Here is a 144,179-nt window from a genome sequence, read left to right on the forward strand (position 1 = left end):
TTCCATTCAGCACAAATCATCAATAATATAAAGACAGAAAATGTACACAAGTAGTATTGTGCAATATGAGTTCATGCAGGTATGCAAGATACACCAATACATACATAAGTGTGTATATATATATATATATATATATATATATATATATATATATATATATATATATATATATTTATCAATGCAGCCACTGGTTGCTCTGGAAACCTTAATCACGTGATCAAAAACATTGACGGCGTCAAAAGGGGGTTGGATTAACTTTGAAAATAACGCGCTAGATTGACAGCCCTAATATATATATATATATATATATATATATATATATATATATATATATATATATACATATACACACACATACATACATATTATTGATGCACTCAGTGAAATGGGCATAAAGCCAGTTTCCACAGTCAAAGGACGTTATTGAAACAACGAAGTAGATAATGATGGATTAGAACAGCGACAGGATCATTCTGTTCTAAATGAGGCTACTGCGCTTTCAAGAATGTGGATGGATGGATAGAATAGATGGATAGATACGTAGATATTCACTTTTGCACTAGTTGCCACAATGACAACACAACTATGGAAAGCAGGAATGCCAAAAATAGTTTAAAAATAATGATTGTTTCTAAATATCAAGTATATCAAGTGTTTTGCCCTGCGATTGGTTGGCAACCAATTCAGGGTGTCCCCCGCCTGCTGCCCAAAGACAGCTGGGATAGGCTCCAGCACTCCCCGCGACCCTTGTGAGGATAAGCGGCATAGGTAATGGATGGATGAATCAAGAGTTTTCCCCTTTTCCTCTTATCTACCTCCCATTTTTTCCCTTATCTTTTTTTTTTAAATACAGAAATAAAATTCACAATTCCCTGCAGGATTTCAATTAAGGCAGGCCTTATGGAGGGGCATAACAATAGGGATGGCAATACACTTAGGGCCATTGTATAATGAAAACTGATTGATGGGACAATAACTTGTAAGCACCACCAATCTTGTGAACAGCATGTCTTCGGAAAGAGATGAGACAGTGATATGTGGCAAACAAGATGGCTTTTTAAGAGGTAGTTATGCAAAACATCTAATACCAAGAAATATACCCCATGTTTACTCCCCACCTTATTACACACACACGCACAAACAAATACACTAGCAACCAGCCGAGTCATGGTATTGTCTCAGAGTGGAAAATCTTTTTCTGAGAGTAACTGTAGAGTGCTTTACTAAAGTGTAGGAATAAAATGCGCAGAAAAAAATAATGTAGTTTTGTAATGTATTATCTGGGGATTTAGTTTTTCATTACGTAATTAGATGGCTTCACTAGGATGAAAATGCTGTATGTAATGTTATTTATTAAACAGCTTTACAATGGACGATATAATGCATGCTGTGGCCTATGGTTGTTTGTATCAGTTTTTAAAATAAGATATAGTAGCATAAGTGTTTAACCAATAATTTAGTAACAGGGTGGTCATAAAACTGCATGTGCCTTATGATCGCTTTCAAGTTGATTTACTATAATTTGATTTCCATGTGAGGTATGAGTAAACTGAAAAGAGTTTATTTTGGCCAAGCTTTATGTTGGACGTGTTCACTATTTGTGGTCTCATCATATTAATAACGGATTCAGCAGCTCCCCTGAGTGTGTGCCAGTTTGTCTTCCTGACATTTAGCTGTGTCCTCTATTAGCCCCTCCATTTCTCCAGGGAATCCACTCACTTAATAGTCACGACTAGGCACACTGCACAAATCAATGTCCAAAGCTCTGCCAGCAGAGTTTTCAGACTCAAACAAGTTGTTTCTATTGTTGCTCTTTTTCCTTCAGACTAAAATAACTAGGCAATAGGAGGCAGAGGGGCTGGGAAAATATGGACACAGAGATAAAGTCTGACTGTTTTAGTTCAAGCAAGTATGTATACTATGAGCATTATTTTGGGCCTACCGCAGGGAAAGAACTATCACTAATTGCTGCAAAGCGGACACTGGCAATGCTTAGTGGTGCTAAGCAACCTATATTAATATTCCTCATACTTATTATGGCCGTTATGCTAACAGGGTCACCAGCTCGTGCAAGTCCAAAGCAGCCACTAAGACACTTCACTGCGTTTTACAAAAATGACTTATTAACAATGACTTGTTGTACCATCAATCTGTAGCTAATCTAACAAAAAGACTTTAGGATGGACCAAGGCAAAAAAAGGCAAAACAATTTTCACCAGGAAAAGTAAACAAACTGAAACCAAAACGCGATTTGCTTACTTTTCCTGCTAACATAAACAGGACAAAAAGGTTTTTTGTTTAGATTGTGTCTCCACCGTGTCTATGCTGCAGACCCGTGTCTATGCAACTTCCAGACCCTCATCCTCATATCGGGGGACCTCAGACCTCAGACCTCTCTCTCTGTCTGCCACTCTCTCAATTTCACACAGTGTGTGAATTGCCTCACAAGAGACTATAGCATACTGAACCTAATGTATGCTAATATCAGATATGCATGCACGTGCACTCCCCTTCCCACTCTTGGGCATTTCTGATCACAGCCTTGTCGGTCTGCAACCAATACCAAATGCATATGAAAAGGCTACCATGTTTTTGTGATATACAGAAAATATACTTGGACAAATAATTGAGTTATAATTTATCATTGCAAAACTTTTTTCCACCATGAATGTGACAGGCAGCAGCTCCAGCCTCCTGTTCCAACAGATTCTCCTGTTCCCTCTGATCTGGCTCATCTGTAAATAGAAATCAAAATAAAAACAGAGTGTGAGTGTGTGGTAATAAATAAAGTGTGTGTGTGGCACAGCGACCAACCTTTCCTCTCGTTTGATGAGGATGCCGGTGAGGTTCCCGCCACCCCGGGACCCTCCTCCTGCACCTCTGTACTCTGCGCTACTGTCTTCCTCGACCGCTCGCTCCATATTCCCACTTGTCTCTCTCGGGGACACGAAGGGGTCGAGAAAAAAGAGGACCGCAGAGTAATTCCATTTTTTCCCAGGGATTGCAGCCGCTCCAGTCCTTTTTCCATGTAGCTCTGTTCTTTTTTTTTTTTAGGTTGTGTTATACAGCTCGGGATGTTCCACAGGTGTCAACAATTATGCTCTGCTCCATTGTTCTGTCAAATCTCTCCACAAAAACCCGCCTCTACAGGACGCTGTATGTGACGTACTGCGTTCCCGAAGCTGATTGGCTGTCGTGAGGCGAAAAAGGTTTTTTTTTTATAAAACTTTAAAAAACATTCTAATCTAATGTATGTGTGTCTGTATATGCACAACAGCATTTAGAGACAGTAATCCATGCCTTCATTCTGCTCAACTAGATTACAGTAACACACTTTATGTTAGAGTCAGCCAGTCCTCCTTCAAGCGTCTCCAGTTGGTCCAAAACGCTGCTGCTTGCCTCCTAACTGGAGCTCGTATTTAGGAGCACATAACTCCAATTCTGGCCTCCTTTCGCTGGCTCCCTGCACATTTTACAGTTCGTTTTAAGATTCTTTTATGTCTCTTCAAGTCTTTAAATTCTCACCCCACTTTACCTGTCTGAGCTCCTTCACCTCTACGTACTTGCAAGAGTGCCTCAGGTCACTCTACCAGACGCTACTGGAGGTATACAAAGGACTAAGCAGCGGCTCAGAGAGGATCAATGGAAACCATTGCCAGTCCCTCCCTTTGAAATGGCTTCATAAGTTGACATACCCCCTACAAGGGTATGCCAACTTGTGATGTCTGATTTGTATGCAGCTATGGTTGTTTTTAAAGTGCTCTATAAACAAACTTGAGCGTAATAGAGTGCTTCGGTTGAGCACTCGAGACTCACCGCCTACATCCCTTTGTGTTGAAAGCAATAGTTCCTTTCATCACTTTGATGTTGCCATAGCAATTTCAATACGAGAGCAGCTGTGTGGATGGCAAGAGGTCTGTCTAAAAAGGAGCGGCAAATAATTCCTTCCGTCTAAAGCTCTACTGTTACGCCTCTGATGTGCCTGAGGAAGCTGTAGGGAGTTTGTTTTGTTGATAGCATATTGTAGGAAATGAAAACATAATAGCACCTGTCACACAGTATAATGATATTATTTGGAATTCAGGTTGACAGGCAGCTTAGCTGTTGTAAAATATGTGTGTGCGCTTTGGCTGTGACATGACAAACCACCTACTGTGCCTCCTTCAGCAGCTAAGATGCAAACTCTCTCTCATACCCACACGCACAGACGCAGCAACGCACACACGCATAGACAGGAGCATGCACACACACACACAGTCTTTCTCATCTCTATGCACCTGTGCAGGTCAGGCTGGAAAGAGAAAAAAGAGAAAGAGAAAGTTCGACCCACTGTGTGAAGTTCAGCAACAACGTAAATCAACGTAAGTCTTTTCCGCATTACAGAGGCTGTTCAGCTTTAGTTGCTTTTTTTTGTGATTGATGTTGGCTAGTCAGAGTCAGTGTAAAATAAGAATGCAAACACAATTCGGAACTGTGAATGAAAAGTGTAATCACTTATCTTAAATAGTCGAGGACATTAACACATTGACACCCTGATATTTTGGCACTGAGCACATAAAACAACCACTGCACAGTAAACGGCAGATAACAGTGGAGGCAGGAATAGATACAAAGCACATTTCAAAACATTGATAATCATACAGAAGATACACATCAGATTTCAGTTTCAAACAACAACAAATAAGTTATTACAGGAACTTGCTACATTGCTTTGATGACAAAAAGCATGACACAGACACAACGCAACAGTTGCAGCATCTGAGTGAGCATCTCAACATGCTTGGCTGCGTGTCTAACTCAGGGGTAGGCAACTCCGGTTCTCGAGCGCCGCCGCCCTGCCTGTTTTAGATGCGCTACTCCTCCAACACACCTGATTCAAATGATCAGGATCGTCACCAGGCTTCTACAGCGCTTGCCGATGAGCTGATCGTTTGAATCAGGTGTGCTGGAGGAGGAGAACTTCTAAAACAGGCTGGATAGGGGCCCTCGAGGACCCGAGCTGCCGAGCCCTGGTCTAACTGCACAGGCACGTTTCACATTTACTGCTCTGACACATGTAGAGTACATTGCACAGAATGCGGTCACCACTAAATTGTTCTGTCGAAATGTGTGAGCTCGCAGATTGAAAGGGGAAGTCAACCAAAACATTTTTTTCCAGAATATGCTCTATTCAGGCCCACTAGTTGAGGCATTCTGATCAGGGATAGACCGATTATGGGCCTGGCAGATTATCGGCTCCGATATTCCGTATTTTGATGAATAACAGCATCGGCCGTTTTTAAAAATCTGATGGCCGATAATAAATCAATTTAAAACTGTGTCAACGTCAAGGAATTATTTATTTAAATTTGCACAGTTAACTTTATAAGAGATTCTACTGGCCCTGCATGGGAACAATCTGAACTTTTGGGTTTTGTTTGAAATCAAAACAAAGATAAGTACAATTATAACATTTCATTTAGAAATGTTGGAGGACTTCATTTACTGTAGAAAACTGGAGCTATTGTTTAAGTTTTCATTGAACTTTTGAAGACATGCTGATGACCCTGGGAGCTCCCTGAACTTTTTGCTTGAATTTTACACCAAAGATTTATATTGGCAAACATTTATAACAATAATAACATCATCGCTGTCCTGTGAAAAACACTTATGTAATGTACGTTTTTTAAAATGTTTGTATTTTTACGTGAATGGGGTTTCTGCGGTACAGACATCCCATTAACATCCATCCATTATCAATACCGCTTGTCCTCACAAGGGTCCCGGGGCGTGCTGGAGCCTATCCCAGCTGTCTTCGGGCAATAGGCGGGCAACACCCTGAATTGGTTGCCAGCCAATCGCAGGGCACACAGAGACAAACATCCGCACTCACAATCACACCTAGGGGCAATTTAGAGAGTCCAATCAACTTACCATGCATGTTTTTGGAATGTGGGAGGAAACCGGAGTACCAGCCGGCCACCGTGCCGCCTCCCATTAACACGACAATTAATAATTAATTAATTAATTAAAATCTTCACAGGACAGTGGCGATATGCTTAAGGACGTTTCAACAAAGTTAAGAGTTTAATCTTTTTTTTTTTTTTTAGATTCTGATGCCAATATTTTCCTGAATATCAGAGCCTCATTGACTCCTAATAATCGGTATCGGCCCTAAAAAAAGAAACATTGGTCTAGCTGTAACTCTGATTAATATTGCATTTGTGGAATATGAGTTAAGCAGCAAAATGCACCCGCTTTTAGTCATGGAAAGGGGGCGGCCATTTTGTCACTTCTGTCGATTGGAAATGACATCACAGTTGCTTAGGGCTTAGATAACAACCAAACGTGGCTCAGCTTCATGAAACAGGTGGGATAGCTAAAAACGGGTGGATTTCTCATAATCCACAAACGCAATATTAATCACAATGCCTTGTTTCAACTAGTGGGCCTGCATTGAACCTATCCTGTAAAAAATATGTTAGGGTTGACTTCCGCTTTAAGGATAGAACACAGTTTTTAAAACAAGAGGGCTAGAGGGCTAATGGCCTAGGTGCAGGCCTGCACTGATTCCTAACAGCACCCTTTACACAGCAGCACTCGTAGAAGATGACAACACCTGCTCATATAGTCACATCATGCACACATAAAAATAATGCATCGTTTGTCACAAAAATGGCTTCACTTGAAAAATGATTAGATTTATTGTAAATACTGCTACCAAGCCAAAATATCATCTCCCAGAATGTCGCACATTTCAATTACTCTTGTGATTATGGAAAGAGTTATGATGGAAGATACCTATTCCCATGTCTTTATATACAGTAGACCCTATGCATTCTTACACCAAAGAAGTGTGATTTTCCTCTCAGGAATCAGTCAATAAGTATTCCGCACACCATAGATTAATTATCCATTGCAATACATTTACAGTATTTCTATTTCGAATATTTCAAAGTGAGTTCTCTCTACTGCACATGAGCAGCATTTCACATTCAAAGTAGATTCAGTTAAAGAAGTGAACACCGGGAAGCCGGGTATAATTTTGTGTTTTCACCTAGTGATACATTCATATTGCACGGACAGCCCCCCCCACACACACACAAACACACAACCTGGAGAATGCCCCCAAGCCACTGTGTGCATGCGTGTACATATCTACACGTGCGCTCTCCCTGCTTCTGGGCTTTAATTAGCATGATTGGATGGCGAGGGATGGATAGAAACACAGGACGATATGACGCTGATGAGACCATCCACCCTGCAGTGTAGGCTGCCTGGCGCCTTTCCGTAATAAACAACAACCTTTGGAGAGAGACAGCCTACCACAGGCTCATTTAGCCAGCACTCACAAAGTTGATTAAACATTCATTAGAGGCCCAGCATCTTTACCTGTATCACTTGACTTGGCCAAATGATATCAGGAGAACGTATGTATTGAATTGTTTTTCTTGTTTTTGTTTTGACAAGGCTAGAGACCACAGATGAATTATATGATTATTTGCTGATACTCGGCAGTGCTGTCTCAGCTGCTGCAACGCTACAATGGATGGACTTGCAGTACAGTATATCAAATTATACTGAAAATTTAGTCGGTGTGTCAGTGTGTTAGGATTCAAATGCAACTTTATCTGAAATCAGATCAAATTTGTTGGGGAACATTCCCTACTAATTACAGTAATCAGAATCAATAAGCATTTTCACTCCATATAACTTGATATATTGTCGCTGTCCTGTGAAAAACACGTATGTCCAATTTTGGAACTAAACAAACATTAATGTAGAAACACCATTCATGTAAAAATAACAAAAATGAAAAAAATTGACATAAGTGTTTTTCACAGGACAGCGACGATATGCAATCTTAACTCATTCACTGCCAAGGACATATTTATTTGTCTTTTCACAGTCCAGACATTCAATCCAAGGAACTTATTTTTTTTCAAAATTTTTCTAACGTTAGGGTAAAAGTGGGTCTGAAAATGTCTGGCAGTGGATGAGTTAAAAGGGAAGTCAACCTAAACCTAAACATAAAGAATATGTTCTATGCAGGCGCACTAGTTGAAACATGGCATTCTGATTAATATTGCGTTTGTGGAATAAGAGTTAATCCACCCGTTTTTAGCCATCTCAGGGGGCGGCCATTTTGTCACATCTATCGACTGAAAATGACATCACAGTTGCTCAGGGCTCAGGTAACGACCAATCTGGCGTCTGACCTGTTTTCTAAAGCTGAGCCGTGATTGGTCGTTACCTGAGCCCTGGGCAGTTGTGATGTCATTTTCATTCGACAGAAGTGACAAAATGGCCGCCCTGTGAGATGGCTAAAAAGGGGTGGATTTTGCTGCTTAACTCATATTCCACAAACACAATATTGCTTTCAACTCGTGGGCTTGCATTGAACATATTCTTGAAAAAAAAAAGACGTTTGCGTTGACTTCCCCTTGGTGGTGGTAGGCAATTTAGGTATAGAATATGACACAGTATTGTAACCTTTCTTTTCTGACAATAGGCAGCATCAGAACCAATCAAAGCGTGAGTGTCATTAACATGAAGGGAATGTGTTGACAGTGAAGAAACATTCGCCACTTTGAGCAATGATGCTCAATTTAGAGCCGAGAAGCCACTTGCGCCTACCATCTGCATAACGATCAACAAGGAAACAATTCTCATATTTAAGTGCTCATTTAAATGCAGCAACACATGCAGGCAGGAACACTACAATGCCTAACTGAGTCCAAATCCTCAAGAAAGGAGGCATCAAGGGGCAGGTTGGATTCCGAGTCTAATCAGATAACTCTAATTAGAACAACCCTTATGTATTTGTTCTCCCAGTTCCTTCTGTTTGGACTTGTCTGTTAGTCACAAGGCTTGCTTGCCAATCCAGTCATGCAAATGATGCCTTAATTTTGTCACTCAGCCTGATGTACTTCTTCCAACTAAATGCCAAACCAAAAATATCTGGAATGAATAAATTGCTGGCTACAGTTGTGGTTGAACAGGAAAGTTTAAGGGTCACAAAACACTTCAGTGTGTGAAGACTGTAATTACTGTATTGTGTATGTATTTTCTTCTATTTGTATTTTTGTAGCAATTCCTGCACAGCATGTACAAGTGGAAAGAGTGGCCGTATTAAACATGAGCTACACGGCAGAGCAGGAGACAGATGCAGATTTGCTAGTTTGGGACTCTCAGAAGCAGCTCACAAAACGTTAGAGATATTCAGCTCTCGTGAGGAATTTCTCAATAAAACTAAAATGCACTATAACACGTACAGGTCAAATTAATTTGACCTTCCTCTAACTTCTAATGCACATGTCCAACTGTTAAATGTTTCAGTGATTTTATAATATTACCAAAGGGTGTTTGATCCATGACTGACCCAGTAGACTTCCTGGTTCAATTAGAATTGGAATGTAGCCTAAACAGTCTTCTTCACTATGACATCATGAAACCAAGACATCACCCAAAATATATCAAAAAATGTTGGCCAATGAGAGGCATCCTTGAAAATGTAGTGGATTCATGAATCAATTTATGGACGATTTAAAAAAAAAAAAAACTTTCATGAATTTTGCTGTTTAGTTCCAAGAGCAAGTCGCACTACAACACTTCACAGTTGGACATGAACACTCAAAATGTTTCAAGAATGTCACATCTAGTTTAGGCCTACCTGTAAAGAGTGAAGTGTATTTGATGTTCATCCTGAAATTTGACCCAACAGACCTATCCCAAACTTTTTGTGCGTAGTGTATTTATACTGGAACACAGGTAAAAGTTCAGATTAAAGTCAACTTTTCAAATACTTTAGACTGCCGGTCTTAGGGTGCATGGATGTGTAATTGATGTGTAATTGATGCGAACAATATATATGGGACGTGAAGTAAATGTTAAGTTTTATGTTAGTTCTTTTTTTCAGGGTGAACATTAACTAGCCATCATGAAACCTTTTGTGTCGTAAATAACACAGTCAAACAAGAGCTTGCAGTGTACATTTTTAAAGACAAAAAAACCCCCAAAACAACTGGAAAGCCGATTTGGACATGGCACAGAAAAATCAAAGAGGAAGACAAAAAGAACGTTTCTTGTGTAACGTGGTGCGCATACTTAACATTTGTGAAAATTTGGGACATCTGATTGAAAATGCTCGGATAAACAAAAATACTCAGGTGTTCATGTTTCAAATTCCAAATAGTAAAACCTTTTGGAACACACTGTATATGGTGAACCCCTGTTCATCACAAGGGCGCACCCATGATAGGTGATAAGACACGATTAAGGAAAAACTTTTATTTTAAATCTCTTCCACGCGCTTTAAACACATTTAAATGGAAATTTGCAAGCATAAAACTTTATGCTGTAATCGAAAAAAGCCAAATCTACTTTCAAATAACCCGTATGTGATAACACTGTCCTTATTGTACAAAACAAACACCTGAAAACAACACGTATGTACACATGTCCAAAACGCAGGTAAACAGCTACTCTACATGCTGATACAAAAACTGACACGACTACACTGGGCTGTGACAACACAGAAGTAAGCAAACACAATATTTAGCTGAATACCGTTTAATTGGACCTGCTGAATAGCCAACATTACTCTACTTTTGACTGTGGCTGTGTTCTTTGGGTAGACATGTTTGTTTGTCACCTGGGACAAGGTATACCTAATTGAACTTGCCGGACATGAAGCCCAATTCGGATCTTTAAAAAAAAAAAAAATTTGTATGTAGTCGTTCATGTTATAAAAACAAAAGCGACTTCTAAAGTGAACTGAATGTGTCCGTCAAGTGAGACACATGAGCACAAAACACATCATATGGTGCAGTATTTACGGAAGTAAATATGGCCTCGTCCTCGCTCCTCTGTTTACATGCGAGCGCCTCCCACCAGAAATACCATCAAGGATTCAAACACCCTGGCAGAGGAGCGAGGCGGGAGGAGCTAGAAATGTTTTGGGGAAATGAGACAAATCATTACTCCATCTCCTCATTTCATGGCGACGTCTACTAAAGAGGACATCACGTCAATTTCACGCATGACAAATGAACTGTCTGCATGGCTGAATTATTCCTATCACCACAAATGTCCACTTTATGTTTTAACTATGATTAAATCAAGGTTAAATGAAAAATAACACTGTTATTCTTCCCAACAGATGCAAGGATGATCGTGAGTAGTGCATATTTGGCTTTCGATGACATGAGCGTCCATACTGCAGATGATAGAAGATTCCCAGGTTGAATTTGAAAAAAAAAAACGGAAGTGTACTGGTCACTGTGCATGATAAGATCAGATACAAGTTACATATGGGCAGAAAAATCAGAATTGACTTGCAGTGTGAACGTAACCTTACAGTGATGCCATCTAATTGTTAAATAAACAACTGGAAAGCGTATTCTGTAATAAACAAATATAATGAAGCATCACTATGTCATCAAAGTGATTCTACACGGCACCAACGACAGGTTTGCAATAGTAAAGTCTAAGTTGACATCTCACGACAGAAGGTCAGTCTAGCTGCAGTTCAACAATAACAACTGACTTATCCTATTCTGTTACCACGGAGTCGCAGACACGGTTGTGGGCAGCAGAGGTCATTAATTGTACCACTCGATGTGGTATGACTGAATGTCTTTGGCAGAAATTAAGAGTAAAGAAATGGTTTTAACAATATAAACACTTAACACCATCGTCAATATATGTGATACTGAGTGTTGCGATCAGCAGAGTGTGCAGGAACATCCCAGTTGAATAATGTTGCCATTAAGTAACACAACAAAGATCGTCATTCAGGAGTTGTGCCGATTTGCATCTGCTTCTCAGTTTCACATCAGATGACATTGGAATTTAAAACAGCAGCTTTTGTGTGCTGAGAATAGATCAGGAGGCGGACTAGAGGGAGAGCGGGGGGTAATGATGCATTTCAACAGGTGATACTGTAGCTGTATGTGTGTTTTTTGGGGGGGGCGGCTTGCCTAATATGACCAAGCAACAAGTCACAAACCCAAACATGTTGCTTGTTATACGCAAAAGAGGTTTATCAAGTGACAGTGTGTGTTCAGCATTGGTTGATGTGTGTGTCAACCCAGCAGGAATCCAATCTGTCAACTTCCATAAATCCCCCTTTGTATACAGTAAGTCAGCCTGGCGTCCATTAATTAACCTGATTTATGCCTAAAACGATATTTTAACAATGTTTCAGTTACACTTCTGCCAATTCATCAGCAAGATGAATTTGCATGACAAATATCTAGCTCATTTTACACAAGGGTTATACTGTATACCGTAGTGTGTGTGCGTGTGTGAATGTAAGACTGCAGGATGCTAAATTAGCCTGGTGGGCATCCGCAGCTGTCCTTTTCCCGGACTCCAGCAGAGCAAGCAGCCTCTGCTTCCCTTGTCCTTTTACAGTCATTATGCTAAGCAGCATGGCGCAACACGCTGTACATTAGAGCCTCAACTAGAAAAAGACGCACGAGCAAATATTCACAACATTTCTACATAGCTAGGCCAATATTGTCATTACTTTCAACATTGGATTACACACTGACTGAGCAGAAAAGTGAAAGATGCAAATACAGTAGTAAAGCAAAAATCAATAATGACCTAATCCTTCTGATGAATTAAAAAAAAAAAACACTTGTTAAGTCTATTATTTCTTTTTCGTTTCTTCATACATAATAATTAATAACATTTCTGTGACGGGTTTGTGAAAAAGTATAAAAATTATTGAACAGGTTGACTTAAAATTGATGTGCAAGAGCAAGAGGTGGTGTTGGCCCCTTGCAAGAAAATTCACTTTTTTTCCATGGGGGAATTATGTCAACAAGCACCGCATAAACTCATGATTTTATTTATTTCGACTGTCTGGCATGCACTAGCCACAACGTCATGACTATCACATATAACAACCTATTTTACCACACGCGACATGGCTCCTCCTCCTCCTCGCCAGGGGGACTTTTTTACTCGGACTTGCACTGTGTCAGCTGAGCAATTCATCCTCAGACTTGTCAATATTTTGAAGCAGATTTAACGCCTCCTCTACTCTATAAGATTTGTTTTTTTTTTTTTTTTTAATCGATCATGGTGTCCAGCAGCATTTCTCAATGCAACCGCTGGTTGCTATATAAACCTGGTGGCGCCGTCCCAGCGCAACGTGTGTTATATTAAGTAGAGCAGCCAAATTGACTGGCACGATGTAGTTAAAGAAGTAATGACTCATAATTATTTTCATATTGTTTAATACCATAAAATCGCACCGTAGTAATACCGAATTTGGTCAAGAGGCCAGGAGCATCGTATATCTATATAGGCGGAGTAATAACACATCAACATTTGAAAACAGTCAAAATGACTGCTGTCATACTCCTATTGTTAAATGTCAGCAGAGCACACGTATCAATCATTATTTTGTCTTGCATCACACATAACCAACCATCAATTTTCAATGGCGCTTGTCATTATTAGTCTTGAAACCCTGAATTGGTTTCCTGTCGATTCCAGCAAATATTCTGTGTAGGCAAACAACAATTAGGCTACAGCCTCACTCATGTTCACACCTATGTGTAATTTAGAGGTTTGAGCTAGTTTTGGGAATGTGTTAAATAGCCAAAGTAAACTAAAAACACATAGTGAGAGACGGTATCAAACAATAATGAAAGGTAGCGTCACCATCTCTTGGTAAAGAACATTTTTGTCTAATGATGAAACTGATAATCAACCTACAAAATTTGAACACAGGATTTTCCACTTTTATCATTGCCGATCCCATTGGGAAAGTGTCCAGGAATACAATACAAAACGACAAAGGAAATGCAAATAATAAGTAAGGAAGTTGAGGAAGAATTTAGCTCGATCGTGTCTTAGCACATTCGCCCACTAACCCCGTTTCTGGATTCTTGATTTGTAGCGTTTCGGACCTTATTTTCCTTGAGATTATAATTCTATTCCTGAGCTCTCCGGCCACCAAACAGTTTGCTTTTCAAGGGTCTAATGTAATGAAAGATGAGAGGTATGATGCAGTAGCTACGTAAACCTAGCATGCTATGACAAAGAGGAAATGTTACATGTGTAAAAATGTTTCCAGATTTATATGAACCGACTAACAATGCTGCCTACTCACCATAGGGAGAAGTGAAGCTAAAGGCGGCCATTTTACGTTGCCACGCTCCAAGCGCGCCTACCTTCAATATACTGATTTCTCTGCAGCGTTTTCATGTTATTTTCTGTCTCTGCTGCAAAAATGCCAGTGTATGGTGTACGGTTGTACCAATAAGTCTGGGAGAAGCACATTTCATCGGTAAGAATGATATTAGATATTTTCTCTTAAAAAGGTATATCCTCTTAGTGCTGCTCAAAAATTGGTCTGCATCCTCCTGTTGTCAGAACAACGAACAATTAAATGAAAGCAAAGACCATCAGGAAAAAAAAATCACTGCGAAATGTAAACCTAAACTCGGTAAGTCACAATTCATGACACTGAGATAATACAGCCTCCTCTGAATGGTCGATTTAAGCAATGACATTTGGGATCCTAGTGTAAAACACGCAGTGACATCAGTGTTTTCAGCTCAGCCAAAACTGAACAGAAATTGCCAGCAACAATGACAACATAAGATGGCTGTCCTCGGCTTCAGCCACGAGAGGCAGAGGTGGAAAATCCAGGTCCCGAAAGTAAAAACCCTACCACACTTTGTTTTTAGCCACAGTCGCTTCTACTTAACCGGCAGATAAACGAGCTCACTTACCTGCCGGTTGATAGAGGCACCTATGGCTTAAGACAAAGTGTGACAGGACTATTGCTTTCTGGATCTGGACTTGACATCTCTGGCGTGGGGCCAATCTGATGGGAAATGCATCATTTCTGTAACAGTAGTAGGAAACTTAAATATGCTTTCGGTATGAAATCAATGTTGGAGCTTCCCTCCGGTGATCAGTCTGCCCTGCACAGTTTCAAAACAGAAGCTCGTTTTGAGTTTGTTGTCTCTGCTCAAGGTTTGCCTCAGCCCATTTACAGTGTGGGGCGCAGCTCTATGATGTACAGAAGAAGCTGTTTCAAGTCACTGTTTTGCTTGTAAAAGATGAGTCCTGACAGTGCATCCGGTAATTGGCAGAACATTCAGCTGCTTGACCCCAAGACAAGTGTTCACTCTTCACATGGGAGAGTTAAGAAAATCTTGCTTGGCGAGATATTGGCAATTCGATCGGCAAGTTCAAAATACATTTTTGCTCACCAAAAGAATCCAAGTTCCTCCAGCTATGCTGCTTTGCAGACAATGCTGTGTGGTGGTCTCGTGTTTTAACTCAATGCCAAAATAGACAGTGTGAACTCAGAAAGCTAGAGGGAAGTGAGAATGTGTGAAGCTTCCATGCAAAATGAGAGAGGGCTGGTGTGCCACGCCGAAGCCGTGAAAAATCGAGGCGGTGCAACTGTGTCAGTGTACAGCTTTCAAAGTGGAATGCACTCATGTTGTGTTCAGCATTCCTTTTTGGCACTGAACAGTTTTGGCCTGTAACACGAGTCGCCACAAAAATTCTCAGGAAGTGAACAAGCGTTCTCAAATGTTCCACTGAAAATACTTGAGTAAAACCAATCATTCGCAGTCACTGGCACATTCAGACCAACACAAGTATTTTTTCTCACATTCTCTCCTGACTATCGGACAAAAAGCTGCTTGTGTTTAATGTCTGCTCCTGGAGGTTGTTATGAGAGAAGAAACTAGATGCCTCAGATACGGTTTTGGAGGCACTCCGGGACGACGAACCATTTGAAGTGAGGTCCAGCGAACAGTTTTGTGGTCCTGCCACGACAGCGGCCTCAACAGGCCCAGGACCGAGTGTCACTTTGGACTTGGACGGCTCCATTTCATCCCCCACCTGGACTACAGTTGACACAGTGGTCTCCATCCGGCTTGCCTTGAAAATACTTGTCTGAGTTTGAAAGTAGCGAGTAGACTTAAGTTCCAGGCCTTCGTAGGAGCTTTGAGGGACACACGGGCAGCAGCGGAAAGCTTGTTTAAAACCTGCGCGGAACCTGTGGGGGAAGTACACATTACTTAATTTGCTTATGCACCCGTATACACTGCCACAAATGTAACAGAAGCGACAAGATAGATAGTCCAAAGGTTTGGTTGTTAATGGATTAGAGAACATAACATAACATTTATTTTTACTTCCTGTTTCAATGTGTCCGACAGGACATCCCTTTCAAACTGAGAGTCATTTCGCTCTCTGACAATTAGTGAAATCCTCTTGTCTGAAATTTTCAAGCAACTACAGTGTACATACACATCACTGATAAAATGTTTGATTTTATCTAATGCTCTGAGAGAAAAAGATGCAATATTGAGTCGCTCTAGGAATTTGGCATGGAGCAATCATGTAATATGACTAAATATTTACTCTACATTTCTAATTAGATGATTGAACAATTAAAAAAAAAAAAAGCGGTTTTAGTCTGCTTTTTTTTTTCTATATGTATGTCTGTGATTATTATATTTTTTTTTGGGGGGGGTGATTTACTTTGTAATAATCAATAGCACAACTCGTGAACGGAATAGCGTTTGTAAAATGTGAAGTTTGACCAGAATATCCCTTAAAAATACATACCGGTACAAAAAAAACAAATTGCATGGTTCCTGGGTATTATCCTGTTTTTTTTTCTTGTGCTGTATGGTATTTTAGTCATTCTTGTAAGTTTTTATTTCTGTTCTTCGTTTTTACATATCTTTAGTTCTTCTGTCTTTAAATGCTTTTAATCGTGTAAAGCACATTGAGTGTCCTTGTGTAAAATTAGCTGCAAAAATAAAGCTGCATTGCTTTGCCTTAAAGTTGAAGTCAAAACCAAACTTTTTTTTTTCAAGAATATGTTCTATGCAAGCCCACTAGTTGAAACAGGGAATTCTTATTAATTTTGCGTTTGTGGAATATAAATTAAGCAGCAAAATGCACTTGTTTTTAGCCATCTTTGGGGGCGGCCATTTTGTCTTCTGTCGACCGAAAATGACATCACAACTGCTCACGACGACCAATCACGGCTGACCTGTTTTCTGAATCTGAGCCGTGACTGGTTGCTGTGAGCAGTTGTGATGTCATTTTCAGTCGACACAAGACAAAATGGCCACCCCAGAGATGGCTAAAAACGAGTGGATTAACACTTATTCCACAAAGACAATATTTATCAGAATGCCTTGTTTCAACTAGTGGGCTTGCATAGAACATATTTTTGAAAAAAATAATGTTTGCGTTGACTTCCGCTTTAATGGAAATGTACTGTGAAAGTTAGTGCTCAGTTCTACTGAACTTTATTCCAATTTTAATTTGATGTGGAAGGGACCTTCAATGAGACACTTAATTCAAGTGTTCATTTACATAGTATCTACAATAATGACAGAGTAAAAATACGAGTGGTGATAACAGAAATGATTGGGTACCCAGGATGAATACATCTTGCAAGGCTGGGTGAAATCACAAGTGGAGCAGAGAGAAGTGAATGAAGAGAAAAGGAAAATGTTCATTGAGTAGTAACGAGAAAAGACTTTGGGTGGCAGATGATGGAGAGAACCATCATAGCTCACATGAGTTTTTAATTATCTGAACCGGCAGAGACAAAAGTCGGTCACCGTCTTAAGAAGTATGACTAAATCTCAGCTCGCGTCATTACACTCACATATTTTGAAATGATTTCACACTAAATTCATTTAAGAAGTGAAAACAACCACGTGTGAAATCTAATTTTTCTGACAGCACAGAGACAATTAACATGTGGGAGACAGCTTTAGAGGATTGATTGAATCTAACACGCACCATCTGTCTTTGATTGTTTTACAAAATCCATGTGACAGGCGTCATGCGTTTTTGTCATGGTGTGAGACTCAGTGAGTGAGTGCGAGCACATTGTACTTTTTAGCCTAATGGGTCTGCTCTGATCTAATGTTCTAAAGCAAGTCCGATCCTCGAGAGCCCCTATCTAGCCTGTTTTAGATCTAAGTCTCCCACCTCCAACACACCTGATTCAAATGATCAGCTCATCAGCAAGCTTTGCCGTTGCATTGGCGGAAATCCAATAAACATCAGATGTTTATCCTCATATTTTTATTTTTACACAGCCATGACACATATTCCAATTGTGCTACTCAAAGGGGAAAAAAAGATTACATAGGTTCAGTAGTTTTGCTAGATATCTCAATAAAGATACAATAATGATATTACTATGGGTTCAGTGAAAACGAATAATTTTTTAAAAAGTGCAAGGCAAACGGAGGAGGAATGTTTATTTTATTATTAGAACTTACAGACAGCCCTCTACATTAACAAAGTGAGCAATAAATGAAAAATAATTAAATTCACACTGTAGCTGTGCTTTAATGATAATTAACACCTTTATGCTACAACAGAAGTGTTTGTTGTGTGTGCATGCATGCGTGTGTTAACTGCATCAATGTGTGTGTTATTGTGTACCAGTTTGTCCATGCACGGCTGAGGATAAGAGGTTCGGAAAATGGATGAGTAGGTTGTGTGGCTTGAAAAAAAAAAAACACACACACACACACACACATGACATTGGTTTTGTATGCATTGATGCATGACGTGGCGATGGAATGTGTGGACTCACAACGATATGAACTATGCCAGCCTGGATTGCGTTTTGAGGCTCCCCATACAATATGTCGCATTGTAGGCCTATGCGTTTTTTTTCCCCTCAAAAGTCAATGAAGATGCGCTTTACTATAAGAATAGGATGTGGGTGATAATCATGAGCAAAGTGTGGACATACTGAAAGGCAGAGGTGGGCATTCCGCCTAGCCCACTGACTGGTCTGTCTATTCGCCAGAGCAAGGCATTTTACTACAAATTGAGAGTCCGTTATTCATCATTCGTCTGCAGCTTGGGTACACTTCCGTCATCCGTCATTCGCCTTTTTGTCGGTGGTAAAAAAATAGTACCTATCAGTAGCACCCTCACCAACACCCACACCGGCCTCCCGCTGGATGACATTTGAACAGAAATAGTGACTAACAGCACTTTGGAAGCCTGTTCACAGCCTGGTCCCTCACTCAAATCTGTCCCCCAAGCAACAACTCAAATTTTCCTCCCCGCGCTCGCCGCGGCCATCGAACCCTCGCCGCGAAATATAGACTAATCACGGACTACTGACGAATGGAGGACTAAATAGAGGGGCTTCCGTCTATGCTTAGTCTGTCTACTTTTAAAATTCTCCCGTCACTCCTCAATCGTCAGCAAAACGGACTTCCGTCAGTGACGGATAGACGGATCGGTCCGTCTCATAGGCGGAGTGCCCAGCTCTACTATTCGCCTATGACGGCCGCCCATTTTGTAGGCGATAAAAGTTAAACGGGAAACTTAAAAAAACTACTAAGCATAGGCAGAAGTGCATTTTCGCCCATCTATGTAATCGTCTATCGCCTATAACCTGACGTTACTCTATTGTATTGTTTCGTTTGCTGCTTGATTCGTGGATTTTACATCGGGCCTGTTATTGGTCAGCTAATGGGTCCTAATTCACGTCATCCACGTTATTGGACAGCTACTGGGTCCTTAAAGAGGACGTATTTATTTAATTTCACAATTTCACATTTCACTCAGCTTGGCCTGGGGGGTGGGGGGGAGTTAATTTGGTCAACGGAAGCTCTAACGAAAGTGTGTTTGAAATGATAAATGGACCGACTGATAGGTGACTTCAAAGGCAATTGATTTCAAAGGCGGATAAATAGACAGCGGAAGGGTACCCTACTACCCGGGCTGCAGAGGGATGGCGATAAACGGACCGGCAAATTTGAGTAAAATGCCTACCTGTACTGAAAGTTGAGGCTCACTCCCATTCAACTGAATGGACCGGCAGAATGTTCTATATTTGTACCGTGTACAGTATACTTGACAGCACATGGTTCTCTCACCATTGTCGCTCACACGGGAGTGGATTCTCGCGTGTGCTATCCAGCAATGGCTGCTTACGTCTCCCTCCCTCCGCAAGATTACGGTCATTGGCTGGCATTAGCTGCCGATCAACGCCAAACTTGAAGGGATGAATGTGGGTGGTTGCATTGAGCTTTACACGTAACAAAAGCGTGGCAAGGTCACATGACTGATATCGTCCTAATATCAATGTTAACACCTTGAATGTTCATATCTGTAGCACACAGCGATGCAGCTGATCAAGATGCTCACCACAATGCAGCCAGAGAAGTCACTAAGGATCTTGGGATATAAACTTCTTCAGCCTCCTAATGAAGTATAGCTGCTGTTGGGCTTGCTTGATGGGGATGCGTTTGTGGAATATGAGTTAAGCAGCAAAATCCACCCCCTTTTAGCCATCTCTGGGGCGGCCATTTTGTCACTTCTGTCGACTGAAAATGACATCACAACTACTCAGCGCTCAGGTAACGACCAATCACAGATTATCTCCAGAAAACAGGTCAGCCGTGATTGGTCGTTAGCCAAGCTCTGAGTAGTTGTGATGTCATTTTCAGTCGACAGAAGTAACAAAATACATTCATTGGTGACAGTATTTTGACACCAGAAATGGCTAAAAACAGTGGATTAACTCTTATTCCACAAACACAATATTTATCAGAATGCCTTGTTTCAACTAGTGGGCTTGCATAGAACTTATTCTTGAAAAAAATATGTTTGGCTTAACTGACTGTGTAGTGCTTGGTGGCCAGGTGCGGTACACACTGATTAGGACGCACGGGTACGTAAAAGTGCCCTTTACACTTCAATTCACTAGATGTGAAGTATCTTATGAAGCATCCTCCTCTTCCTCATCTCCATTATCATCTTGTCTTACTTGTTTGAGGTTAACGTTATTGTCGTCCCACCATGACACCAGACTGGCCACCTCCATCCTGTAGGTTGCTTTGACCCCATCAGTAATGAGTCCTATTACTTTAGTGTCATGCGCTCACTTGAGGTTGATGTTGTCCTTGTGGGAGGTGACACAATCGTGTGTGAACAGGCTTAGGACGGATGTCTGTGTTGTGCTCGTATTTGTAGTGATGCTGGCTGAAGTTTTGTTAACGATCATGACAGACTGTGGCCCGCCAGTGAGAAGACTGAGGAGCCAGTCACAGAGAGTGGAGTTCAGGCCGAGTGTAGACAGTTTATGGATGGCTTTGAAGGACTAAGAGATGACAGTATAAAAGTAGAGTGGTGGTCAATGTAGAGCATACTGATGTAGGAGTCTGTGTTTTCCAGGTGGGAGAGGGAGTAGTGGAGTGTGACAGTGATGGCTTCTGAGGTGAGTGTATTGCAGGCTGTCCGGTAAGTGGATGTGGATGAGCGTACACCATTCTCTCGAAGCACTTCTATAGATTGGAGTGAGAGCCAGTGTTGCCATAATAAAATACATTGAAAAAGTAATGCAGTTACTTTAAAAGTAACTTAGCTACTTTACTGTCATGTGTCATCTTCCAAACTGCTTATCCTATACAGGGTCACGGGGAGGTGCTGGAGCCTATCCTAGCCATCAACAGGCGAAGGCAGACTACACCCCGAACTGGTCGCCAGCCAGTCACAGGGCACACAGAGACACCGCCACTGAGCGGGAATCGATCCCACGCTGCCCGCACACAACTCAGGCGTGTGTACCACTACACCATCAGTGACTTGCTACTTTACTGATTGCTTCATGTTAAAAGTAACTAAGTTAGATTACATGTTAGTTTATTAGTGACATTCAACAGATGCTGACAAACCTGCGTAACATAACATTGACAACCAGTTTGGTCAATCTTTACTTGGAAGTGCATTTTTAACAGTTACATTTAAGAATAATGCTTTTTTTTTAACTTCACAGATGATTTCACTTAACATAAACGGATTTGTAATAAAATAAAATAAAATAAAATAAAATAGTCTTTCTAGACTTTACTTAAAATTAATGTTTTTTGAGGCAGTCTGTTTTGGCCTGACATTCAACTTTTAATATTGCCATGGCAAAACTTAAAGTTGGAGGCAACCCAAAAATGTTCTTCTCAAGAATATGTTCGATGCGCCTCCACTAGTCTAAACACGGCATTCCAATTGATATTGCGTTTGCGGAATAAGCAGCAAAATCCACCCCTTTTTAGCCATCTCAGAGGGCGGCCATTTTGCTATGTGCTGTCAGCTGAAAATGACATCCCAGTTGCTCAGGGCTCAGGTAACCACCAATCATGGCTCAGCATCAGAAAACAGGTAATGTCAGTCAACAGAAGTGACAAAATGGCTGCTCTCTGAGATGTCTAAAAAAGTTTTCTTTTTTGCTGATAACTCATATAAATGCAATATTTATCAGAATGCTATGCTTAGACTAGTGAAGGCGCAGAGGACATATTGCAAAGAATTTTTGGGGGTTGTTGATTCACCCGTCAACATTTATAATCTACATTGTTTAATTATTGTGTGTGTGTGTGTATATATATATATATATATATATATATATATATATATATATATATAAAAATATATATATACACACACACACAAACACACAATAATTAAACAATATACACACACACACACAATAATATATATATATATATATATATATATATATATATGTATATATATATATATACGCCCTGCGATTGGCTGGCAACCAATTCAGGGTGTCCCCCGCCTACTGCCCAAAGACAGCTGGGATAGGCTCCAGCACGCCCCGCGACCCTTGTGAGGATAAGCGGTACAGATAATGGATGGATGGATATATATATATACACACACACACACACACACACACAATAATTAAACAATAAACACACACACACACAATAATTAAACAATACACACACACACACACAATAATTAAACAATTGTGTTCACACACAATAATTAAACAATGTAGATTATAAATGTTGACGGGTGACTCAACAACCCCCAAAAATTCTTTGCAATATATCCTCTAGAAAAACGGCGGCACGGTGGTCGACTGGTTAGCACGTCCGCCTCACAGTTCAGAGGTCGTGGGTTCGATCCCAGCTCCGGCCTCCCTGTATGGAGTTTGCATGTTCTCCCCGTGCCTGTGTGGGTTTCCTCCGGGTACTCCGGTTTCCTCCCACATTCCAAAAACATGCATGGTAAGTTGATTGGACTCTCTAAATTGCCCCTAGGTGTGATTGTGAGTGTGGATGTTTGTCTCTGTGTGCCCTGCGATTGGCTGGCAACCAATTCGGGGTGTCCCCCGCCTACTGCCCAAAGACAGCTGGGATAGGCTCCAGCACGCCCCGCGACCCTTGTGAGGATAAGCAGTATTGATAATGGATGGATGGATAAAATAAAAACAAAGAGTGCTGGCTGATGAGTCGGCACCCCTGGTTTTTAGCTCAGTGAGCTGCATGCTCTTCTTCCAAGATAGTGACGTGTTGGCGGTGTGGGTTTGACAGCCTGACATTAGTTGGCCATTATTTGAGGAACTGGCATTAAATCTATTCCACCATACACATCCATCCTAGCCGCTAATCCCTATAATTTAGCTCTTCAGTAGGTAACAAACGAATTAAACATGGTATGTTAGTTGAGAGTTGACATTCTTACCTGTCATTGAGGCAGCAGTAGATGATAGGGTTGTACATGGTGGAACTCATGGCCAACCACATTATGGCCAAATAGACCTGCTGGATGAATGTTTCCTCAAACATATCAGGAAAAAACTGGTGCAGCAGAAAGTAGACATGGTAGGGCAGCCAACAGATAGCAAAAGTACACACCACCACAATCATCATCTTCACCACCTGCAACACAGATCAGGCCTTCAATGTTCCTCCACAACAAAATCCACCAACATGATGTAAATTGACATTGCACTCTTTATGCAGTAGGGGACAGTCACACTGGAACAGAAAAGGATCGTTCGAAAACGATTCTCACAAAGATAAGTCACATCGAGTTGTTCAAAGTATCTACCGTAATTGCATGCGTGTGTGTGTGTCTGTGTGTGCGCACGCACATGTTTAGATAACTATAGTTGCTGTTAATTATTTAACAAGGGGAGAAGTGCTTTTTTTCTGACAGTGCCAGGTAGCTTTGTATAGTATGTTTCCTTAATAAATGAAATCAGGATTTCAAATCCGCATTTTGTCTGATATTTACATTTGTCAGACGATTTAAAATATGAATGTGGGGAAACTATGCAATAAAGAATTTAAGAAAAGGGCAAATACTTTTTCACAGCACTGTATATTTGCATTGTTATGCACACTCCAAACCCTTAAAAAATAAAAAATAAATAAAAATACAAAAAAAATAGATTATTGTGTACATTGTACTCCAAGAAATTAGGAAAAAGAAAAGGAAATCTGTAACCTAACAGATGCATTCAATTGATTCAACCTGCTTGTTGGTTACTTAATTAAGCTATTGACTGCATATTGATTGCATGTTGTGTAAAGTTTGTGAAAGAGCCTGTGCTTTGTTTGTTGATTGTGCTTACACACAATTAAAGGGATCATCCAGCTGGGATGGTCCATTTTTCAATAGCAAGCTCTATTTATTTACTATTTTTATTTTTTTTAATGTTTCAGAAATATGAGATTAGCTTGCATTTTCAATTTTCTCCACTTTTGGAGAAATCAATACAAAGCAAAGGAGTTTAAAAACGCCTCCTGGTAATGAGAAATAGCGCCACGCCCCCCTCCATGGGAGTCACGCCGGGGACCAATCATAATTTGTCCATTTAAAGTCATTGTAAATGCGTCGCTAATAATGTCAAAATAACAGGGACCAAAATGTATGTGGACATCTCTACTGAGGTCCATTTCAACCTCTGAAAATATCTCAAAACGATTCACCTTTCCATGGCTGACTTTTCATAAGGTTAGTTGTTTGTAGGTTGTAATACATTCGATTTGAATATCTGAATCCACAAATGTTAGCTTGACTCGCTTCTTTTAACTAAGGCCACTCAGGGGTACGCCTGCACCACTCATCCAAAAATGACGCGTTGAACACGGTATCACTCGGCTGTAGAGTCGGCCTCCTCGCGAGCTTTGGTGCTCAGAATTTTTCAAAGCCTGTCCATCCATCCATTTTCTGCACTGCATATCCTCACTAGGGTCGTGCGCAGGCGTATTGGATTTTTCACAGTCCAACTTTCATGCTCTCGAAGCGGCCCCTAAAAGCATATGTTGCACCGCGACGCAGAATGTTCAAAAATCCCACCTCCAGGGCTTTCGGTGAGCTGTTTATCTGAAATTGACGCCCACTCACACCGCGACGCTGACGGCTTCATGAACTGGCTACAAACGGTGGCGGTCGCAAATTTGACGGCACGGAGCTGCATGTCTCCACGGCAAGAAGCTGATTTTGTTCTGCTAAACTTGTCTGTTCAGCGGCCAAAAGCTAATTGCTGCCTTGAGCGGTGCTGTTACTTTAAACATCAACACAGCGGCTATTGTTAGCCGTGGGGGGGGGGAACATCCCTGCCTGGCTGCCGGCTGCCTCCTGAGATTTAACTAACTTTAGCGTAGCTAAATGTCCAAAAACGACAACCAGTTGCCACCGGGGTTCGTGTGTGCATTCATGCTCTTGTTTGCTTCAGCCTCTGGAAGTGAAGAATGCACCGGCACGTTTTTGGGGGGTGATCAAGGTTTTTGCACGTATGAGCTCATGTTTGAGCCACAACATTGAGGAGATCTAGAACGCTTTTATATTCTCACAGGTTGACATGAACAAGAGTAGTATGTGCATTTGAATTTTGGTGGCGATTGGTCGCCGTTTCAGAAAACAAAACTGACAAACCAAGCAATACCATAATGCTTGCCTCCCTGCTGTGACGGAGACAGCTGAGACCGGAAAAAACCAAGCCGAGCTCCAAAAGGGGGCGGGCCAATTTGTTGTAAAACTCATCCCAAAAAAGTCATTAAATCACGACAGATTCTTTTAAGGGGTTGAATTTTAGTGCTGATGTCATTTTTACATGCAGACCTATTATGTGCCAATGTTCAGCCCGTCCAAGTGCCCCTTTAAATAATGTCTGATTTGACATTATTTACTTGAATGTACAAGCATATATTCCTTATTTTGCATATTCCTTAGTGCAGATCTATTCTAAATTACGTCTGTAAGTTCTCATCATTAAATAAATACAATCAATTATGATGTATACATTCATTAAAGTTGTAAGCGATCACAGAGCTGCGGGAAGAAAAGCAAATGTCAACTTAATAAACATCACATGAGCCATGCACAGCAGGATCAACTTCATGAATTATTCATGATAAGTATAGCGAGGACAATGACATTAGAAATGAATAGTATAATATATGGCATTGTGTACAAGTACTTTTCTACATATTACATAAAGTGATGCCACTTGAACAATGAAGCTGCTATACTTGGCTCCACCAACATCCGTCAGTATATTTTATGGTTGTTCAAAGTAGGGATGTGCGTGACTAGTGGTTTAACCTTCTACGATTTATTAAACGTTTTGTATTTTACTAGTCGGTTAAACGCGGCATTAAGTATCACGCATCTTGTTCCACACGCCTCTGCCTCGGCCTCTGTAAACATGCTGAGCACCGAGAGAGAGAATCGCTCCCTCCCACCCTCTAACCGCCCCGCCCATGGGTACGTGGGCACTACAAAATAAAGTCGCCGCCTGTGTGCATGATAATGCAGCTAACATGGTGCTAGCGAATGAGACCCTGCTGGACTGGGAGTCGGTACAATTACTCATTTCATTATTCATAATAAATGCCACGCATTGCATTGGAAAATGTATCAGAAATAATTTACCTTTATTCAGTCAGTTGTTGTTACATCAATAGAATTTAAATTAACAAACTGTCCTGAATGTTTGGGCTAAATTAGCCCCTAAATACACACAACATTAGCATTTTAAACTTTGAATTCATTATGTATTAAAATTCAAATTTTCTTCCATATTGACTTTGAGACTAGTCGGCGGCCAAATTAGTCCAAATTCCCATCCCTAGTTCAAAGCCGTTATACTGGCATGAAATCAAGACATAAGAGAATCTTTATTAGGAACGTGTCAAATAAAAGAGATTAAATGGCTGCGGGTGTCTCAGGGGTAGCGTACCTTGCGTTTGGCAGTCAGCTGCTCCTTGTAGCGATCTGAAGAGTCTCCTGGGATTTCACTGGCCCACAGGCTCAGTCCCACCACTAGGTAGGCGCAACCCATCACCAACAAAGGAAGGAAGTAGATCAGGATGACCACACACACATAATACCTATAGAACACAAGAACACGAGTTAGAAGAGCAGCTTTAAGTGGAGATAGTTACTAGTCAGAAAGGTGAATCATTAAGATTGGCCTTCAATGACAAGCAAAATGAACATTGGGAAAAACATTACCAATGGACATAGAGAAGTTTCAAGGCGTTTTTTTGTTGAAACGGCAAGTAGCAGGATTCAGAAGGTTACAGAAGGACTTACTATGGACAAAAAAAAAGAACTGTTTACTTTATTTTTTAGATACAAATTCATTTTTTTGGGCTGAATGTTCATATGCATATGGTTTGTGCCAAGACTGGTAAAAACCATGAAATACACAACAGGCATGATTTTTCCTGCCGCATACAAGTTTTATTACTGGGCACGAGTGTGATGACGATCCCTGTACTATCTCAAGATGAAATAAAACCAAATAGAATATAAAACAAAACTAAAACAGAACACTTTTATGTCTTTATCATTTGAAGCTAAAACCTCTCTCATCCAGAAAGGGCATGGTACACCAAATGTGAAGCAAGGGAAGACAGACACAGACAGGTAGAAACATAAAAACTAGAATTTGAGTAACGATTTGTACTACACACATCAATTTTTGGTTGTGGGCCTTCCTGGGGTTTGCCTCAAAATGCTTTGTGAGACCTGCTATCATGAAGAAAGGTTAGACCGCGCCCCTGCAAAAAAGAGTTTGGTTTATGGCAACTAAACTTGACGGACATGTTAAGTTACCAGACTTTGTCATAGTCATGGCGGCATTAATAGAATCCGCCCCCTCCAAACACATACACACACACCAGAACGTCACCTCCCGTATGATCGGCATCTTCCACGAACCTGGGAGTACCCTGCAAATTTACAATCAGGTTGACAAAGAAAAACAAATACACTCCGCAAGAGTGACAATTTAGTCATTTGTTCAGTAAATTCTTCGTAGCATTGCAAAAACACCAAATCTAACTGTCACCCAAGACTAATATCATTCCTTTAATTATTGAAAATTATTTCAATTTTTCTTAGCTCGTTAATATACTAAACATTGAGGTATCATCTCAACCTCTCCTCTGGTAACTGTCGAGTGATTTTAAACTCTTTATGATATAATCAAATGTGACAGTTTCAGTGATTAGAATATTTTTCATGCATAATTTATCATGGACACAGGGTTTTAATTGTGTTAACATTGGGAAATGGGCATGTCTAATTAGGCATGTGTGTAAAAATGCGTTTGCATTTTGGCTATGCAAAAAAAGAAAAAGAAAAAAAACTGAAATCCTTAAGACAATGCATAAAATGTGTGTATCAACAGGTTGAAACAGTGACTTGGACTTTCACAGAGAAACAATCTGTTTGCTTGTCAGCAAATTCTGCAGAAGAGCCTCACAGCCCATTTCCGTCCGTGTCTATTAAGTACAATTATGTTAAAATCCACTGAAGCTCCCATTGGCTTTCATCAGGGTGAAAAAGACCATGCACGCACACATAAATGCACACTGCGCGGATGGGAGGTTACCAAACCAAAGGAGAACAATGTAGAAATGCCCCAACGTGGGCATCAGATTTAATCTGACTAAAGTGTTTACAACCCAGCAAAATGATTAAGGAAACAGCATAAAAGGCAGTAGCTGTTCACATGAATCATTTATGTTTATGGAATAAATACTGTGTGACAAAACCAAAGTGGGAGCATACATTTTTAAATGAATACATCTGTCTTTTATTTTATTTTATTTTATTCCAGGAAAAGAAACATAATACCGGCGTCAGGCCCAAACCTCCTATGTCAGAATTTGGTCAATTTCATATTTTTTCCCACAAAAATATACTATTGGTCACGCTACAAATGTGGGTATAATATTTATAAATTATTGACCAATGTAAAGTGTCATAAATGACTCTTTTTGATGATGCAATGTTAAATGTGCGTTTTTTGGGGTCTCCTGAAAAGTGATGATTCTGGAGAATTCTGCCCAATGCCAGCTTTAAGCATGCAAGTGCGATGGAAGTGATACACATTTTTTATTGAGTATCTGAGGTCAATTTTATCATACTTGTGATATTTGTTTGACGTGTCTAGACCCTGCATACTTTTTTCGTCCAAAAAAACCCACAAACTGTCAATTCATTCATTTTCGATGCTGCTTGTCCTCATTAGGGTCACGAGTGAGCTGAAGCCTCCTCTCAGCTAATGTTGGGCAAGAAGCAGGGTGAACACACACAAACTACTTCACGACAAACTATTTCTTGATTACAAAGGTAACCTCTCTCCGCACTGATGGGCCTTCTGTTTTTCGCATTTGTTTGCATAATGTAAAGATGGCTTGCATGGCGAATTTGCTTCTTGTCGTAAAACATCATCAACAACACCAAGTGGTGTCAGCTACAACTGGGAGAGACTGTGAAACACAAACATCACCAAGCTGTGTCTGAGCCAAAAGCAATGACAGATGACGTCATGTCCGGCGTGACATGGTTTTCAAATTCCCGAAGCACAATTCGCAGGCTGGGTCCTTCAATACCTTCAAAGGCTCCTCCTCATGTAGCCTCTCTGCACCGCATAAACGGCGGTGAGTTGCGCCGGAAATGACATCATGCGGCCAAAAATGTGGCCTTCGGAGGACCCAGTCTGTGAATTTGGACACGGCTAAAGTGATACATGTCGGCTCCATTGACACTAGGATGAGGCAGTCAGAGATTACAAACAAGAACATAGCTCCGATTTTTAATCTCACCAGATAAATGAGTCGACATTGAATAATTGTCCCTGGCCCCTTGCTTGCAAGAGGCAATGATGAGAAGTTTAACAGATTGTTATCACTTAACCTGTGGCTGGCTAGCTTTTTTTTTGTAGGCAGGGATCCAGCACTCTTTCAAAAGATATAGATTCGTGTTGGAGTCTTCCATGACAGTTCACATAAGAGCAGGCCGGGTTACAGGTGATTACCTGTAAAAATGGGTGTGGTGTCTGTAAGGCTAGCGTTAACTAGCGATATGCTAGACTCTTTGTTATGTCACGCCACGGCAAGGATTCCTGCCCCTCCTCCTCATCGCTGAGCCAGGCTTCTGCTTCAGCCAGCACAGGTGGGGAGAATTCTAATCAACCAGCTACAGCCGCCTTCTATCAAGACGGCTGCCTTCAAAAGCCAGCGGCCTTCAAAAGCTAGTGCTTGAACGTTGACCATTGTGGTTAGTTTGAAGCTGTCTCAAGTTTGAATCTCAAGTTTATGCTATTCAACTTCGTTATTCCTGCAGACCTCGTAATACTTGATCAACTATTAACCATTTCCTATCCTCTCACCCCTAGACTTCCTCCGTGCTACAACCAGTGTCTCCGGCCTCATCTTCGCTCCTTGTCTGCTCTCCAGTGGAACCACCCCTTGGACTTTATCTTGGCTCAAACCTCCTCCTCTGGACTCAGGACACTCATGCACTCAACTAGTATATGAATCCAGGTTCTCATTAAAATTTCTGTGGTGAACTCTTGGCCTTGTTTTTCACTGCTTCTGAGGTGCCCGGCACATTTGGCTATCTTTTTTTTTTTTTTTTTTTTTAAATCGCTGAAGCCTAACACTCTTACAACACACACAGCTTTCTATGTACCGTATTTATGGACTATAAGCCGCACCTTTATATAAGCCGCATCCACTCTATTTAAAAAAAAAATTATGAAAAAAAACACAAGGCGCACCGAAAAACAAAAATTTGTTATTTACTGCATTTACAGAACGATTTTGTACTGTAAATTTACATGTATGTACCTGAACAGATTATTTCCTAACAGTACCGTTTAACACGGCAGCAACTTTGCTAATTAAAACATAACAGAACAAAGGGCAAATAAACAGTACTCATCTTCATTTCACTCCCTGCTGCCACTCCAGTTTGTCAGTTAACGTCCACATTTTATTCCTGTACCTCCGCATACCACCTAATTCATAACCTAGTGCATAGCGCCCTCGCCTGTTGAACACATCCAACTACTGTCACATCTTGTTAATATGGCAACTGTGTTGTATTGTATTGTAATTCCAGTTAGACCGCCCCTAGCGGTGGAAGAAAAATCCACAGAATAGCCGCACCTTTATTTAAGATGCATGGTTCAAAACCTAGAAAAAAAGTAGCGGCTTATAGTTCGTAAAATACGGTAGACTAGAGCGTTGCACTTTACACACTGATTCACTACCTGCTGCTACATTGCATAATGACATGTTTTCTAGTGAGGTGGTGCTACAAGATGAGTTTAAGTATTCTTCCTTGGTGGATCTTATCAGTGACACGATGTTTGCTCCCAATAGTAGCATTCGCGAGCCGACCAATATCTATCAGATTCCTATGGTCCCGCCGCACTTCAGTCTGCTGAAGTACAATACGGGACACATGCAAAGCAATCTTATTAATATGACAAGGAATTATGTAATGGTGAGTAGCTCAGATCAGCCTACTTTACTGAAATCCGGTCTCCGTCCTTATTCATAAAAAAATAATCGTCCTCCGACCCTGTCCGTCCTTGTCCTTTTAAAGGGCTTTAAAAAAAGCGTCCGTGCATGACATTTATTTAGCTGGCTAATTTCCTATTCACATCCACTTAGCGGCTGGGAGTAACATGAGTGGATTTTTATTGTTTACAACTGTTTAAGTGTCACCCAGGATAGCATTTAGCCAAGGGACATCACAAGAATATTTAAGATTGCATTACAACATAATACTATTGCATTTTATTGCAAAACCTTTGCATCAAAAGCAAGATGTTCTCGGTTATAATTGCATTATTTTGCAATAAAAATAATTATTGCAAAATAACGCAATGTTATTTTAGGAGAAGATCGAAATACTTCCACTTCTGGGTTGTAGCTTTCAGTGTACGGTTGAGCTGGCATGAGCATGAACCGGCAGGTTTGGATAGATTTTTACACTCTAGAGATCTCCCAGACAAGGACATACAGGACTTTGCATGCAAACGGATAAGGTATGTACTAAATGCTAACACTTGCCAACACTGAGTTAACAAAACAAAATTGCTATCCACCTTTTTACTCGTCAGTGAAATGGGAGTCCACTAGAGGCCAGACTATGCCTGTGAGAGCAATACTGCATGGAACGCACATGAAAAAGAGTACTCGACAGGGTTGTGCAGACTGTAGGCCCTGGCTACGTGTTTGAAAACGCCGGATACAAGCCTGCAGTTAGCCCTATCATCCACACGTCCCCAGAGTTTTTTCAGTGAAAACGCAAAACTCCGGCCGCAGTGGAGATTTGCGGGTATCTCGGGTTTGCGTTTTGCTGTGGACGGTTACACCCGGAGATTTATGTCGTCACCGTGCGACAACAATGCTTTGACGTCATATACGGTTGTTAAAAAGCCCCGGCTACGTGTAGACAAGGCCTGTAGTCATAGCGGCTCTGTGGTATCGCAGAAGAGAACAGTGGTTTTTCTTTTTAAAAGAACCCTACACAACCGGGACAGCAAGTGCGTGAGTGTGTGTGTGTTTGTCTTGGATTGTGGCTGTCCCCGACTTGACTTGGGGACGGGTCTAGACAGGCATGTATGAGGGGGCAGCCACAAATCTAGAGGGGGCATTGTGCTCCAGCACCTTTTACCATGTCTAATTGACAACACTGGCTCATTTGCATACTGAAGGGTGATTAGAAGTTGGGTCTCCCTCACAGTGAGCCGCCAGCAGCCCGATACTCTGAGCAGAGTGAAAAGGGGAGCTGGAGCAGAGTTGAGAAACATGACATGAGAAACAACTTGATATATTTTATATTTATGGGGACAAGCAAGACATTAAGACAGTAAGAAGTGGAGCGAGGAGGAGAGAGGCATGAGATAATAAAAATATGTGGAATATAATATTTTTGGGGGCATTTAGTTTGGGGGGGGGCACAACATTTATTCGAGGTTGCTCTTGCCTAGATCCGTTCCTGAACACAACACGTCAGTCAGTACTTGACCCGGGATGTTTTTAAAAAAACTTCTCGTCCTCTGTCCTTCATCTCCAAAATGGACGCCCGTTGGACCGTTCCGTCCCTGGGAGAGGATGCCCATCTCTAAGCATCAAGGCTCCGTCCCCCTATCGGTTACGAGCGGACTGGTGAGGTGACGAGTGGACAGCACGAACACTGGACAACGCCGCGTCTGCTAGTAGGGGTGGCTTGGGCAGAGAGCAATGTTCGTGTGTGACAATTATTACACAACATGTGCTCGCCTTGCATTTCAGTCTTTTGGTCACATTTTTCTTTAGTGCTATGTCGACCACATGTGCCAAATAAACTTTTATATTTCTTTATATAAGGAGAATATGAAAATACAAAATATAAAGCACTGGTGTCAGGCCAAAACCTTGTACCTCCAAAGTGGTCACCCCAAAAATGCCAAGTTTGTTCAACCATTAGCAGTGCATGGTGAAATAGAGCAAGCTTTTTTCAACACTTTAGATTGTGTAAAAATAACACCGACGCCTGTGGACTGACCAGTAGTATAGATTTTTTAATAAAATATGAAATTCCTCAAAATTTGACTTAAGAGGTTTTGGCCCGAGGTTTTCTAACTCAGGTTAGAATTTTTCTATGCGCTGCAAACATTTGCTGTGAACTGAAAGGGTGAGAGCAGTGTGTGATTGCTCATGCGCGCATTTTACCTGGAACATTGGTGGGGAGCTGTGGTGAGATTATCTGAGCACCCCACACACATAATATGACCAAAAGTGTTAAATGACTATTTTTTTTTCATGGTTTTTTTTTGTGGCATCTGTGAAAAAATTTTTAAGATGCATGCGCAGAAGGTACTTTAATGGTCAGCGTAGTTGTCTGTCGTTGTGATGTATCTTTCCAGAGTGACGTGCCTACAGCTGGCCCGACGCCACAGGGGGTAAGCGTCGGTCACTGTTAGCCAACGTCGGATTGGTCTATCGAGGCCTTTAGGTGTAAATTTTGTGGGATTGTGGATTTTATACATCCATCTGAAAGTAAAATGTGTTACACTGCTTCTTTCATGTCTTAAAAATCTCATGATAACACCAATAATCCTAATCATTTTCGTCATGATGACTGGGCTATGAAAAAAAAGCAAAATTTCTACAAATATCAAGACTGACATATATTGTGAAGTATGTCCTTGGACAAAGAGAATGACAGAGTCATCTCCTCGGGGGGCCCTACAGGCCCTAATCTGACTGGTGGAGGAGGCATCACGACAGAAGAAGCTGCACAATGTCACCTTACTGTCACACACGAGTTGAATCAATAAAGCCTTGGCCAGCGCATACCACACAGCCACTGAAACAGACACTGAAAAATAACACACAGTGGGGCTGATGCTTTGTCTCTCATCCAAACATGAAAGCATGCTCCCCATGTTTGGCAACAAGTTAGTGCAGTAAAAGGCTGCCAAGATTAGTTGACTAATCACGACAACGTCGACGATCTAAATCGTCGACAATTAATTTAAATCATCGACGAGTCGTTTAACTTATATATTTATTTATTTGGCACATTGCTTTTCTCTTGAAACAGCCTCGTCTCGCGCTTTTTCCCGCTGGCTGGTTTCCTGCCAAGGGTAGGGGTGGGCGGATTGATCCAAATATCGATATTATCGATACTCAGCAAGTATTTGGATCGAATCGATACTATTGTCCTGTAATCGATACTTCGCTCCTCCACCAATTTCCTCAAAGCGCCGCTTCTCTGCGCAAATAGCGACCCCCCCTTCTCTTGCCTAGCGCCTCCTGCTACTCTCTGAGTCTATGCCTGAGTGAGTGACTCAGGCACACTTTTCGCCCCTTCCTGGCAGTAAAATGCATAATAAAGTGGAAAAAACATATATAAGTCGCACTGGAGTATAAGTCGCATTTTGGAAAGAAATTGTGCGCTTAGTACACATCATTTCCACCGAGCTACAATGCTACATGTAGCATACAAGAAAGTTACGGTAAGATAACTTTAAACTCACCAAAACGGTTGTAGATTGATTAAATAAGTCTTTTATTTATCCCCCACCATGTTGTATGTTTCCCAGTCTCCAAAAGTATTAATGCATTCGGTCGTAATTATGTTTTCGTCTTCTATGTGCTGAGTGTGCTCCTCCTTACGTGTGTGGCTGAATGATGCAATACCCCAGCCATAGGCAGGCAACTGCCTGTTTGTGGTTCAATCTTGTTCAACCATCGCCTGTAAATAACTTAGACAATTGTGTGTAATGAGCATGCAACATTTATGTAGGAGCTGAATTGTGGCTGATTGTACTGTGTTGTTGACTGAACATACTAATCGCTATTGCTAATGCTAATCGCGGTTGCTAATCGTTAGCATGTCTCCCTGTTTGTGGTTCATTCTTGTTCAATCATCGCCTGAAACTAACTTAGACAATTGTGTGTAATGACATTTATATACGAGCTGAATTGTGGGTGATTGTAGGTAATTGACTGAACATACTAATTGCTATCGCTAATGCTAACCGTGATCGCTAATCGTTAGCATAGGCTCATCTTGTTCATGTCTATGAAAATACATGTGTATGTAATGCATAGCTCGATAGTATTTTCTGTTACTTGTGCAGTTTCACAATATAAACAGGCAACTTTGCTGCACACCTAGTCTGTGGGGTTTGTTTGTGAATGTTTAGCTGTTTGGATAAGCTGGCTTCCTCGACTAGCAAGGCCTGTTAGTTTAACAAAACATTAGACTTTAACCGTTTAAATTATTCACGCATTTTAATAGCTTTTAAGATGTATCTTATATTTCTTTATGTTGGTTACAATAACATGTGAAATGATATAGAAGTAATTGTCATGGCTTGTTAGTGCTGACTTGTATTTATGATGTTTTGTCTCCCTCTGCAGGCGCTTTAGCGCTAAGTCACAAGTCAGCACTAACAATCCATGACAGTAATGTGTTAATATTTTCACACATAAGTCGCTCCAGAGTATAAGTCGCACCTCCAGCCAAACTATGGAAAAAAACCTGTGACTTATAGTCCAGAAAATACAGTACATAAAGAATCAAGCTGTAAAATAATTTTGGTTGTATAAGAGCAGCTGCTTGCTGGTGCGACACACCGCAATTTACATATGATCCAATTAGTTGACTAATCGCGACTACAGTTGGTGATTAGTCGACTACCAAAATAATCGTTTGTGGCAGCCCTAGTGCACTATATTTCACAATACGGACAAATATGCTCGGAGAACAAACTTGCGGTCAAGTTTATGTGTCTGTTGTATGAATGTTAAATGATGGGCAATGTGGGGGAAAATTGATATGTACATTTAGAATGCGTGTGACTGGTTAAACATTTTGTGATGAGATCATTTTACATAATTAATGAGTTTGTAAATTGGAAAGAGAGGCAGCTGCTCCGACCAAAAATAAGAAGAATAAATAAAACAGAACGCTTTCTGCTGCCTTACGTATTTTGCAGGTAGCCCAGTTTAATGGGGATAAATCGTACAGACCAAGGTGCTCAAGCTATGATTTCATCAGTGTGTCTATTAACTGTACAGTAGACAGCAAATGCACTTGCTGTACACACTGTCTTTCTTCAGCATGACACTGATTCATTTTGTTAGGTGTTCTTGTATTTCTTTTGACATGGCAGATGTTCAAAGCGGGTATAATCAGTCATCAGTAAAAGGGTATTATGGCTCACCCACTTTGGAGCAAGTCAAGGCAGAAATTCAGCAAGGGACCATTTGGCGTTGAGTGCTTAAGTGCACAAGCATGCTCGTTATTCCCTTCAGACTTGTGTATGAATTCATCCTATGGGGTCATTCAGCACCTGAATCTTGAAGAAAATAAAAATACTCAAATAACTCTGTGGTAATAGCCATACATATGCAGAGGCAGCTAATTTGCTCTCATAAACTAATTTTCACCATTTCAACAACAACATTTCAGTTCATATCTACTGTCAAATTGTGTGAGGTGTACAAAAATAATTGGAATCACATTTTGATCATTTCAGTGCTGAGGTGCCAAGCAGGACATAAAAATCCATACAGTAAATTGATTGACTGTTTCATAAAAATTCTGTTTGAATTTTCTAAAGCTAGCATATTTATGTACAGAATCAACAAGGCAGCAGCAATCAGCAGAGTGCACTCTTGATTCAGTCTCAGTTTGTTAGCTAGTTTGGGTGATATCTCACCCAAGACTCGGCAAATACTTGAAAAAGGTAGAGAATGTTTCCTTCCATCCAAGCATCCATCCATTATCTGCCGCTTATCCGGCGTCGGGTCACGGAGGCAGCAGCTTCAACGGGGAAGCCCAGACTTCCCTCTCCCCAGCCACGTCTTCCAAATCTTCCGGAGGATCACCAGGCGTTCCCAGGCAAGCCGGAAGACATAGTCTCTCCAGCGTGTCCTGGGTCGTCCTCGGGGCCTCCTGCCGGTGGGACATGCCCGGAACACCTCGCCGAGGAGGTGTCCAGGAGGCATCCTAATCAGATGCCCAAACCACCTCAGCTGGCTCCTCTCAACATGGAGGAGCAGCGGCTCGACTCTGAGTCCCACCCTCTCAACACCTCGGTTGTGCCTAGAAATTCTGTCCATAAAAGTCATGAACAGAATCGGTGACAAAGAGCAGCCTTGGCCTTGAACAGCCGTTATCAGGGGGGCTCAGTACCCCGTACTCCCGAAGCACCCCCCACAGAACTCCCCGAGGGACACGGTCGAACGCCTTCCCCAAGTCCACAAAACACATGTAGACTGGTTGGGAACTCCCACGCACCCTCGAGGACCCTGTTGAGGGTGTAGAGTTGGTCCACTGTTCCACGGCCGGGACGAAAATCATATTGCTCCTCCTGAATCTGAGATTCGACCTCCTGACGGACCCTCCTCTCCAGCACCCCTGAATAGACCTTCCCAGGGAGGCCGAGGAGTGTGATTCCTCTGTAAATGGAACACACCCTCCGGCCCCCTTTCTTAAAAAGGGGGACCACCACCCCGGTCTGCCAATTCAGAGGCACTATCCCCGATGTCCATGCGATGTTGTAGAGGCGTGTCAACCACAACAGCCCCACAACATGGAGAGCCTCAACTAACTCCGGGCGGATCTCATCCACCCCCGGATGGCACTGAGGGTGTTTTTAACTACCTCGGTTACTTCAAGCCCAGAGATAGGAGAGCCCACCTCGGAGTCTCCAGGCTTTGCTTCCTCAGTGGAAGGCGTGTCGGTGGAATTGATGAGGTCTTCGAAGTATTCTCCCCACCGCCCCACAACGTCCCGAGTCGAGGTCAGCAGCACCAGATCTTCACTATACACAGTGTTAATGGTGCACTGCTTTCCTCTCCTGAGACACTTCATGGTAGACCAGAATATCATCGAAGCCATCCGGAAGTCATTTTCCATGGCCGCACCTAACTCCTCCTACACCCGAGTTTTTGCCTCAGCAACCGCCGAAGCTGCATACCGCTTGGCCAGCCGGTACCTGTCAGCTGCCTCCGGAGTCCCGCAGGCCAAAAAGGTCCGATAGGACTCCTTCTTCAGCTGGACAGCATCCCTTACCGCTGGTGTCCACCAGCGGGTTAAGGGGTTGCTGCCATGACAGGCACCGACCACCTTGCGGCCACAGATCTGATCGTCCGCCTCAACAATGGAGGCACGAAACATGGTCCACTCTGACTCAATGTCTCCCCCGGGACGTGGGCAAAGGTCTGCCGGAGGTGGGAATTGAAACCCCTTCTGACAGGGGATTCTGCCAGACGTTCCCAGCAAACCCTCGCAATACGTTTGGGTCTGCCGTATCGGACCGGCATCTTCCCCCACCATCGGAGCCGACACACCACCCGATGGTGATCAGTTGACAGCTGCGCCTCTCTATTTACCCGAGTGTCCAAAACTTGCGGCCGCAAATCCAATGATACGACTACAAAGTCGATCATTGAACATCGGCCTAGGGTGTCCTGGTGCCAAGTGCACATATGGACACCCTTATGTTTGAACATGGTGTTTGTTATGGACAATTTGTGGCGAGCACAGAAGTCCAATAACAGAACACCACTCGGGTTCAGATCGTTGGGGCCGTTCCTCCCAAACACGCCCCTTCAGGTCTCACTGTCGTTTCCCACGTGAGCATTGAAGTACCCCAGCAGAACGATGGAGTCCCCAGGGGGGTGGCGCTCTACAGCACACCTTCCAAGGACTCCAAAAAGGGTGGGTACTCTGCACTGCTGGTTGGTGCATTGGCACAAACAACAGTCAGAACCCGTTACCCCACCCTAAGGCAGAGGGAGGCTACCCTCTCGTCCACCGGGGTAAACCACAATGTACAGGTGCCAAGCTGGGGGCCAATAAGTATGCCCACACCTGCTCGGCGCCTCTCTCCCTGGGCATCTCCATAGTGGAAGAGTATCCAACTCCTCTCGATAGGACTGGTACCAGAGCCCAAGCTGTGAGTGGAGGTGAACCCAACTATATCTAGCCGGAACTTCTCAGCCTCACACACAGGCTCGGGCTCATTCCCTGCCGGATCGGACCGCCAAGGTCCCTGCTTTTTACCGCTGCCCAGCTGACAGGGCACCCGACCTCTTTGGACCCTCCCACAGATAGTGAGCACATGGGAAGGGGGACCCAGGTTGCCTTTTTGGACTGAGCCCGGCTGGGCCCCATGGTTGCAGGCCCGGCCACCAGGTGCTCGCCAACGAGCCCCACCGCCAGGCCTGGCTCCAGAAGGGGGCTCCGGTGACCCGTGTCCGGGCGAGGGAAAACGAGGTAGCTTATTGACATTCATGATTAAGGGTCTGTGAGCCGTGCTTGGTCTGGTCCCTTACGTAGGACCTGTTTGCCATGGGTGACCCTGCCAGGAGCATGAAGCCCCAGACAACTTAGCTCCTAGGATCATTGGGACACGCAAACCCCTCCACCACGGTAAGGTGACGGCTCATGGAAAATGTTTGATTCGTCAAATTTTCTGCGGAATGTTGGCGAAAATCAGGGGGGGCGCCTCTCCTTAGCAACATTTAGAGACTTTTAGCAATGCTTATGCAATGTTCAGACCAAATGTGGTTTGAGCATTCAGCCTCGCTTTAAGGCCACATCTCACTGAGTGGCTAAGGTTTGCAAGTGTGTGCGCACCTAGGGAATGTTTTTTCGTCAGTGTTCATTCAAGGTTGCGAACAGTTGCAAGGACGTTCATCAACAAGTTTAATGGTGTCGAACAATTTTTCTTGTCGCAAACAAATTTTGAGCATGTTCAAAACTTGATAGTGAAAAGAAAAACAGTGTGCAACTGTTAAATCTGTTTGGGAATGTTTGGCGAACGTCTTTGCAACTGTTTGCAACATTGAAAGCACACTAATAACATTCGCGATGTGCGCACACACTTGCAAACCTTTTCTGCTCAGGGAGATGCAAGCTTTACTTGCTTCATTTGCATACACCGGAGAAGGGCAGGATCATCATTTGGAAGACGACTATTGTATATTAGGGGTGGAACGTTTTTCAAAAACCTACAAAACCGATCGATATGTACATACATATATATATATATATATATATATATATATATATATATATATATATATATATATATATATATATATATATATGTGTGTGTGTGTGTGTGTAGAGAGAGAGAGAATATTCCTCCTTGTTAAATTTGAAAGTGATTTTTCAGCTTTTTCCCTTCCAGCCTACACAGATCATTTGCAGCCCCTTCTCAAGATAACTCATTTTTTTCCTGGTGTTTTTTTTTTTTTCCTGGGGGGTCAAGATCAGGGGAGGTCATTAATATAAATTATCAGATGTAATTAATATTTGTCAACAGCATGTGAAGCCCTTTCAGACTTTTCTGTGATTAAGGGCCATATAATTCAATTTGATTTGGCTTGACTTAACTGATTTGTTCTTTTCTCAGGTCAGATGAATGCAGCCGCACACCTGTGCCACCAACACCCCAGCAAATTGTGACATGCAGGGTGGCGTTGATGGCGGAGCAAGGTGGGCTTCGTGGGTCTCAATGCGCAATGGCTACGATGTTGACGAAATAGCTATGTGAAACTGGTCTGTGGTGCAAAAAAAGATTGGAGGCCGGAACCGCTGCCCTAGTGAACTGCGCTGAAATAGCTGACCCCCTGGTCCCATATTGGATGTCATGGTTGGCAATTTATTTTTAGAAGGCCATGTGAGTAACTTGAACGGTTGTTGAGCCAGCTAACCTTAATTGTGTTAAATATGAATTTGATGTGGGCGGCACGGTAGTCGACTGGTTAGCACATCCGCCTCACAGTTCAGAGGTCGTGGGTTCGATCCCGGCCCCGGCCTCCTTGTGTGGAGTTTGCATGTTCTCCCCGTGCTTGCGTGGGTTTTCTCCGGGTACTCCGGTTTCCTCCCACATTCCAAAAACATGCATGGTAAGTTGATTGGACTCTCTAAATTGCTCCTAGGTGTGATTGTGAGTGTGGTTGTTTGTCTCTGTGTGCCCTGCGATTGTCTGGCAACCAATTCAGGGTGTCCCCCGCCTACTGCCCAAAGACAGCTGGGATAGGCTCCAGCATGCCCCTGCGGCCCTTGTGAGGAGAAGCGGTATAGATAATGGATGGATGGATGAATTTGATGTCTTTTTAGAAAGCAGTAAATTTACTACAGCTATCCGTGGAATATGTTATAATTAGGAAATTAAAAATACAACCCGAATTCCATTGAAGTTGGGACGTTGTGTAAACACATTACATTAATTTGCAAATCCTTTTCAAGTTATATTCAACTGAATACACGAGAAAGACAAGATATTCCATGTTCAAACTGATGAATGTTATTGCTCTTTTGCAAATATTCTTTTATTTTGAATTTGATATCTGCAACACGTTCCAAAAGAGATGGGACTGGGCAACAAAAGATTGGGAAAGTTGAGGAATACTTAAAAAAAAAATGTTTGGAACATTCCACATGTGAACAGGTTGTGAGGATTAGGTCTAAAAGGAGCATCACTGAAAGGATCAGTTGTTAAAAAGCAAAGATGGGGTGAGGTTCGTCACTTTGTGTACAACTGCTTGAACGAACAGTACAACAGATTAAGAACAATGTTTCACAATGTACAAGGAATGTACAAGGAATTGAATGATTTGATCATCTACATTCCATAATATCATCAAAGATTCTGAGAATCTGGAGGAATCTTTACCCACAAACGGCAACACCAAAAACCAACATTGAATGCCCATGACCTTTGATTCCTCAGGTTGCACTGCATTAAAAACTGGCATCATTGTGTAAAAGATTTTGTCATGTGGGCTCAGGAACACTTCAGAATACCGTTTTCAGTTAAAACAGTTGGTCTCTACATCTACAAATGCAAGTTAAAACGCTGCCATGCACAGCCAAAGTTACAACGTTGTAGCTACAACTGTAGCTACTTTGTTTTGTTTTGTTTGTTCTGCATTTGTTGATGTAGCGACGCTGTTTTAACTGACAATGGTTTTCTGAAGTGTTCCTGAGCCCACGTGACAACATCTTTTACACAATGATGCCAGTTTTGAATGCAGTTCCACCTGAGGGCTCAAAAGTCACAGCCATTCAATGTTGGTTTTTGGTCTTGCTGCTTATGTTTGAAGATTTCTCCAGATTCTCTGAATCTTTCAGAATGGAAACTTGTGAAACGTTGTTCTTGATCTGTTGTACTGTTTGTTCAAGCAGGCAGCCCGGGTGCTAAAGAGCCGTACACCTGCACGCCGATGCTCTGACTTAATCCGGGCAAAGAGCCGCATCCGGCTCGCGAGTCACGGGTTGGCCAGGCCTGATATAGCGCCCCCTTAGTGGCGAACTCTGCAATTGCAGTTAAAATACGTTGTGTCGCAGAGGGATGTCAATCGCGCTGTGTTGAGCAATAGCAATTGCTCTGGCTTGGGCGAGAGTATTCTCCGTACATTTTAATAGCGGTAAGTTTAGAATCTAACTTTCTCTATATGTGCATGCACTCTGTGAGTGAGGTAAAAGGAAAGAAGGAATGATCAACGATCACAACATCACGGACATTGTTAAAAAAGGAAAAATAAGTACGCGTTCGTTTGTGTCGCTTAAGTGGACGGTTCACAAGCAAACACACTGCATAAAATAGTTGCTAGAATGGTCGGAGAAGTCACTAAGTACAGCGACAATATCTCTATATTGGCAACACAGAAGAAAAGTCCCTGTTCTTGATCGCTTGCACTGCTTTATTTGACATTTTATTTTGACTTCATAATGACTGTGAGGGCCACTCAGAGAATGTAGACAGGTTGCATGTGGCCCGGGGCCCTACTTTGTCTCAATGTGCTGTAAGTCTTTAAAGAGGGAATCAACCCAAACATATTTTTTTCAAGAATATGTTGTATGTAGGCCTACTAGTTGAAACAAGGCATTCAGATTAATATTGCATTTGTAGAATATGAGTTAAGCAGCAAAATCCACCCATCTCAGGAGGCGACCAAAATTACATCAAAATTGCTCAGGGCTCAGATAATGACCAATCATGGCGCAGCTTCAGAAAACAGGTGATTGATTCGTTATCTGAGCAACTGTGATATCATTTTCACCCGACAGAAGTGACAAAATGGCCGCACCCAGAGATGGCTAAAAACGAGTGGATTAAACCCTTATTCCAAAAGGGGTGGATTTTGCTACTTAACTCATATTCCACATACGCAATATTAATCAGAATGCCTTGTTTCAACTAGTGGCCCTGCATTGAACAGATTCTTGAAAAAAGTATGTATGGGTTGACTTCTCTAAGTTCATCCATAAGCAGGGGTGCACATAACTGGTACGCAGGTACGCATGCGCAACAGAATTCACTGATGCGTACTGTCATTTGCGTCACGACGCGCATTTGCGTACCTGTCCACACTAGTGGTGCAGTGGAACGAATCATCTTTGATTAGTAAGGATCAAGCACCGGTTCAGGATGGGCTCGATCCACAAAATGGTTGGTGAACAAAACTGTGCGCGTTCACAATAAGGCAACGTGATTAGTCCGCATTCAGCAGAGGAAGTTGAATACCCAAGATCACGTAAGTCGCATGTACAAGAGCGTTTTGCAAACATACTCAACAAACACACCGCCTCCACTTCAAAATAAAGCTTACCAAATAATACATTGAGTCATTAATGCAAATGCAATAGCCTTAGTGAACTTTTACTTTGAAGTTGGCCCGCGTGGTGGCGTAACGGCTAACTTGACCTCCGTTTTCGACGTATAGGCAGTTTTAACGCTTGGTTACCAACACTAACACAACGCTGTCTCGAAATCATATTCAGTCGCTAATTCAGGACACGAACAAACCGCTGGTTGATTACGCTGTCATTGTATGATACGGCACAAGTCTCCGGCGTTAGTGGCTAGCAGCTGTTATTATTAGCGGGTAGTACAACAGCTGCCTCTAGGCTTCCTTTTTTTTTTTTAAACTTCTTTGTGGACCTAGATTACTTTGTAATGTGCTGTCTATGTTTTAAGAAAAGTGCCTCAAATTGCACTTCTTCTTGCAATTCATCTTTTTCATTCTGAAAAAAATAAAATAAAAATAAAACTTTGTCCCGCGACCCTTGTGAGGATAAGCGGTATGGATAATGAATGAATGAATGAATAAAACTTTGTCTTCATATAATTTATAACAGCATGTGTGCTTAATAATTGTAAGAAAACATTCAGCTCAAAATTTCTGGCAGGATTCCTTGAAATGTATACACTGTACCACTTAGAAAATTGCGTTAAATTGTGTTCTTAAATCCTAAACGGTCATATTAGACATTAGGAGTTGATTTTTTTAATAAAATAAATGAAGACAAAGTTGTATTTAGCTTTTTATTTATTTATGTATTTATGTATTTTTGCTCATACAAAAAAACAGTCCGATCCGTGACTCAAAATCCATGACAGATCCGAACCGTGCCTTATGTGATCCGTTGGACCACTGGTGAGTACCAAAGGCAATCTCCTGTGAGTGAGTACCGCATGAAAAAAAATATGTGCACCCCTGTCCATAAGGTCGTTGGTTAAAGCTGAAGTCAATCCAAACATATTTTTTTCAAGAATATGTTCCCAGCTGGCCCAATAGTTGAAACACGGCATTCTGATTAATTTTGCGTTTGTGGAATATAAGTTAAGCAGCAAAATGCACTCGTTTTTAGCCATCTCGGTCATGGGGGCGGCCATTTTGTCTTCAGTCGATTGAAAATGACATCACAACTGCTCACAACGACCAATCACGGCTGACCTGTTTTCTGAATCTGAGCCATGATTGGTCGTTGGGGGCAGTTGTCATGTCATTTTTAATCGACAGAAGACAAAACGGCCGCCGCCAGAGATGGCTAAAAACAAGTGAATTAACACTTATTCCACAAACGCAGTATTTATCAGAATGCCCTGTTTCAACTAGTGCGCTTCCATAGTACATATTCTTGAAAAAAAAATGTTTGCGTTGACTTCCCCTTTTAGGAAAAAAATTTGCACCAAACAAAGACCTGTGGTGCTCATTTGAGCATCACACCAAGATTGTTATGTGCACGCCTGTTAATAACATATCTGTGACATGGTTTTTCCCAAAATGAATTATAATCCACTATGCACTCCGATCCTGTTTTATGCCAGGAAACCAGCCCTCGTTCTGCCCCACACACTGCTCGGCAAATGGCGAGTGCCTTTCATTACCATGGTGACCGTTGGCAGAGCCAGAGCTGCATAGGTGTTTCGGGCTGCCGCTTGCCATTCTCGCTAGACAGCGTGCAGCTAACAGCAGGCTGGGTCTCACCGGCCAGGCTGGCGTTCATCCCGTAGCCAACGAGGGTGCGCTGTTGCCGATTGCTGTTGCCAAAATGCGAGCACCCACGTAGACAAATTGCATGGACGCACGACCAAACAAAAATATTTGATATTGGATGGATCTCCTGCCAATTTAGCTGAATAAACTCTGTGTCGGGCTGATTATTATGTAAATCAGCCCTACTGTTGGGTAACAGTGGGGTGAAAATGCAGAAGGTCTCACTGACAAGTCAATTTTCAGAAAGAGGCGGATAAGAATTATGTGGTTGTGTAATTTTGCACTTGAGCAGGCACTCCAGAGAACCAAATATTTGTATACAAGCAATTAAAATGTTATTTTCCAAAATATAACTACTTTAATGAAGACTGATTGGCAGTGCTACCAGCGCATGGTACTGTGATGTGTGTAATGTGAGACTTGGGCATGCGTCAGTTCGAATCAGCTCCACAGCAGATGATTACATTCCCGCTGAGCTTCTGTGTGCTACTGAATGGGTTTCATTTTTTTTTTTTAAAAAAGCAAGCGATTCCATCATGATCAATTGAACTTCTGTGACACGGTTTATTACAAACTATATTTCCATGGAGAAATTTAACAATCTGTAGAAAAGGAAGGCACCGGCTGGCTGGCTGCAGAGCTCAAGAAACACTGAGCTGAGAAGTTGCTGTGAGCAGAGCTGTGATGGGAGCGACACTGATTGCATGGCTGTGTGTTCTCTAATATTGGTATTTGTGTGAAAGTGCTCATGCTGATAGAGCACTACCCCCGCCCCCCTCCCGCTAGCTGAACCCCCCGCCCCATATTGTCTAGTGACAGCAATGGGATTAGAAAAATACAAATGAAAGAAACGCAAAGGTTATGGGGGCGGCACAACCTGTGAACAAATCACTTCCAAGCTTGCTGCATTCCTCCTGTTTTTCTAGAACAACCTACTGAAGTTCATCAATCAACAGCGTGTGTGCAAGCATGATTAACACCAACATTTGCACAACAATACATTTCCGCAAGCTTCGCGTTCAACATTACTCATGGTGAAAAGGTAAAGATGTAATTGGTGTGCTTCTGTGATTAATGACACATTTATTTGTTTTATCTTTTCTGTAAAACACACATGGTGGGCACCAAGTTTGACATAAGACCAATTGGTTCTATTTGTGGCAGTCTGTGGGCATCTGGAGTAAAGGTGACTAGGAAACCCTGACTGTCAGCAGTAGTGTCAAAGATTGACACTAAATCACTATTGTGCTTCAATAATGACATTTGCCAAAGAGGTTACCTTTCTGATGCTTACCGTTTTTTTGGTAAGTGAACAGGAATTGGCACAAAAGTGGTTGAACATGGGCCAAGGAATAACATATTCAATTCAATGTGACTGAATAAATAAATTAATATTTTAAAAAGTTGTAGCAAGAGATTCCTTTTTTAAATGAACATTATTTTTTTCTTTGACTGATTTAAAGAGGAAGTCAACCCAAACCTTTTTAGCAAGAAAATGTTCTATGCAAGCCCACAAGTTGAAACATAATTAATATTGTGTTTGTGGAATAAGAGTTAATCCACCCATTTTTAGCCATCTCAAGGGCGGCCGTTTTGTCACATTTATCGACTGAAAATGACATCACAGTTGCTCAGGGTTCAGGTAACGACCAATCATGGCTGACCTGTTTTCTGTTACCTGAGCCCTGGGCAGTTGAGTGACAGAAGTGACAAAATGGCCGCCCCGTGAGATGGCTAAAAAGTGGTAGATTTTGCTGCTTAACTCATATTCCACAAACGCAATATTGATCAGAATGCTGGGAACATATTCTTGATAAAAAATGTGGGGGTTGGGTTGGGTTGATTTCCTATTTAAGCCTGGTACAGACAGAATGATTTCCAATATCTTAACTGATTTGTAAAACGCAAAGAGACAAGGGAAAAATTGGCAAGTTGTGTTCGTCTTCTGTGTGGTATACTTGTGATCAGGGGCGACAAAGTCGGTTGGGGATCGGTTGTAGTAGTTAGTAGTAGTTTGCCATTGTTTTTCTTTACTTGGCAGAGGGCAGCGATACGGGCAGCAACCATACCACTCATCATCCCAGAATGCATTGCGCACATAAACGCAATAAATAAACTATGTAAATTGAATAAATTGAAAAAAATAACACTACATCCATCGGCTACACAATACTTATTACTAAGGACCAATTAGAACCCTGTTATAAACAACTAACAAACAATCCTCTCTAAAGCCTCCATGTTGTGCTTTATTAGCTTTGCAATTGGCATTTCACACGGGTCATGTTGTGTTTGGGTGTTACACAGGCAGGCCAAAACTGGCTGATTGCAGCCAGGCTGTGAGGCATCTTAACAGCTTGCTGAAAGGGAGATTAGAAGGAAGGCTCACATGATGAGCTAACATAAGTGTTAAAAGCAAAACTGTGTTGCCAGAGGAGAATGAATTTAGAAAAAGCTACAACTGACAGACAGAAGAAAAAAGGATAGCCATTATATTACCTTCATTTTGTGTTTTCAATGAGAACATTTTTGGTAAAGACGCTACAAATGCACAGCACGGTGGATTAGTGGTCAGCACGTAATCCTCCGCATTCTGAGTTGGTTGTCTACACAATTTTACAGATTTTTAAGCATATGCTGTTTTTGTTTTACTAAAGTGTCAGTGTAATATTCTATGAAATACTGTTATTTTATCATCAACAACTACAATATTAGCTTCTATAATAGTGGGATGTTTTTCCTTAACTGTGACTGTAATTAATTAATTGCAATTAATGCACTATTTTGAAACCCTTAAAAATAACACTTCTCCAAAGGTATTTTTTGGGGGGGGGGATTTATCAGTGTATGTTGTGATAACGTGAGCAGATGAAAAGTCCTGGAAAAACCCAGGAAAATAATTTCAAGAAACAAGGGGGAATACTGACACTGGATTTGGGGTAATTTTACATGATAAAATGCTGTTGTCATATTACTTATTTATTCATTAATTTTTCTAACCATATATCACATTTGACTGGTTCTACTGGTTCAAAGTCCACAATCGCATTGTCTATATCACTGCCGTTATTCATTTCAGAGATCCTGCGATCGACGGCGTCCGCCATTACTGCTCGAAAAAATTCAGGATATCCTCCAACGACTCACGACACCGTCACATGTCTATTCTGATGCATTTCATTGGTTAAGAGACCGAGGATTAAATAATAAACAGAAAATGACGTATACGCTCTCCTGGCTTTAAGGGTCGAAAGACGCAACAGCGCTCCCGACTCTCGTGGTAGAAACGCGGTTATGCGCTCCCGTCCTTAATGGGTTATAAGTTGTTATGTCTGTAGTGACGGCACATCCACTACAGCTCTCTGTCACTCAACAGTGGAGACATTTTGCAGTTCGATTTACATCACTGACATTTGAAATGACATCGAATCAGAGAAGTTAGTACCCCACCATGTGCCGAAATATAAAAGCACCACTAGATGCATTAACAAATGGGAAATTAATGTTGACAAAGGCTTCACTCATGTCTAATCATTGATCTTCTCTGCCCAACTGTGTATTTGAATCTCATTCCCAACACAAATCCACTGTGCTTTCAGTTAATAACTAGAAAGCACAACAAGCTTCAATGCTGCACTGTCTAATTTACTCTCAATATCAACCGTTTACTCCCACAGCTGTTCATTTCAATGCATTTTGTTGACTATTTGAAAAGCAGTTTTATGGACTCACATCTTTTTGAAGTCACATATTGTATATTCGGGCCAGTCAATGTAGCACACCACACGGCCGGGGAGCTGGTCTATGTTGGAGTAGTAATACTGCGGAAAGGCCAAGAGCAGCGCCAGGACCCAGATCACTCCTACCACTACCTTGGTCTCTGTGGATGACATCCGCTGCTGCAACGGGTGGATGATCGCCATGTACCTGCAATGGGAACATACAACAAGGCACTAATGAAGCTCCAAAGTGTTTTGACATTTGGGTTTACAGTTTAATATGGCAAACATTAATTTCCTTTAGTTTTACCTAACCACTTAATCTCCTGCACTGCTCTGAGCCCCTCAGTGGGATAGGAGCTTAACATCCGTATTTGGAACTATATTTGTTTATTTATTTCACACTTTTGAGTGCAAGGCAGTAAGCCCCCAGATTTTCGAACAATCAGCATTGAAAACTATAGATAACTAGAGCAGCGAGCAGCTCTAAACGGCCTTCGCAGCCTTGACCTCGTTGGGGTATTGGCACATTGGATTTTTTTTTTTAAATGCTACAATAAAATCTGTATCGTGTAATTTTTTGCCAAGCCTGATGCGTGTGCAAAGACAATTTACAATAGTGTTTGTTACCAGAATGACGCTCTATGTGTCCATGCATTTACAAGTACGATGTTGAGCTTGAAGTGTATTTGAAAATGCTGCAAGATTATTTTAGACCCATAAAAATGTAAAATGATACTACGGTTAGTAGTAATACAGAATATCATGTTTATATCGCTGACTGATTATGTGGGTCAATAACCTTGGAAAACACATGGCTTGATGAGAATCCAGAGCCTTCTTAAGAAGCTTAATGCAGATAGCTTTGTTGCCCCTCGAATTAAGAGAATATAAGATGCAGCAAGGAAGTAATAACTGTTAGTTTCATTGCAGCAGTTTCATCACAAACTAATTAATACTTAATAGAGAGGAGCAAATATTTGCACCATAGGCCTTTTTTGGGGTTAACTGATGGGAAGTCATATTTGCAGTCAGGGCATGTCTCCTTGTTGATCTGATGGGCCATTAATGAATAGGACAGACAGCATTTGGGCAATGTTCCAATTTTTAAGGGCCTGCTTTTATCCAAACAATTTTATTATCCGCTCTACCAGAAATGATTCATGAAAGAACCATTTATCCCTTTCATGAAACAATCCATCTGTTGTATCTGGTTGGCGATTCGAGGGGTTAAAGATCACATAGATTTAATCACTTGATTGTCATAAATATATGCTATTGATGACCCTGTCAAATTGCACATGTTGAAAGTGAAAATAATAGTGATGAAATTGAACATGGCCTTTTTTTCCCCAACACATCTAAGAATGCCAAGCTTGATTTACTGATCTCTGACTACATATTGGATTACTATACAGGATAATTGCCATGAAATTGACAGGAAACACGGCAAAAAGCATAGCATATTTTAATGTTTAATGATCATTTTAGCAAAACTGTCTATTGATTTCAGTTGTCATCATTCATCACTCAGTTCACATTTTTTATGTTGTCACTTAATTCTACGTTATCCTGTAACAACTCACCTCTCTTTAGCTACAAACACGTCAACTCCTGATTAATATAACTGCACACCAATCCCACTGACACACAGATGACACGATAGAACAAAATGAATGGAGTGTTTACTCACTAGTCATACACTGAAAACATATTTCTTTATCTTATCTTTATTTGATATATTAAACATCATAAAACATCCTGACTAGAATATCACTCGAGAGGAGCAGTATTCTGCCTTTTTGAATGATTGATTGATTTGAAGCCTGACAATTTACCTGATCATCTGATAAATAATTGTGCGTCATTATAAAGCTTCCTAGTCAGATGACAACCACTTAAAAAGACCTTGTACATTATTAATACTGCATCTCATTAGTTTAAATAAATTAGTTTGAAACATTTTTGCTGACATAATCGATTGCCATTTACTGGGACCAAAATAAATGAGGCTGTCTGGAGCATATGATTCATAGCTTCTTCCAAGCCAGGTTTTTATTTAATAACAGATTTTACTATCCCTGCTGTTGGGATTGCTCTTGTGTTGAAACACACTAGTGGTACATGTCAAGAAATATGAGCATTTGAAAACGCGTGTAGCAAGCTTAGACGGAATATTATAATGAACTGCATTGCATGCATCAGTGAATAATATGGTACAATGTGTTTTTTGAGGCATTCTAGATAACTTGAAAGGGTCTAATTAAAGGCTTGATCCCTCTAAAAGCCCAAATGAATCTGCAAATTGACTTCTCACACTAATTATTTCTAAGACAACAAGCCTTTGAAATCTGTCAGTGGCGTGGTTAAAAAAAAGGTGATTTACTTTGTCATGGCTTCAAACGGCTCTGGAAGCCATGTGGCTTTTCTTTGTGTCGACATTGAAGTTATGGATGTTAAAATCAAATACACACCTGGCAGACGTCCGACCTCTGCATTAAGTGTGTGCTTGTTTGCATTGTACTTTTGACTTGCGGCACTCGCTGGTGCTGCTTTAACAAGACTGTAGTAATCAATTAGAAGAATAGTCGGCGCGGGAAACATAGGCTAAGTGAAGATGAGAATGTTTTGGATTTCCAAGCGCACTGAGGAAAAGAAAACCAGTCAAGAGAGGGTGTCATTAAGGTTGGATAAATTGTTGACAAGATGATGTTTGAAGACACAATGAAAAGACACATCAGAGTAAGTGTCGTGGGGATGGCAAAAGGTTAAGCAGATGCCACTAGTTTACTAGCTGCCCTCAATTTTTGCTGTGACTAATCAAATAAATAAAAACACCAACCATGTTATCTTACTTTCCATGCATAGGACACTGAAAAAAGACACCACGCATCTTTTTTTGCTAGTTTTTTGCAACAAATGATATAGTTTGTAAAAAGAATGAGTTGCTAAATGATAACGCAAGGAAATTGGTTACCAACCCACCAAGGAAATTGGTTCCCAACCCACCAGTTGCAAATTATCTAGACATCTAGACCAGATTATACAAGCTTAGTGACGTTGTAGTCAAAAGACATCTGTTGATCAAAGATAATACCAAGCTTCTTAGCAAGTGTTATGATGTTTGAGGAAAGCAACCATCAGAATGATCACGAGAACAGGCAAAGCTCTTTCATTTTCTACTAGTGTTAAGCCTGTGTAGGGTCACAGGGAAGCAGCTAAACAATCAGGGAGGGATGTGAAATAGCTGATGTTATCAGGCTCATCATCAGGTTACTGGTCTCTGGAAAGTAGAATTGAATAATGTCAATCCAAGAGTGATATGACAGGTCATGAAAATGACTGAAAAAGTGAGCAAAGGGGGTAGCGGTACATAGAGGATTGTTCTGAGAACTGGCCCTTCAGTAATGATGGGCATAACAGTTCTTTTAAGTGAAATGAATCATTCGAATCAGTTCACCAAAAAGAATCGTTCAAAAGAATCTTTCAGCGAATCATTCAGCCCCGCAATGATTCGCGCAGCGACCTGTTCACTCACCGAATCGTTGGTGAACGGGAAATTGCATCACTGATTCATTCGTGAACGCCAATAGCGTGGCAGTATGTTCAGTAAATCCCGCTTACATCTGACGTTGGCTGCTGATTGGTCAATTGCTCAAATTAACTGAGAAAAGAACGAATCACTTCAAGAAGTGATCCATTCACTCACGTTCAAAGATTCATTCTTTTTGAACGAATCATTCGCGAACGACCCAACACTACCCTTCAGTGACAAGCTACAGAGGCATTCAAGTCTCTGTGAATGATAGCAGTCATTGCTGTACTAAAAATCTCAAGTTATGTGTTCTGCAGCTGTTCACGTTTAGTAAAATGAAGATTAAGGGCCTAATTTACGAAAGGATTGCATGTGCAAAAATGAGCGCAAACGTGATTCATCAAATAATGTTGAGCTGATCTAGGAACTGGGCACACCGAGGATTGCATCTGCCAAAAGCGAACATTTGCAGCATGTTTCATTGTGGCGATCTGCTACGCGTATATACCAATAGATGAATTTATCATGCGTTATGCGATTTGTCATACATGTGACGAATTGCGACGGCTGGTTTTGCATCTTCAAACACATTTGAAAGGCAGGTGCAGAGTATCGCAGGCAAACTGAGAAGCAGTGAGGTGAACTTTTCAGCTCATGTTAACATTTCTGAAATAGAAAAGATTTGTCTGTTCAGCAATGCAATCTTAGAGCAAGGGTGGCATTTCAGTGCATGCCTGTGACAACTCTTGTGCTGTCACAAGTTGTACATCCAAGTCCATGTTCTTGGGGATGGTTATAAACAAAACATGGATTGCCAACAGGGTGCACTGTCGAAGTGAGAAAAAGAACACAATGTAGATGCCATGACTGAAGTTTGTCGTAGCTCCTTCAATGTTAAGTTAATGGAAACTAATGGGCCGATTACCTATTTGGCAGTTTATCACGGTTTTAAAAATCTCAAGATAAATGAGCCGCCTCTTAGAAATTAACTCATTCAGTACCAGACATTTTCAGACCCGCTTTTACCCCAACGTTTGAAAAAAATAAAAAATAATAAAAAACAAAAAAAAGTTCCTGGGATTGAATGGCATACTTACACAGATGCTTTTTGCTGATATTAACGTGCATTGTCCAAAAAAAATTAAATAAAGGACATGGCGCAAGTGGGTACTACTTAGCCCCCAAGAACAACATGGTTAGCCCACAGGTCTGTTCTAAAAATTGCTGACCAGTGACAAGACACTGCGACTTACTAATGTAGTGATTGTTTAGTATTAAATATTAATTTAATAAATGGGCAGCGATTGGGTTAATGCCGGCACCAACTCTCGATCGCTGCTAGGGGGCACCACGCCCGTTTTGGGTTGATTCTTTGGACAAAACGCACGAAAAAGTCCTCGTAATTCAGTCTTAATATTTGAAGGGGCTACATTAAAAATCTGGAAGTCCGGTTAACTAGATCAGTGGTTGAAACTTTGACTCAAACACACACAATTCACACTAGATTTCTGTACTTGACAATGATTTATTTTCTACAGCTATTGAAATCCAAACGAAACACACTATAATGTTCTGAAGCAGAAAAAGAAACACAATAGAGAAATCCTATACTAAGGCAAGTCTAAATAAATGAAGAAAACGAATATCAAAGGTTTGAAAACGAATATCACAGGCTTGTGAAGAACGTGTAATGAGCTGTGAACTAGCGTACCAGGCTAAAATCAGCTGACTTATACCAAGCTCTACTTGATTACCAAGTTAATTATGCATCAATCGTATGGCCCATAGGAGATTGAAAGCTGCACTTGTTGGTGTTGGTTGCCGTCGCTCAACGGGGAAGGGGAGGAAGCGTTGCCGCGGAGAGTGACGTCACAGGGGAGCAAGAAGAAGAAGAAAATTCGAGTCCAAAAATGGAAAAAGTCACCCCGCTTTGAAGAAGGTGGCGCACTTTCTGGGGATGCGGCCGCGCTGTGCTGGCTGGGTGGCGATCAAACAAGAATTTGAAGTTCCCCGCGTGTGGTTGGTCGACGGGCGACTCAAAAGTAACAAAAGAAGAGCAAAGGTTCTGACCCGGGACGGATAAGAGGGTGGCTGTTGACAGCGAAGAGTTATAAGCCATGCAGAAAAAAGGTGTAAAAGGTTCACGAGAGGCTCTCAAGAGAGTGAGATTCAGAAGCGTTTTGCCAGTCTTAAAAAGAGTTTCCAAAAAATCAAAGAGATTCATTTTTTTTCAGGAGAGAGAGCGTCTTTTTTCCAGGAGGGAGAGAGAGAAATTCAGCATGGCTTTTTATAGAGGCGTGCGCATGTTAATGAAGCGGGCTGCGATCCCCCCCCCCCACGTCTGGGCGCTGGCTGAGGGAGCGATTTCCCATATTTGTGAAATAAATTTTTTTTAGAGCTTGGCACACGTGAGCAGAAAAGTTAAAATATCTGTTGTTGTGTTTTTCTTTATCACTGAACAGCAGGTCGGTCACATTCCGGGATGATGGAACGCATAATGAAGTTGTTCTGGGGTTTTTTCTTGCACAAGTGGTCAGAAATTGAACACAACTACACCTGCAATATAATTCAAACATCATGCATTGGGTGTTGTTTTCATTTCATATGTCCTGTGGAGGCAGATCAACACGAACACATTGGACGCAAATTAAAACATCATTTTAATTAGTTTTCAGTTGCAGGCGCGTGTCAATCCGTCTTCACACTCGCCACTAGGGGTGGCACGTGCCCTACCAATGTGCAGTTTGGTCGCTGAAATTTGTATTCCAGGTGGGTGGTGGCGCCAAAGGGGCGAGTCTTGTGGGTCTGATTTCTCGACCAGCTCCGCCAGAGACGGCTTGATTGAATGACGACCCAGGGGGTCCGGCGTCTTTATGCTGGTTTTGGCCTTTTAGTGTGACCTCCTGCTGAGATAGCACATCCATGCCATCTGGGGTTGAATTGGAAAGACCATGCATTGGTCTTCCTTCCTTTGGCTCCAGCAGGTCGCTCCAAAGGCTGGGTGCTAGCACTTTAAAAGGGCCAAGTATGTGTATTCCAGGTCTGACATCCATTTTCGTTACACTAAAAACATTAAAATCTATACTGGCAGTCCTCATAATACGACGTACACGACCTACGATGTTTCAATTCTAAGACGCCCGTGCCTCCTCCTCCATTTTGTCCAGCACCATAGTGACCACGTTTACATGCAGTCAATATTCAGGTTAAAATCAAAATTCCAATTTCTGAAACATTCCGAATAACACGTATCAAGGAATGAGCGGACAGTGTTGCTCCGGCATTTGAATAACCCACTGTGTACGGCGACACATGGCGTCATGACGTCATTTCTGCTTGTTACTTTCAACTGTCATTCATTCATTCATTATCCATACCGCTTATCCTCACAAGGGTCGCGGGCGTGCTGGAGCCTATTCCAGCTGTCTTTGGGCAGTAGGCGGGGGACACCCTGAATTGGTTGCCAGTCAATCGCAGGGCACAGAGAGACAAACATCCGCACTCACAATCACACCTAGGGGCAATTTAGACAGTCCAATCAACTTACCATGCATGTTTTTGGAATGTGGGAGGAAACCGGAGTACCCGGAGGAAACCCATGCAGGCACGGGGAGAACATGCAAACTCCACACAGGGAGGCCGGAGCCGGGATCGAACCCACGACCTCTGAACTGTGAGGCGGACGTGCTAACCAGTCGACCACCGTGCCGCCCTTTCAACTGTCAATAAAACATAATATTCATTTCACACATCACATGAATGAAGCAGCCGGTTTCCTCCTTGCTCTAAAAGTGTGCTTTTGTGCTGCGTCTCGGAGCTTGTTTACCTCTGCTTGTGTATTTGCGATGGGTTTCGCGTCAAACAACGTACTTCCGCATACAAGCACTTCCTGTACTACCAAGACCAGCATTCCTTGCAGAGTGTCTCGATCGTGTCTGTTTGTGCGCCGGCAGTATATCTTTTCCTTTTTCGCCCTCCTCTCCTCCTTCACCATCTACTTCTCAGCAGTAATGCTAAGTACAGCATCTTGCTTTTTATTTTAATGTATTTTCCTTTTATTATATAAAATTTTGACATAAATTTCGACTTTAACGGTGAAATCCGCCATACGGAGACATTCGTGTTACATCGGCAGTGTAGGAACGGAACTCATTCATAAAATGAGGACTCCCTGTATTTTGCAATAATTATTGATGGCACGCTGCGCCCAGCTAAGCTCATTTTTTAAAAGGGCTTCAGGAGCCGCATGAAACCTTCCAAAAAGCCGTGGGTTGGCCAGACCTGCTGTATTACTATTTTATTTATTTATCTATCTTGTTTTTTTTGGTTCTAGTTACATTTTTTAATTTAAGATTATATGCAATAAAATAATACAAATTCCGTATTTTCCGGGCTATAAGCCGCACCGTTATATAAGCCGCACCCACTCTATTTTCTAGAACATTTTGCAAAAAAAAAAAAAAAAAATTAAATAAGCCGCATCCTTATATAAGCTGCACCTATCTATGTTGAAAACTTTTATATTTACTGCATTTACAGAACAATTACGAACTGTAAATGTACCTGTGTGTACCTGAGCAGATTCTTTCCTAAGAGTGCCTTTTAACACTGCAGCAACGTTGCTGATTAAAACAGAAGAGAACCAAGAGAAAATAAACAGCACTTATTTTCTATCTATCTATCTATCTTCGGCCGACTGCCGCTCCAGTTTGTCAGCTAATGTCCACCAGACTCCAGCATCTACTGTTCTACTACATTCTACATATGCACCTGTCTTGTTTTATGTTAATAAAGTCAGCCAATCTAACACACGACGTGCTAAATCAACAATAGCTTTTCACATCGAAACAACAGAACAGACGTAACATCAGCCAAGCGCATTCATGTGCACTTTATGGACCTCTAGGAAAACATAAAATCAAAGCATTACAGCACCTAATGCAATAATCTAGTCTATGGCGCCCTCGCCTGTTGGACTTCTCCACCTGCAGTCACATCCAGTTAATGGGAAATGTATTGAAGTGAATTGTACTGTCATTCCGGTTAGAGCGCCCCGAGCGGAGGAAGAAAAATCCACAGAATAGCCGCACCGGACTATAAGCCGCACGGCTCAAAATATAGGGAAAAAGGCGTGGCTTATAGTCCAGAAAATACGGTAATATAATATATTGTGTTGGTGGCGGGGTGTGGTGTTAAGCCCTTTTTTTGTGGGGCTGGGGGTCAAGGGATGGTTCGCCTGGGGTGCAAATCTAGCCAGGACCACCTCTGACCATCATACATCAGTTTTCGATGTTGCTCTTCCCCAAAGCTTTTGTCTACCCACAAAGCAGCTGAGAGAATCATTTTGTGTAGAATGGCTGTTTAAAAGAAAGCTATTTTGTGTTCCTTTCATTCACATCTCACAAACACCATGGGGACTTTCGATTTCAAATACAGTGGTACTTCTACTTACGAATGTCTCTTCATACGAAATTTTCAAGTTACAAAACGCCTCAACAGGAAAATATTGCCTCTAGTTACGAAAGAAATTTCAGGATACAAAAGGTAAAAGTATGGGCTGATACTAGCAGTATGGGCTGCGACTCGCAGCTCCGGAGTTTCCTGAACGCAACATACTCATAGCTGCTCTGCCATTGGCTAGCCTAGCATGTTCCTGGCATCCCATTGGCTAAGAGGGACCTCTACCGTATGTGTCTATGTGTACAGGTAGACAGGTAGATAGATATGTGAGAGATATGTCTATAATGACGTCCTCGTCATTCGCCCCTCGGGTCTGCTCTCGCCAAAGAATATGACCATAATGTATCGACAGTCGCCACGTTATTAAATCAGTTCTTTACAAAACGCCAGGCAAAAAACACTTCTGAGAGAGAACATGAACCAAAGAGGGTAAAAAGCGATGAGGACAGCAATTAAAAGGTAAACAACCATAATTTTTATTGCGTACTCTATTCTTTATTTTTTTACATTATGCACAACTCTGATTTATTGTACGATAATCTAATTGTAACATGTATTTGTTACATGTCTTCATGCATTTTTATGCTTCATAAAACATTTATGTCTCAATATTGGGGGGTTTGGAACGGATTAGGGCATTTACATGGAAAACGCGTCTCTACTTACAAAATTTTCTACTTGAGAAATTTCTTCCAGAACCAATTAATTTTCGTAAGTAGAGGTACCACTGTAATGGGTAATACATGGCTCCTTCTCAAAAAGTAGCAAGCATGGTCCAGCATGGTCAGCTTGTACTGGATGCTGAGGGTGATATACACATTCAATTATCAACAGATTGCAACTAACCTCCAATGGCAAGGCAGTGGTTCAATATAAACATCATGAGGGTGCTGTGCTGCATTTCTGCAAAGCGATGTGTGATCAAGTGATTAAAAAGCAATCCACTACAGAAAGCAAGTACAGAAGTTGGCTTCATGCCTCACAGTCTTTTGTTCTTTTTACTTTTTGCAAATTATGTTTGAATGTAGGTTGCAGTAATTTGATCTAGCATTTGTTTCCACTGGGTTATTGGCCCTTCAGGCATGCTTTTATGTGTTTTACAGAAGGATTTGTGAAACTACCACCAAGGTGAATGGCTTGGACAGAGCCTATAGGGAGGCTATATGTGAGAGTGCCAAGGCACACTTGATGCTTATATATTTATATACGACCCTTTGGTTTGCTGAGCTCGTAAATCACCACCAGACGCTCCTGTGCCACCCTGTAAAATCAATTTAATCTGCACCACTATCCTTTCCTCCTCCTCCTACTACTACAGTAATACTTGTAACTACAAATGAACTGTGGTAGATGACCACATTGTCATCCCACCAAGCATCATCCAATTGTGTATGTACTGTACAGTGAACCCCCACCTACTTGCGGTTCGCTATTTGCTAGAGGTGTGCACTCCGTCGACCCGGCGGACCGGTCTGTCTATCCGTCTATGACTGACGCCTGTTTTGCAAGTGTTAAACAATCGACGGGAAACTTAAAAAAAAAAAAACCCGGACTATAAGCATAGGCGGAAGTGCGTTTTTGTCCGTCTATGTAATTTAACGCCAGCAAGGTGAAGCCTTTCACCTTCATATGTTGCCTGCAAAACATTTAGTTGGGGGCCATGGTCCTACAGGACAATCCCGTTCTTTTCTGCATCAAAGAGGCGTTTGGCCGTACTCCTACTGCCTGACGACAATGAATGATGAGGAAAAATGTTAAGATGTCTCTGCCGCTGTTGTTTGGACCTGTCTTGTCAACCGCCTGTTTTTTTTAGCTTCACACATCCATCGTGATATGCTGTGTGAGATGAAAAGTTATCAGTGGGGTTTAGTAGAGTTTTTCAGGAGATTTGTAAAGAATTTTGGTTTGTGCTTGCAGATTGTTATCAGGCAAAAGAGAAAGGTGCCAACACTGAGGCCAATCGCAAGCATTTCAGTGACAAACGAATTAAAGTGGTGGACTCAGCAAATACTGATCTCCGCGCAGCAAACATTTTGTTGGATCTCACTATGATTTCACCTCGCGATGTTAAGACCCTAGCGTCGTGGCGTCTGATTGGTGTAGTGGCCACCGTCGTAGTGTCGTAACCCGTCTGTAAGCGTCTTGGGGGCGTTTACGTATGTTGAATCGGCGTCGCCAGTCATGACATTTGGTCACTGATTGGCTGTTAGCTAGCAAATCAGCGCGCGGAGCACCAACGCGAAGTAAACAAAGGTGGAAAAACAGTGAGCACACCTCCGCTGCCTAAATCTTTTTACAAGTACAAGAGTGAGGGTTGACAATGTAAGTATTTCACAATACCGTGTCAAGAACGTGACGGTCTACTTCGCGTGGGAGTTCATCGTGAGCGAAGAATATAGCTGAATGCATTGTTTACATTTTTATAATCCGCCAACAGCCAACAGCTTTTCAGTTGGAGTTTTCTAACCATGAGAAACGGTGACTACCGCCACCGATGGTATGGAAGGGTATTACATCTTATGCATGCGCAGAAGGTACTTTAATGGTCAGCGTCGCTGTCTGTCTTTGCGGTGTGTTTTGCCAGCGTGACGTGCCGTCAGCAGGCCGGACGCCACATGGGGGAAAAGCGTCTGTCACTGTTGGTGAACGTCGTTTTGGTGTATCAGGGCCTTTACTGACACAAAAAGAAACAGCCTTACCCAGATGTTGAATGTTAAATGTTACATGTTACATGTTGAATTTGGGTTCAGGAGGTTGACTTGGTTCCTGTTGAAGATTGATGGTCAATCAACGTTCATTCAACAAAATTTTGCCAACAATGAAGTTTGTGATGCAGTTGAATCTAACTTGTATTTTGGTTGGATTAAAATGTTTGAAAGGTCAATGTTAAATTAATGTTGAATCTATGTTATCTATGTTTGCCCTTATCTTTTTTCTCCTTCAGCGGGGATTGAGATTTAGTTGAGATTAGGGGGATATTCTGAGGGGGACAGGCCTTTCTTCAACTGCAAAATGTGTGTGTGTGCGTGTGTGTATCTTTCTCTCTGTCTGTCTCTCTCTCTAGTTTTTTAAAACCACTTTTTTTCTGACTAATATTTTTGCCGTGAACACACTGTTCTGTTGCATGCAAACTTTTTCCATTCCTAAGCCATTTCCGTGCTAGTCTCTAACTAAAAAATGCTCCATCCAAACAACAGACCGTCTTTTAGTATGTTGTTAAGATCGGCAAGGTGAAAACGTGTGTAGGAGCCATAGGCTACAGTGTTTGTGAGTGGTTTCTTCCTTTTTGGGCTGCGAGCTTATGTGTCGTGCACGAGCTGAGAACGGGCACGTTGCACTTTCACAGTGATTGGCGGTGTCACCGGGGGGAGTGGTCTTTAGTAGGTGCGCTCACCTCTGGGTAATTAGTATTTGGCTTTGATCTTGTGGTGAGGTGAGCGTGGTAAAGAAACTTTTTGTTTGCTGACCGTGAAGCGCAACTGTGAAACGCAATTGTGAGTTTAAAGGGACACTTGGGTGGGATGAACATTGGCACTTATACAATAATAGGTCTGTAAAAAAACTCTGACGTGATTTAAGAGTATTTTTGGACATTTTGCCCCGTCCACAAATTGGGTGGAGTCTGCTTGACTGACACATCAGCCTGACGATGTCATTGAAGGGAGGGCGAAAAAAGCAGTTCATGGTTGTTTCCTGCCTTGCTTGGTTCACTGTTGTTTTGCAGCGAAGTTTTGTACATTTAAGGCGGAAGTCAACCCAAACCTATTTTTTTCAAGAATATGTTCCCAGCAGGAGCACTAGTAAAACACGGCATTCTGATTCATTTTGCGTCTGTGGAATATAAGTTAAGCAGCAAAATGCACTCGTTTTTGGCCATTTTTGGGGGCAGCCATTTTGTCTTCTGTCGACTGAAAATGACATCACCTCTGCTCACAACGACCAATCACGGTTGACTAGTTTACTGAATCTGAGCCGTCTGTCTTGATCTTCGTCGCCTGCGTCCGGCGTGGGAGCAGGACTAGCTTCCCCCTCTTCGACTTCAGACTCAAAGCAGTATGGTTGAATTCCGAGATGTCTGATTGGTTGACGTTATACTTCGTCGACGGGAGAATCGGAATACAAAATCTTCGACCCAGAACTACAGTCAGAGCTGCTGTGTTGAGACGTTTTCTAGTTGACGGTGCGTAGTAGGTATTAACGTCGCCTACAGTCAAAAAAACTGGTGCCAATCCTTGTTAAATTAATGTGCACAGTTACTCATTCCCTCTTCAGTCTATCTAAATATCCCAACTGGTGCTTTATGCTCCATACGTCCTCACTGTGGACGCAAAGAAGCAGTGTGCAAGTGTGCGCGTCCTCCAAGCCACCCTGCTCCACCTTTATCTGCTCGCTTCCACATTTCCTCATTCTCATACAAGTCAGCCATGGAGAGGCTGAGCCTTGTGATATGTCAAAGTGGTCATAAGTAGGGATGTCCACATACATTTTGGTGCTAAATGATCGCCGATTTTGGACGTTATGTACAATGATTTCCAATGGACAAACCGGGATCGGATCCTGTCATGACTCCCACCCAGACATGGAGAGAATGGAAGGGGGCATGGCCATATTCCTTATTAAAAGTGGCCGTTATTCATGCTGTAACTTATTTCCTAATTTCTCCAAAATGATTGGATGAAATAGAAAATGACATCTCGTTTCATTTTCCTGATCAAAAAATATATAAACTGAACTTGTTAGTGAAAAACATGGCCATCCTCACCCAAGTGTTTCCCTTTAAGAAACATCAACGTCAACTTCTTCATGTTGTGGAAAGAGCTGTTCTGTCCAAAAGAGGTGCCGAGCACGGTAAATGAAATAAGTGCCTGTCAACTTTTCCGGTGCTGTGGATTCAACTCATTAAACAACATTCAAGCAAGAGGGAGCAATACAGTTTTTTGACAGTCGTTAGTTCGCCAACATTATTATTTTTGAAAGGCTATGACGTATCTGTTGTCAAGCATTGAAATTATACCTGGCAGAGCAATCACCTTTGTAAGAACAAACACGCTTCATCAAAGGACTTATTTCACCAACGTGATGAAGCGCGTCAAACACTGCATGTGTTAGGTCCCCTGAATTCTGCTCCTTGAGCCCCAGCCTTTCTTTACCCTGTGTGTGTGTGCGTGCGTGTGGTTGTCTTTGCGCAGGTTTGGAGAAATGGTTGGTGCTGGGAGCAGGGGTCTATTTCACAAAGCAGGTTCATCAAACTCTGAGTCTAATCCTGAAGTCTGAGTTGATCTACTGTATTTTCCGGACTATACGTCGCTCCAGAGTACAAGTCGCACCAGCCATAAAATGCATAATAAAGTAGAAAAAAACATATATGAGCCATTCTACCGAATTGGTTGAAATTGCTGTCCCACAATGAAAATCACATTTTAAAAAACAATTAAGTGTTCAGACCTTGCATATTTATTTTACATTATTTTACAACAAGGCATTAATTGAGATACTATTAAACTGAATGTATAAAAAGTCATCTTTTATATGTCACTTCCTATTGGGAGGTGGCAGTCCCAATCTCTAACTCCTAAATTTCAATTCATGAACAAAAAATGTAGAAGATTTTTGCCAATTTAAAAAATACTTTACTTTAATAGAACATTTTGGTTGCTTTTAAATGTATGGTGAAAGATTTACATTGATTTTGTAGATTTTTTTCAAATTAGAAGTTTTTATGTAAAACAACCTGTCCCAACTTTTCATGTCACTACCGAAACGCAAAGAGTATTTGTCTGTAGGCAGGGCTTGGTTTTAGCCACATCCCCAGACATTTCACCAGTAAGAGACATTACCTTCATGTTCATCACTGGGCACATGGCGAGTAATTAGTTGACAGCATTATTAAGTTATGTGCCCTCCAAAGTCTGAAAATCAGCATGTTGTTCTCAGGACCGTCACTACCGAACACCTCATTTCGGCAATAAAATGAGCACTTTTGATTTTAATGGTAAATGTACTGTTTTCTATCTCTGTACACGTGCTCAAAACTGTCTGTGGTAGCCACGTTGTTCCTAGCATTGTTGAGTATTGTCAACAACTATCATAAAACGTCACTACCGAAACGATCACTACCAAAACGTTTCGGTAGTGACATAATGGTTTCGGTAGTGACAATATGATGTTTATTTTTTAATAAAGTACGTTTTAAATAATATAATACATAGATACATATGTCAGACATAGATCCTTCTGATTTGAACAATATTATATTCCATATTTTATCCAAATTTGAAGGGAAAAATAAACCTGAACCAGTCACTACCGAAACATACAGATAGGTTTCTGTTGTGACATAGTGGTTTCAGTAGTGACAATGTGATGTTTATTTTTTAATTAAGTAAGTTTTAAATAATATAAAACATAGATACATATGTCATACATAAATCTCTCTGATTTTAACAATATTCTATTTCATATTTTATCTTAATTTGAAGGGAAAAACACCAAAATGCCAAAAAGCCTAGCAGAGACAGTACAGGCGAAAGGTTACAATGACCCAGTGAAATCCAAAGATTATTTAACAAAGGAAAGAGAAAGAAATAAGAGATGGAGGGAAGAAGGAAAGCTGAAGTCTACCAATGAATTATCCAGCAGAGAGCAAAGGAAAGTCAGAAGAGCATGGAGCAAAAGACAAGACCATCGGATGTTTCTCAAAAAACAGGGAGAGAGGGAACATACATACAGGGAAATGCATGTTACAAAAATGTTTGTCATTCCAATAAAATTTTCATTTGGTAGGTGAAACCACAGTTTTTCAATGATGAAGAGCCCTGCGATGGACAGGGGACCGGTCCAGCGTGTACCCTGCTTTTGCCCTAAGTCAGCTACGATCAACTCCAACCCCCTGCAACACTGAGTTTCATTAGTTATGAGACACGTTAAAAGTTAAAATATAGCAAAACTAGTTAAGTGATTACAATGCTACCCTCATACAAACTATTACTGCAACAGCAGCAACAATATGGTCACTACTGAAATGTTGCAGTCACTACTGAAAAAAACAAAAATAAAAAGTATTGAATAATCAACCAACAATTTTTAATAATGATTGTTTAAGGGTATGTTTGTTTTAATTAATGATGACTTTTGAAGTCAATATGATCAACTTTCTACATTTTACAATGAAAAATAGCATATAAATTTGGATTTATTTAGGAAAAAGTCATAATAAATTCTGTGACAAATTCATTTCGATTGATTTTGATGTCAAAACCATATATATATTAATTTATAAAAATACTGTGTAGAGGGGGAATGGAAAAAAATATGAATCGGCTAGTAGAATTATTTTTATTCTTCTGTAATTTTGTTTCAGTAGTGACACATTTTAGGGACAGGCACGATAAGCTAGAAAATACTATTTGAAAATTGACTGTACTTTTACTATATTTGTGCCCCTTAGATATGGTGCCACATGAATACAATAAAAGTTTTTCTGAAATAAAATACAAATTTCACACATTTTCCAACTCTGAATTTGAACCAATTCAGTAGAATGGCCCATATACGTCGCACTGGAGTATAAGTCGCATTTTTGGAGGAAATTGTGTGCTTTGTACACATCATATCCACCGAGCTACCATGGTAACATTTAGCTAACATTCACACATGTAGCATACAAGAAAGTCATGGTAAGATAACTTTAAACTCTCCAAAACGGTCGCAGATAGATTAAATAAGTCTTTTATTTATCCCTGACCATGTAGAATGTTTCCAAGTCTCCAAAAGTATTTTTGTATTCAGTCGTAATTATGTCTTCGTCTCCTCTGCGCCCGGCTCGTTAGTGTGTGGCTGCATGATGCAATACCCCAGCCAGAAGCAGGCAACTACCTGTTTGTGGTTCATTCTTGTTCAACCATCGTCTGTAAGTATCTTAGACAATTGTGCATGAATGAGCATGCAAGATTTATATACGAGCTGAAGTGTGGATGATTGTGGGTTGTTGACTGAACATACTAATAGCCAGAGCTGGGTCGGAACGGGGCGCGGGCCGACAATGTTTATGAATTTGGCCGGGGGGTCGCGGCCAGAAGGGTACCCAGGTCAAGGGTGGAGGGTTGCGGCCGGACGGGCAAAAAAGGGCCAAGTGCCCAGCTCTGCTAACAGCTATTGCTAATGCTAATCGCGATCGCTAATCGTTAGCATGTCTGCCTGTTTGTGGTTCATTCTTGTTCAACCATCGTCTGAAACTAACTTAGACAATTGCGTATAATGACATTTATATACGAACTGAATTGTGGATGATTGTAGGTTGTTGACTGAACATACTAATCGCTATCGCTAATGCTAATGGCGATCACTAATCGTTAGCATAGGCTCATCTTGTTCATGTAATACATGTGTATGTAATGCAGACTGATAGTATTTTCTGTTACTTGGGCAGTTTAACAATATAAACAGGCAACTTCGCTGCACACCTGGAGTCAATGGAATTTGTTTGTGAATGTTAAGCTGTTTGGATAAGCTAGCTTCCTCGACTAGCAAGGCCTTAGCAGTCAAATTGTCTTTTTATCATACGATTTTAATTACTTATTTAACAAAACATTACATTTTATCCGTTTAAATTATTCATGCATTTTAATAGCTTATAGGATTTAGCTTATGTTTCTTTATGTGGGTTACAATAACATGTGAAATGATATATAGCTAATTGTCATGACTTGTTAGTGCTGACTTGTAGGCTTTAGCGCCTGCACAGGGAGGCAAAACATCATAAATACAAGTCAGCACTAACAAGCCATGACAGTAGTAATGTGTTCATAATTTCACACATAAGTCGCTCCAGAGTATAAGTCGCACCCCCGGCCAAACTATGAAAAAAAAACGTGATTTATAGTCCGGAAAATACGGTACTCTGAGATAGGAAACTGATTTTCCAGGGTCAGAACAGCCGATTTGATTTGAATCAGTTTACTCAACGCGGAGTACCTTCACCTAAAGTTAAACGCATGCACCACAACTATGAAAAGACAGCATGAATGGAGCCCCAATTTGCAGAGTCACCATGGCAACCAGGAAAGTGCGTGGGATCACATAGCTGCTCGAGTCAATGTATGCGGGAGTTTCAAGTCCTTTGCAATCACAATAATATAAGAGAGGAAAACTGCTTGCTTACGCCTATTAATTTATTTCATTTAGGTGCAATCTCACGGGGGAGAAGCGCACTTAACAGCTGATGAAAAATAAAAACATTGTTCAAATATAAGACCTTGGCATAATCTCTTGGGGTACACTGAAAAAAATGATGGTTGAATTTACTCAATTATATTTCGTCAGGCGGTTGCACAAAATAAAATAATCCGGAGCCAGAAAACGAGTGTGTGGCTCTGAAAGAGGGCAGGGAAAGAGAAACTCGAGGTTCACTGCGATAAACCTGGTCCTGACCAGATTAGGTTCAGAGAGTCTGTTACTGCGGTAACTGACTGAGATCTTAAATAAATCTTACCCATTATCACTACAGAAATAATTAAAACTATAATGCTTTTAAGAAAATGAAAACTAACTGAAACATGTTACGTTAATAGAAAGTAAAACAAACTAAAACTAACTTTAATTATAATATATAATAATTATAGCCAAAAAAATACCAAACTAATTAAATGCCATACAAAATTTAATTCAATCATACAAAATTAAATAAAGTCAAAGCGACATAAAAACTAGCTATAATGAAAAATACTAATCTATTATAACCCTGTCATGTATAACTCAAAAGTCAATTTTCAATTACATAAAATCTATGAAAAAAACATTTCATGAAAAATAAGAACAAAAGAAGTTGATGACATCTTGACTTGATAAAGCAACACTGTGTCATTTGTCAGTTTATGTTGATTATGGCAGCGCCATGTGGACAAAAGCGGTAGTGTTTTGACAAAAGAGTCGTGAAATCCCGAGCTCTCGCTGGCCTGCAAGTTGGACTGATTTACATTTCTATTTCCAGTGGCTGTGTGAAAGATGAATAGCGACGAGGTAATGAATCAAATTTTGTTTAAACAATACTTTTGTTTTTTTTTTTGTTTGTTTTGGGGCTTCTGCCATGACACCAGTAATAGCGCGTAGACGTTCGAATCGACTTCCATCCTTATAGCGAAAGGAGGGAGTGAGTATGCCGTGAAGCAATTCAGGACATTTGTATTTTTTTGTGTGCCAGGGTTACTCCCTCCCTCCTCAAAGTTGCTTCGCGCCAGTAAAAACCATACAGACCCCCACAAGGCATGACAAAAGTCCCATTCAACTAGTTGTAAGTAGGGGTGGGCAATATGGGCAAAAAAAAAAAAATCTCTATATTTTTTCAAAAAACTCGATAATGATAATTTGACAATATTCCCCCAAAAATATTTTAAATCTGCACTTGCTTCACAGACCAATTGTGGATAGACAGCGTTTGTGAACAACATCTCTTTTAAATGGCTAAATACAGCTTCTGCAAAACATAATGATATTCTATGACAATATTTAACAATAAAGAACAAAAAAATGATATATAAACTTACATTGAATTTGTGGCATATTTATGTCATTGAAATGTCTCTGCTGTTATTCCATAATGATGTGACAGTTTGAGCTGCAGTAAGTACTGGTGTACCACTGCCAACTACGAGAGCAATCAAAATGAGAAAAAGGTGTTAACAACACTGGGCTAGTATGAGGAAATGCTGAAAACTCAGTGTGCATTGACGGCAGAGGAGGAGGAAGTGATAATCATTCGCCGAATCAGCGGGCAGGGCCCGATCACGTGACTCTGTCAACACTGCAGCCGAGCTAAGTTTCAAGTATGGAGGAGTGTCCAGCGGGGAATAATAGCAAGGCGTGAGTCCACGTCGTCCGTAGTCTGTAAATGGTTTGTAGTTGACAAGAGTGACATCGGTGGGAATAACATTGTTAGATGTGCCAAAACGGTCACCGTGAAGAGCAATTCTGTTGCACCACGAGCCATATGGATTACGAGGAAAACTTGGCGACCGCGCAAACACGCTATACAAAAGCTTAAACACACACACTCAGAAAAGAGTCGGCGAGTTGAACCAACAAATTTAAACACACACACAGTACTTTAGCGAGCAAGTCAAATGTGACATCCTGGATGATCGTGTACATTCATTTTACACGCTTGTAGTCCACATCATTCATAACTAGCCCGTATTCCAGAGACATGTTGCACAAACTACGGCGGCTTATTAGTGTGACGCCAGAATACACCCAAACATGAATAAAGTCACAAGTATACATGTCACAGCGATAAAATAGTGGGAAAATGCACTTTTCGGTAAATTGCAGTTTTGTTATTCAACTTTATTTTGAATACGTTGGGCAATGTATGAAAATGGGTGTTGTAATGACGGTCTTTTTTTCCCCTCGCTGGGTGACACTTCGTCACATGTCACATGAATGATTTTTTTCTCATTCTGATTGCTGTAGTTAACACCCTTTTCCTCATTCTTATTGCTCTAGTAGTTGGCAGTGGTACACCTGTTCTTACTGCAGCTCAAAATGTCACATCATTATGGAATAACAGCAGAGATATTTCAATGACATAAATATTCCCAAAAATCAATGTTAGTCTAGACATAATTTTTTGTTCTTTATTGTTAAATATTGTCGTAGAATATCATTATGTTTTACAGACGCTGTATTTAGCAATTTAAAAGAGATGTTGTTCACAAACGCTGTCTATCCACAATTGGTCGGTGAAGCAAGTGCAGATTTAAAATATTTTTTGTAGAATCTCGTCAAATTATCGTTATCGTTTTTTTTTAAAAAAATATTGTTTTTTTTTGTTGCCCATATCGCCCAACCCTACTTTACCTCAGTATTTTGTAATGCATAAGAGATTTGTTTGTTGTAATAAAGATTAATTGTTAAAAAGTACATTAGAAAAGGACCATGGAAAAAAATATCAGCTCATATCGCAAATGCAATTTTTAGGAAAACAATTGCAATTAGATTATTTTCCATAATCGTTCAGACCTAATCTAGTCAGATTTTATTATTTTATGTTTCCAATTATTAAAACGGGCTGGTGTTGATTGGTCTGTTATTTATTCATGTTGAGGCGTCATGGCTGCAAGGCAGCTGTTTAAACGTATCCAAGTGTGTGACATTAAGTCTGATTGATTTGGACTGAAGCACCAAGACTCTTTTTATAAACGAGGGACAGAATGGAAGAGAAGGGAACTAAAATCAACCAGTCAATGCTCCAGAGACCAGTATTCAAGTAGAAGAGACTGGGAATTAATAAAAGGTATTAAATGTGCTGTTTGGACCTGTAACCTTGTGGAAATACTATAAACATTTTATGCTCTATGAAACTGTATGAAATGTCAGAATTACACATTTGGAAAATAGCAGAGCAGGGCATTTTACAAAAAAAATTGCGGTCTGTTTATCACCTTCCGTCTACAGACCTTTTTGGACCTTTATGTACCTTGGAGGACGTTGGAAGCCTCGCATTTATCCGGCCGCGATGAGGCTTCCATTCCACAATCATTCATTTCAAATATAGCCCAGCAGGGGGGGCTCACCACAAAAATAGACAATTACATAGACGGAAAACAATGCGCTTCCGACTATGCTTAGCCCGACTATTTTTTTAAGTTTCCCGTCTATCGTTTATCGCCTACAAAATGGGTGTGCGTCATAGGCGGACTGGTCTTTCACATAGGCGGAATGCCCAGCTCTGGAAAATAGTATGATCGTAGTAACATAACACTGCTCCCGTTTCCAGTTTCATCAGGTCTCAACGTGACATGCCACATACGTGACGCCACTCTCCCAGAAGCGAATGCAAATTTTGTAGTCCCAGAATGCTTCATTGCATGTTGGAAACACTGTAGTTTCACTTTCTTAGGTGTTCTATAATGTACAGTTGTTTGCTATTTTGATCTAGAAATGGGTGTCTCCAGTATTTGTTTTTTGTTCATTATTATTTTTCTCCTACTTACACTTGTGAGGGAAAACTGATTGAAAAACCTGTGGTTCCTATTCAAGTGCTATCAAATGTTACTCACTGCGGCTCCCAAGAGGCAGTCAGTAGCACTACCACTTTATAGTGAATGGTATATGACAATTAGGATTCTGTGAACTGCTTTCATGTTTGTTAATTACTATACAGTAGCGAATAGTGACCCTGCAAAGTTACTGCCGTCAGATTACTTCACAGGAAAAGGGAACACGTTAGATTAGTCCATGAAATTAATTTCAGCACTCAACACACGCACACACACAGTTTTTCAATAAATACGCTTGCAGTTAGCTTGCAAACATTATTTCTTGGGAACCAGCAAAAACAGGAACAACAAACATAACTCCAAGAATCACTGCAGTGGTCACTTTTAGGGCCTATTTTGGTTGACAGTTAAACAGTTGTACAGCTGTAAACAATTCAAACCACTCACAAGATACTCCAACTTTCTTGCTCCCAATTCCCAAAGCCCGCTGCTCCTTTTTTGTCTCGGTCCCGGCCGGTACAGGAAGTTGGCTGTCGTATGCTTCATTCTACGTAGGCGGAACGGGCGAAGGAGCAATATTTTCACTTCGAACTGCATTGACTATATATGAAACGCGCCGCTGGGAACGCTGAGCACGCTTTCAGTCTGCATATAGCATTAAGTTAGTGATGAAAAGTGTTCATAGTAGCAACTTCTGACATAACTCTGGCCCCCCGAGGAGGCGCGCCCCACATTTTGAAAGCCACTGTATTAGTCATGACTGTAAAAAAATTATTCATTAGAGTAACGCGTTACTTTCTAACACATTACTGCCCATTTCGTGTGTTGGATTGGCTGACTTCATTAACATAAAAGAAGACATGCACAAGATAGCATCTACGTCACGCATTGCTAATATCGCTAGCAAATGAGTAAAACAAACAGACGAAAGAGGGTTGGGGGCCACTGGTGTAGGGGGGGCACTCGACGCACTTCATCATTATATTATATAAATGTACGATTATACATGAACGCCTCCTACAAAACGGGGACCTATCGTGGGCCCTGTGAGATTGTGGGCCCCGGGGCGACCACTCCCTTGCCCCCGCTCTGGCTCCGCTACTGATTCAGACTTATTCTTTTGGAAAAATTAAACCTTTAGTGCTCTTAGACACCGTATAAATTGTCAGCATTTTATAGTAGATTTGGAGAATAGTTTGATCAATGTGACAGCGATCATTTCATTCAGCCTTGAGTATTGTTCGCAACTGTACGGTACAGTGTCGAAGCAGTGTTGCTATGAATGCTGTATTTATGCCTTTTGAGTGATTAGTGTGGAATAATCTCCACTACTGATGTACTAGCACACAAATCCAGGAGATGTGATTTGCAGGGACGTCAGGCGCTAGCATATAATTTCATGATGATGCACCATGATCCCCCTGGGAAAAACAGAGGATAAAGAGGAAGAAGTGCATGGAAAATAAAGGAAAACAAAGTCAGACAGGAGGCAACGATAAGATTTTCAATGATATACTACGCAGGTCGTCATCTGTTATGATGATATGGTCTAAAAATAAACAAACAGCCCTCACATTTAGCTACAGCAGGTGGATAAATGCTCTAACTAGTTCTAATTTTGCTGTCCATAATACAGTCGCATAGAAGTCATAGAATCTGCTACATGGTTTTCACTACTGAACAATTTTATTTCCCTTGGCAAATAAGCGATATGGTTTATCATCAACCACCAATGTCGCACTCTCAGAGGTAGAATTTAACCCTGATTTATTTTACTTATATACAGAATACACAGGATACAGTCCGTGCCCCTGACAAAGATAACAATATAATGTAGCGCTGCAGAGACAGGGCCAACTGCTGGGAATAGAGTTAATGACTGCTTTACTATGACCATAAAGAATTACACAGCAACCCTCATCCCTGGTTATGGAGATGCTGTACACCACATATGGACAAAGCTTGCATGATTCACCCATTGGGCGATGATTTCACTGTACATTTAAAGGCAGTGCAGCTGGAGAGGAACAATGTGTGGAGGAACATGCTGCATATGCTATCTAAGAGCTCAGTCAGGCCATAAATGTGATAAGAAAAATGGTTGTTGAGGAAATAAATCAGTTGGAGCAGGTTAATCTCCAAAATTCTGTTTTGGAACAGTTTGGTTCCGTTTTTTGGCATCCTTACACTAGGACACCTAACTGAATGGTATGATACCCTAAGAGCAGAGGTGGAAACACTGTCTAATGATTATCGCCGATTTGTCAACAAAGAAAATGAATGGCATGGAACAAAGTTACATTTTGCCTTTTCAGCCGCATGAAAAGGAATTGCATTGTTGTCCTCCGTTTATTACCTTTGATTGACTGTCATTGTTCCTGTTATTTGGCAACTTTATTGGCAGTTTACAGTGCGTGACGTTAATGGCTACCATTTATTTAGCTGGTACACAGCTAGCCCTGTCAGGTGATTAAAAAAAAAAATGGATCGATTTAATCACATGTTTACTGTGTGATTAATCCTGATTAATCACACATTTCCCTTGGGAACAATAAAAAAGTTGATCTTAAGAATCCATCCATTATCTATACCGCTTATCCTCACGAGGGTCCCGGGGGTGCTGGAGTAATCCCAGCTGTCTTCGGGCAATAGACGGGGTACACCCTGATTGGCTGGTTGCCAGCCAATCGCAGGGCACACAGAGACAAACAAACATTCAAACTCACAATCACACCTAGGGGCAATTTAGAGTGTTCCATTACCCTACCAAGCATGTTTTTGGAATGTGGGAGGAAACCGGAGTACCCGGAGGAAACCCACATGCACGGGGTGAACATGCAAAGTCCACACAGGAAGGCCGGAGCCAGAATCGAACCCACAATCTCTGAAACGCCCTCTTAAGAATCCATCAATCAAAATAGTACAGTTGACCTACGTTCTGTTTTAAGATAAAAGGTATGGTGTTTGAAAGAGGAAATACTGAATAAAACGTTTTCAAACTTTAACAGCTCAGCTCATATTGGTTTTAAAACTCAACGTCGATAACACTACAGAGCTTGAACTGATTAAAGTGTCAGCATTTGACATTACCACAGTTAATTGCCAAGTTAAATAGCAGACAATTACATTAAACAGTAACAATCGCGACTGCTTCAAAGCTTGTGGAAATATTTCACACAAGTAAATTGTAAAAGCAATTGGTCTCTAGGTAAAATATAGTAAATGTCAAAATTATCTAAAGAGTCACAAAATGAACAGTTCTTTTTCAAGCACTCAATGGAAAAACATTACTCTAAACTGTGTATATAGGTGTTATGAAACAAGGCTCGAAATAACTCTTTATTTTGCTAATCAATGACTTGATTTCGAGGAGCATTTTTTGCAGGTTAATTCCAGGGACAGCGGTCTTATTAAACATAAAAATATGACATTATAACGAGGCGGTTGGGTATTTACTAATGCTGCCTTCATATCTTGGTCATTATTTTTGACATGCATGTTTGTTGAAATCTGGGGGCCTGCATGCGGGGCCTGCATGTGACGGAGTACCGGTAAATATGTTCTCAACGCTGATTTCCTGTTGCAGACAACAAGACTGATAGATTGACGTGCCCACCACTAGTTTTCCACTGTGTAAATAAAGGCATGACTTGCTACATACCGTAGGTATTGGTATGTATGGGGAAATCAGCGCCCCCTTGGGAAGGCACCTTCTCATTGCACCAGTAAGAATGAACAGTGACCCATCATCACAATATGGACATATCACTGGAGTGAATGCAAACCCTAGAATAGGTGCAGAATCATGATCATATCAACTCTGTATGAATTGTTTATTTATATTCAATTCAGTGGTTACATATGGTGACTTTTGTCACTGTTTTCCATCCCTGCTACATGAGGAGCATGAATAGGGTGGTCCACTCAACAGAATATTAACCTTACTCATGTTGCAAATAAAATGACAGCATGATACATGCTGTAAGTTTGTAAAACACACATGACTACTTCTGCTATTACTACTACTGTTGCTGCTACTACCATCATGGGAAACAACAAGGGACCCTGTGTTGGGGAAGTTGATGCTGAGCATCCCTAGCCTTGTGGCATTTGTAATTTTTCATTTTTTAGAAAATTCCGTTTAGTATCGTTAGCATTAGAAGCAATCCCTGTGTAGTTCCCACGCAAACAAACATGCGAGACATGCAAGGTGATTCAATATTTCGAAATTCTGTCTGAACCTAGCATTAGAGAGATATTTGTTGTATTGACAATTTTGGGCTTACGTCAAAATGATGTCAAGTCAAGATGGCGGTCAAGTCGGTGAAAACAAACTTTGGGTCGTTATCATTTGATTTGTTGTTTGTTGTTTTTTTTTACGACATTTATACAGATAATGATGCAAGCTGGTGAAAGCCTAAAATATGTTGGAAAGAAAACAGTACATTGTCTCACACACGAGAACGAGTCTTACCACTTAAGTGCTCACTACAAAGCATTGCGGTCTTGGTTAGCTTCTATTCCGCCGAACTGTCCAGACCTGCTCTCTTCACTCTGTTTACCCACTTTCTCCAACGTTCAGGGTCCGCACAGTGATATGGAATGATAATTTGGTTTCCATCATGTTATGGTTGTGCGGATAGTCCAACATCCAGGCATGATTTTCTACGAGCTTTATATGATAGTCACAGGCAAAAGCAATACAATACGGTGGGTTGTTTTCATGTTGCATCAGGAAATCTTCGGAATTGTCAGGTGGATAGGAAACTTATAACTGGTGTGTGTCTGTGCATGCATATGTGTGCATGTGTTTTTAAAGGGCAGGGTAGCTTAAAATGACACCTCCAAACCTTTATCCTTGGGCTTCACACACTTTTTCCTCCTCACATTGTGAAAATGTATATGGTGTGTATTGTATTGTGTATTATTATTATTTATTTGAAATGTTTGTTTGGTATAAAAGTTTAAAATGGTTGTTTGCCTATTGTTGTGACTTTAATGATGCAATTGAAAGTTATCTTACTTCCATGTCTTTCGAGACATAGGAACTAAAGGAAATGCAATGCAAGTTGTATGACAAAGTGATTTGCATTATCATATACAGTACAATACAGTACACGATAACAATACATCAGAATAAGACGTACATCTTAATAGTCCTTTACCACGTTCTTCCTTCATTGATACCAAAACAAAAGTCCTTGTTTGAAAATAACACAACTAGAATTTGCATTTAATATATTAAAGATTTCTGAGCATTGAGAAAAAACTGAAACACCGCTGCAAATGTAAGCACTGAAATAGGATATGAAAAAAATAAAATTAAAATAAATAATAGTAATGAAATAGTTTATTCTTTTATTTTTTCCATTTAAACATTGCACTGGTGATGTAGTGGTACCTGCTGCCACTGGCGCTCTCCAGTGACATTCCCAAGCACAGATAAATGGGAGGGTTGCATCAGGAAGGACGTCTGACATATAAAATGTGCCTAACAAATCATGTGAGTGACTCACTGTGGTGACCTCTGATGAGAATGTCAGCATAAAAAATGATTTCACTCAATAAAGGAAAAAAACATCTGGCTCACAATTTAGCGACGGAAACTGGTATCTTGGGGTAAACATTTTTATCAGAGCCTTAAAGCTCTCCCAGATCATTGTGTTAATTGGCTTCATATCTTTTGCTAAATTATGTGCGATCTTGTGGTGTTTTCTTACATGGGGTAACACAAGCAAAACTCTGGTAAAGTGGCGTCAGTTGTGTTACATGGAATTAATACACATTAATTGTCTGATGTCTACACACATCACGACTACTTTTAAAACAAGTTATACTTATTGGTGGTGATGCTATAGATGATTCGAAAGACTTGTTACTGTTGGCCTGGTTGGTACTTGAGTCCCACATGCCTTTCATATTACCTTGTTTGGTAACATCCATCGTGAATTTAAAGAAAACTCCACAGAAGCATGCTTTCAGATAGTCCTCTATTTGGAACTTTTTACGCACATTTTACATACAGCTGAAAATCATGTATGTCTACAGCTATTCTATTTTATTCTATTCACACACACGCGGCAAGGTCAGGAGAGGAGAAAAAATATATATACATACCACTCAAAGCGACCGCCCCCTTGGTCCCCGTTTTACATCCTTTCAACAGACCAATCTAAGTGAACTCTTAAGGGACAACATCACTCTTATTTGAGTCCTGTTCTCTGATTATCTTCAAACTTCAATGAGACATGAATAGCACAAAAAAAATAGTCCCAGCAGTTGCACAATAACAGTTACACATAATTAAAATTACAAGTACCTTGCTTCTTCTAATTGGCCCGTGTTAGAAAAGATCTGTATTTCTCCATGTGAGACCGGCTAGGAAACCAATGGGCATGTAGAGTATTATGAGCTGTATCACTATGAAGCAAATTATTGGATAAACGAACAACACATTTCAGGTAATTGTGTGAATTTAAAAAATGTACAATTATCTGGGGCACAGTCCAACTTCATACTCTGAGGGTTCATTTTGCTGAGTTAAAAACTTGAATAAACCAACAGCAGAATAATGTGAATGAGATCAAATGATTCTAAAATATTGATACAAATATTAACATGATAAAAGCTATACCGGTACAGTAAATTGAATTGAAGTTTAAGATTGTAACTCAATGTTCTTGTATAGCAAATGAACATTCCCTTTGAAATTAATTTAATGTCCATTAATGATTATTTTGCAAGTCGACTAATTACTAGGAGCAGTTGCGATTAGTTGACTAATCGGATCATATGTAAATCGCAGCATATCGTACCAGCAAGCAGCTGCTCTTATATGACCAATCAGTAGCTTACCGCTTCAATTCTTTCAGGTATGTACGAATAAATAATAAAGACAATTAAGATGATAGTACGCAAAACTTTACATCCTCCACTTTTTTAATTCAGCCAGCATTACATTATCGAATATGACATCAATTGTGAAAATGTGTTAATCTATTCATAGCATCACATCAACATTTTTCAAATACCGGTATATATTCTTCTACTGCCCTGAAATAAGATGCTGCGTAACTCCAGAGGCATATTTTTTATTCCATCTTTTCTCATAGGTCCAAAACGTCACACACACACTACTGTATTGTGTTTTTCTACCCAACTGGAAAGCAGATGACACTGCTAACAGAGCGTGGTGGTGTCCTACTGCTTATATTGTTGAGAAAAGGAGTGAGGGATTCCCATTATTATTGTTTATAGCGACGATTTACAATTTGTACACAAACAGAAAAGCTTACTGTAGCTTTTGCGCATCTCATTCGCAAAAAGAACATCCCCATTGATGAACGGGCATCACACAAAATATGAAAAACATAAGGCAGGAACAGATAAAACCCAACAAGACAACATTTGGCATTATCATCATAAAATAACTTTTCGCAGTCGCACGGGGGGAGGGCGATTCGAAGGTGTGATTAGAATTACAATGCATTTGTCCGGATTTAAATTTGAAACACACAAAATGAATAAAATGTATATGAACCATTCAATCATTGTTTTCTTCACTCTGATCACGAAAGCACACAAAACTCACAAGAGGTAAAGGAAAGGAATGCACCATCAGTACAGTATTGCGAAGTGCAGATTACCTGTCCAGGGCGATGGCGGTCATGGAGTAGATGCTGGCAAAGACGGCCGCGATGGGAAAGAAGTTGTGAAAGCGGCAGTAGACCAGTCCGAAGTACCACTCGTTGTGCACGCCGTAGATGAAGTTGATAACCGTGTTGAAGGCGGACATGGAGGCTTCGGCGAACGCCAAGTTGAGCAGGAAATAGTTGGTGACCGTCCTCATGCGTTTGTGCGCCATAATGATCCACATCACCGTCACATTGCCAACAACCGACACGATGACTATACAGCAGTAGGCGATGGCCCACAGGAATATTCTCCAGGCTGGCTGTACAAATTGGTTCCAGTACATGGTCCCGTTGTTGCTGGTGCTACAGTTGACTTCGTCCGAGCCATCAAATATTGGGTCCATTTTACCAATCGGGAGTACAAGTCTCACTCACCTGATAGAAGTCTCTTGTGAAATTCGTTCTGATCGATGAAAACTTTCACATTCACAGACGGAAGTATGCAAGATTTCTGTTCTACTATTTAGGATTCATCTGAAATATAATTTGTGTGACCCTCTTATTGCACAACGCGTAAAAAGTAGCGCGTATTTTACGCACGTCTCCATGCAGCCAGAGGGAATGCGCAATGTCCATGATGTGAGTTCTGTTTACTGCCCGGTCCTGCCCATGCTGTCGTGGTGCTTCTTCCCCTAACTGCTCCAACACGCTGCACACACGCTGGAGAAAATGAGCTCATGCACATTTATAACCTGCCTCCTACTGCCCCCTGTGGTAACATGATAAGGACTTCTTTTTTTTAACCTCCGTCAAACGAGGTTTTCATTAGTTCATTAGTGCGAATTTGATTTTATATATATATATATATATATATATATATATATATATATATATATATATATATATATATATATATATATATATATATATATATATATATATACATATATATATATATATATATATATATATATATATATATATATATATATATATATATATATATATATATATATATTTTTCTATCTCTTTACACATGCTCAAAACTGTCTCTGGTAGCCACGTTGTGCCTAGCATTGTTGAGTACTGTCAACAACTATCATAAAACGTCACTACCGAAACGGTCACTACGGAAACGTTTCGGTAGTGACATAATGGTTTCAGTAGTGAGAATATGATGTTTATTTTTTAATAAAGTAAGTTTTAAATAATATAATACATTGATGCATATGTCATGCATAGATCTTTCTGATTTTAACAATATTATATTCCATCCATCCATTACCTATACCACTTATCCTCACAAGGGTCGCGGGCGTGCTGGAGCCTATCCCAGCTGTCTTTGGGCAGTAGACGGGGGACACCCTGAATTGGTTGCCAGCCAATCGCAGGGCACACAGAGACAAACAAACATCTGCACTCACAATCACACCTAGGGGCAATTTAGAGAGTCCAATCAACTTACCATGCATGTTTATGGAATGTGGGAGGAAACCGGAGTACCCGGAGAAAACCCACGCAGGCACGGGGAGAACATGCAAACTCCACACAGGGAGGCCGTAGATGGGATCGAACCCACGACCTCTGAACTGTGAGGCGGGCATGCTAACCAGTCTATCACCGTGCCACCCTATCATATTCCATATTTTATCCAAATTTGAAGGGAAAAATAAACCCGAACCGGTCACTACCGAAACATACAGATAGGTTTCGGTTGTGACATAGTGGTTTCCGTAGTGACAATATGATGTTTATTTTTTAATAAAGTAAGTTTTAAATAATATAAAACATAGATAGAACATATGTCATACATAGATCTCTCTGATTTTAACAATATTCTATTTAATATTTTATATTAATTTGAAGGGACATACACCAAAATCCCCAAAAGCCTAGCAGAGACAGAGTACAGGCGAAGGGTTACAATGACCCAGTGAAATCCAAAGATTATTTGATAAAGGAAAGAGAAAGATATAAGAGATGGAAGGAAGAAGTAAAGCTGAACTCTACCAATGAATTATCCAGCAGAGAGCAAAGGAAAGTCAGTAGAGCATGGAGCAAAAGACAAGACAAAAAACAGAGAGTCCAGATATAATTACATTCATTTTTCACACCAGTTAACCTCATAGGGTTGTAGGGGAGCTAAGGCATCTCAGATGACTTTGTGCGACAGGCAAGGTGCACCCTGGAAAGGTTGCCAGCCAATCGCAGTCTTAAAGGGGGAAGTCTACCCAAACATTTTTTTTTTCCCAGAATATATTCTATGCAGGCCCCCTTGTTGGAACAGGACATTCTGATGAATATTGTGGACTAGAGAAAAATACACCCGTTTTTAGCCATCTCAGGGGGCAGCCATTTTGTCACTTCTGTCGACTGAAAATGACATCAGAACTGCTCAGGGCTCAAGTAACGACCAATCACGGCTGACCTGTTTTCTGAAGCTGCTGAAAGCCGCCCCCTGAGATGGCTAAAAACGGGTGGATAACTCCTATTCCACAAACGCAATATTCATCAGTGTGTCTTGTTTCAACTAGTGAGCCTGCATAGAACATATTCTTGGAAAAATATGTTTGGGTTGACTTCCACTTTAAAGTGGAAAATTGACTTTTAAATTTTTTAGTTGGGTCTGTGGAGTACAAGCCCAGTGTCCACCTATCAAGTGTGAAATTAAATAACCAAGTACCTGTAAATCTTTTGGCTTTTTCAGAAAATCTGTGAGTAAGCCATTGTGAATTTAGCAATTTCTAGACTACTGAAACACGGTTCTCTTTATGTCTGAACCAAACGCTAAGTAAAGCTGCATTGAGGTTTGTGTGGATGCACAGATATTAGCATTAGCTAACAGTTAGCTTCTGTTAAGCGGCACAAACATGTTTGGTGATTTATGTTTTGTGATGTGTCTGCTGCATGGTCCACATATATGGATTTGCATACTACTTGTAAAGTGTAATTCAGTGACTTGGTTATCAAGTGCTGACTCCATTAGTGATGACTTTATGGGGGATCGTAAGTGCACGTCATACTTTGTACCCCGCCCTGTAGTCCTCATGGAAAACCATACAATACATTACACTATATTGGCCCCACAGTAGAAGGGGCGGGGTAAGCCGTTGCTCAATTGCATGAGACCACCTATACTAAAATTTCAACATTCAAACATTTCAGCACAACAAAAATAGGGTGAGTAAGAGTAACAGAATTATTGATCCTTTGGTTATTTTGAGGCGGCACGGTGGTCGACTGGTTAGCACGTCCGCCTCACAGTTCAGAGGTCGTGGGTTCGATCCCGGCTCCGGCCTCCCTGTGTGGAGTTTGCATGTTCTCCCCGTGCCTGCGTGGGTTTTCTCCGGGCACTCCGGTTTCCTCCCACATTCCAAAAACATGCATGGTAAGTTGATTGGATACTCTAAATTGCCCCTAGGTGTGATTGTGAGTGCGGATGTTTGTCTCTGTGTGCCCTGCGATTGGCTGGCAACCAGTTCAGGGTGTCCCCCGCCTACTGCCCAAAGACAGCTGGGATAGGCTCCAGCACGCCCCGCGACCCTCGTGAGGAGAAGCGGTACAGATAATGGATGGATGGATGGTTATTTTGACAAAAGCATGTCACAGACATGTTAATAAGGAACTGGGAACTGCTTTAAATTGAAGATACTTGGCATATACTCTCAAGTTTAAGGGCTGGACTCTGGACTATAGTTTTTGCATATACTTAACATTTACCTATATTAATACTTATGGAAAAGTCACAGTATATTTGGCATACATATATTACTTAAGGGCAGTACGACGAGGTACTGGTTAGCACATATGTCTCACAGTCGAGTGTAGAGTTTGCAATTATGCACTATGCTTGCATAGATTTTCTCCAAGGTTCCTTTCATATACCAAAAACATGCATGTTTGGTTAATTGAAGACCTTTGAAATGAAACTTATCATAGGCGCCAATGTGTGAATCAGCTGCTGGGTGGCAATTGGGAAATTCGGGATAACTCCTGAACGGCCATTCCAGGCTGACCTGGCCTTTTTAATAGGCCCTAATTTCAATATAATGTCAATGTACACATGCTTCTTTTAACAAAACATAATTACAGACTATTGTTCAACAATTTGAGGGTGACTTATACTAGCCTGTATAATGTCAACACAGCTATGCAACAAATGCATCGGCCGCTTGCCCGACAAAGGGCTGCAGCATGCACACAGCTGGCCAAGTGGCTCGACCAGTCAGTGTCAGACACAACACAAGAGTTACAGCCTGCAGAGGGTTCATGCTCCGTCGGACTGTTGCTGTTGCGCGAACAGCAATTTAAGCAGCAGACTTTCAAGCCCCTGTCCCCCACACCACTTTGAACTTGTCGTCATTTTCAGAGAGCTCTGATTTGATTGACACAGGTGAGTGCCAATTTCACTTTTCAGCAATTTGCTAATGTAGCAAGATAGCATGGTGAGAATGTTGTAGAGAAAGAAGGCAACTGAGAAGGAAATGGGTGTTGCAGAAAAAACAAAATGGGAAAATGAAAAACCTTAGGGCAAGATGCGGCTAAATGTGCAATGCTGACAGATCTTCAGTGTGGGGTTGGCAATTTTCCGATGCCGCTGAGGCGGGATCCAGCAGCATGACGACAGGTGGGCACGGAGGAAAATTTGCAAAATATTCAACATAACAGTGAACAAATGAGCTGGATTACTCTGACATAAGAAAGCGTAAAAAGGTGTGTGCTTGTGTGTGTGCGTGTCTGTGTGTGATTTATGCCTGGCCTTTACGTACATGGATTGCCTTTGTGTATTAAGAACATAAGACTTATTGTTGTAATTGTTATCAGCAGCAGTTGCAGCATCAGTGGTGAAGGTCACTAGCAGGGAGGTTGATGAGGGACTGAGTGACCCCAGTCATGGTAGTGGCAATGAAGAGGTGGTGCTGGTCTAGGAGAATGAGGAGGAGGAAGAATTGGACTTATTGGAGTAGAGGGTGGAGAAGGCAGAGAACGGAGCAGGAACCAACGACAACCAGACCGAGAGGGATGAGTGTCAGGCTGCTGTTTTGTAGGCGCCTACTTTATATTATGCATAGACCTAAGACCTAAAATCACTGTCACTGCTCACTGGTTAGTATTAGGGACCTTGCCACACAGGAGGAGAAACAAAAAATGCTCGGTGGCGCACACCAGGGGGCTGCTCGGTGGCGCACACCGGGGGCTTCTCCATCTCAAATTCCCAGGCTGAATTTCAGGCCCAGTCCATCCCTGGTGTGAATGATTGTCTGTATGTGCCCATTGATTGGCTGGCGACTAGTCAAGGATGTACCCTGCCTCTTGCCCACTTCTTGACCACAAGTGCCATAAGAACTTGATGGTTGGCTCTATTATTTAGCTGGAGTAGCGTACTTTTATGAACAAGCCAAGACAATTTCAAGTTGAAGTGGACCAACGTTTTTGAAATCATTGTAAACAAACATTTACAAAACAAAACAATTAATACATCAGGGATGGGCAGCATGGGCAGCTGCAGACTACATGCTGTCCCCGACCATACTCTGAGTGGCCCCTGGAATAATTTAAAAACAACAAAAAATGTTTTTATTTCTTTTTTGGGGGGTGGGGGATCATTTTTATTATTTTTTCATTTTTTTTTTTCACAAACACTAAAAAAATCTTCAGAAAATGCTGATTGAGATTCAGTGTAGGTTTTTCACAGGGGGTAAATGTGGAGGGGAAAAAAAAAAGTGAATATTCAAATTTGTGGGTGCCGAACTGCAAATATGCATCAATTGTAGTTTTAAATTGTAGTATCACCGTTCACCACAAGATGGCAGTAGGGTTAATATTTTTGGGGCATACTTGCATGACAAACCATTACTGCAATAACATTAACATTTTGACTGAGTTGATTTTTACTTAATGTTGGTTTGCTGTGCAACAGTTTTGTGCCATCCTTGAATTGTAATTTTTATGCAAAAGAGCCCTTTAAACTGAAAAATAGAAAATTACCGTATCTGGTTATTTTGTTGTTTGCTTCAAACTTGTTGGATTAGGATATTGGATCTTTTATACATGCATCGAAAAATGTATTATAAAAAACTAAATCGATTAAGAGCATGTGTTTTGCACATATGCACATACTTGGTAAATATCTAAAATGCATGCATCTATGCATGTATCAAATATCTAAAATGACCCTGACAGAATAATCCGACAAGGAGTTTGACAGTCCTTAAATAGTCCATTGATTAATATAACAAACAGGTGCGCTGCAGAGGATTCAACTACTGCCCCTACTGGAGCAACCGGGAACAACAAAAACAAAGCATCACCACAACAAGAACAGACCATGACAAGAATGAGTTATGTGGAACACAAACACGTTTGTTTGGTCAAGTTAGTTAAATGTTATATTAACTGTTATGAATGATAATTCAGCTATTAAATGGATGTGTGTTGATTTATAATCATACACAGAATGATTGCTTGATGGCAGTTCATCTGTCATTACATATGGCAAGATACAAATCACATTCATCAACAGACATCATTAGCACTCATGTTTTTTTCTTCTGAAACACAACCGCACACATCACGCAAATAAACATCTCCATTATCAGCATGACAAAAGTTGGTAAGGTTTGGTTTCTTTTTTTCCAGACAAGGTTTTTTTTTTCAGTTAAGAAAAAAAATCTCTTACCTTGCTGACAGTTTTGTCTGTCACTTCAGTTATCGTAAAGATTGTGTGGTACTGATTGAAAATGTGAAAATGGAACAATGTGCTATTGGTGGATATACCTTTTTGCCTGTGCATATGCGTATTTACAATTTTCTTTCTGAATGCTTAAGGTGTAACAGTGATTCTTGTAGCACAATTTCTAAAGCTATTAGCGATCGTAAAACCACTCACAGACTTTGCAAAACTAAAAGTACAAACACTGCTTTGTACAGCATTTGTAATGGAACACACACTCCGACGGCCCATCACTCTTTTTGCAGATGTAAACGCAACTCAATGCTTCAACACTAAAAACTTTGGTTATTATTTGTACCACAAGTTTCAAACTCAAGGCCCGGGGGCCAGATCTGGTCCGCGATATCATTTAACGTGGCCCGCAAAGGCGAATCATGTGTGTTGACTTAACATGTTTCTTTGAAATTGTCTTCACTGTTAACACAACATATGATATATTGGAAGCATTTGTTACCAATGCCTCCTTTAAAATACATTGGAAAATAGTTGAACAAACTATTTACTGGCTTCTGATTTCAAAACTAGTTATCTATCAATTTGTTGTGTATGTGATAATATAACGTGATCATACATATCTATGGGTTCACAGACACCATAACTATGATGTGGCCCTCGAGAAAAATGAGTTTGACACCCCAGATTTATACTATTACGCCATCTGTCTGGCCACACTGTCACAGGAGAAAAACTGTTTTAGATAATTAGTTCACTTTGCTATCAGCCTGAGCACTATAAAAAAGCCACAGGTAAGCTGTCGGCAAGGAATACAACGGAGGGAGCATGAAGAGTGAGAATTAGAGGAGGTTGAGGAGGAGGACATGAAGGTGAAGGTGAAAGAGTAAGGCAAATCAGAATAAGAATTACTGACATCAGAGCTACAATAGTGGACTATTTAACAGCCATGGAATGACCCGGAGAGATCGCACACTAGAGTTTTTTTCTCTCTCTACTCTGTAAAATTCTGGGAAGAGGAGGGGGTTGTGTGTGTGTGTGTTGGAGGGGGCGGGGGGATGTTGACATGAGAAAAGCTGTTTTCTGTTTGTCTTGATGTTTACAGTAAATACAGTAAAAACCTTGAGTAAAAATACTTTTACTGATATACTTATATACTTGTGTCTAAAAGAACTTGAAATTTTGATGCCTGTTTATTTACAGAACTATGGCAAGAGCATGACCTCAAACTGCCGTAGCCGACCTTGTGCACAAAGAAACAAAAGCAGAGCCAGATGTGTTTTTCATTCTTCCCATCAGTGTGTAGTTGGCACATTGTCTGCTTACTAATATGATGGTGTGTGTCAATTATTTTCATACAAAATATATATATATATTTTTTTTACAAAGGTTTGAAGTGTTAAGCAAGACTTATTTGCTTTTCAAGAATACTATGATATTTTGCCTGTTTGGTGAAAAGTTTTCCTATTTTTATGAAAAGTTTTGCAAAAATAGCCAATAGTTACAAAAAATGTGCTTACACCAAAGAAAAAAAGCTGTATTATACTGAGTGAAACATACAACATGAACGTTATCCTTATTCACCATGTTGCCCTGTGCTGTATTGTCAATTGATCTTAAAATAATAGTCTTATTGGCATATGTGTTGGGAGGTATAACAGCATGATACATTCACTTTATTCATGACATATTATGCTTTTTTTTTTTAATAAAAAAGGTTTTGTCCTGCTTTTATACAAAAAAACCAACAACATTGGGTAGGATATATTTTGTTTTGTTTTTTAACCACTGCTTTTCAGAGATGGGCATTCCGTTCCTGGGACCGAATAGTCTGACCGTCCGTCCCAGACGGACACCCATTTTGGAAACAAAGGACGAGATGTTTTTTAAAAAGGATGGACTAAGCAATGACGGAAGTGGGTTTTCATCCGTCCCTGTATTCGTCCCTTAGCCGGGTCAAGTACCGACTGACGTGTTGTGTTGGGTTCTTTTAAAAAGAAAGGCCAATGTTCTCTTGCGGTATCACGGCGCCGCCTTTTTTAACCGGCTGCAACAACAGCGTTGAGTGCTTTTTTTTGTCTTGTGCGTTCCCTGCAGTCACATTGCACTCACAGGCATATTCTGCTCTCGAGTTGTTGAACGCATGTTATACCATGGAATCACACCACAGGACGCCTATTTCACTGAAGACTGACAGGAACATGCACAGCCTGTCTTGTGTGTTTAGTCTGGGATAAGGTACGTATGGGGTATAGGAAAAAGTTGGATAGCGATTTTGTTTTGTTAACCAACTGTTAACATACCTTATCCCATTGCATGCGAAGTATGTCCCTGTCTGCGACATCTCTAGAGCATAAAAATCTCTCCAAACCGTCATCCATGATCATGCCAGCGCCGCCATATACTTATAGCTACTACCCGGAAGTGGAAGTCTTTCGCTCTCCTCCAAAAATAACATTATGTTATTTTGAAATAATTCTTTTTATTGTGAAATAATGCAAAAAAAAAAAGAAAACTGATTACGTTATAATGCTAAAGTTTTGCAATAAAACGCAATACTATTGCATTATAATGCAATCTTAAATATTCTCGTCCCCTGGCTAAATGCTATCTTGGTTGACACTTAAACAGTTGTAAACAATTCAGTCCACTGATGATACTCCCAGCCGGTAAGTGGATGTGAATAGGAAATTAGCCAGCTAATGAGCTTTAAATAATGTTTATGAATTATGAAAACTCTGCCATTAGCTTCTCTCCCACAGCGTCATACACAAATGCTTTTATTTTTTGGGGGGATGTGAGACGGGACAAACTGGTGACATGAAAGGACAGAAGCACTTTAAAAGAACGAGGACGGACGGGGACGCAGGATGATTATTTTTATGGATAAGGATGGAAGGACGATGACAGAAGGGTGCATAGGTCGCGGACGGAGGACGAACCAGAAAAATAGGGTAAAGTGCCCGTAGAGACTGCGTTGTGTTCCTCAGTCACGGTGCTTCTTTGATTGGCTATATTTTGTCCACTTCACATTTCACAGAGTCAGTTGGTTCGAGTGAAGTTGGCTATCCTCACACAAATGAAGATTTCTGATCCTTAATTTTGAACACCTTTATGATTTATATCATATTCATATATCATATCTTACAAGACATAAAACAGTCTGGCGTTTGGTATCCTCAGTAGGGAAGGGGCAAAATCGGGATAACAGCCTGATTGTTTTTAAAGGTGAAGTCAACACAAACATTTTTTTTCAAGAATATGTTCTATGCAAGCCCACTAGTTGAAACAGGGCATTCTCATAAATATTGCGTTTGTGGAATAAGTGTTAATTCACTCATTTTTAGCCATCTTTGGGGGCGGCCATTTTGTCTTCTGTCGACTGAAAATGACATCACAACTGTTCACAACGACCAATCACGGGTGGCCTGTTTTCTGAATTTGAGCCGTGATTGGTCATTGTGAGCAGTTGTGATGTCATTTTCAGTCAACAAAAGACACAATGGCCGCCCCCGAAGATGGCTAAAAACGAGTGCATTTTGTTGCTTCATTTATATTCCACAAACGCAAAATTAATCAGAATGCTGTGTTTCAACTAATGGGCCTGCTGGGAACATATTCTTGAAAAAAATATGTTTGGGTTGACTTCCACTTTAAGTGTATATCCGGCCTTAGCTATTGTTAAGTGTTTTGCTTAGTCCCAGTTTGGTCAGACTACATTCTTCTGAGGCAAGCAGCTTGAGCAGACAGATTGTCCCCTCCTGATGACTGTCAGTCACAAACCAGATGGGATGAGCAAGTTTGGGTCTGGGGAGAGGGAAATGGGAGGCGGAATTTCTTTCTTCTTTCTGGCTTTCACCGCACAAGTTTGGTTGAGCAGACTACTAGTTTAACATTACATTGATGTGGATATGCCCGACAATAACCTTTCATTTTGTCAATTAAAGAGTGTTTTGCCCCCCAAAAACAGAATACTTTTCTGTCTTTCTTTTTTCACGTTAGAGAAAATCACTCATTGGCAATCTTTTTCACAAAGGATAGGGGATAAGTTCCTAAAACATCTGCAAATAGTTGCATTTGTGAGTGCCACACCCCATATAATCGGGACTACACTGTACTGTCTGTAGAGTGAGCTAAGCGAAGCTCTGGAATATGCTACTAGGCCACACAGTAAGGATTGACAGGACTCACTGTGGACAGAAATATGAAATTGGTACAGGTTGCTGGAACATCCTGTTAAGCATGTTAAATCTGTATGAGGCCTGTGAGAAGTAAAGAATCTTTGATTACTGTTGCATGGATTTAGTGAAGTATGAATGTTGACTCACAGATTTGGTCTTTAAGTAGCTGGAACACATTGCCTAACTTCACTGAATGGAAAGATTATTTATAAATTGTGAATTCTCATTTCAGCATCCTGATCATGCCCGCATGGGTAAGATTAATATTACATTATACATATACTATTAGACAGAGCTGGGCATTCCATTTATGTGACAGACCGGTCCGTCTATCTGCCTATGACGGACGCCCATTTTGTAGGCGATAAACGATAGACGCATTTAGACCGGCCGGACATAGAGGATAGACGAATAGACGGACAGTGGAAGGGTACCCCGGCTGCAGGCGGAAGGCGATAAACAGACAGGGAAATTTTAGTAAAATGCCCAGCTCTGCTATTATGTACATATATAGTAAGGTTAAATGCCATGATCTGTCCGATCCCCTGCTTGTTCATCAGAATAATTAATCTTATTGTGGCTGTCTTTTTCTGGTTATTGGGATTTGCATCTGTTAAATCCAAATACCCTTAAACACCTGTAGCCCATATTGCAATTCAGGACTCACCAAAAAGTATCTGTTCTCAAGAGCGTTTGAATGTAGGGCAAAGCCAGCAAGTTTATATTTACTTGATGTCTGTGGAATATTGCTTGCAGCCTATAGTATTCATGTTGCTGTACAAAGGTCTGTTAGACCCCCTTAAAATGTAATGCTTCAGATGTATGCATAACCCAGGAACGAACAGCAACTCTCTCTCCTTTGATAATAAGAACTTCATGACACCAGATGCCATGCAGACTCCATTTATCTTCATAAAAAGACAGGTTGGGGGAAATGTATGCACGCTACAGCAAAATGTTGATGAGGAAGTCCCACTGCAATGAAAAATGGATTTTGGCAAGGTGTAGTGCCTGACTTATGTGAAATGTTGAAATATTCTCTCCCTCAGGACAGAGTGCCCTGGGGTTCACCATGCTTGTCTGCACAGGACTTGATGTACTATATGTGCACCAATGGGTCTGTAGGACTGTGCGGTGCTGGGTAGAAGGAAAGAACTAAAGGAGGGAAATGGGTTTAATTTGTGTTGAGACGCATTTACAGTTTCATTGAGTTATTCAAATATATATATTTTTAGACATTAAAAGTCCTTCAATAATTATCTTTTAGCTCAATGGGGAATTGCTTGGTCAGCTATTTACAGTAGTAGCCAGTGAAGCTTTTAAATAAAACTGTAACTTTTCACCATTTGTTAACTTGTTTATAACTTGTGGAGCCTGAAAACATAAACCAGTCATGGAATTGTATTATCGACATACAGTACATTAAATTTCATTGACATTACTTTCTAAACTCACATTTTGGGCCAATAAAGAGTCTTCACACAGCAATTTCTTTCCGGGGGTAGTGCATGTGTGTGTGAGGTAAATGCTCTTCAGCCTAGAGGGCATCTCAAGTATATCCGTCAAGAGGCTCACATCCAGGGCATGATTCTTGCTTTTTCTATAGATAAGTTTGTGCATCACCAAAGTAATTGAACAATGTCTTGCTGACAGGTAATATGAGAGAATTCATTTCATAATTCATTTTCATCCGTCCACAGAGGAACACAATAACATATTCATGATTGAGAGGGAAGTTCTTTAGAGTTAATTTACTTTTTATGAGAGACGGTTTTCATTTAAGGCTTTTTAGTTTCAGTCCAATTGTAAAAGTGCAAGGCGGTTAGTATATTTATTTTTTTCTCCAGTGTAATTAAACACTAGAGGCGCTTTTTTTTGTTGTTGTCCTCATTTATCTTCATATACATTTGTGATTGATGCCAGTGGCTTTGTTCAAATGAGCCAAACATGCTAAAACATGTTAATGATTTTGAGATATGCTAGAAGACAGATATTGTTGTCTTGAGACACAGCCAAGCACGGTTCATCTCTATGAACGCTAAGCGTGCTAGTTGCAGGTTCTATTGTCACAGTGGACGCAAAAATAGAACAGTGAATTGAGTTTTAATGCAAATATGGTTATCTTATGTAGATACTTTTGCACAGCATTTGTTGAAAACTCACAAATGTTAAGTTGTATGAATGGTGTTATATAAATTATCATTATTATTGTGCACTTTCGATTCATGTAATTTGTCATTTAGACACAGAGGATGTCCATTTCATCCTCTCCAGACTGCATATCCGCTACAAACAATGCTTGTCCCCAGAATAAGTCAGGACCCATTGAAACTAGCAAAGTGTGTGGTATACCTGTGACTACAAGTGACAGAAAGTCGGCTGAAGAACTGAGAAGAAACAAGTCTACAGCTGCTAGCCTAGTTAGGATACGTTGTCAACCTCTGAACAAGCCAGTGTCTCCCGTTATCACTGCAAGATTAGCTCTATCTAATATTAGATCACTAGTTAACAAAGCACTTTGATTAAGGACTTCATTATGACTTATGATCTTGAGTTATTTTATTACTGCGGACGATATGTTTATGAAAATTATGGCTACCTCATTATCTGTGAATGCAGCTGGAAAATCTCAAATGCCCTGGATGCTGTTTCGACTATTAAGACCATTTCATAGCGACCTAGAGCATCTTGGAGGTGCACTATGAGTGTAATGACTTTGAAATCAAAGGGCAGGAAAGCGTAAGTGTCATGGTTGCGTTGTCATGACATGTGGGGTTCCTCAAGGGTCAGTCCTTGGGCCCCTTCTGTTCAGTCTGTATATGTTACCTTTGGGTGAAATGCTTCAGAACACCAATGTTGGCTATCACAGTTATGCAGATGACACACAGCTATATCAATTTCCCCAAATGACAGCAGTTTAATGAGCGTATTGTGTCTCTGTCTAGAACAAATCAACAACTTGATGAACCAAAACTTCCTCCAGCTAAACCAAAACAAAACAGATGTAATTGTTTTTGGCAATAAAGAAAAGAAGACTGCTGTTAGAAAACACCTGGAGTCACGGTTCTTATAAACCAAAGACCAAGTCAGAAGGCTTAGGGTGCTAATAGACTCAGACCTGACTTTAAGCAGTCATATAAAATCAATAACTAAAACAGCCTTTTACCAGCTGAAAAACATATCCAGACTGAAGGGTTGCATGCTCCAAGCAGATCAGGACAAACTTATCCATGCTTTCATCTCCAGTAGACTTGATTATTGTAACGGTCTTCTTACTGGTCTCCCTCAAAAGAGCATCAAACAGCTGCAGCTCATCCAGAACGCTGCAGTTCGGGTTCTGACCACAACAAAGAGATTGGAACACATATTACTCCAGTCCTAAAGGCTTTACACTGGCTCTCAATTAGCTGTAGAATAGATTTTAAAAATGTACTACTCCTCTATAAATCATTTAATGGTTTGGATCCTGAATACATCAATGAAATGCTGATTGAATATAAACCATGTAGAGCTCTGAGATCTGCAGACGTGGGTCAATTAGTGGCACTGAGAGTTCAAGGTCAACATGGTGAAGCTGCATTTAGCTGTTATGCTGCACACAAATGGAATAAGCTGCCAACAGAAGTGAAGTCAGCCCGAGTGTAAATGCTTTTAAATCCAGGTTAAAAACTTTGCTTTTTTTCCCTCATACCTTTGATTAATGTCCTCTATACAATTTAAAATCATTTTTTCCTTTTATATATTTTAGAAACCCGCAATTATTTCTTTACTTTTAATTTTTTTTTAAGTTTACTGTTAATGTGTTTAAATGTTGTCAACGTACATTCTAGTAATTTTTGTAAGCTACTTTTGTTTTCTCTGCTTTGCTTTTGAATGTTAACTGTTGTGTTTGTAAACGCTTGTAGGTGTTGTGTCTTTGCTTGTGTGCCATGGCTGGCAAATAATACTTAATGAAAAAAAGTGAGTCTCAGGTGGTATTAAAGAACCTTATGATAAAGTTGTTTCCTGTACTTCTCCTGATGATATCATCCAGCTCAGTCAGCGTGCTGCTAGGTTTCCTGTGAATGAAAGACATTTCATCCCTCATTAAGAACTGTCCTCCCAGAACAAACTATTAGGCATCAGAAATTTCCAACAAAAAAAGTATTTCACTTGAGCTCTCAAAGATTAATACAGAACATCATTTTACAATGTGAATGAAATAAGCCAACATGTCCACTCATCTTCCATTATAGTACACATTTCAAAATGTACACACTATTAACAGGTGGCCAAGAGATCAACAACAAAAGAAATGTTGTGTCTGCTTAAAATCAATGTGGTAAACACACCGACACATCCATCCCCACATCAAGCAACTGCAGGGTCCTACAATTTTATGTTTAACATTTAAAAACCTTGGTGTGTCTTAATAATGTCCTAAAATGTCATTTAGAGGAAAATTAAAGGGATTGAAACAAAACTTATAAAATGCATGAAAACACCTTAACCTGAGAGGGTTTGACTTTCTAAAAGTTGGATTGGAACACCGGCAGACAATTGATTGGAAACAATTCTTCTAGCCTGGATGCACTTCCAACGAGGCTCTGTGGTTGATGGTAACACATTTAATTTAAACCGCAACATCCTAATGAACATGAACAATTACAATTTTTTGAAGACACACATGCGCTCAGGTGTAAAAACTGACGCATTTTGATTTTTTATGCATGTGCAAGCCTCCTTTAACATGTTTAGGAATTTGTCAGACCGCCTTGCTGGGCGTTCGGACCGAAATCGTTTTCTTTTAAATGCACCTGGTGCATCTGACAATTTGGTGGCTCAAAGTATGAACATGAGACCATCTTGAAGCAGGTCTAATTTGTGCTGCAGGTTGGTGAATTTGATAGAAGTGCAGGCAGACAGATTCTGAACTCTGCAGGCCTGTGTAATGGATGTCATTGTATCTCATTCATAAATATGATAGGAGCTTGCATCGAACCCTCTGATTCAATGTAGGAATCAATTAATTGAAAGCTTTATTATTACTATTATCTTTAATGTATTTTTTAAAAATCACCGCCGCAGCATAGCAATGGATTGTAGGTGGTTGTTATGCACGGATGTATGATTTTTAATATAAAGGGAATGAGAGGAGCCTTCTCCTTTTCTAGGAAACGAGTTAGCTGTGTTCACTCCCACTACGGCGCCTTTTCTGAAAAAAAAACCCAATAATAGGCAACGCCACCAATGCGGACAGTTAGACCGTGCTTTGTGCTCGAAATAGCACTGACATTTACTTGGGCTTAATCAGAAGCATTAAATGGTGGCAGGTGTGTGCTGACTACTATTTAATATGACATTGAATATGTTTGGTCAATTCTGAACACAACCACATCCTATTTACAGGAAGGTGTTACTTTATATTTACTTTCTTACATTAATATTTTTTTCAATTGAGTTGTACAGATTATAATACACATACCGGTAAATGGTGGAAAGTTGTAAAATTATTTATCTTGATCTTATGTTTTTATATCATAAAAACCTGGCATTGGAATAGGTGCGTGTAAACATTTTATATCAACTGTAAATGTGGGCAAAAGTATCCAACCATTCTGTGATTTATTTTTTTCTCTGCCTTAAACCACAAGAGTTTATTTTTACTCGTGGATTACATAGCTGCCTTTTATGAAACTGGCTTGGAATCAAGTCTCCCTTCATATACTCGTCAAAATTGTCCTGTGATTGCCTGGCTACCAGTGTAGAGTGTATTCAGCATTTTGCCAAAAGTTAGATGGGATGAGGCTCCAGCCTCGAGCCCATGCTATTCCCTTGAACGCGAAGAAAGCAGTAAAGAAAATGAATAGATGTGCTGGTGGCTGTATTGATGTAGAAAACTTGATTCCAATGGAGTTGGGGATGTTGTGTAAAATGTAAATGAAATCAAAATTTTTAATTTAAATCCTTTCCAAACTATATTCAGTTTAATGCACTACAAAGACAAGATATTTAATATTCAAACTGATGAGCGTTATTATTAGTTTTATTGTGGCACATTGGTTGACTTGTTAGCACGTCCACGTCACAGTGCAGAAGTTGTGGGTTCGAATCCGGGCTCCGGCCTTTCTGTGTGGGGTTTGCATGTTCTCTCCCTGCCTGCATGGGTTTTCTCCGGGTTTACTCTTACATTCCAAATATATATATATATATATATATATATATATATATATATATATATATATATATATATATATATATATATATATATATATATATATATATATATATATATATATATATATATATATATATATATCTGTGTGCCCTGCGATTGGCTGGCAACCAGTTCATAGTGTACCCCGCCTACTGCCCAAAGACAGCTGGGATAGGCTCCAGCACGCCCTCATGGCATTCATGAGGCTAAGCGGTTTGGATAATGGATGCTTGGACAACGATGATGACTATTATTATTCAGCAAATATTCACTACGTTTGAATTTGATACCTTCAACACATTCCAAAAAAGCTGAGACAGGGGTAGCAAAAGACTAGGAAAGTTAAGGAATACTAAAGCACGCCTGTTTGGCACATTCAACAGGTGAACAGGTTAATTGAAAACAGGCAAGTGTCATGAAAGGCTTAATCGCTCGCAAGCAAGGATAGGGCGAGGGCAGCTACTTAGTCAACAGTTGTACATCAAGCGAGATTGGGAACGAATTTTACCAACAAAGCTTTAAAACTAGGACTACGAGAGCAGTCATTTTGACTGTTTTCAAACTTTGATGTGTTATTACTCTGCATATATAGATATAAGATGCTCCTGGACTAATGACATTTCCTAATTCTATATTTCATTACCATGGTACAATTTTATGGTATTAAACAATATAAAAATAGTTACGAGTCATTGTTCCTTTAACTACGGCGTCCCAGTCAATTTGACGGTTCTACTTAAGCTTACGCACGTTGTGCTTGGCAGCACCGCCGGGGTTCCATAGCAACCAGCGGTTGCATTAAGAAAAGCTGCTGGCCGCTATGATCGATTAAAAAAAAAATCTTATAGAGTAAAGGAGGCGTTACATCTGCTTCAAAATATTGACAAGTCTGAGGATGAATTGCTTGACTGACACACAGCGAGTCAGAGTAAAGAAGTCCTCCTGCCCCGTGACCAAAAGGAGCCGTGTCGCGTGTGGTAAAATAGGCTGTGATAGTGATAGATGTGATAGTCACGACGTTGTGGGTACTGCATGCCAGACAGTCAAAATAAATAAAATAATGAGCTTATGTGGTGTTTGTTGACATAATTCCCTCATGGAAAAAAGGGTTCCGGGGTGCGATCAGGACGGAGTTGTTTTATGTGCCGTACTTCCCATTTACTTAGCAGGTAAAAATCATTTTAATCGATAATGTAATTGCCAGAGCACAACAAAGCGCATGCGTCAAAATGACTGTTCTCGTAGTTCCAATAGTTTCAAAATTCTGGTAGTCCTAACAATGAGTATCCTCAGTTTCTATGTGCTTTTTGAGCGTTCTTAAAAGAAAAGGTGATGTAACAGAGTGGTAAGCATTCACCCGTCTCTTTTCTGAAAAATGTAGCATGCTTCAAATTAAAAAATTATGCAAATATACATTTTTTTGACAAATAACCAAACTGCGACGTAGCGAGTGAACCCTGTACATGGATGTGGAGGTCCCATAACTGTGTTTATCTTGGGCTCACAAATGAGTAAATACAGTAAGTACGCCCCTTGGCATGGATAAGAAGAATGTGTACAGCAGGAAGGCACTATGACGACCATTTGTCATGCAGAATCCTGTAGAGGTCATCAAAGTCAATGAACAGAACTCAAACATAAAGCAAGGCAAGGTCAGAAATTTTTATTTTATACTTGATAGTTGAGCTCTGATGATTGTGATAACAGCATCTGCTCTATTTGCACTCAGCCCATCAAGGCTCTTGGCTGAGCACAATGGACGTGTGGAGAAAAGTGCATGCATGGAGCTGCAAGCAGATGAGTGCAATGAGAAAAAAAAATGGGTGAAAAGACAAAACCGATGGAACATATGATAAAAATAATAACAACATACTTATTAAGTATGCTTTTAGATTGGTCCAACATCATAATTAGACTGAATGGAATTGCCTAAACTACATTTCAAATTCACTTGTCCTTAATGTACAACCACAAAATAACATCACACAATAATTTTCAGGAAATGTAAACTGGTGTGTAACAAAAAGTTCCTTTGCGGGAACTACACCCACATAGTAGCTATCAACAGTAGCAGCATTTTGTATGCTTCTGATATAATTGTTCTTTTGTAAACAAACTATTTCCATTGATGACAATAGCTTCAACATGCCAACAATAACAAATTATGCTAAATTTGGACGAGAGCGCAATGCTCCACTTATTATGGTTGCTTGACCTGTAAATAAAGAAAAAAAAGAAAAAAGACACAGATGGTGAAAAACAAGAAAATGGCGAAACAAAAGAATTGGGAAGAAGTAAATGTGGTGCTGCTTGATCCCTTCATATTTTTGACTGGCACTTAAATGACTCTCAGTATTGCACAAAGGGGACAGATTTAGCTTTCACTGAGATCAGTAACTATGCTAATAAATGACAGTGAATTTGGATTACACTTGACAGTGTGGCTCTGAGAACAAAGAGTGACCTTTCACTATTTGCCCACTTGTACTGCTTAGCCATGAGGAATTGAGTAAGGAAGTGATATTCAATCAATCAATCAATCAAACAATATTTAGTACTTTTTGTCTAAAAAAAAACTCAGGCAAAAAAAAGCAACTCGAGGTGATTTACATAGTTAAAATCAACCTGAAAATCAATAAAACTGGAACGACGCATCAACATGAGTCCGTGTCCTGACTTTTGGAATGACTAAAATGTCAGAACTGAAGAACCTCGGAGCCTGCGAGGGTTCATATCGGGTAAAAATAAAACTTGGAAAGATAAGAAGGCCCAAGGCCACTAAGTGGAGTCGGCTCACCTATTTGGCAAGATAGGCAGATGCTAAGAGCGCCGTGGACTCTATGGGGTGCCAAAAATCAGCTAAAAATTCACCTTTAACAGGCTTAACGACTAACGGAATATATGTTACTGTCGTTACGTATTTAGGATACAAAAATATTTTATTGTAATCTGGTTCAATTAATTTTGTACAATTACAAAAAAAAAACCATAATTCCTGGTACATTTATCAAAAAGGGGAATAGTTTTACAGGATTACATTTTCAATGTGGGGAGAGAAACTGCACAATTGAGTCCTTGCCTGCTCTCAAAATTGTTGACCAAACAAGCTTAAGTGGATAACATGTCACAATATAGCTCAATGGACCGCCGTTAGTCGTTCAACCGGGGATGGCGCTACAACGGGGCTAACAGGGCTAAAGCACCGTCAGAAAGATGTGTAGCCCCAGTTAAGACCCTCCAGCATTTTATTGAATATACTTTTAATAATAATTTTTTTTTCTCAACCCCTCCTTTAGCTCAGAGAGAGAAAAAGTCATGAAGCCGTGCCTGCTTTCCAACGTAAGGTTTTTGTTGCCTAATGATTAAATGAGCCAGGTCACTGGATACGTGTTGGTCTCACTTTCAAAAGTCACTGTTTTTTCGTGGTTGACCTCATGTAGCGTATCAAAGGGCTTGAAAGGGTTTGAAAAATGCTCTGAGTGCACACTGCTCCGGTCCGACCGTTCGCAAACTTGTTGTGTTGTTGAAATGTGCTGTTGGGAAATTCAGTGTGCATCAAAATTGGAATGCCGGTATGTGCAATATGCGCTCAAAATAGGGACACGATGCGCCATTGCGTCCAGATGGAAACAGTTCAAGCACGAGTGGTATAGAAAAGGGGTCCCCAAACTTTTTCCTGTGAGGGCCACATAACGTTTCCCTTCTCTGATGGGGGCCCGGGGTCAGTTTGTAACAGAAAACGTGTGACGATCACAAGGGTGCCTAAATGTAAACGCTTACTGTTTTTCAGAAAGCTACACATAACCAAATATTAATAATCCCTTCTGGGATCTTCATAGAAAAAGTCAGGAAATAATTAATAACACTATTTATGAAATAAATAATAACCAAACCCTCTCAGGGCTTGTCACAGAAAAAAATTCAGGAATAAATAACACTATATGTGAAAGAAAATTACACTGTTTATGGAATCAATAAAAATCAAAGACCAGAAAGCAGGGCATTACAAACAATCTGTCTGGTGATAAATGCATACATTAGCATCTCCGTTTTGGACAAAGAGGGAATGAAGTGAGCTCTGGCTGTGTTCTCTGAGTAATAAAAAACTATTTTTGTGATATTTTTAATGTGTGGAATAAAAGAGCTCAGAGTCATACAACAACGGGCAGGTTTTTTTTTTTTTTCGGAGGAGGAAGGAATTAAAGACTGAGCTAGTAAAATGTTTCCCTCTCTGGGCCTCAGGACCAATGACTAAAACTTCATTTTTGTTCTGTTTAATCTGGAGAAAGTTCTCTGTCATTCAGAATATGATGTCTAAAATACAGGTAAAAAGAAAATCCATTGGACCGGTCTGATCAGGAGACGTAAAGGAGATGTAAAGCTGCATAACATCGGCCTCATTGTGGAAGCTCACACCATGCTTCCTGATGACATTGCCAAGAGGGGGCATATCATTACTTTGCTAAAATAATGGCCTATGTCATTTTTTTCATTAACCCCCACCTCATCATCTCCCCTCACCTTTGCTAAAATTGCCTACGTTCTACATCATCAGGACACCTTAGGCCGCAGCTCAATTATCGACTTTGTAGTTGTGTCATTGAACTTGCAGCCGCATGTCTTGGACATTTGGACAAAGAGAGGGGCGGCGCTGTCAACTAATCATCACCTGGTGGTGTGTTGGCTCCAATAGTGGGAGAAGATGCCGGTCCAACCTAGTAGACCCAAACGTATTGTTAGGGTCTGCTAGGAACGTCTGGCAGAATCATATTTCCGGCAGACCTTAACCCACGGCCCGGGGGAGGCAGGGAACATTGAGTCAGAGTGGACCAAGTTCCAAGGCTCCATTGTCGAGGCGGCCGGCCAAGTGGATGGTGCCTGTCATGGCGACTATCCACAAATCCATTGGTGGACACCAACGGTAAGGGATGCCGTCAAGCTGAAGGCGAGGGGATCCGGGTTCTCTTGGCTTCATCATGCCCCAATCTACAACTCTGCAACTCTACAACTGAAGTGGTTCGCAACTGAGTTTGAAGCGGTAGGAATTAGGGCTTAACGATTAATTGCTTATGCAATTTAATCACGATTTGAGAAAATGTGATTAGGTAATCGCGAAGGCTGCTGTTTAAATGGTCATTACTTTATTGAGAGCGGAGGGGGTTGGAGGATTCACCAAACACTAAGCTAATGCTGCTGCAGATACAGCATGCTTGATCCATTTCACCTCACATGGTTAATTAAATCTTCCCGTTTGGGGAAAAAAAACCCACCCTGTACGTGTGTTGTCTATTTTGTGAGAGCGCGTGTGTGAGGAAGTGTCTGTCATGGCGTCGCTTTGTGCCGCCGTTGATTTACGTGTGTTCCAAGTTTGAGCACACATGAGGTATTTCGATGTTCATGACACGCGCGGTCAGATAACTCATCTTTGACTGCCCAAAAAAGTGTTGAAAGCCAGCTGGCACATTTATATCGACCAATGGCACATCATTTTGAGGTATTTGGGGACACGTAGACGAAGTTTCATCAAATGTGTACAATGCGGAAGAAAATTTTACAATACTGTAAGATTTGTGTGGCCTGACCTTGAATTGGGGGAGACGTAGGAGAGACGTCCACTGGGATAAGCCGGCCGTCTGTTGCCAGCAATTTTGTGGTATGGGGCTCTCATGTTTGTAGCCAAACAAACAACAGGCTGAAGGGGGTCACACTGCAGAAATGGCTTTTATGGCAGTCGTAGTCGCTCCCTATGCTTATCTCGACTCAACATGCTTCTCTTTGCTCTTGCTTGTCCCTAAACAGTCGCACTCAACTTTGCACAGACACTCAATCACAGAGAAAGGACTAGCGCATTTAGCGACAACTTACTGCAGTCACAGGACATTCCATTGTAAAGATGGAGAATGTTTGATGTTTTTGCCCTCTTTTCGAAGCCTTTAAAATGTCGTAACTCCCTTAATTATTATCAATGTGCCATTTTTCCCTTTATTCCAACTCTCTCGAGTGACATTGGTCTTACTAGAAAAAAAAAAAAGATTTTGATTGTGTTGTCACGTACCTAATTGGTTTAGTGCAGGGGTGGGCGCACTTTTTAGGCTCGGGGGCCACAATGGCTTTTAAAATTTGACAGATGGGCTGGGTCAGCACAAGATATGATGCATTTTTAACAGTATATATCAAACATGAACAGGGAAAAAAAGCATAACGTATTAACATACATTTTGGTGGCAACTGTGTTGTTGATCACTCTTTTTTGCCTGTGCATCCAAGTCTGGTGGTAATTCTGCTGGTGATTCTCACGGGCAGATTTGAGGATCATCACTTAAATGAGATCTGAGGGGTGCGTTACACATCACATCACATTAAAAGTGTGTTCACACAGATATGTAGAGCCAAACAACACCAGCGTCCTCTGTGCCATCTTCTGCATGTTTGGAAATTTATCTGAGCTTAATGAAGCATAAAATTCATCTACTTTAAGGGAGTTTAACTCATTTTGTCTCTTGTGTCCAAAAGACTGCCTCTCCTGAATCTCGTCTTTTCGTTCTTGGGGATTTTAATGGCTGCAGACTAAATAAGACTCTTCCCACCTCTCTACAGTATGTCACATGTGCCACCGGGGACAATAAAACAATCGACCTTTGCTACGGCAATGTCAAAGACGCATCTAAAGCTTATAAGAAACCTCCTCTCAGCACTGCAGACCACAATGTTGTCCGTCTTGTCCCAACATACAAAGACGTTTCAACAGTCGGAAAATGATGTGCGGGAGTCGCTCCAGGCTGTTTTATTTGTACAATGTGGGAGGTGTTGACAGAAGGCAACACTTGACAGGACGCTACTGATGTAGTCACACCATACATTTTTTTGTGCTTGCAGATGTGTGAGTCAACATGGCTGAACTATCTGCTGAACTTATTTCTAGGCTTCAGTCCATTGAGAACCTGCAGCTGTCACCTATGGATGTGGAGCGAACACTGAAGCAGCTCAAGCCCAACTAAGCTCCTGGGCCTGACCAGTTATCTGGGCACCTGCTGAGGGTCTGCTCCAGCCAGCTAGCAGATGTCTTCTGCTCACTGTTCAACTGCTCTGTGGCCGAGCACGCCATTCCCTCCATCTGGAAGTCCTCCATCATTTGCCCCGTGGAAAAGAAGTGCAAACCCAGCTCCAGCAATGACTATCAGCCTGTGGCATTAACTTCCTTGGTCACGAAGAGCATGGAGAGGCTCGTCATGACCCAGCTTGCAGGTTGATGTGGGTTTGCTCTCCGATCCACTTCAGTTCGCATACCAGCCGCGCAGAGGGGTGGATGATGCTGTACTCACTTTGCTGCACGGTGCCATCACCCACCTGGAGAAGCCCAAATCCCAGGTCAGTTTAGTCTTTGTGGACTTTTCAAGTGCATTCAACATAGTGCAACCACACCTCATGGGACGTAAGCTGCTTGGCAAGAATTCCAACTCGAACCTCATCCTCCGGGGGCTCTGCTTTCGCACGGGGAGGGATCAGAGGGTCAGGGTGAATGGTCACCTCAGCCCGGCCAGGATGACATCTACCGGTGCCCCTCGAGGTTCAGTCATCTCTGCACTTTTCTTCACACTGTACACAAACGACTGCAGGAGCACTACCCTTGATAATCAAATACTCAGATGACACCGTGACTGACACTACGAACACTTGATGGACTCTTTCAAACAGAACTGGACTCTTATGCACTGTGGTGCAGGAACAACTGCCTGAATCTATATGTATAGGTATATGGATATGTATCCAAGACCAAAGAAATGGTCTCTAATGGAAATCTATTTGCATCACTTCACCCTCCCTCACTGTTAATAATGAAACATTTGAAAAAGTTTACTCATACAAATATCCTGTCTCCGAACTCACATTTCAACTGAACACTGAATACATTTATTCATAATGCCAACAGTGTCTTCAGGTTCACCAATCTATCCTCACTGCCTTCTATAAATGTTTCTTTGAATCCGTCCTCACATTTAATATCATCACCTGGTTTGGATCACTTGCTCTTGGCAATCGAAACATGCTCAATAAGATCATTCAAATCTTCGGTAAAGTCACAGGTCAAGAGCAGCAGTCACTTACTAGCATCTACAGTAACAGAGTCATAAACAAAAAAGTCACATCCTGCATTCTCACTAGGTCCTATTACCATTAGGGCGTAGGTATAGGTCACTCCCTCTGAGAACTAAGAGGGCCACCTCCTAAATGGCTGATAGGGGCTACTGATTCGGATCTTAAATACAGTGTTGCCCTATTGTTTTGGTTGTCATTGCTTTTAATTCAACTGATTTAGTCATGTATTGATTTTTTATTGTCTGTTATGTTGAATCGTGTGATTGATGTCTTGTGTTGCTGGGCCTCTCTGTCTGCAAATTAAGTTCCTAACGGATAAATAAAGTGATTTGATTGATTGATTGATTGATTGATTGATTGATTGATTGATCAGCGGTTGCCGTATCTTCTTGCGTTGACAGGTTGTTGCCGTAATTAGCATGCTTGGTGGAAATGTGGCGGCTGATGTTGTATTCTTTTAAAACCACAATGGTTTCTTGGTAAATAAGACACAAGCCATTGACCGGACTTCAATCATAAAGTATTTAGGTGTCCATTCCTTATTAAACAACCAGCACTCACTGTCGGCTTTTATTTTCTTTGAAATTGCTGCAGATGAGCTCTGTGCAGTAAGAGAGTGATAACAGGAAGAGGCTGGAGCTCCAGAAAATTAATTGACTGCACCTAATTTGTGACCTCGTGTTGAAATGCTCTCATTACAAGTTAAAGTGAAATGAATGCAATAAATCAATCATGCACATTAAACATGTATTCTGTATTAATCAATATTCGGCAGGCCACATTAAAAATGCCCCAATGGTCCGGGTGTTGCTCGCGGGCTGTAGTTTGCCCACCACTGGTTTAGTGTAACCTAATTAGGGACATATTGTACTGACTATTGTACTGTAAACACCGCACTACATGCTAGACTGTCAGTGATGAAATCACACCACTTTAGAACTGAAATAATCCATGTAAACAGTAAATGTAGGCTACTACATTTATGCCTGCAGCACTGATTGTAAATGATCATATAAAAAGAATAAAAAGGTATAGGAAAAGCAATGACCTCAGGATAAAACAAATATTAAAAGAAAAACAACCAGACACTGATAATCTCTTGGGATGAACTTGACACATGGCCAGCTTTGTGACGGTGTAAACCCATTTGTAAATACGTCAGTCATCATGCCAAATATATCCAACAAGTGGTGGCAACAACTGGTGTAACCTGAAGCAAGAGGTAGGGATTAGTTTTGCACAGAGGCTGAGTAGTAAGACATTTCTTGTTATATGAGTGACATTTTTTGTTTGCGCCAAAATGTATTGTTTTTAATGCATACATACTGACATTTTCGTTTCATGATTTTTCATTATAACCTTTTTATTTACCGAAACTAACTTGATTGAGCAGTGACATGTTAATTCAATTCCTATATATGGAAAGTGCGTTTAGTTATTTTCTCTGATTTTAACATTTCAGGACAATGAGTCTGAAGAAAATGTTAGGACCTTCACTTTATAGTCTAGTCTCCTTTTCATGTTTAAATCTCTCTATGGTGGAGTGTAATATGTGTCTTCACCCAGCTCCTTAATCGCAATAAAAATACCATGAACATTTATATTTTAATATGCACTAGCTGCATATTATGATATGAAATCTCCTCGTATTGTACAGTATCACTCTGGCATCAATGGCTGAGCTCGTCAGGAGTGGAGGTTCAGTGCACTGGCCCTTTAAGGATGTGGTCAAAACAAAGCGTATTGGAGCCGGTTGCACGGAAGTGGTTATGTTCCAACCGTGTGCGAAATGAAAGCTAAGACAATTTGAAAAAAAGGAAAGAAACGTTCACTCGCTTGAACATGTTGTTAACAGTGTAGTTTTTATTTTTTATTTTTTTGTTACCGGTACTTTAACATTACGGGAACGAAACGAAGGGTAGTTAGCGAGCAGCCTAGCTAGCTTCAACAACACAAACGGCCATGCCTCCATATTCTGAATTGAGGAAAAGCAACCACTTCTATTACTTCATCAAATTTACCCTCAATGTATATTCGATGCTATTTTCGGTAAGTTGTCTTTACCTTTATTCAATGCAATTGGTAAAATAATGACGATGAAGTGGGTCTTGAATCGTAAACGCGAGCCATCCAAAGGCACACCCAGACATCAATTTAATTCAAACTCCAGTTGTACAAGCAGAATTACTCTGTCAAGACACAGTTTTGTATATTAAGAGTCAGTATGGTTCGTCATAATATACGGCATACACCAATAAGTATTACTAGCTCTTTTGACCACACTTTAAAATGGTATGTGTTTCCTCTGAAATCAAAGATCCTATGGATAGGCTGGTTCACGTTGTGATGTGACAGGTGTAAGATGCTATAATAGCGATTAAAGATTCGGTCTTGAATAGAAAATATGGCCATGTTTCTCGAAACTTTCTAACGAATGAACATTAAGCATACCGTTATGTAGACTTAAGCTTGGTGAATGTCAACTTTAGTTGCTACATTTGCTAACGGGATTTGGTATAGGGATACTAGCTAGCTGCTAAAACGAGCTTTCAAAACAACTGTACCCACTGCGACCCCTTGCCTTTTTGGGGGATAAAATGACATTTTTTTTTTTTGGTTTATTTTATGGGCAATGCACAGTATTATGAACAATACACAAAGTTGATGCTAGTGTAATTCGGTATCGTGGCTTCACCGGCTAATGAACAGCACGGTGGTGCAGGGCGTTGGACTCCTCTTAAAGGCAATAATTATTGTTGTTCTGCCGATACAAAATGACAGCGGACCATGCATACTTTTTCTACCAGTTCAAAACATTTCATTTGAATAAACAATAGTTACTCTGTTCTAATCTATCAAGTTCAAATTTGCCTTAGTGGTGTTATATTTTAGCATTCTTGTTTCACAAGTTTATTCAATTGAATTAGGCTTGCAGGCCACAGCATCTAGTGCAGGGGTCACCAACGTGGTGGCCACAGGCACCAGGTAACCTCCAAGAACCACATGAGTAGCCCGCGGGCCTGTTCTAAAAATGTCTCAACAGTGATGGGACATTGTGATCTTAGGAATGTTGTAGAAGTGATCATTTGAACACATAAACACGCAGAGATTTATAGAAAAAAAAGTGTTGTTTATTGATATGAACTAATTCTTACCTTGTTAAGTCTTCGCTGATGATTATTTATTGCGATAATTATTTATTTTAGAAGTGGGCATCAAACTGACAGCCCTTCACATTAATCTGTACCCAAGAAATGGCGCTCACTTTAAAAAGGTTGGTGATCCCTGCTCTAATGAGTCAACTGAGACCTAATATAAGACCAGTGAATAAAAAATATGCCTCTCCGAGTATAATAAAGGTTGGTGATCCGTGCTCTCGTGAGTCTAATATAAGACCAATGAATGAAAAATATGCCTCTTTGAGTATAATAATTTTATTGTTTGGACTGACATTATGAGTGAGGTGTCAATTCAACAATATGCTTATTAATGTGCTGGTTTGCAGTGTGGTGGTTATAGAACTGTGCTGCATTGTACAGAGCCCTGACTAAATATTGTCCCCCATTCACTTAACTCTTCCATTGGCAGCCATTTTCAGAAATGACAACCTTTGGAGTGCCAGCCGATGAAGCGCATCTGACTGATCTTTCAACAGACAAATAATTATATTCTCTTCTTTCATCACAAAAACATTTCTCTATCTCATTCCCTTTTTATATTATTTTATTTTATTTTAGTTTGGATAATGAATGGATGGATTTAGTAATCAGCATTAGACCACTGGTTGGTTCCACCAAAAATACCTGTTTTGGACCAAATATACAGAGAAAGCGAGCTTTTTGTGAAATTATATATTTTATGCACAACACTGGTTTTTGGTGCTAATGTTTTTTGCTTTAGTGGCACCTCAAACATCTGAACAGACCTTTTCTACTATTGAACACCCAACAGCAACAATGAAAATGTGCTTTTGATGGGAACATATTTTCTTTACAAAATAGTCAACAGTGCAACATTTTTACATTTGACAAAAATTACGAACTATTGGCAATTTCTAATGCCATTTACAGTAGTTTCGCGGCAGATTGTCAATAGAGGGCGCTAGAGTGACACCCAGCCGAGTCACTTGATAGAGGAAAACATTAAATAATGAAAATGAAAAAAATATGATAAACATACTTCAAAATATATGTAGTCTCCTCAAAAAGTATTGTTTTGTTGCAGACTGACGTTTGGGTTTCAGATCAAAAGATGAATATTTGACAAAATTTCAGAATTTCAGATTTTATTTCATGGTATTTACACCTAGATGTGTTAAGCAACTCAAGACAAAGCACCTGTTGTTTGAACCCAAGCACTTTTCAAGTAGGCAAAAGTATTGGAACAGATATTATTGAATTAACTTAAAGTGACTAAAAGAGGTGGGCGCGTCAGTAAATTCTGCCAGTTCGTCATTCGCCAGGTTCCAGACCACCTGTCCGTCATCGTCAGTCTGTTATTATTTCAAGCAGATCAAATATGTCATCGTCAGTGGACCACTCCGTCATCGTTACTTTTAACCATGTAACAATGGAGGGGGGCCCGGCGGCCGTGCGCTATGCTCGCGTCCAGCGAGCGAGCGCCGTAACTTTGCTCGAATAAATGACCACTCGACTCAGTACAATTCTTACAATTAAATTATATTATGCATGATAACCCTATTAAAAACCCGTGGATGGAGCCATGGTGTACAAGTAGAGGAGTTCTTGTCTTTGACATGCTAGCAGTAGTTAGCCTTATCCGACACCGGCATCGCACTCAAAGTAAAATCAAGCAAGTAAAATATCAATGGACTATGGCAATTATGAGTCCGCTAAAAAGATAAAGTAGTCCTAAGACGGTTGGTCAACGATGATGTATTCTCTGCAAGAGAGTATTCGTTCACTTACATTGGATGAACATTGAATGCAAGCTAATATATGTGTCAACAACTTCTTTGGAGTAGACGGAATGCAAACAATCTACAATGCACTGGAGGACAAACTGCACATTACACAACATTATGATGTACAAAAAACAGTTAACTGTTCTTTAAAGAAAAGTTTTAAAACAAAATCTATAATTGCCAATATTGACTGAAATGAAATATTTAGATTGTGACAGTTTTTCAAACATTTCTGAGCCCTTCTAAGCACATTATCTTTAAACTTTAGTTTATTTGATCTTTATATCGACCAGTTTATTTCACTCTTTCATAGTTACATTGACCTCTTATTAAAGGTCAAGTATGTTGAAATAAAATAACCTAAATGTATTTTTCAATGGTTATTATTTTCAATAGTTTAAAAAAAGAAAAAAAATTCTATATCGATATCGACCAATATGAAACACTTATCGTGATATACTTTTCAGTCATATCGCCCAGCCCTAATTTGATAACAAAGATGTATATTGTCAAAAATGTAATGGAATAATAATAATTTCAAAAAACAATCAACATTATGCACATCTGAAAAATTGTTCAATAATAATATGCTTAAAGATGTTTCAACAAAGTTAAGAGTTAATTTTTTTATAATTTTTTTTATGCCAATGTTTTATTATTTACTGAAAATTAATATCGGCTACAAATATCAGTTATCTGCCTTCTTGACTACTAATAATTGGTATCAGCCCAAAAAAAAACTTTGAGATTCCGATCACATGGATTAGCTGTACATTCTTCAATTTTTGATTATTTAGATGTTTACTTTAATAATCTGTTAATCTGTCAATTAATTTTTCAATTGATGAATCATGTTAAAAAAAAGGACAGTGCAGAAGAAGAAGCCTCATTCTGTGTACCTGTCGTTTTTTATTTTTTATCATTTAAATTTGGAAGGGTTGTTCACAATACTCATCTCCGTGTTGTGTCAAATTTACAAGACATGTATTTTTCTTAATAGGAATTTTTGTAATTTTGTTTTGCGGTTTTGGTTTTGATTTGTGTTCACTGCTATACCTTTTTTGGCCACCTTAAAATACTCCAAGATCTCACTTATTAAAAATTTCAACCACAGTTGACTTCACCTCTCTCTGCTTACATCTTCTGTATGCTGTCATCATCTATAGATACTGGGGGAAAAAAGCCCATTTTGACAAAGTAAGGAATAGATAGTACGTATGTGTGGAACAAATGTGAAAGTGAAAGGTTGTCAGAAAAGTGAATACTCAAGTAAAATACAAGTAGCCTAATGAAGTATTTGTTCTTCTGAAAAACTTTCTTTTATCACTCTTACAGAAGTAAGGCCTTTTCATTTTATATCAAAAGGGCACTAGGGTCTAGTAGGCTGGACCTGAACCCCATGTAACATGTAACAGTGTCACTGTATGTTGTTACCCTATGTTGTGTCCATCTTAACACTTTAAAAATTCAAGTAAGCGGATAAAGTCGCGGTCTAAAACAGCGACAGTCCAACTTAATGTTGTCACGCTACCAACATTTTGACTTCGGTACTGTACCTGCATAAAATACCTCGATACCGTTACCGAAACTGTACCTCGACAAAAATGTAAAATCAGCAAAAGCAACAAAATTAAAACTGACAAAAGAACTTCACATTTTAAAAAATGTGTTAATAATTCAATAATATTAGGATGTGCTTGATTAGAAAATAACATTTTAAACAGTGTTAAACACTTGCACATTTGCACATGTGAGGGAGTGAGATAAATATATTACACTGTTTATTACTACACTTGATTATATTATTATATTTTATATTTATAGACTGCATGCAAATTAAACTTGAAGAAAATTAGTTCCCTAATTATTTATTTAAAAAAAATGTCACCAATGGAAAATGTGCACAGAGGTTAATATAGAGCCATTAGTGTGACATCTACTGTAATGCTGTATTCGCGTTATGATCATTTTCATGGCCAGATATGCAACTGTATAGCTTTTTGTACACAGAATTAGCCAATCCTGATGTTAAGAACGACATTTTTTTTAGATAATGATCAATGCCTGCATTTATATGTTTATATAAGCAGCCCATAATGCATACATGTCTATGTATGTGTGTGTGTGTATATATATATATATATATATATATATATATATATATATATATATATATATATATATATATATATATATATATATATATATATATATATATATATATATATATATATTCACCACAAGCTTTTATATTATATGTCATATTCTTGACCTATTTGACTGTGTTTCATGTCATCCATTGTTGGTATTGACATTACGGTCAAGCAAATATGTTCATTTAATTGGTAATAACTCAATGTAATTTTGCTGTGAGTGTGCGTGTGCATGCATGTGTCTACTCTTCTCTAGCCCACTCTCCGCTCGTTGAATGTCTCATCAAATTATACAAATTGTGAACAAAATAATTCACACTCTACTTATTTTTGAGGGAAGTGCATCACAACTTGTAGAAACCTAAAACTGTTGATCTGGATGCCGATCAGCAAGGTGCTTGGCCAGATTGGACGTGTTCGCACCTCGACCCGCTGTAGTTCAAACAAGCCTTGCAAATGTGCTTTGTCATGTTGGTCAGGAATGTACAATAAAGATACAACTGCTTTGCTGCCAATATTTTTTTTTAAGAATCAAAGAAATGCTCACCGCTATCCTAACGCTCATTGTGATTCTTTGAAACTAAGAGAAAGACTTGTTATTCTCTTTCTCCAGCTGGTGGGTCTCTGTGTGCTGTGCGTGGGGGTGTACGCCGAAGTGGAAAGGCAGAGAAATCGAACACTGGAGGGTCTCTTTCTGGCTCCTGCAGTGGTGCTGATCTTGCTGGGGCTGGTAATGTTCACAGTCTCACTTGTGGGCATGGTTGGCTCCCTCAGAGACAACAAAACCCTGCTGCACATGGTAAGAGTGTTAAAATGAAAGCGTGTGTGACCTTTCTATTGTACAGTTTTAGTCAAAGGTTTTGAGCCACTCAACACAGGCAGGAACAGCATTCCAGACAGTACTATTATTATTATGTCAAAATCTAGTACATGTAGCATTTTCAAATATGACACAAAATAAATTGTCAATTTACCAATTGTGAGTATGCACTAATTTATGATGCAAGAGCCGTTTCAAAAATTCGACTACTTTTAAAGTAGGCAATTCTACACCACTGCAGACGACAGCCACAATGATGAACATGTTGTTTATTTGATATCCCCGACAATTTCAGTCAAGTGAACATGATTACCTCTAAAGGCCGATTTATTTTTATTTATTTATTTTTTTCGGCACTCTTGTTGCATTTTACCAGATTGCGCAGGTGTACGCTGTGGCGAGTGGGTGTGTTGGATGTACAAATTCAAAGTGATGTTTCGTAAAATAATGTTTTTCTGTCTCTCCACAGTTCCTCTGCGTTCTCTGTGTGTTGCTTCTTCTCCAGGCTATCGCTCTCATTATAGCGCTCATCTTTGAGAAGAAGGTAAACGGGTGGCAGCGTGCCTGATTTTCACCTCTCATCACAATGAGCTTTGTTTTTGTTTTGTTTTGTCATTATTCACTGACCTTTTCACGATGCCACTCGTTCCAGACTTCATCCTTGTTTCAAAGTAGCATACGAGAGGGAATCAAACACTACTATGATGACCTGGACTTCAAAAATATCTTGGATTACGTACAAGAAAAGGTATTTGGTTAAAATATGGATTAATTGTATAAAAGATTAAACATATACTGTAAATGATGAACATAGAGCTGGACGATTATGGAAAACATAATCATCACGATTATTTTATATAACACGAGTGTCTAACATGTTTGATCTTCATGGCCTTAAAATGTAAAAAAAAAAAAAAAAACTGCGCGCTACGTGAGCGGTCACCAATCAAAACGCATCCTATGGTCAAATGATTTGATTTGAAAATGGCAGCACCCTGTAAAGTTGTCAGCGGAAACAGCAGACAGACGAAATGACGTTAGTCCTCATTTAATTGATGTGATGCCGCCACCGCTGGTCGTAATTTGATGTTTATCCGTTTTGGAAATCGGAAGATGTTATGTCATACAAGCAGATATAATCGTACTTTTCCTACACTTTAACATATTATGTTACTGATCAGATATTGGTAAGCTTTAATTTTGATGTGCATTTTATTTCTCAGTACAGACAAAAAGTTCAGTGTTTAAGAAGTGTAGTCCACATATTTACATATCCCGTTTTATGAAACACGAAAAGTTGGCTATGTTGAAGTGGTGAACCAATGTTTTGTTTGCATTATGATTGAAATCTGCTCTCGAGTTTGTGTGGTTTCTGGCTCATTTACACTGCAGTATAGACTTACAGTATATGTTTAACGGGCTGGGGAAAAAAGTCAACCAAGTAGACCACACGTAGACGGAAAAAAAACTTTCCCAGAGGCATTGCTGGCACCATTGTGTACAATCCACGCAGTCATTTCCAGGCCTGACAATGTTGACGTATACAGCTACAAAAATTGAGTTGCTCTTCAGTATTTAAGAGGTCTGACCCGAGTGATTTAAAGCAGCACTGGGTAAGATTTCGAACTTAATAAAATAATTTTTTTTCACAACTCTTTTGATGAAACATTGACTTACAAGTAGTTGAATGGGACTCTGTCATGGGGCGGGTCTGTATTTTTTTTACTGGCACTAAACAACTTTGAGAAGGATGGGATCAACCTTGGCACACAAAAAAATACAAATGTCCTGAATTGCTTTACGGCATACTCGCTTCCTCCTTTCACTATAAGGACGGAAGTCGATCCGAACGTCTACGCACTGTTACTGGTGTCATGGCAGAAGCCCCAAAACAAACAAAAAAAAAACAAAGTATTGTTTGAACAAAATTAGATTCATTACATTCATCTTTCACACAGCTACTGGAAATATAAATGTAATTCAGTCCAACTTGCAGGCCAGTGAGAGCTCAGGATTTCACGACACTACGCACTTGCGCACATGGGAAATGTGGTTGACTTTTGTCAAAACACTACCGCTTGTGTCCACATGGCACCGCCATAATCAACAAAAACTGACATGACACAGTGTTTCTTTAATTATCTTTAATTATAAGATTTGTACAATTAAATCAAAGATCTGCTGTGTTAAAGTGAGTACCTGTTTTCAATTGCGACATTTTCTGAATTGAATGCACAGAAAGGTCGGTGTCACAAAATTGTTGTTTGTTCTGTTTGGTCCAGTTTTCATGTTGTGGAGGAGATGAATATAAGGACTGGGGCGTCAACCAATACCACTTCTGTAACGGTTCCGGCCCTCTAGCATGTGGAGTTCCATATACCTGCTGTGTCCGCCGTGAGGTGAGTGCTACTCCTAAGTCGAACAGACAAAAGGCTAGGTTCACATCGCAGGCTAGTGCGACCCAGATCGGATTTTTTGCCCATATGCGACCTGTATCAGTTTTTTTTTATGACAGTCTGAACAGCTCAATTCTGCTTTTTTTTTTTTTTTTTCAAATCCGACCTGGGTCGCTTTCATATGTGGTCCTAAATCCGATGCGTATTTGATTTTTTGCAATGCGACCACGGTCTGAGCGGCCTGGTCAAATACAGTATATCTGACATTGACGTCCTCTGGAGCCCAAAATGCGCTCCACGTGGACGGAGTGAGAGTGGTGGGGGATGGGGGATGGAATCTGCAAAGTTTTTTTTTTTTTGAGTAACATTATTGAATTTATATTTGACTTTAATTTAATCCCACTACTTGCTACGGCGTATTTCCGGAAATAGGGAAGTGCATGATGTGCTGTCATACTTGAGTGCTGCGCGCAGCTTGATTTTCCTCCCGGACACAATTTGTTTTGAAAGAAGCCTAAAAAGAAGCCTTTCACCGAGTAGGCTGAGATTAAATTTGGCCGCCTCGCGAGCAGGTCACACGCATGAGGGCTGATTAGTGGGCCGGACTAAAATCCACTTCCGGCCATGCTTAGTCCAGCCATTTTTTAAAATTTGTCACCCCCTGCCCCTCCGCCCCAAAAATGGGCATCCAGCCGGGCCGGAGGGTCCGACCGGTCCGGCCCAGGGACGGACTGCCCAGCTCTGGCAATTTATAGTTGATAATTTATAGCTATGACTTTTCAGAAAAAAGTTCCAACACCAATTAAACACCATAGATGAAGAAAAACAAGCAAGAAGATAATCACATTTTTCATCAATCACATTTTATTTATATAGCACTTTTCATACATAAAAATGCAACTCAAAGTGCTTTAAAACATTCAAAGCAAAACATATCTTTTCTTTTGATTGAAGATAATTCTAAATTATTTAAAAGTTGTTGAAAGCCAAACTAAAAAGGTGTGTCTTGAGCTTCCTCTTAAAAATATCAACAGTCTCTGCAGACCTGACATCCTCTGGCAGGCTATTCCAAAGGTGAGGACCAAAATGGCTGAATGCAGCCTCGCCATGCATTTTGGTCCTCACCCTTGGAATAAATAAAAGGCCGGCGCCAGAGGACCTCAGGATCCGCGAGGGCTGGTATGATAAAAGCAAAGCGGATAAATAAGATGGCCCAAGACCATTAACACATTTATAAACTAATAAAAGTACTTTAAAATCGATCCTGAAACACACAGGGAGCCAATGCAGCAATTTCAAAACTGGCGTAATGTGCTCCCGCCCTCTGGTTCTCGTCAGCACCCGAGCGGCTGAATTCTGCAGTAGTTGCAGTGGTGAAATGCTCTTTTTCGGGAGGCCAGAGAGCAGGGCATTACAGTAATCTAAACGACAGGAAATAAAGGCATGCATCAGCACTTCCGTGTTAGCCTGAGAGAGAAACGGGCGGACTCTGGCGATATTCTTAAGGTGATAAAAACCAATCTTGGTTACATTTTTAATATGAGGAATAAAACTGAGCTCAGAGTCAAAAATGACGCCAAGGTTCTTCACACAGTGTGAGGGATTAAAAATGTGTAGTTTTGGTAAAAGCTTCTCTCTCTGACCTTCGGGACCGATAACTAAAACCTCAGTCTTGTCCTGATTGAGCTGTAGGAAATTATCTGCCATCCATGACTTGATATCTAAAATGCAATTTAAAAGGGTATCAATGGGTCCTGTGTCATCAGGAGACACGGCAATATACAGCTGCGTGTCATCAGATAACCCAGATGACAGCAATTCTGCAGATGAAAAATGTATTAAATCATAGCATTGATTGCCATTTTCATGTTTAGTGTTAAAAAAAATAGATTTCATGCTAAATGTATTGCACAACATTAAAATACTGACGTTAGCTTGGCTGGAAAGAGTGGTTCTTTTGTAGCGCTTTTGATGCAGTGTGTACATAACACAATGTGATTAACAGCATGCAACTACCACTTGTGACCCGCTAAATTGAATCCTTAAAAAGTCCCAATTAAGATCCAGTATGCAATGTACAGAAGTAACATTTTTTTGCATATTATGTTTGATTGCAAAAGAAGAAGCGGATGTAATTTAAAAAAAACAACAACTTAGTTTTGCCACTTGAAAAAAAATCTCATCTTTAAGGATCTTGTTTGGGAAAAAGGCAGATAGCTTTTTGCTTATTCATCAAAATTCAGCAATCTACCATACATTAGTAGAAAGAGAAATATAATTTTTATGTATTATATTTCCATTTAACCTTTGCTTTTATCACAGCTGAAAAGACACTATTAGCAATGATGACTGGTCTATGTCTTTTCAGGCTAGTGATGGGTAAAAGCGTGCGGGTGTAAGAAAGCTGGCGTGATTTATGTTGATAATCGCTTTGACAGCGTGACCTGCCATTACATGTTCATACGAATGATACGTTGAACCAATGCTGCCGCGTGCCAAATTCCTTTCAGTCTCCAGAACGCAATACATGGCCCGCCGCACTGATCACCGTGTCACCAACTGCTCATTTGTTTAGCAGCAAGGGAACTGGGACTGCTGATAAATCCAATATTGATAAAGAAAAGTTATTTGTCAGAAGTTTATTCAAGTATTTTATGTGCGTATTGTGCATACAGTAATAATGAGCCTCACTAAATTCAATACATTTACTGTGATGTACTACAGTCATTTTCTACAATTGAATTTCATTGATTGGCCTTTATACAGTTAGGGTTAAGATACCGTTTGTCGCAACAGGCACGATACACAGCACGATTGGACTTATATTTGTTGGGACTTTTTTTCCCCCGTATGATTTCCCAATGGTGAAGACAATAACAAGTGCCTTCTACTTTATCACTGCGAAAAAGAGACTTGAATTATTTCCAAGTCTATATGGTGCAGACAGACATGTTCTGGTATATAGCCTTCATTTCACTCGTTAAATGAAATGGTAGTCCTTGAGGGGCAGCTCTGTGATCCCAACGTCTCGTGTCATCCTCGTCCCTCCCTCAAAGTGCTGATAAGGTTTCTGGAAGCGGTGAAGCTCTGCTGGAGCAATAAGGAAGTCAGTTGCCCTGTGCGACACTCACAAGCACGCGCACAGTGATAGAAGAGTTTATTAGTGGCTGAACATGGGCGAGATTGCCGCCATTATCAGTTCCCGGCTGTCACGGCTGCCGTTCTCGAGCACGCGAGTTTGTGCTCTAGCAAGTGGGCGATGTGGGCGCCCCCCCCCCCCCCCTTCCTATTTCCCCCCCCCCCCCCCCACCCCATAAGAGGAGCATGCCACTGGTACATTATGTCCCCACATTTTGTCTAGTTTGAAACTCACTCATTGTGGGCCCTTTCCACAGGTAGGAGAGGTCATTAACACGCTGTGTGGTTCCAAGGCTCTGGATAGACAGGTATGTGCATTTGGAGTTATTTGTTTCTATAGCACGCATGTTCTGTTGCAGCATTGTATGGCTCCCATTAAGGATGTTGGCGCGTAACAGATAATGAAAGACGTTGACACAATAGTTTGCAAGGGAGGGTACAAGGGAAAGACGAGCAATGTTTATTGGAATGCACCCAATTCCATGTAGTCAAGAATTAATTGAATTCGTTAGTGTCATTGCTGCCTTGTCCAACGCTTTTTAGAAATGAAATCTGACAAATTGAACAAAGAGTAAACCTATTAGAAGGGGAAAAAAAAACAGTTTTCACAATTTGTCAAGAACTTCTTTTGCATGGTTTGCTTTTGGTTTTGAGATCAATTAGAGTATGGCTCTTAACTTCTCTCATGTCAGTTTTTAAAAGGCGTGTGGAGATGCATGGGACCGTTTTGCACTTCCCAGTTGGAATTGAAAAGTGTACTCTTGTCTTTTTTCGCTGTGTATCAGCGTGAAACCCTGCAGGAGGAGATCCACGTGCGAGGCTGCATCCACGCAGTCAACCTTTGGATGAGCGACAACATTGGAATAACCGTCGCACTGTGCTGTGCCATAGGGCTGCCACAGGTAACTTCAAAGACAAGGTGCCCACAATTTCAAGCTTTTTTTTTTTTTTTTTTTTTTTTTTTTTTTGCACAAGTCCTTTACGGATGACTTCCAAACTTGATGAAAGGCAATTTTCTCTCTTTTGAAGTGATGCCTGCTTCTTTGGAAAGTAGATGGAAAATTATGCAGAATGACACAAAAGCGCTGAAATACTTGAGATCTGCCCCGCAGATGACTGGAAGCAGTTTTTTTTGGTGGGGGGGTATGAGTAATATGTAGTACACATTCTTAGAACCCGGAGTGTGGCAGTGTTCAGAATTAACCAGTCACATTCGAATACATGTTAAATGGGAGTTGACACACAACTCCCAACATTTAATTAACCCAAAATACAGTTCCGATGTTCGATTATATTTTTCATGACTTTTTTTTTTTTTTTTTTTTGGACAGAAGCCTGACGGTGCTTAAGCACTGGTATTTGGAATTTTTTATATTATAATTTCCTCCACCTTGACTAAGGCCTCATTTTAATTTGCAATGAATTCATATATATGTAATATATTTATTAATCTATAATTTAGAAGGTTGTGTTGTTATCCAATCAGAAATTTCACTATGTGTTGCCAAGGGCAAAGACCCTTCTGCCTTGGCTCTTTGACTACAGCAGAGTAAAACGCTAAGCAAGACATGTCATAGTTGAGGCTCAAAACGAGATCACCTTTTATCAATTCAGCAGAACATTTTCACATATTTGTCCACTTGCTCTTCATAAAAGAGAAAATTAATGTAAACAATTGTTTACATTTTTACTGCCTGTACAGTAAAAATTAAGCGTATCTTTTTGAACTTGTCCAAATTCTAAGGCTGTGTGTGTACCCTTTATCGATTATTCATCAATTTATTACGTTTATGTATTATTAATCTATTTAATGTACTTGTCAATCAATTGTACTAGTTTATTCCACCCCAAAATTATTCCTTTACATACCATATTTATCTCTGGCGTTGCCTGGTGGACAACAAATTTGTCGTGCTTGGCAAGCTACAATACCTCGATCAAATAAGATAAGCAGATTCTGTATCCTGTTATGCGCGAATGTGCTGTCACCTCATTGGCCACAGATCAGGGGAGGGCCAAGGACCGTTGACGTAAATTGTCCCAGCCTCATCGCCAATTTTAATAGGGTGTGCACACTTATGCAAGCACATTATCTCAGTTTATTTTTCATTTTCCCTCTCGAAAAGATTCTTTAATTGAGAAGTGCATGTTATTGGTGTAAAAAGGCAATATTGGAAGAAAGTCAGCCTGCGTCGCCCAAAGGGCTCAATGAAACTCTTAAATATGTATGTTGTCTTGAATTATCTACATTTGCTTTTACAAAGTAGCTCTGTGCCTGTGAGATTTGGGGCAATTGCTCTTAGTAACTGTGTTATGGTGAGCTTTTTATCTCCGCTGTTTCTCCACTCATATTTAACGTGGACAACAGAACTAAGAGACTGCAGTTTATTCAATTTTTAATGTCTAGTCGGAGACAGTGCATTGTTCATCTCTGGACCATCCTCAGCACCGATGCCATTAGATGTATAATCCCTCTGTTTACATCCATCACTCATGTACAAATGATGCTCAAAGCATAATTATTACCAAATAGAGCTCTCGACACTACATAAATACATGACAATTACATGGGAGCCTGCTTTACATTGATGTAAATGAGAATTGGGCTATTAGATTTATTTAGTGTAGTTAACCTCAACTATTTTTTTTAAATGAAGTTTAAAAAAGCAAATTGTCTTGTCTGATTAAATTCCTACGTCTATAGATATGGTGTGTGTTGTTATAATGAGGAAATAAATCTTTTAAACAAAATTATAAGTGGCCATAAAATTGACATCTTTGCATTTTAAAAATTAGAACATTATGTTGTGCACCAACCGCTAACTATTAGCCGTTCTTAAGCAGGACTCCCAAATATACTGATAAGTGGAAAGTATAATATTATTGACAGTGATATAATGTGATACAGTCGTGATTTACAATGTACCCAATACGTAGAATATACACAACTGTAGATTTGTATATAGCGGTATCAGGCCAAATGTTGTGGCCTTTTTCCCTTTACCGTGCAAAAAATAAGAATATTGCTAACACTAGGACCACTGTTGTCATGTTTGATAATCTCTTATTTGGAAAAATAGTTGCTGGAGAGGTTGGAAATGTGGCTAAATATTGTCAAAACTGCCGACACAAGTCGTAGCTCTTTGCTCACTAACTTGCTTGTACTAGCGTATACACGCATCGCATATTTAGTGTTTTACTTTGACTTGATGGTCCCTGTGGGGGCCGGTCAGAGACACCCTGAACTGGTTGCCAGCCAGTCGCAGGGAAAATTGCAATATCATTTAAAAGAAAATATACTACAACAGGTTAGGTTAAATAAAAGCAGCGTTCATTGCTAAATTACACAGTAATGTCAATCAGACGATGCATATTGCACTTAAAGTATTAAAATACAGGTTACGCTAAATCAGATTAAGTTTAAATATGTTTTGATTGATTTTTTTATTTTTGTAGCAGAAGTTTGTTACAACACATGCTGCCATTGACACTTTTTGAAATTTGTGTTGACACACGTAAACAAGGTTGCCTTTCTACGTTAATAAAAGTCAAAGAATGACCTATAAATCCTTACTCTTCCTTGAGTTATGCAATTGTTTAAAAAAAAAAAAAAAAAAAGGCACCAGTGTTTTAGATCAACTATAAAATGTAAGCCATTGCAGTGATTCATCCGGATCGAATCGTGGGCCTCTGAATCAGAATCGGATCGGACCGTAAGGTACCCATAAATTCCCACCCCTGCTATCCTGTGTCATGCCTGTGTTTGCTTGAACAAGTGTGCGTGTCTCCCTGCAGCTGCTTGGCATCATCCTGAGCTGCGTCTTTTGGAACCTGCTGGTGGAAATGAGCCAATCTGTCGACATGGTGGACTTCAAGCTGAAGAAGCTGGAGTTCAAGTACAGCGAGCTGGACCTGGCCGGCGCCGGCTGGTGTATGTGCCTGCCGAGGGACGGCGGCTACTTGCCCGTTCCGGCTTCCGAGCCCGAACTGGACCCCATTGACATTCACCTGCAGAAGCTGAAGAAGCAGCCGCCTCGCACGCACGCTCAGCTCCGAGAACTTCAACAGTCCAGGTCGGCCATCGGGCTGGACGAGGTGGACGTGGGCCGCAAGCTGAAAAGGGAACACTGAGCGGCCTTGCCGCCCCTCTTGCCTTCCCCGCGACATTGTGATCATTTTATTTTTGTTTGATTTGTGTTGCACTACTTAATGGTTGAACCTCTGCTGATGGATTTAGGGAATTTGGTCAGTCAAAGGGATCCAAAATACTTTGTCACTTTGAGTGTTCTGTTTACTAGAAATTCAGACAACGACCAACCTGCAGCATCAGCTTTAATTTTTTAAAATTTGGGCCTGTTTATGTTTTTAAAATTTGGTCTTGTTCATGGTGTTCAGTATTTAAAGATATTTGGCATTATATCACATTTGAATTTGATTTTACCCTTGAATTTGAGCTACATCTCATGTGTTGAAGCTTACCTCAGGCTGTTTCAAAGACAGCCCAATATAGCTAAGAGGATGAATCTTGTATCTTGTGTAAGAAAAAGAAAAAAAATTGTAGAGTAATGGAAGTTTTTCAGTGTCGAGCAAATAGGACTAGATTATGTCATGCGCGTAACGTTTGTGACGGATGTGTACAGGTTGTGTAAACATTTTTTTATGATCTCAGTTGGATTTGTGTCGTCAGTGTACACTGTAAAACTGATAGTTGTGGAATAATAATGGAATGCATGTTTTGTACTGTGTATGAATTAAATTATTCGTAAAATGATACTGAGTTTACATTTTAAGCTTTCATAGGGGAGGCTTCAGTTTTTCACTTTTTTTAAATAGTTTTTATTCTTTCCATCATTTAAGGGAGAACAAAAGGGATAATACAGGCTACAACACTATTAAATAACAGTTGATTGACAGTCGAGCGTTTTAGCTGATACGCTATCAGACCACTCTTCCGAGCTTCCCTGCAGCTCCTGCCTTGTACCAACACTACTGCTCTTGTTAATAAACTGGAATTTGTCTACTGATTTGGGTGCGTTTGCTTTTTTTTTTTTTTTTCCTGTTATACACAAATTACAAGTGTAGAACTATAATTTTATACAAATTCATGAAACTAACAAGGAAGGAACATGAACAAACTACTAACTAATGCAGGATTGTGGGGAAAGTGGACTTCCTCAAGCGTTTATTTACTCAGTGGTAGAGAATGCCTGGTGTTTAAACGAGGCTGTGTAAAGGTGGACGGATCCTTCAATACGGCGCAGTTATTAATGCAATGCAGTTGGAGGCGGAGCTGGAGGAATCCATGCCTACTGGTTTCCTCAGGTCACCTGATACACCTAAAAGGACAAACGTGAATGCTTTGGTAAAGTTGTGAAAAGACTAGACAATGTTTAGCTTTAGATTAGGTGAGAGTTCTGGTCTTCGTCAGGGCATGCACTGCTCAATTCTGTAATGTACACTTAAAAAGATTTTTTGGGGAAGACCAGAAAGAAGGGCATTACAGTAATCAAATTGATTGGCGACATAAGCATGCATTAGCATGTCCGTGCTGGCCCCAGAGAGAAGGGGGCGGGCTCTGGCTATATTCTTCAAGTGATAAAACCCTATTTTTCTCACACTGTATTTTTCACAAAAGTGACCTCAGAGTAAAATAACATCCACGTTTTTAACTTGTGGGGAGGGGGGATTTTTCTTGTACTCTGGTGAAAGGTTTCTCTCTCCGGGCCTCAGGATTGATTAAAACTTCAGTTGTGTCCTGCTTAAACTGGAGAGAGTTTTCTGCCATCCAGGATTTGATGTCAAAAATGCAATTAAAAGGAGCATCCTGTGGACTCGTGTCATCAGGAGGCACAGAGAGCAGCTGCATTTAATCAGCATAACAATGGATATTCACTCATGCCATTAACATTTTTTTTTTACGACAAAATTGGACATATGTGATTTTCACAGGACAATGACGATATTTAAATTAAACTAAACCTGAACCTTGAGGCACACCACCCGTTCGTTTGTAGACTTGTGAGGAATGGGGTTAATTAATGTCAGGACTCTGACTGGGCCACTCCAGAAGGTCATTCTCCAGAATGTCAATTTTAAACTGGTGGTTTTTTTTTTTTAATAGGCCAGAGCACCTTTAACCAACGCTTCCGATCTCACTGATTTGGCTCCTAGTTAGATGACTCTTGACTCCAAATAGCTCTATCTCTATCTAATAGAAGTCAGTATAGGGTTTACATACTTTTTCCACCCTTTACTGAGAATATTTAAATCATGTGTCCAATGAAAACATATAGTTGTGTGTGTATTATTAGTTTGAGCAGAAAGCTACTTCGGTGCTGGCAGCGTGGGTTTAATTTTGCTCATTGACAGCGTGACTGTGAGTATGAATGGCCGTCATTTGCATCCTGTGGTTGACTGGCGACCAGTCCCAGGTATACTATGCTGCATTTTGCCCAAGTCAGCTGGGATAGGCTGTAGCATAGTTTCAGCAAGACCGTGTGCAGCTGGGGTAGGCTCCAGCTCGCCCACAACCCTAATGAAATAGAAAATAAAAATCCAATACAATATGGATGGATTTGCTTTTTTTCATTTAGTGAAAAGCTAGTGGCATTACCGGTTTACTTGAAAAGTGGACGTGTATTAGGTGGAAGGTGTTTATTTGTTCAAGTCGACAGGACACCCAGCAACAAACTGATATTTACCTTTTGCTAGAGTGGAGGCCACGATTTTGATGCTATGCGGTACTTTTTTTTCTCACAAAAGCTGAGCAAAGTTGTTTTTATCTTGTGTTCCTCTCTGTTCTTGTCTAACTGGATACATTAGAGCAGAAACATTAATTGAATTCCAGTAGTGCTTAGAACAGCTCCCTCTCCACCTGCAGGTCATCTATCCTCATTTACTTCTCACCTCTCTTCCTCCCTCATGATGACAGTCCAGGGACAGCAGATTGAATAACTACAGTAAATAGATGATTTAAGGCTCACACAAACTGCAGTTTGGTTTTGTGTGGTTCCAAGCAAACTATTGTCACAATGTGGGCATGATTTTTTTCTATCGTCAGTCACAGCAGAAAACACACACACACACACACACACACACACAATGCCAGCCCACACTGTGAAGATGAGAACCACTTGTTGTCAACAGCACATTCGCTGAGCAAATATAACGACATACAATTTCCTGGGTCTTTGGAAAATTGCTGGATGTATTTTGAGCTGTCAGTGTAGCAGCAAACAGCACACATGTTGTCACCAACTAATAGCCAACAGGAGAAAATGGCAGTGTTATGGATAGGCTTTTTCATTTCATTTTATAGGACTTTTTGGTCCTGGCATGAAAACAATACACTGAACTGACAAGGACAATAGCGGGGATGCTGTAACAATGTCACTGAATGGGACAGAAAAATCAAAGTGCACATATTTTATTCTGAATTCCAAAGGTAAAAATAACTACACCAAAGTAAGAATAAACCACAGGCAACCACAGGCAACTAAGATTGGAAAGCATTACAAATCAAAAGGGTGACGCTTTTACACGGAGCATATGGGATAGGCTCAAGGACGCCCGCGACCCTCGTGCGAGTAAGCGGCTCACAAAATGAACGGACAGTGGGCAGAACAAAAAGAAATGCAGAAATGTTTGACAATTTATGAAAAAAGAAAAACTGAAATATTATATGGTTATGTGTATTCAGACCCCTTGCAGCGACCTTGTCAGGTTCGCATTTCTAGACATTAATAAACAACGCACACAATGGGGAGAGAAGACACTCACCACTGTGTTGTCTTTTTGCTCGCGAGGAGAGCGAAGGGAACTGTACCATAACAATTCCTCACAACACTCTAATCATCCCCTCCGCCTCCTCACTCTTTATTGTCTTAGGGTGGTCCCTAATTGTATACATAGAAATTGCTACTCTAAAGATGTTGTGTGTGTGGGTGTGGCACTTAAGTGTTATTGTTATATTCTGTCCCAAGGACTCAGCGTCTTACCACGGGATGCTCTTCGATAAGAGCATTGTTCCTATTTTGCAGCTGCGTTCTTCTCACATTCCACTTTTTCACAAGCAACTTCGACTTACATGATTAAAACAAGTTTATAATGCCGAATAAATGCCTTGCAATACTTACGGGATAACCTATGTGCAGTTATTCTAACAGACCTTCATATCGTCGCTGTCCTGTGAAAAAAACGTATGTCCATGTTTTTCAATTTTCTTATTTTTACGTGAATGGTGTTTCCGCGTTACAGACATCGCATTAACATGAAAATATATATTTCTTTTCAAAATTGGACATAAGTGTTTTTCACAGGACAGTGACGATATTTAAATCACATGTTGTCCATTTCTTCTGATTCTCCTTGAGATGGTTCTGCTCCTTTACTGGAGCCCAGCTGTGTTTAATTAAAATGATTGGACTTGATTAGGAAAATTCTATATAAGACCTTACAGCTCACAGTGCATGTCAGAGCAAATGAGAATCATGAGGTCGAAGGAACCGTCCAAGGTGCTCGGAGACAGAATTGTGGCAAGGCACAGATCTGGCCAAGTTTACAAAAGAATTTCTGCTGCACTCAAGGTTTGTAAGAGCACAATGGCCTCCATAATCCTCAAATGGAAGAAGTTTGGGATGACCACAACTCTTTCTAGATGTGGCCATCCAGCAGGGGCGTTACCAAATGGGGGCAGGGTGGTCAGTGCCCACCCATGGACACATCCTGCCCACCCAAAGAAAACTGGATGTAGTTCTGATGAATGGGATATAAGAAATCTAAATCAAATCAACTTTTATTTGTTTAGCCCAAATCATAACAACAGTTATCTCAATTAAGGAGAAAACAAAACACGTTTTAAGGTGCAGTAGCTCTATGCTCGATTTCGACCTACTTGAGCATTGTAGCACTTTTTTGCCAAGCACCCTATCATTTTTTGCACTTCTTTATACGTTTTCCCCTCTCCAAAAGCACACTGCTCTTCTTTGTCTGGAACCGCCCATTTTGACAGATTTCCAAAGACAAATGCCCGATGCAACATGTGCTGGCTTCCTCCTTAAATAAAGGGCCACCTGAGCCACACCTGTTTTCTCACAAATTGAATGAATTCACTAATTAACATGCACACTGCTATTATTTTGAACATGGCCCTTTCAATAAGGTACTCAATTACAAAGACTCAGGAGCATGCATATCATGAATCTTAGACATTTTGGCTTTCTTTGACTGTACTACACCCACACTCATCACCATGGGCGGACCATATGGTGCCATGCCCACTCACCAAGATGCTGGTGACCCCCCACTCCAGGAAAGAATCAAAGCTGGGAAAGTCCAGGTGGTTACTTTGAAGGGTAAAACTTGTAGTTTGAATTTGAACATGGCAAATACTTCAATTACTTTTTTACAATGAATGTTACAGTATGATCGCTATATTTCAGGGCTGGCCAACCCGCGGCTCAATTTGCGAGTCGCATATGGCTCGTTGCCTGGTTTCATACGGTTCTTGAAGGCCTTTTCACACTGACCTTAGCAGGGTGCGGCACGACATCGTCAACCCCATTCATTTTGTTTGTAGTGAGTGACGGGGACCATGGAATTGAGTGTTCCTGGGCAGCGCTACACGGCTGCAGGACGTCTGCCGTGGCAGCGGGTCACCTCGAATTGAAAAAATAATCTATTGTAGAGCCACAGTGCAGTGACCTCAGAAAGCATTCCCAACAGGAGAGGTGTTGGCGGAGCAATTTACTGCTATTTTGGCAGACTTATTTACAGGTACAGTAATGGCATGAGTGCAATGGAGGAAGCCTTGATAAATACAGTGCATTTATCAACATAAAGCAAAATCTACAATGGAAGTGTTCAAAACTAAACATAAACAGGTGCTAGAATGGGCAAGTCAAAGAGAAGACATGAATCTTCTTCTTCTTTTCCTTTCGGCTTTTCCCTTCAGGCGTCGCCACGGCGAATCAATTGCCTCCATCTAACCCTGTCCTCTGCATCCTCTTCTCTCACACCAACTACCTTCATGTCCTCCCTCATTACATCCATAAACCTCCTCCTTGGTCTTCCCCTAGGCCTCCTGCCTGGCAATTTGGACATGTCCAAACCATCTTAGTCTGGCCTCTCTGACCTTATCTCCAAAACCTCAGCATCTTCATCCCTGCCACCTCCAGCTCTGCCTCCTGTCTTTTCCTAAGTGGCACTGTCTCAAGACCAAACAACATCGCTGGTCTCACCACAGTTTTGTACACCTTTCCTTTCATTTTAGCTTGAAACTCTTCTATCACAAATCACACTTTTCTCCACCCATTCCAAACTGCCTGTACACGCTTCTTCACCTCTTTTCCACACTCTCCATTGCTCTGGACTGTTGACTCTAAGTACTTAAAATCCTCCACCTTGATGTCTTCTCCCTGTAACCTCACTCTTCCACTTGGGTCCCTCTCATTCACACACATGTATTCTGTCTTATTGCGGCTAACCTACATTCCTCTCCTTTCCAGGACAAACCTCCACCTCTCTAGCTTCTCCTCTACCTGTTCCCTGCTCTCACTGCAGATCACAATGTCATCTGCAAACATCATAGTCCATGGAGATTCCTGTCTGACTTTGTCTGTCAGCCTGTCCATCACCACAACAAACAAGAACGGGCTCAGAGCTGATCCCTGGTGCAGTCCCACCTCCACCTTGAGCTCCTCTGTCACACCTACAGCACACCTCACCACTGTCTTACAGTCCTCATACATGTCCTGCACCGCTCTCGCATACTTCTCTGCCACTCCAGACTTCCTCATACAATACCACAGTTCCTCTCTGGGCACCCTGTTATAAGCTTTCTCCAGATCTACAAAAACACAATGCAGCTCCGTTTGACCTTCTCTGTACTTCTCTGTCAACATCCTTAAAGCAAATACTGCATCTGTAGTATGCTTTTTTGGCATGAAACCATACTGCTGCTCACAAATGCTCACTTCTGCCCTTAGTCTAGCTTTCACTACTCTTTCCCATAACTTCATTGTATGGCTCATCAGCTTTATTCCCTTGTAGTTGCCACAAATCTGTCAACTCATCGCCCTTGTTCTTAAAAATGGGAACTAGCACACTTTTCCTCCATTCCTCAGGCATCTTCTCACTATCTCAGATCCTGTTGAACAACCCAGTCAGGAACTCTACTGCCACCTCTCCTAGACACTTCCTAACTGCTGCATGTTTATCATCAGGACCGACCGCCTTTCCACTCTTCATCCTTTTCAGTACCCTCCTCACTTCATCCTGACTAATCTTTGCTAGTTCCTGGTCCACAGCATTCACCTATTCTAGTCTTTGTTCTCTCTCATTTTCCACATTCATCAGCTCTTCAAAGTACTCTTTGAAGAGCTGATGAATGTATAGATCAGTCTCCCCCTCCTTACTGTCCAACCTAGCATACGAGTCATCATAAGCTCCTTGTTTGGCCTTTTCTACCTCTATCTTTACCTTACGCTACATCTCCCTGCACTCCTGTCTACTCTCCTCAGTCCTCTCAGTGTCCCACTTCTTCTTAGCTAACCTCTTTCTCTGTATACACTCCTGTACCTCCTCATTCCACCACCAAGTCTCCTTATCTACTTTCCTTCCAGATGGCACACCAAGTACTCTCCTACCTGTCTCCCTGATCACATTAGCTGTAGTTTTCCAGTCATCTGGAAGCACCTCCTGACCACCCAGAGTCTGTTTTAACTCCTTCCTAAAAGTCATGCAAAGCTTCCACCATTTCGTCTTCTCCTCTGCCTTTGCCCTCTTCATCTTCCTCACCACCAGAGTCATCCTACACACCACCATCCTATGCTCTTTGGCTACACTCTCACCTACCACTACTTTGCAGTCACTGATCTCCTTCAGGTTACACCGTCTACACAAGATGTAGTCTACCTGTGTGCTCCTACCACCACTCTTATAGGTCATCCCATGTTCCTGGCTCTTCTGGTCGAAAGTATTCACTATAGCCATTTCCATCCTTTTTGCAAAGTCAACTACCATCTGTCCTTCTGTGTTCCTCTCCTGGATACCAAACCTGCCTATCACCTCCTCATCCCCTCTGTTTCCTGCACCAACATGCCCATTGAAGTCCGCACCAATGACAACTCTCTCACTTCTAGGTATGCACTGCATCACTTCATCAAAGTCCAGCCTGAATTTCTCCTTCCCCTCCAGCTCACATCCTCCCTGTGGAGCATATCCACTAACAACATTGAACATCACACCTTCGATTTCTATCTTCACACTCATCTGACATTCTTTTTACCTCCAGGACATTCCTAACAAACTCCTTCTTCAAGATAACTCCTACTCCATTTCTCTTCCCATCTACACCATGATAGAACAACTTGAACCCTGCTCCTAAACTTCGAGCCTTGCTACCTTTCCACCTGGTCTCCTGGACACACAGTATGCCTACCTTCCTCCTCTGCATCATGTCCCACAATTCTCTACCTTTTCCTGTCATAGTTCCAACATTCAATGTCCCTAATCTCAATCCTAAACTCTTAGCGCTCATCTTCTCTCTCTTCCTACGAACACACTTTCCTCCTCTTCTTCTTCGACCAAGAGTAGTCTAAATTCCACCGGCGCCCTGTAGGTCAACAGCGCCAATAGCGGTCGTTGTTAACCCGGGCCTCAACCGATCCGGTATGGAAGTCATAGGTTTGATTCGCATCTTTGATTTGGCAAAAGTTTTACGCGGGATGCCCTTCCTGACGCAACCCTCTGTATTTATCCAGGTTTGCACAATAAGACACTGGCTTGTGTCCTCTTGTGGCTACATTAAAGAGAAGACATGAATACAATTGAGAAACTGTGGAAAGATCTGAAAACTACTGTTCACAAATACTCTCCATCTAACCCATGCAGGCAGGCAACATTTAACACTCAAAGAGCCATTTCGACCCAATTTCCACAGAAAACAAAACACTGGAAGCCTGAAGGATCTAAATCTAAATGAATGGCTTTATATTAGCCAACAGGTTAAAAAGAGGACGTTGCTTCGGGGCTCTGATTGGACAATGCTGTTAGTCGGGAGGCCAATTAGATCGTTTGTTGTTCGCAAGGTCTCCCACCTTATTCGCGCATGAGCTCTGTTACTTTCCTCTCTTTTTCTTTCTGCAATAAGTCTCTCCATGTGTGAGTGGCTCGTTCTGCCCGGGAGAGTTGTGAGTGAATCAACAAAAAAAGATTCTATTAGTGCCGCACTGTAATCACAGAATTATGAAAGAAGAGTCTAATCTTTCTTTTGGTAGATTCCATTGCTACATAGTCATAAAACACAATATTCTGTGGGCCGGGTCAAAATCCTCGAAAATGGCTGGCACTGAGGAGCTTGGCTGTGCTGCGATCACTTCAAAAGTGATCTGAAAGTATATTTGATTTTGGAGCTTTTTTGGGAGCATTTTTTTTTTTTAATTTAATTTATTTATTTTTTTAGATACAGTATGAAAGAGACACACAAGTTGACACTATGACAAGAGTCGTAAAAGAAAAAGCCCGCAAGGCAAAACAACCGGTCTTGCTTTTATCACTGATTTTAAACTTTAGGGAAATACTTTTCATTAACTTTTTGTACTTACAGTACATTCTCTGTTGAACCCTTTCCCCCCTAAAGAATAACTACTACTTTGTGCCTCAAAAAAATGTTGTGCCCGGGGTCAAAATATCTGACATCCCAGATATCCCATCGACCACCTCTGCCACTAGTAACTTTCATGCCACTTCAGGTTTTCTCACAGGGAACCAGTAGTCCGCAGACCCCATTTTAAGAGTCACTGCTACTGTTTATCTGACCCATCTCAAAGCTCCATTTTGATATCATCAAATCAGACAAGTGTCCACGACTGAGCACCTTTGAATGCACCTGGATTATGTTATAGGGGATACTTGATGAAGCGGCCTGCAGTTAATTTCACACTGAATGCTCTATATGCTGTGTTGTCTAAAGACTATTTTGGTCTTTAAGTCAGCACGTTCTCCTGTTTCATTTTAAGATACCACACCTCATGCACACAACAGTTACACAGTTCATTTGCATCTCCATTTAAAAGCTCATACGGTCACGGTCCTGGTCCATCAGATCGTAATAGATAGCCCATTTTACAATTTTCTGCTGAATAAGCATCAATTGATTTTTGCAACACTTTTGACCCTGTGTTCACCAATGTAATTTCTCATTTTGAAATTGATTTTTATATTAGGGAATTACTTAGGTAATCTAGGTTTGACATACTTGACCAGTAATTCTATGATGTGTTGTAATTTACTTAATCTCAGCAAAAACAACAACCAAAAGCAAGGTTTAGAGGTTGTTGTTTTTTTTTAATTGACTTGATTTGAGGGACAACGTTCTAATTTTGAGGCACATTTTTTTGCAGGTTAATCTTAGGGACCAAGGATTTATTAAACATTAAAAATACATCATGTAACAAATGAACAATTGGTTTTGCTTTTTCATATAATCACCTGTTTTATGTCATGAATTCACATTGTGTACAGCTGTTATTGTTTAATACAACATATTAAAAATGGTAAAAATCGTGTCCTATACACTTTAAGTTACCATTGGTTAATATTGTTAGCTTGTTTATCTTTCCAGTGTGATAATATTGTTTTGCTTTATTTTTTTTTTGTTTGGGAATGTTTATTTGGGAGGTCAATTACTTTAAAATCACCTTAAGACAGAGCGGAGTCTGTGTGTCTAATATTTTATATCAAAAGAGAGCATTTCTCCGTATGATGATGTACAGTTGTACACCACAACAATAATGAGCATAATGCTAAATGAATAGGTCTCTGAAAACATGCAAACTCCACACAGTAAGGCCCGAGATAAGATTGAAGATTGGCCACATTCTCTACTGTGCCTCCTATTACAAACATTTATTACATGCTAAATTAATATCTCCCTATGTTTTTTGTTGTTGTTGTTGTTGTTGTTTGTTTGTTTGTAATTGTTTTGGGGGTTTTTTCCCCTTCCATGCAGCTGCTGTAAAGAGCTCACTAGATTGTGCGGGTGTACCTAATGAAGTGTCCGTAAGTGTATATTGACCTGCTGGTGGAGTACACCAAAAGATTTCCCATGACAGGCTGATGTCAAGTATATTTTGACATAACTTCCTGCCTGGAGGTCTTTGCCAGTCCTAGTTTAGCAATTATTGAACCAGTCATGAGACAGACAGAGAGCGCGAAAGAGAGACAGTTTGACAATCGGACAGACAGATAGAGAGGAAGCAAAGAGAATGGAGCACTTTCCTATTTACTTCTTTTTATCGTATTCACAAGTTTGTTGGTATTCCAGTGGTGTGTTTTCACTGATGTGAGCAAACAAGCTCTACAAGGACCACTTCTTCTTTTGCCTCATCTGTCTTGACAACTGAACCAGGTAGGACTTAAACATTCCACTTATTTTGTTGTTATTGCATTAAATTTGGTCTTAGTGTTTGTTTTTTCCCACTGCTCCATTGATTTTATGTTCTGTTGCTCTCCCCCGTAGAACGGTATCTTACGCCATGCTATTCTATGCTGCCTTATGTTGTTGTGTTTGGTGGCGGAATGAATTTTTAAAAATAATAAATGAAAAAGACAGAATTTGTCTTTTTTTTTGTCAATTTTAATTGAACAAACATATGTTCTAATATATTATAATATTATAAGACATGTTTTTCAACCCGAATAGATTTTATTATGAACTATGCAGAAATATGTGGACAAAATTAAAAAACATTTATTAGTGCAATTAAAAAAAAATCAATTATCGTAAAATTATTCTAAATTGCATTTTCAGATGAGTATATTCTTAAAGCTATATACACTCAAGATATAATTCATGCTTTTAAAGGAGGTTTTGTGAACTCAAGAACTCCAACTCTCTCATTCTGACATACAGTATTTGTTTTTGCTGTTGTATTCTTTAATTTGCTATTATTTACTATAATTAAGTATTGCATACATAAAGTCCTTACAATAATATTTGTACGAAATTCATGTTGTAAATAGGCTTATATGCTGTAAGCTTCTACTTCCTGCAATTCAAATTTCTGTTGCAATTCTGCTTCCTGCTAGCTACCTCAATTCAAGTTCATTCATTGAACTGGAATTTAGGGCTAATTATCAATTCAGTTCTGAATTTCGTACAGCCCTGGTGGACACACATGCAGGTGTATCTCACTACATTTGAATGGAAAACTTAAAAAAATTATTTCAGTAGTTCAATTCAAAAGGTTAAATATATCATAATATATTATAGATATGTTATATAGTTCAAGCCCTTATTTATTATTATATTAGATTTATTTATGTATATATATATATTTATGTATGCATATATATATAACGTGTAAATATTATTGGTTACTGCTAATTAAAAACAAATCTCTACATCTCTTATAATTAAAAAAATCTGAAAAAGTTCAATATACAGTAGTAAACTATTAGTGCCGCACTGTAATCACAGAATTAAACTGAACACCTACAAAGGCTTCACTAGCCAGGCTGACTGATCTCCACAAGACAGGAACAGCCCCTTCACAGGGAAGGCCAGCTACAAAAGGTTCTTGCTGGAAAAAAAAAATGGCTGTTGTCAGAGTTATGCATTCATGCACATTAATCAAACATTGACATGAAGGGAAAGGTGTGGTAGAAAAAGATAGCTGGAGCCTTGAGAGGAAGCAAAACCCATCCAAGAACTTGGTGAATTTTGCAAGGAGTGGACTGAGGGTGGAGTCAGTGCATCACACAGCCGCATATCAATAAATTGAAATGTCACATTATTTGTGTTATGCCAAGTCTAACCAAATAACATTAGAAATAATTTACCAGGAACAGGGAAAGTAAATTTGCATTAAATCTGGTAATCCAGGACCCATAGTCAGGAGGAAAAGTGAAGAGGCACACAATGAAAGTTGTTTGTAATGCGTGTGAAAAATCAAGTTCAATTGTTTCCATAGTCAGTGATCGTTTGAGTAGACAATGTCATCGACATTGACATCGCATCATCAAAGAGAGTGTGTCATTTTAAACACTGGTCAATGATAAATAAATATAAAAATATGAAACACACACACTACCTTCACAGGATGGCAATTTACCAACATGATAACGACCCCAAATACACCTCCAAAAAGAACTCTACACTCTAAAAACAGTTGGGTTAAAAATAACACCATTTTGAGTCAAAAAATGGACCAATCCACAAATAGGGTCAATTTGACCCACCTTCTTGCATTGTTTTGCCCGACTTTTTGGGTTGAGTCTAATATGCACAAGCCTCATGATGTCATCAGGGAGCAGTGGAAGAGGATTCCAGGGGTGAGCTGTGTAAGGTTAAGGTTGAGGCAGTGTCGGAAAATAATCATGACAACAAATTATATTGACACTTTGGCCAATCACTTTGGAGATCATCCTCTTGAGTGTACTCACTTTAAAGGCTGTGTGGTTACTTATTTTCAGGGATAATGAATTTCCACTGTAATACAAACGTATACGGTTTGCTTTACATTGCAGCAAAGTGTCATTTCTTCAGTCACGTGAAAAGATATAATTGAATATTTATAAAGATGTGAGTTGTGTGCTCATCTTTTGGAGATACTGTACTGCATATACACAGTATATCCTGTGTATATGCGGACCGCCTAGCACACGAGCACACTATTCCATGTGCATGTGAGCTTGAGTGCAGCTTGTGTTGAGTTTTGACAGGGTGATCCCATTGATCCCTGCTGCCTACTGGGTGTGAAGGACACTGATGTGACAGCACTAATTACCGAGGCAGGGAGCCACCAGTACAAACATTCCCAACTGCAGCTCAACTTGGCTTGACACTCTACCAAGCACCTTACTCCTCACATTTCATCCCTCTGAGATGTCCGCAATAGAAATCAATAGCATATCATTGTGATAAGTCACTGGGATAATAGATAAGCAACAAACATGAATAGCAACTTTTGAAAAGAAAACTATTTTCATGCATTTTGATAATGGCTTAAAAACAACTTAAATAATGGAGGGGGCCACATAGATTCATGCACCTCTAAATCAATGATGCCAGCAAAATGCCAGTTTTTAAATATGGACAAAATATATATCCATTTTTTTATTGATATATAATTTATTTCATGTAAAAGATCCATCTTACAACAACAAAGGGTTTGAATAATCAAAAGACAACCACATACTGTGATCCCCCCCGTGAAAAGGGCTCTCAGGCATAAAAAGTACCATTCAAGACCCATTCAAGCACAAAACGTCTGAACAGGAAACCAAAATTAATGGCAAGAACTCATTTTGTGCATTTTTTCACAAAAATCAATGTTGAGGTACGATATTTGTCCTGTATGTCATTCCAAATCCACCCAAAACAATGAGGCCATCTTACGTTATAGTACTGTATAGGGCAGTAAATATTCAAGCAGCGCAAGCGTAACGAAGCCCTTTCCGCCATCTAGTGGTGAATGGTGATCTTATACGTTATATTACCCGCAAATAGTAACATTGGGATGTGTTTTTTGTTGTAAGCCCCCCAAAAACTCCCCAAATCTTCCATGGAAAATGGGCTTTGGTTGTATTTGTGTATTTGCTATTCTCACCGCTTTAAAATTGGCTAAAATCATGTAAAAATTAGAGGCGAAGTAGAGATAGACCATTAGTATCAATTTATGAAAAAAAAAAATTGTTATTTAATCAATTACTATTTTTTTCCGGCCGTACAAAAAGGCGGATAGGCAGACGGGTACCCCAGCTGTAGGCGGTAGGTGATAAACGGACTGCAATTTTTTAGGTAAAATGCCCAGCTCTGATGGCAGGAGTCATTACATTAATCAAAGGATCACTTAAGATGTGTTGATCAGATTGATTATTAGTGTAACAGGGTTCCTCTCCTGGAAAACAGTATGGTATTTGATCTCACAAATTTCCAGGTCTGGAAAAATATGAAATTGGAAACTATATTGTATAGAAAAATATTCATGTTTCCAACAGCTCTATTTTCTAGAACCCAAAAATATGAATATATATATATATATATGTATATAAAAATATAAATACAGATCGATCTGTGATTTTTTTTTTTTTTTTTTTTTCAACGTGCTTGGAAACACAGCTACAATGTTTGTGAGATTATACCATGGCTTTGGGGAATACTCAATTCTGATTGGCTGAAAAAAAATACATTGAACAAACTTTGGATGTCTCAAGGAGTTGCTAACCAAAAAAAATCATCACATTGTTCCAAACAATGTTTCCTCTACCGCAATTTTTCAATGCGTTTGAGCATTCACACAAACTCCCTGAGCCTTACTTGGACTGCGGTGAGCAATATCAGACATGCACTGGTATGCGGCCATACCAGTGCCACACCTGTCCAAAACCTGAGATTACATAATGTAGGCATGCTACAAAAAGCACCTATATACCAAAATAGAAATAGGCACATTTAAAATAATAATGAGCGATTTAATCTTTTATTTTATTTGGTGATTAGAACACCGATGCTGCTGAAGGAATCGAGGCGAAAAAGAAAAGACAGAAGCAGGACATTCCAGTACATCCTATTTCTGCACCATTATGATAAATAACAATGTGTCAGACTATGAGACAGATCCGGGATGATGTTGTTGAGACAGCTGAAGAGAGACAAGATGAGAGCGCCACAGAGAGATCTCCAGAGGATTTGGCAGACACTGGTTTTCAGAGGGTACACAGAGCAGAAAAGAGTGATGCAAATCCTGAGCGTGAGGAGGCTAAGAATGCGATACCAGCAGAGTGTGAGACGCAGGGAGAATATACAAGTACTATATGTCAACGCGCAAGCACTCAAATATCACTTTTGGGCAGTAAAAAAAAAAAAAAAAAAAGCTTGCTTAACGTGTCCATATGTCATTCAAACCAACAATGATTTTTGATGATTTTGAATTTAACAGGCATGATACATACAGAATTGCCCTTAAGATGCGAGAATGGGATGCATAGAATAAAACAGAATAGAATAGAACTTGAAGTCACTGTCACAGGAACGATGAAAATCAGTTAGGCATCTCACAATTTGTCCCATTGAGATTAAAAAAACATAATCTGGCAATTATCAAAAAACACCTATGTACAGAATATACAGTTGTTCACATTTGCGAGATCTGTAACCCTTTCATGCATGAATTATGATTTGATGATATGATTTATAATATAAAGATTTTTTTAGATGAATTAATATAGGCGAAAGTAACTAGCTAAATAGCTGTTCACTGTAGTGACCACTGTGCTTGAAAGGGGTAATATATGGGACACTATAAAAACAGTTGGGTTAAAAAGAACACACTTTTGGGTCAAAAATGGACCAATCCACTAATGTGTCAATTAGACCCAACTTCTTGCGATGTTCTATACAAAACAGAGCAAATGTTGAGGTTGTTTTGTACAAAACTAGCCATTTTTGGGGTTGTTTTTGCAGAAAGTTCGATCCAATTGACCCAAGTAGTGGATGGGTCCATTTTTTACTCCAAATGATGTTATTTTCAACCCAACTGTTTTTAGAGTGGAGCGATCATTTAAATTTTTGGTCAGACAATATTGCACAAATTGCGTTTATTATATTACACTTCCGTGTAAAGGTGGGTGTAATCATTAGTTCATCCTCTTGGGTGGGGGCAGATGCATTTCATTGCTTGGTGGTAGAAGCTGTTTTTGAACCTCTTGGTTCTAGCCTTAAATGTTCTCTGGGGTTTTCCAGAGCGAAGGGAGGAGAAAAGTGAGTGGAGTGTCCGGAGTGGGACATCTACAGACATCAGGTTAGTTTAGACCCTGTTACTCCCCCACCCAGAACCGCCACTTCTTGGCATCTGCATATGACAGCAGCACATATCTTATCAACCAGTCAATGCAGTTAAGCTCTGACCAATAGAAACATGCTGGCCCTAAACTCTGCTGGTTGCATTCAATGTGAAAGTTTGATCCTCGTGCGATAAGTTACCCTCACATTAGCTTCAATCATGCAAATTTCCATTGACTTGGCCTGGCTTTTAATTATTTTCCCATTGATCTCCTGCACAAGTCAACATGCAGGTCAGTGCACAAGATTCACGAGTGCTGTTGCTCTTGTTTGGCTCTCATGCAGTCAGAGCAATGACACACACGTGCAACGCATTAGCCTGTGCTTTTACAAGCCTATTCGCGTAAAAATGAGCTCGATAACAAAAAATCATGCAGACATCATCAGCCGTCAAAAACACAAAACATGTTGGGAGTGACTCCGATTTTAAATTTCATTCAACTTTGCTGCATTCGTATTTTTATATTTCCATTACATACCCCAAAAAAAAAAAAAAAACTACCGGTATAAGAATATTTCTAATTAGACTTTAATTGGAAAATACATCAAATTTGTGCAAAAAGTAAATGTGTGAAATGTTTGCATATTACAACAGGAAGTCACAAATGTGAAAAATCGCCGAAAACGTTAGACCAGACCCAACGTACGTAAATCCATAACCACCGCAAATATGAAATAACAATAAAATAATAATCACAATCGTCAAGTATATGTGAGCTTTACCCTTAAATCTGTCACTCTTTGTCAACATTACTAGGATGGAGCACGGAGACAGAGGGATGGGTGCCTCACACCTTCGTTATGAGGAGCAGGAAGGTGAGTGGGATATTTCCAATAAACACATTCTATGTTTCTTAATCATTGGAAGTTGTGAACAGGCTCAAAATGAACACGGAAACGGATGTGTGTGATGGGTAATTCAATCAGTGGGTTAACACTTGAGCAAAAAGTGGAATGAAAAATTTCTCATCTGCCAATGTTAATGCAAAAGGCAACTACTGGCATTCACTGTGATACAGTTTTTAAGCCATCACAGAAAGTCAGATTGAAATGGGAGTCGCTATAAATCAGATGAAAACATTTTCTTCTATGAGATACAGTCCATGATAGCGGTGGTGATTGATTGATTTACAATGTAGACAGCTATTTACTTTACATAAAATGCAGCACGCTCATTTAATCACAGTCAACAGAGCCTAGAGTGCTGTCGTTTTTTTGTTTTTTTTAATTGTATTGATGAAGAACAGAGGAAAATGTCTGGATTTATGAGTTTATTTTGATTTTCTTTAGTAAAACGTTTCAAAATATTTTCATTGTTTCAAGACGTGAGGCGGACCTTTGTTCATTTAGATAATTCAGTGTTTGCTTGATATTTTAATTTTATTTTGCAATCTACGATATATCTATGCATAGTGTACTGGTTTATGTTTGTTGCTTTTAGTAGGCCTACAGGGATGTGCAACTCCGGTACTCGAGGGCTGCTATCCTGCAGGTTTTAGATATTTCCCTCCTCCAACACACCTGATTCAAATGATTAGGTTCGTTATCAGGCTTCGGCTGAGCTTGCTGATGAGCTGATCGTTTGAATCAGGTGTTTTGGAGGAGGGAAACATCTAAAAAAAAATGCAGCATGGCAGCCCTCGAGGACCGGATTTGGATATCCCTGGTAGATGATATTCAGTATCACACTTGTGGTTCTTTATTGCTTGGAAATCAAAGCCCAGTCCAATCTTGTAGTGTATTTTTGTTGTTGTTGTCTTAAGTTATTATATTCATTATAACACCTCAAGGGGAAATTCAACAATGAATGATCAACAATCAATATTATTGGCAGAAATAGAGGGCACCATAATCCAATTTTTCCTCAGGCCCGAAGGAGGCGTGGGCTGACTGGTTACGTCCTTAGCGTGTATGTTTTCTACGCACTGCAAGAGGTTGATGGAAAAATGTTTCTCAAAATGTTTCCGACCTGGCATATGCTAATGCGTGTTCTGATCATCTTTTCCAGCAGATCATCAGTCCATCTACATCGGTGTACCTGTTCCTCGAGGGTATCGGCGTAAGCGCAGGCGAAGGCGTTCTAGTCATGACAACAGCAACTCGGACAGAGACAGACGCTACAGCCACCACAGACAGCACCAGCCCGACCAGTATCGAGACATCGACATGGAGGAAGGACTCATGGATTCACATGACCAAAGTCTCCAAGACATGAACCGCACAAGTAAGTTAGTGGGCGCAGAATCTAAGACCACTGTCAATCAGGTTGGTAAACTGCTTGTGTGTGCGTGGGAGTGTGCGTAGGTGTATATCAGAAGGAACTTAACCACCTAGTTGGTATGGATTTGGTCATGGTAATCGTTGATTTTGTTCGCCATTTTTTAATTCTCGTCTTTTGTTCCTGTAATTCTGTACTTATTTGTAATTGTCCTTACCGGTTGATAAAAAATTTTTAAAAAGCGTAACAAGTTGAATAAGCCCTGGTTTGCTGTCAGCAGCGCACATCAATACTATTGATCACTGATGACATTAGAAGACAACAGGCGTACAGTAATTACATCCGCCTATATGTTCACATATAGCATGTTAGCCTATAGCGCCAATGGTGAAGTCATGTTAGCCCTCATCCATACAACAGAACACTAACTGGATTGTACTGTGCGTTCAGGGGTACATGATTGAAGATCCATAAAGCTGTAGTAATTTGTCACCCATGTGTGCTTTAATTCTGCAGTCCTTGCTATTTGTGCAGAAGATTCAACACTGGCCATGATTTCAAGGGATAAAGAATTGATGATTGATGAGTTTTCTCCATTCTAGACTCATGAAAATTCCATTTCATTTCCATCCTGTTTGCATAAATGATCATTATGTTTCACTTGCCTGACATCCTTGTGGGGATCATAGGTTCAGTTTTCACCCAATTGCGTCGGAATGGGAGTGCTCTGAGACTGACTGGCAACCTATCCCAGGCGTAGTCCGCCTTTCACCTGAAGTCAGCTGGGATAAGCATCAGCTCCCCTGCAGGCGGAGTACTAAAGCAGATAAATGGATGGATAGCACAAAATGCTGCGATCTCACGTGCCGTCATGCAGCTTCTATGACGTATGCTTTTATTCTAAAATATGTGGTACCTTTAGTGATTGCACTGTGTTTTCAGTCATAGAATCGGAGCAACACATAGAACCTGGTCGTAATGCAAAACAGTCTTTGAGGTGGTCATTAATGTCTTGTTGATTGACGGGAAAAAGGGAAGAAGCAGTGGCTATTTGTCACGGTGGTAATAATAGTTTCTTCTTTCCTCTTCCAGGGCCAAATAATAGCGTTTGGATCAGAACTAAATTGGACACCTCTGGCATATGGCTTAACTTTTTCATTAAGATCCATTAATTAGCCATCCATCCATCCATTCATTTTCTGCTATTTAAACCTTAGGGCCATGGATGAGCTGAAGTCTATCCCAGCTAACTTCGGGCAAGCCTCTCAATTACAGGGTACATACTGACAAAACAACCTTCACACTCATATTTACACTTATGGGGAATTTTGAGTCTTCGGTTCACATGCATTCAATATTCAATATGAAGATGGGAGGAAACTATAGTACAGACAAAACTCATGCAAGCATGGGCATAATATGTAAATTCAGGACGCAGAAACTTTGACTGTGAGTTTTCCACAAAAATGAAAGGAAATTAAGGGTTATTTTTCTTTCTTTTTTTTTTTTTTTAAGAGGAAGTCGACGCAAACATTTTTTTTTCAAGAATTTGTTCTACGCAAGCCCACTAGTTGAAACAGGGCATTCTGATAAATATTGCGTTTGTGGAATAAGTGTTAATCAACTTGTTTTCAACCATCTCTGGGGGCGGCCATTTTGTTTTCTGTCGACTGAAAATGACATCACAACTGCTCACAGCAACCAATTACGACTCAGATTCAGAAAAAAGTTCAGCCGTGATTGGTCGTTGTGAGCAGTTGTGATGTCATTTTCAGTCAATAGCAGACAAAATGGCCGCCCCTAGAGATGACTAAAAACGGGTGGATTAACTCTTATTCCACAAACGCAATATTTATCAGAATGCCGTGTTTCAACTAGTGGGCCTGCTGGGAACATATTCTTGAAAAAAATGTATTTGGGTTGACTTCCGCTTTAATGCATGTTTAAAAAAAAAAAACTGTGAGGAAGGGATCCTTGCTTGGCCCGGTTTCTCAAACATCTCAAACAAGCAGTTTGGCTGATAATGTCTTTTTCCCTGACCTGTTTTGTTTTCCATTAAGTGTCCCCAGCAGCTGAGCGGCTACGCTACATCCTGAGTGAGGATGATGACATGCCTACACCCACACTCTTCACTGAAATGGACACTCTGCAGCGTGAAGGGGATGAATTGGAGTGGAAAGAGTCTGCAAGGTGGATGCTCTCACTCGTTAATGCTACATATTTATTGTGCATCAATCTGCAAACTCCAATTTCAATGAAGTCAAAACGTGGCACAAAATATATATCAAAAACAGAATACAATGATTTACAAACCCTTCAGGAAACAAGTAATTGTAATTTGTGCATTTGTATTATTATTATCAAAAACATTGCAGCTATAATGTATGAACGAGAATGGCAGTGAAGTACGTTCAGTAAAATGGCGTCCTGACTCCTGTGGCAATATCCATGGTATTACATGCATTAAACCACTAGAGGGCAGAATATGCATGTACAACGTGACTACTGGGAAGCACATGAAAAGCATTGTGCAGGAAGTTAACCCATTAAAGCCTGAGGCCCCTCGTGAGACATTTCTCTAAAACCTACGGTCGTCTTTGGAGTCACCCTTGAAAAGCTGACATTTTCAAAGAAATTCAAAACCCTACAAAATAATCAACTACTGCAGCAGATAGAAACATAATTCCAAAAGAATTTGAGGGCTTAGACGTGGATTTCACACAGGCCCACATTTATTAATCGACTGTGCCATCATTACTCCTCGAAAAAATTCCAGATATCCTCCAACAACTCATGACACCGTCACATGTATATTCAGATGCATTTCATTGGCTAAGAGACCGAGGATTGGATTAAAAAAAGAAAATGATGTATACACTCTCCCGGCTTTAAAGGGAGAAACACGCAACAGAACTCCCGGCTTTAGTGGTAGAAACGGGCTTGTGCGTTCCCGCCTTTAATTGGTTAATGAAGGCGGCTCCGTAGAAGAGAACATGTAGTGTCTTTTTAAAAGAACCCAAAACAACACGTTCAGTCGGTACTTGACCCGGTTATGGACTAATAGAGGGTTGGATGAAAATCCACTTCCATCCTTGCTTTTTCCATCCTTTTAAAAAGACTTCTCATTCTCCCTCTGTCCCTCCACAAAATGGCCGTCCGACGGAATGCCCAGCTCTGTAAATAGGTGTAGCTGATAAGAAACTCTAAGCATGACCTTGACTTTTCAAGTCTGAAAATTAAGGAGTCAAAAGCACAACAATGTGGTCTATATGAACGAG

At 40.3% G+C, this 144,179-nt stretch overlaps 3 protein-coding genes and 1 pseudogene across 6 annotated transcripts in view; 3 read left to right on the top strand and 1 right to left on the bottom strand.

Moving 5' to 3' along the window:
* Positions 1-14,858: 14,858 nt before the first annotated feature.
* On the bottom strand, positions 14,859-79,948 carry tacr1a (tachykinin receptor 1a). The gene is made up of 5 exons (XM_086031666.1): positions 79,261-79,948; positions 49,638-49,832; positions 27,032-27,182; positions 23,524-23,720; positions 14,859-16,021 (listed from the first exon to the last, which is right to left on the bottom strand). The coding sequence occupies exons 1-5, from the start codon at positions 79,650-79,652 to the stop codon at positions 15,628-15,630; spliced, it is 1,329 nt and encodes a 442-aa protein (XP_085887792.1). The 5' UTR covers positions 79,653-79,948; the 3' UTR covers positions 14,859-15,627.
* A 26,162-nt stretch (positions 79,949-106,110) lies between these two features.
* Positions 106,111-122,862, top strand: LOC147147849 (tetraspanin-15). The gene is made up of 8 exons (XM_086031789.1): positions 106,111-106,456; positions 112,098-112,283; positions 112,774-112,848; positions 112,957-113,052; positions 114,587-114,703; positions 118,096-118,146; positions 118,624-118,740; positions 121,634-122,862. The coding sequence occupies exons 1-8, from the start codon at positions 106,370-106,372 to the stop codon at positions 121,967-121,969; spliced, it is 1,065 nt and encodes a 354-aa protein (XP_085887915.1). The 5' UTR covers positions 106,111-106,369; the 3' UTR covers positions 121,970-122,862.
* A 6,065-nt stretch (positions 122,863-128,927) lies between these two features.
* LOC147147850 (uncharacterized) lies at positions 128,928-129,746 on the top strand (annotated as a pseudogene).
* Positions 129,747-133,053: 3,307 nt separating this feature from the next.
* Positions 133,054-144,179, top strand: part of slc4a5a (solute carrier family 4 member 5a) — a 53,239-nt gene continuing 42,113 nt past the window's right edge. For 3 of the 4 annotated variants that reach the window (XM_086029948.1, XM_086029949.1, XM_086029950.1), the window contains exons 1-4: positions 133,054-133,247; positions 139,441-139,499; positions 140,692-140,907; positions 142,962-143,091. In XM_086029948.1, the coding sequence (XP_085886074.1) occupies positions 139,442-139,499; positions 140,692-140,907; positions 142,962-143,091 (404 nt within the window). In that variant the 5' untranslated portion in view covers positions 133,054-133,247; position 139,441. The remainder of the gene's footprint in view (positions 133,248-139,440; positions 139,500-140,691; positions 140,908-142,961; positions 143,092-144,179) is intronic. The other variant, XM_086029951.1, reaches the window with a different exon arrangement.

This window comes from Filicampus tigris, chromosome 5 (genome assembly GCF_054856515.1).
Source record: "Filicampus tigris isolate MCC_2025a chromosome 5, RoL_Ftig_1.0, whole genome shotgun sequence".
In the NCBI taxonomy this organism is placed as follows: Eukaryota; Metazoa; Chordata; class Actinopteri; order Syngnathiformes; family Syngnathidae; genus Filicampus; species Filicampus tigris.

Coding starts and splice junctions, on each gene's coding strand:
- LOC147147849 (XM_086031789.1), top strand. CDS start 106,370: ATGCCTCCATATTCTGAATTGAGGAAAAGCAACCACTTCTATTACTTC. Junction 112,284..112,773: donor ACAAAACCCTGCTGCACATG/GTAAGAGTGTTA, acceptor GTCTCTCCACAG/TTCCTCTGCGTTCTCTGTGT. Junction 114,704..118,095: donor CCTGCTGTGTCCGCCGTGAG/GTGAGTGCTACT, acceptor CCCTTTCCACAG/GTAGGAGAGGTCATTAACAC.
- tacr1a (XM_086031666.1), bottom strand. CDS start 79,652: ATGGACCCAATATTTGATGGCTCGGACGAAGTCAACTGTAGCACCAGC. Junction 49,833..79,260: donor ACCGCCATCGCCCTGGACAG/GTAATCTGCACT, acceptor TTCCCATTGCAG/GTACATGGCGATCATCCACC. Junction 16,022..23,523: donor TACTGCTGCCTCAATGACAG/GTAAGAATGTCA, acceptor CTTCCCCCACAG/GTTCCGCGCAGGTTTTAAAC.